The sequence below is a fragment of the Papilio machaon genome, chromosome 21 (genome assembly GCF_912999745.1).
Source record: "Papilio machaon chromosome 21, ilPapMach1.1, whole genome shotgun sequence".
Taxonomy (NCBI): domain Eukaryota; kingdom Metazoa; phylum Arthropoda; class Insecta; order Lepidoptera; family Papilionidae; genus Papilio; species Papilio machaon.
In genome coordinates, this window is record NC_060006.1 from 5,138,841 (window position 1) to 5,270,076 (window position 131,236).

At 34.8% G+C, this 131,236-nt stretch overlaps 1 protein-coding gene across 5 annotated transcripts; it reads left to right on the forward strand.

The window, feature by feature from the left end:
• Positions 1-32,089: 32,089 nt before the first annotated feature.
• Positions 32,090-121,225, forward strand: LOC106714489 (optomotor-blind protein). Of its 5 annotated transcripts, none has more exons than XM_045683070.1 (8): positions 32,090-32,409; positions 63,468-63,581; positions 66,802-66,955; positions 91,742-91,837; positions 110,619-110,777; positions 110,983-111,059; positions 119,882-120,018; positions 120,246-121,225. In XM_045683070.1, exons 1-8 carry the CDS (start codon positions 32,090-32,092, stop codon positions 120,851-120,853), a joined length of 1,665 nt encoding a protein of 554 aa, XP_045539026.1. In that variant the 3' UTR covers positions 120,854-121,225. The 5 variants fall into 5 exon arrangements, with proteins under 5 accessions (XP_045539026.1, XP_014363031.2, XP_045539025.1 ...); XM_014507545.2 differs by having other exon boundaries at positions 110,631-110,777; XM_045683069.1 differs by lacking the exon at positions 63,468-63,581 and adding an exon at positions 64,882-64,995.
• Positions 121,226-131,236: the final 10,011 nt, after the last annotated feature.

Sequence of the window (131,236 nt, forward strand, 5' to 3'; positions counted from 1 at the left end):
AGTATTTCGAAAAGGAAAAAAAGAAAAACAACATTCTGTATTTTGGTTTGAACGAGAAAGGGGACTCTTCTTATGAGCTGCTCCAGAGAGTCCAGGAAATTTTTAAACAAGATTTAAAAATTACCGTGGAAGCTAGCGATGTATCAAAAATTCACCGCATCGGTCCCACGAAAGAAAATAAAACAAGACCAGTTCTCATTAGTTTTGCAAACAACTGGAAGAAAAGCGAGATACTAAAGATGAAAAGGAGCCTGAAAGATGGTTATATCACTGAAGATTTTCCTAAAGAAGTACTAGAAAAAAGAAGGGAGTTAAAGCCGAAACTAATAGAAGAACGTGCGAAAGGAAACACTGCATACATTAAATACGATCAACTGGTAATAAAAGAGGGGAACCCAGTCAAAGAAAAGAGGAAAAGAGACCAATTAACTTCGCCTGATAACCAGAATCAAGCCAAAAAGACATCAATAATAATTAACAATTCTATAATAAAGGAAAATAGAAAGAACGCATTTGATTTGATGAGACCAAGGTCAAGTTCAACTTCTAATATTGCAAGCAATTATAAGTAGCAACTAAACATTAGCAACCAGAGACAATACAACCCCAAGCCGGCTGGTCCCCGTGGGGTTGCAAGACCACCACCCCCCCATAGAAATACATCCCTACATCAAAATAGAAATTGCAACAAGATTTACGTTGCAACGTTAAATGTTAGAACTTTAATGTCGGACAACAGATTACAAGAACTGGAAGAAGCTATAACACCTATAAAATGGGATGTCATAGGTCTTTGTGAGGTTAGAAGAATAGGAGAAGAGATAAGAGAATATGAGAAATACATTTTTTATTTCTATGGTAAACAAAAAGGTCTATATGGAATGGGATTCCTGGTAAAAAAATATTTAAAAGATAAAATAATTAGCTTCCAGGGAATATCAGATAGAATCGCCGTACTCAACATTCAATTATCAGAGGATAAACAACCATGGTCCATTATTCAAGTACATGCACCCACAGAACAAGATACAAAATTAGCGAAAGACGAATTCTACAAAGCCATGACAGAGTTGATGCAAAAGAAGAAAATAATTATCATGGGAGACTTTAACGCCAAGGTTGGTAGGAAATCAAATAAAGATGAATTTGTCTTAGGAGAGTACAGTCAGGGTGAGAGAAATAGTAATGGACAAAGACTAATAGATTTTGCTTTCGCTTACAATTTTAAAATAATGAATACTTTTTTCAAAAAACGAAATTCGAGAAAGTGGACATGGTTAGCACCAAATGGCATAGATAGAAATGAAATTGATTTTATACTTACAAGAGAAAAACATTTATTTATTGACATTGAAGTACTTCATAAATTAAATTTTAATACAGATCATAGAATTGTAAGAGGAGTTATACAAAACATAAACAAAAAATCAAGAAAACATATTTTAAACTCAATCACAAACAAGACAATAACATCACCGATACCACAACATACATTAAATGATCTAGAGACAAAATTAAATGGAATGGAAGATACTAAAACATTGCAAGAGAAGTATAATTTTTTGGAAAAAGAACTTATAAATATACAAACAACAAGTACAAAAAAAGTGAAGAGAAATAAGATGGGAGAGGAAACATTAAAATTGATGGAAGAGCGAAACGAATTGTTTAAGAAACGAAAAGATAATAAACAAAAAATAGCAAGTATCAGTAAAAAAATCCAAGAAACGCTAAGAAAACATAAAAAAGTAGAAAGACTAAAAGTTTTGAAAGAACAAATAGAAAAAACAGGCGGAATCAAGAGAGGTTTAAAACAGTTAAAAGAATATACACAGTGGATACCCAACATGAGGATGAAAAACGCGAAAATTACGACAAAGAGACTATCAATAGCGAAAGTAGCGACAGATTTTTATAAAAACTTATACACGGAGACAAATAAAACAACGATAGAAGAAGAAGAAAAGGAAGCTTACGAAGAAGACGAAGAAATACCTTGTATACTAGAATCTGAGGTCGCAAAGGCTATAAAATCACAAAAAAGTGGAAAATCTCCGGGAAATGATAAAATATCCAATGAATTACTAAAACAGTCTCTACCTGCGATATCCATATATTTGACCCATCTTTTTAATGAAATAATAGTAACTGGACAAATACCCACTCAGTGGACGAAATCAACCATCATCCTACTGCACAAAAAAGGTGACATAAATGAAATAAATAATTATAGACCTATAAGCCTTATGTCCAATCTATACAAAGTGTTTTCTAAAATAATACTCGGACGAATATCGAAACACATGGAAGAAAACCAACCGAGGGAGCAAGCCGGATTTCGCGCCGATTATTCTACCATCGACCATATTCAAGTTGTGAAGCAAGTCATTGAAAAGTTAAATGAATACGGGCAACTGTATTATATGGCATTTGTCGATTATAACAAGGCTTTTGACTCGCTCAGTCATGCCTATATCTGGAAAACGCTAAAGAACCAAGGAGTAGAAGGAAAATACATAAAAATCATAAAAGAAATTTACAAAAACACCACAGCTACAGTCCAATTAGAACAACGAGGCGAAGAATTTAGAGTGCAAAAAGGTGTTAGGCAAGGCGACCCCCTTTCCCCAAAACTATTCACAGCAGTACTAGAAAATATTTTCAGGAACTTAGACTGGGGACATTTTGGAATTAATGTTAACGGACTGAAACTAAATCATTTAAGATTTGCCGACGACATAGTAATATTCGCTGAGAAACCAAGTATACTACAAACTATGTTACAGCAATTAGATGTTGAAAGTAGGAAAGCAGGTCTATCAATGAACCCAACGAAGACTAAAGTAATGACGAATGCCGTAAAAGAAAATATAGTAATAGGACGAGAAACTTTAGAATATGTAGATGATTATATATACTTAGGACAACTTATTTCAATAAAAGACCAGTTTTCTAAAGAAATAGATAGAAGAATATGTAACACTTGGAAAAGGTACTGGTCTCTAAAAGAAATAGTCAAAAATGAAACAATTCCTATGGCAATAAAAAGCAAATTATATAACACATGTATCTTACCATGTCTCACTTATGGATGTCAAACTTGGCCTGAGACGAGAAAAAACAACCAGAAACTCGTAGTTTGTCAACGTAACATGGAAAGAAGTATGCTCAACATAAGAATACGAGATCGATGGCCAACTTCAAAAATAAGGAAAAGAACAAAGGTCAGAGACGTGTTACTAACAGTAAGAAAACTTAAATGGAACTGGACTGGACATATAATGAGGACTAACAAGGAAAAATGGACTAAAGATGTAATAGAGTGGTATCCGAGGAACGGGAAAAGGAAACGAGGAGGTCAAATAAAAAGATGGGAGGACGACTTGCCAAAAGGATGGAGACGGTATGCCAAGGATAGAGAGACGTGGAAAAAATTGGGGGAGGCCTATGTCGACAGACAACCTGACCAAAGCGGTTGCCAAGAAATTTAGTATTAGTTGCTATGTTAATTAGATTTAAGAATACTACTGTTTTATAAGAATAGCATGTAAGTTAAAAAGGTCAGTGAATAAAGGCTTTTATTATTATTATTATTATTATAATGATAAAGATGTCGCGAATAATTTCATACCCATCCGTTTATAACATTTCTATAATTGTAATTTTGATTTTAATTTTTATTTGTAACCTCACACGATGACGATTGTAATATGTCTGGGACAATACAATGTAGTAAGTCTAGGAAATTATGATGCTATATAGAGCTCACGTACTTTACTGTTATATTGGTTGCTATGTAATGAAAAAATAATCATATCCAGAGTACGAATATAACCTGAAACAGTACAACACTAACCACTAAATAATAATATTAAATCCCTATTCAATAAACTTATAACCACCTAATGCTTTACCTACTTATATCGACTTTCTTATTTTCTTCTAGACAAGAATTAATAGCATACCGAATCTCGAGTATGTGGATATCGAAAATTTTCAATATCCGAAGTACATTCAGGCACAGAAGCGTCGCCGAGCGGCTCGAGGTGTGTCGGGGGGTGTCGGAGTATCGTGGTGTGAGGCGGGGGGTGCCGAGGCGATGCTCGCGGCGCCTGCAGCCAGCGCCCAGATAAGCGACGCCCGACGCCCGTCCTATGAAATTATAGCACCCTCCGATACGGCTGCTCGCACACTGCGGCTAGATATATTTTCTACTTTTAATGCCCGTGACTTCATCAGCATTTAATTATAACGTAGATTCATTTATATGAAGTTAGACGATTTCATAGACGTACTAGTGAAGTAGCTTTTCATTGAGAGGAAAAGATCTTACACTCCTTTGCATTAATCATCAAAAATTAACAGTAGTTTGATTACATCATATTTTAAATGATTATAACAATTACAGCAAATATTGTATTAGGCTGTCATTCTTGTGAAAACAAATGTCGTAATTTAGTATGTTGTTAACGTAAAAAAAGTAAAAAATTGTACATAAGTTTCTAAGCTAAGAGTACTTTTTCAGACCATCCTTATTTAAGAACAATGTATGAAACATACGTATATAAAATGAAATCCGTAGTGTGCGGAGAACAATACCGGAGTACGGTCGCATTATCTTAGAAAACAGAGCAACTACACGGCGAGGCTGTGAGGGTGCGGGGTCGAGCTCCTCCGGGCCATTTGTCAGTGACAGGACGCGCGGGAAGAGACGGCAGGAGGGCGCGGACGGGGAAGCCACCCACGGGATTCCTCCGCACGTTTGCGGCTTGTGTGCGCGACTGTACCTATGAACGTGTCGGTACTGAATTACTGCGGACCTTCGACCATTGAGCTTCGTAGTCTCGACAAAGTAAAACTTAAAGTTCGAAAAGACTCGATAACTTTTTTGTTTTTGGGAAAACTTTTTTGCTGTTTTGTTTTGGCTTAAAATTGAAAAATCTTAAGGATACCGCCTGTACAAACATGAAACTCTTTAAGCCACATAACTTTTTTACAACAAGTAGAATAGTAGGTAGTCAAGCGCTGGTTTCTTCATGGTAAAAAAAAAAAAAAAACTCTTAGATAAACTTTAGTACAGTAAACCAAAGTTTTCGATTTCATTAGGGTCAATTTTTATTAACATCGTACATTATTAGTCCAAATATGGGACACTTGAAGTAGGCTGAAAAAAAAAATAATTTTCCTGAAACTTTGAAAAGTAAAGGCTGTGTGAAATGTAAAGATGGATAGTTAGTTAAAAGAAGTAATAGAAAAAGGTAATCTTACTAGGTAATATTATAAATGCGTATGTTTGTATGGATGGATGGATAGATGTTAGAAGGTTTCTCTAGAACGGCTGCATGGATCTCGCTGAAATTTGGCAACACATAGGGTAATAATATTTTTTTTTAAAATCCCGCGCGGACCAAGTCACCGTTGACAGCTTTGATAAATATTTAGTGTATGTAATACTGCATTGACTTACATTTCTTCATATTTTTAGTAGTTCATCTCTTTTTCAATAATTGTTTTGTATTATTGTTTCTTGGTAAATAATATGAAGGAATTAGTAACCTTAATATAAACAAAATAAGGATTACCCTATTTATACCATATACTTAATATTTCAAACATCAAACAAAAGCCACTGACGACTGGACCGTACTATTTTTTATGAGCATCATATACACATATCAGCACGCCTAATACCAAACATCGAGCGCAAAACTGGCCACATAACGACACTAAGGTCCGGTCTAAGGCGATTACTTCGCCACGCGAGCCGAGAAGGCCCACCCGCTGAAATTGATCCCCCGAGGGGACCCACCCCGTCCTGGTCAGGGGTGGGTTCAGGAGGGGGAGTCGATCGTCGTTTTCCTTTGTGCCGCTGGCCCTTTATCCAGGACTATCGGCGTGACTTACGGCTGGGATCTCGCAAGAAACGGGGAATTTTAGAAATTCAACCACGTGCATATTACGCTGGCTTACGCGCAACGCCGACAAATCGACTGTGCTTTTGCAGCGATTTAACTTACCTTATGTTATGAATTCTGGTTTCTTTTTAGACAATTTTATTAACAAACTCAGGATTTTTATATTGCACAATCGTAGTCACACCTATGTTTTTCTACATCACATATATAGGCATACGTACTAGTAATTATTTACATCTATGAAAATGTGTTGTATTTTTCAAAAGTTTTCTTTAAGTAGTTCGGTAGTGAAATCCCACGATAAGACATCAAATTTAAATCTTTAACAATTACAATTACATATTTAAATGATAAAAAATACTTCAAACTGTTTTAATTCGTGTAAGTAATCACCAGAAATAAAATTAGCAAAATGTCCTTAAAGTTAGATAATTATCCTTATGTCGATTACAGTAAGGTTCAAAATAAGACAAGACCCGCATGCGTAGACTCCAGCCGTAAACGTCAATATTAGTACGACAAAGAGGCGAACTAAACGACTCGCATCGACATACGCAAGAAAATATGATGTCGCTTCAAATTATATCTTATTATCTTAGTGATAAAGTACAAATATGCTCGTAAGCAAGGTGATAATATTTGCTCTTTGATGTAGAGATCGTAATGGTTAGTCGTATTAGTTGTAGAAAAAGAAGTATCGTCTTTTTTTTCTTATCTTACTGTGTTGAGTTATACATTAACAGACAGTAAACAAACTTTTACGGTTAAATACGTTAATGCCGTGAGTAGTGCAAGGCTACTCTAACGTGTTTGTAGTCGTCTGAGGTAGTACGAACGTATTCTAGTAAGTAATGTGGTCAAATGTAAACCAAATCACACTGTGGTCATAACAATCGAAATTTCCCGAACTGTTGATTAATCCAGTGATTGTATGCACCCATTTTTAATGTTAAGTTCTAAGTTCCAAGATTCTTTGAGGCAATAGCTTAGATGTTACATTAAAAAAATCGTGAATTGTTATTTTTAGTTAACTTTTCAAATGGATTAAAAAGCAAAATGGTTGAGCACAAAATAGGTTACGCACCTTTTAGCATCTTTAGAGCGAGCTTATGCAATAAAGCGGCCCTCGTTACGCCCAGACTAGTTTAGAATAGAGGTGAAAAGTGGGCCGCTTAAGCTTGCTTTGCGAACAGTCTTGCGAGTCTACAGAGAACTTGCTATTAAAAAAACTACAATTTAAAGATCAAATCTCTTTTTTGTAGCAAATGTTCTTAAGTTACATTTAAGTCAGTTAATTATAATTATATCTTGAATGAAACACTTGACTTTAACTTGGATTTTGTTTCTCTTTAAGGGCGCAATTTTATTAGTCGATATTTCGGTCGGCATTTGGGCTAAAAACCAATCAAAATGATCGGTCAATGTAAAGCAAGCATTGTGCGAGAACTCAGTAGACGAGTATAATGCGTAGCAAGGTAAAGTAAGGACTATCGCCCAACGTATGCGGGTGCTAATGACTAATGAAAACGGTCCTTGCATGCGAGTGAACAAGAAATATCTCGCCCTACGCATGCTATAACGACCAAGTTATCGAAATTTACACTCATACAAAAAAAAATTATAGCTCAAATGACAAAACACTGGCAGTGTTAAATAAACATAAACTATATAAACTAAACGTTAAAAAAATAAAAACATACAGTAAAAAAATAGAAGCAAAAGGTACCTACTGTCTGAAATTGTCGCGTCGTCGTCGGGCCTATTTCGAGCTCGCGCGTGTATCAACGCGGACGCCGCGCGTGACGCGCCGCTCGTGCAAGATGGACGATACGGTTTAGATTAATCGCTCTTATGGCTTCTAGGAAGTGCTATTTAAAGTACTACGCCTCTACCTCTGCATGTTCAAACGCCTTTAAAATGGTTTTAAACAAACACCGACATCTAATAATAGTCACGTTATTTCAATAAAGAAATAATGTGTTGTTTTGTGTATGAGGACAAAATATAGATGAAAAATTACGTGGCAAATGTTTGTCTTACCACTGAAACCACATTTCAAATATGTCTAAATTAATTACAAAGTAAGATTCATTATTAAAATAGTTTGCATGAGTCTGTAAGGGCGTCAATGCTATAGAAGGTTGCACAAAGCCGCCAGTTATCTGTCTATTCTCACATCTATAATCAACACCATTCAGCAGGACCATGGAGCTTTCAACCAATCAGGACACTTGAATTCGACCCTTCACACTAGAGGCGAGAAATCCGACACCTTTTCACGATTCAAATGCAAACCAGCCTAACACTTAAATGAACTGAAGCAGTTTCCACTCTATTCCAGTGGAATAAAGTTTATTTTTCCTTGTTCTTTGTTAGGTGTGAAAATTGACGCCTATAACTGAACAGTTATGGACATTCGTGACAAGAATATTGTGCTTTAACATAGTGAGATAAGTTTCAATTTTGGATGCAGCTTTAATTTCTATTGTTCCAAGCAATGACTCTTCTGTCAAAGTGAAATGTGTTGTAATCCTTGATTGTATGGTTGAATTTGCATTGTATTTGTAGGTGTTAAATTTATCACCTAGCCAGTGTTCTTTGTATATCTATGGCAAGCTGCTATTGGCTGTGTTCGATACAAGTTGGGATAGGATATGGCCACATCCATCATTTAAACTATACACTAATTAATTATGCATTGTGAACTCATACTTTACTTTATGGTAGAGAGCTAAATAAAATTAAAAATAATTCTAATTTCATAATTGTGAACATTTTGTGTTATATTTTAAAACCACAACTATGTACTAACTTATTAATAGTAGTTATATTATAAAATAGAAATGAACTTTCCAATTTCCAATGCCCAATTATAACATTAAATTTTCAGCGTTGCTCTTCGCCGAGTCTGTTTTAATTAAGTAGGTACCTAGACTTACCTACAGTACTATTTATACCTTTTACAATGTTCATTGTCTATTCACTATAGTGTGTTTTATTCATTTATAATTTCGTTTTTCAGAAAAAGTTTTACAAAAATCAATTTCACAACTTATATACTTCTCGGCATAGGTTTGATGTTTACTTTTTTTTTTGTTTCAATTACTTTTTTACCACCGGACTGCCACATTCACGCGCCATCGAGCACAATGTGACCATTTTTAATTTTCTCATCCAACCTCTTTCCTGAGTATCTTATGTCTATTTCTAATCTGTTCTCGTGTTTCAATGTTGTTCGGCGACAAGAACATGATTATGACATGACGTGGGCCAAAGCTGACGTTCTACTGATTTCGTTTCCTTTATGATATTATTATTTTTTTTGTTTTTGTTTGTCGGCTTTGGGCCTATCATTCACTTTACTAATCTTGATCGGTTGCCTTTGTATCGTGTCGATTACCATGTTATTGATATTGATCTTTTGACTGTTGTGGCTCAAGTTGTTGTGTTACCTTTGCTTTATTTCAATTGGTAAGTTCGTAATGGCTGAGAGCCTCAAATTAAAAAAAATATGAAAAACAAAAAAAAAACAGTTACTATGTTGCATCGCCCGACTGCGGTACGCGCTTTAAAACGATAAAGGTGACTATAATCTGTTGCAAATCTTAAATTATGATACTAATTGTATGTATTAACAACATAAATGCAATATTACTGCAGAAGAGTCATAGACTCTTCCTAGTTTAAAATATTCATTTGCAACTATGTAAACGTATACCCACACAAAAGTAACTGTTCTGTTGTATTTATTGAAGTTTATTAGTATAATGGGCACGAAGTGGCGACGCGACAGCGCCCAATCAAAGTCTCGGCCACACGGAGCGGCGCGTACTTTATGTTATGTATGCTTCATGTTGGCCATGTTTTAATGTTGGTGTGTTGTACGCTGTTATGTTGGTGAGAGGCTCGCGTATAAATAATGGAGCATGGCCGGCATAACGCGCCGCTCGCTGCGGCCTAGGCGCCGCGGCGAGAACAGCAAAGCAGGGGAGTCAACTTGCATAATAAAAGTAATAAAAACTAAAAGATAAAAATCTCGTCAAAGGAGTAGTTATGAAGTTCGATTTTAAAGAAAGTTCGTCGTCTATTTTTTTAACGGTTCCCATTATATTGCAACTTTTATTTACTTTAGTCACTTATGTTATGTAGTACATATTGGTAGGTGTATGTATTTGTTAGGTTACTTATCAAAGAGTCTTTACGTCCGTAGTCATCAGCTTCCGTGTCCGGCCGCAGAATCATCTTACTAGTTTGTAGTTAAATTATAACTATTGAAAAAATAAAATACTTGTAGTAACTACTCTCAGCACGTTGTTGTGCCGCGGCCTGGGTGGCGCCCGCCGCTATAAAATTCGGACAGCGGCGCGGAATCCCACAGATTCCAACTTAATATTAATTGACGATCGACTAACTCGGCACCGAACCCTCCCTCCCTCTCTCTCGCCCACATCCCCCGCGACGCCCCTACACTCCGCAATCCCATCCGCCGACATGATAAATATTTCGTTTTAAAATTAATTTTTTCTTTCCCATCGTTCGATGATTTCGGCGTTTTCACTAAAGGTGGCGTGGCGATGCCTTGCAATAATCGAAATTGATGTTTAGTTATTAATTATTCGACATTAATTTATCGTCTTTGAGAGATAAATTCACTCTTAACGTAAATCGCATATTACATATTTCCTACATACAGTTGTGAAGTGTTGAAAGATGAAGTTTTTCCTTAACCGTCGGCACTGTATTTTGCGGCTCCTCTAGACTGCATCTTCGCTTGATAAATTTAGAAATTACTTACAACTGTTCGGACCAGGTGTTAACTGAGAAAGATATACCTTATTCAATTTAAGCTATACATAAACAATCAAATGTTTGGAAATAGCTGCACCCAATTCGTAAAAGAGCACCAACTTAAACTATAAAATTTAAATTTGGTTTTAAAAGTCAATAACAACATGTCATGATTTATTTACGTCAAAGGATCTTTTTCATTGTAGTCCAAACACATCCTGTCAAAAAGTCACTACACCGTTATCGAGGCATTTCCACGATAATTTACGACTTTTTAATTTGATCGTATTACCGAAAAGAGACCGTTTTTAACAAGACCCTAACAAAAGCCGTAAGTTGGCTGTTAATATTGTTTGATTTGTAGTTTGTACACGTTACAATGAGGTGGTGATTCTGAACGGCCGACGGCGGGTAGCGACGCTCGCCGCAAAATTATAGTAAAAATCCTATAATTAGGGATGTGCCACAGCAATTTCGACGTCTTGCGGTCCCAACTTCCTTCCCCATTGTTCGATTGTTTCTTTTTTTATTTATTTTTTTGTTTTCGTATTTCCGACAATAGTATGAACGGATGGAGAGTCTCGCGAGTTCCGCTGCGTTAGCTAATCGATTTCGTATATTTTTGACAGTTGCGGTTGGCACGCACCAGTTTTTTGGCTGAGATGTGAATTTGTTTTTCGAACGATTCCCTAGGGTGAGTTTTTTATTACTATTATTATACAAGACAAGTTGTTCACGTAAAGTGATACGCCTACGCATAACAATGCGCAAGCAAATTCTTTTAATAGTAGCTTTAATGCGACAATGTAGCATTTGGAATTGATCTTTTCGGGTTGCTTTTTTATGGGAATAGGGGGCAATCGAGCAGTGGGACTTAATAAAAAGAAAATCTTCATAAACATAGATTTTGTAGAACTTAAATAAAGGAACACATGTCTCATACACTATATAGATGTAGGTATTGTTTTTAAAACAAACACTATATTAGAAAAAAATCCATTCATTTATATTGGCTTAAACAGCTATGGTATTACGCGGTGCAACATTGTAAGGATTCTAACTGCCTATAGGTGTGGAGGGGTGCGACTGCAATGGCCTCCGGCTAACTAGGTCTATGATCTGCATACGATGCTACTAGAGGCTACGCCACACGAACGATGTGACGGATATGCGGTAACGACTTGTCACTTGTCACTGCAGAAATGTTACAAAATTTTTATCATAGTATCACAAACTGGTGCTCGCGAAGCTGTCTATCTTGTCATAATGTGCAATAGGTATATAATTTAAAACATTATATATTATAAATGTTTAGATTATTAATATAAATGTATACATATTTATTTATACATGGCATATTTTGGTTTTATAAACTGTTAACATTGTGGGATGGTATAGGCCACTTTTTGCTCGCCCTGATTACAGTTTTCCACTACTGAGAGACCTGCACAAAAACGTGTTTATTGTCTCTCTTTTTTAAAATATATTGAGATTGTTAAACAACTCAAGGTTATACGACTTCCGCTTGATAAACCGAAATTACGTGCACATCATACGATATTTGGCCCTATGATCACCGCAGCTGGGTATTTTTTACTTCATAAAACTTTGTTTCTATTTAGTGTTAATGACGACAAAAAATTATATCGTCAATCAGAGCTTTAGTGATATTGTGATTTACGTTGCGTTGTAGTGATTGTGGCACTTCTCTAATATGATGAGCGTCCTTTTAATTTTAATTATAACTTCTATTACCTCTATTTTTTCTTAAGTATAATAGAAAAGAAATTTATTATGTAAAAACGTTATATCTAGGTACAGATAACATTTATCAATTCATAAACTGAAATAGTTTGTAGAAATTAAAGTTAAATAATAGATTTAAACTTAGGCCTAAATGAATTTAGATTGAGCCTATTCATTACCTTTGAATCATTATGTGTAAACTTTGCTTACATGGGTGTTTAAAACCTTGGAACTGCATGTTATCTATTCTATTATATCTGTAATTTACTACGCTTTATGCAATAACATGATCGAGAAAAAATATATATTTTTAATATCATAAGGTGGCAAGCGAGCAAAGCGTCTACCTGAATTCGCCGAAATAAAGAAGCGACCATTGCCCCTATGGGTACAGATATGTCGTCTACTTTCAATCGACGGAGAAGGGACGATGAGAAAGACAATATCTTCTTACTTTGGGTCCACTCTTCCGTCCAATCCACATCCCCTTCCTCCTCCATATCTTTACCTTAAACGAAATGGACGAGTAGGAAAAGAGGATTAAAATATGGCCTCCGACCTCCTAGATTAATGAGGTAATTAAATTTGTGAGTCATTTTTTTAATGCTAAAAAAATCAAATTACCGAGTTTGTTAGTTTAAGTTAGACTATGTAAATAAATGGTAATTAATTAAAATGAACCAACAAAGCAAATCACAAAAAAATAATTACATGAAGAAAATTATCATGAAACAAGAAAACAATTTGCAGTTATTTCTCTTATCATAATTGGCATACTTATCGCTCGATGAACGCATAAATCTTGTCGAAGCATAAAGAAAAAATTATTTACCTTAATCACTGATATTTTTATAAAGGCCTATAGTCCCCCAAACTTATCTGGTCCGGTAAGAGGGAAGCCGTTATCGCGTTTAGTTGCTTCAGAAACTTTTAAAACTTACTTAAATGTATAAAATACCATTTAAGACAACGTGACAAGTCATCTGTCGTGTAACAAGGATGTGGCATCTTTTAACAGGGGATGAAGGTGCCTAAGAATATTGACTGTACTTTAGTTTCATTTTTGGCCGCCGGTCCAAATAAGTTTGTCGCACTATACCTACACATGTTTGTCACAAGTTGAAAACCGGTAAAAGTAATGTCTATGGTCGGTTAACGTATAATTTGTGTCATCTGTTGACAAGTCTAAAGATCGTCTATGGAAATAATAAGCAGTCTGTACTCCCACTTGTCTATGGTTCGATGTATTTTATTGGTATCTTTAATTAATACTTAACGAGAACCGATTAAAGACAAGTGGTGGAAATGTCCAACGTTCCGTCAAGGTGTATCATTAATTAAAATTTGTAGTAGGCGAAATTAATTAACCACCTTCGACTATATAGAGACGGACTAGGCAAAGATTTGCTTGTAATAAATATTGTACATTCTACCGCCTTTCGCGATGGTGAGGTAAAGATGACAATCACACATGTATATATCATGCTTAGACACACTTATTTATGTACGATTTAATGTTTAATAAACAAAATATTCAAAACGAGCACACAAGCAAGATAGTTTAGAACTTTCGACTAACTTTCTTTCTAACGTTCGAACGAGCTGAACACTTGCGCTTGACAGGTCCTGTCACTTCAATATCAAAGTTAACCGCTAATGAACAAAAATTAACTTTCCGTAAATCTTTAATTCTACTATTTGTACGAAAATGATTTTGGTAGTTAAGTTAATTAATTACATAAAGCATATTCGTACAAATAAATTCTCAAATTTTTCTCTTCCTATTATTTACGATTCATTTTAATTGAAGTTAATGAAAAGTTTAAGTACTGATTAATTAATTTAAGAGGCATAAAATTATTCTTAATGTTACATTTTATAAATTGGTACTTCAGAGATTATTTTATTTGCAAGTAATAACTAGACTCTGAATGTATAACTTAACTTTTAAATAATAGCGCTTTCAAGTATTCTTACCATTGGTTTAGTTACCGCAGTTTTTAGACCTAAAATGGATTACGGACTACTTACGAAACATTACTTACAAACGAAAGTCAAACAAAGCGTCTGTTATTTTTTTTAATACCTACTTTGTGTTTAAATTTCATGTTTCAAATAAACGTATTTAAAATCATGTCGGAAATTTTGTCCGTTAAAATTACGAGCAATTGTTTTTTCGACTCTTTGGTGCTTTATTGGCTTTGCTTTTATTGAAAAAAAAAAATTGTGGAGGGAAGAATTGGTTGTTGTAATAGTGCTAGATATTGCTAAAGTTTGGATGTATGGATGTTTGTTACCACATATCTCCAGAACGGCTTAACTAAGCTCGATTCAAATTGACACAGATGTAGAACATAGTCTGAAAGACCACATAGGTTACTTACTAAGTTTTTTTTTAAATCCCTAATGGACGAAATACCGGGTAAAAACTAGTGAAGAATATATTAATCAAATTGCTCTTGAAGAGCCTACCTCATAGATGGACTGACACACTCGAGTTTTTATTGATCTAGATGTGGATGAATAGTAAAAGAGTGAATCGGTTCATTATTATGTATTGGAATAAACAAAAAAAACTATAAATAGTTATGGTAGAGCTATTTCTCTCTGTCTGCTCTATTCTCTTTTGCATCATTCGAGCACTAAAAGCTGACATCTTAATGTCAACTCATCTAATCGTTCGTAGATTCATAGCAGTTTTTAATTTGGCAGAATTTGTTCAACGAACATTTTAATACAAAGGTGCTGCCGCATTTCGTATGGTTTAACATTTTTGAACATACTTATACTTTAATTATGGTAGCCACACAAAAATGACGTTTAACTTAAGCGAGTGTCGATGTGTAAAACCGCGGAAAGCGAACGAATAATAAATCTACACCGATTCAAACGACTTGATACATGATACGTTTTAAAAATTGCCCACTCCACACCAACACGAACCTCCGAAATTTAACACTGGATTACAAACGCCGCCCCACACCCGAAGCCCTAAAACACGAATAATCCAACTACGCGAACGACAAACATAAATATTCTATCCATAAAGAAACAATCAATTCCTATTGCTTTAACTATAGAGTTTAAATTCGATTAAACTTGTAAATTTGAACTGATTTTTTTTAATCTGTAATCACCCTACGATATAAATGGGGAAATTTGAAAAAGGAACGGTGACAATGCTCGACTATTGAGTGTCGGCAGATGTTGGATTTGAATTTGGAAATGATTGTTGCCAGACGAGAAAAAAAAAACGTTTGTAGGAAGTGTCGAGGGATGTTGGCATCGTATAGGTACCTACACATTCATTGAAAACTTTTTGTTGCTGGAAAGCTTTTTGTTGCTGTTTTTTTTTATCTATGTATGGTAATGTTTTTAAAATGTCACCTTACTAGTAGATTATGTACTTACCTAGATAGAGTAGGAAGAAATGTATTCACCATAATTATATTTTTGTTCCACTCCAAGAAGAAGTATTAGTTTAGACTTCAGACAAAGCGTTTGTAATATCTTCTGAAGTCTTACACATGCAGATTTCAACTAGTCTATTATGATTTTTCAATATTTTTAGTACAATGTATTTTATTATAAATATAGGCACGTTGTAACTGCCATCATGATAATCAAAGGCGTGGTCAAATATATTTCTTTATTTCATTATCTCGAATACGTGTTTCACGTCCACAATACAAAACTTGACACGAAATGTAAACTATAATTGCCACAAAAAGAAACTTATCTTATAATTAATCAAAAGCACGGCGCCTTCATACAATATTATAACGCCGCAAATAACCCTTTGCTATAGATCTGTCACGATAATAACTATGGGCTAAATAAAATGTATTGTGTTTTTATCATAGACGTTACTTCATATGTTCCCCTGTAGTGATAGTGATTAGTAGTAGAAAAATGAAAGCAGCTTATCAGTTGTCAGACGACGAGAGAGGTGTCATTGGTGTTACAAGTGGGGCCAGCCACTTGTAACACCAATGACCTTATCCCCCCCCCCCCGCCACGGCCTCTAGAGAACCAAAAGTATAAAAAATATAAATGTAAACTCGAAATAGTAAGATAATTACAATCCCTATAGATACAAGATAGATGAGAGAACTACTTGTCAGTTTTTCCTATAGGTACCTTAGCTCATAAGCGTCATCTTTGCATTATTTGAAAAAAAACAATATTTTTTACTACTTACCACTCTTAGGTCTAACATAAACAGCTGGTGATGCTCTTGAGAGGTAGTAATCGTTCATCTGTAAGAAACCAAAAAGACGACTCAACTTTGAATTTAGTACGTCTGATGTCAACAAAAGTACAAACTGAGTACAGAACATAGCGTAGAGTAACAGATAATTAACAGCAGGAAGTGGGAGTGAGTGCGTTCGCGTAACTCCGCACAATACGGCCGCGGTCCTATTGAAGTGGTCGCCTATTAAATTATACGTCTAGCGCACTCTAGTGACAATACTCGACGATGCTGTTGTTTTTTTTTTTCGACGTCGATCCTATCGAACCTGCCAGTCACTCATTAGTTGCTCTCTTGATCATTTTTCGATTCACAAGTGCGGTTTTAGTTTTTTGATTGCGGATTTAGAAACAATTGACGATTCATTTGTCGTTTTAATGAAATTGTATAATGTTTTGTGCGTGGTTTGCTTTGGATAGGTATTAGTGGTACTGAATTGTTGACTACAAGTGTACTTTGTCTGAAGGATAATGTCACTCAAGGGGTTCAATAATCCTTCAGACTTGGATAGTTATGTTGTTAACAAATCCTTATTTGAGGCGAATAAATTTTCGTGTCTAAAAAGTATTTCTATTAAATTTTAACTTAAATATGTCAACCCTTTTATCGCACGCTGATATTAGACATTAACAGAAATAATAAAAGATAAAAGGTAAGCAACGCATCTGCATTTACGGATGTCTATGGGCAACGGTCGCCTCGCTATTGCGGCGAATCCTGGTGGCTGTTTGCTCGTTTGCCACCTTATGATATAAAAAAAAAAAAAAACAGAAATAATGATTATTGAAATATGATGATGCATAGGTTTCTGAAATGACAAATAAATAACAAAATATTTATACCGGATGCAGTTTTACATATTCAGGGGTAAAACGTTCTTTTACAACTCGAGAGGTATAGTTTTTTATAGATAAACTTTGATTTACTATAATTTTACTTAGATTTATTATATTTTTTCACATTAATAAGTAATTTAATTATAAATTTCTATGTTATCCCAGTTCAGTCCTTATTGCAGGTACTTAGTATACGTAGGTAGTAAACTAAAAACAATTCGACAATCGGCACCGGACACGAACCTAACATCGTAAAGGAAAATTTTAAATTCATAAAATCCTCACATCGATATTATATTCAGCCATCAAACGTAAATATAAAATAAATAATCCACGGTAACGATAACAATACAGTGAGCGCCGCGCCGTCGCGATCTATAGATCATTTCGGCTCGATCCCTATTAGCTTGGATCCTATAGATCCCGCCCACTTTGAAGCCCACTGAGCTTTAATTGGGCATCGGACGTGACAGTGGAACGCCTCCTATTCGACGGTTTCTTTCTTTCACACCATTTTTGGTTGATACATCCGTCCTTTTCTATCGGCGCTTGCGCATATCAGTTTTGTTCGTTTTATGAGCCGGCGCATCGCTGTTACAATGCGCGCGCTGGCTCCTTTCAGAGAAAAATAAAATGTGAGTCGGTTTGTTTTTTTTTTTCTTTCTCCTTCATCTCGAGCAGTGTACCGCCGCCGCGCCGTTGTGTGCAATATTTGTATCGAATAGATCGTTTTTTAGGCGCAGTTTCAGACATCCAATTTGAAAGTAAGTCGCCGTCGTACGGCGGGCTCGAATCGCGCCGAAAGCCTTTTTAGAGTCTGATGGTGTTTTTTTTTTGTCCTATACTTTTTCGACGTTCTCGGTCTAGATGAAGTTGGCAGTGTTGTGGAATTTAAAAAAAAATTACTTTTGGTATTAGGTATCTCGCTTTATATTGAAAAAAAAGAAAAATCTAAAGGCTCAAATTTTTATAATTACCACTTAAAATGCTTGTCTTAAATCATTTATTTTTCTCCATATCTGTATATACGCTTAATACAAAATTTGATGTTCGACTAAATTGTGTTTGTCTTTATCTACAATGTAAACACAAGATACTTAAATATAATTATTAGAATTCGATACAATATCATGGAACCAAAACTGGTCTGTGGCTGTGTGCAGTTTCACTCTTCTCCGCAACAGATGGCGCTGTCATTCCGTTAAGGCGAAAAAGTCTTCAGTTAATAAAAACTGAAATTGTGCTATGTTTACTATAAAAGGAGACATTTAGATGTTAATGTTTAGTTTAAAAAAATTAAATACGACCTTATATTAAGTTGCGTGTATAACATACGAGCTGTCACCCGCGAGTCTGCCTGAGCGTGTTCTTCCAGACTATGTTCTACATTTATGCCGAATTTCAGCGAGATCCATGCAGCCGTTTCAGAGATACCTTCAAAGAAACATCCATCCATCCATCTAAACATTCGCATTTATAATATTAGTAAGATAGTATTTATAATATTAGTAAAATTAAGCATTTATATATCTAGAAAGGTACATTAAAGAAGTGTAATGTTTTACAACCAGTTGCTAGTTTATTGTCTGTTACATTCAATTAAATTGCAGCAATAATTTTCTTGTTATAGTCTAAACAAAAGCTGTAAATTATGCGCGCAATTTATTGCATTCAATTATTGCTCTGGTACGTAGAAGAAAATGGTATCGTCTAAATACACCTTTACTTATATAAATAGAGAGATATACATTGAAAGAAGCAAAAAATGTACCTACGCAGAATCATTTATTCATTAAACCATTTCGATTCGTACATATTCAACCGAAAAATTTAATTCAGACATAAGTTATATCGAGATTAAAGTAAAATATTTAAAGATGTTTATGAATAAATATTTAAATCTCTTCTATAGGTTATGTTTATTTGTAAGCAATGGTTGCAATTCACTTAGAAGTTAGGTCCCCTTTTAGATCCCCTAGGTCTCAAGAGGGTCGCGCTCGGGGCAAGCGATGCGTGACGCAGGGAAGCCTTTATAGATTCAGAAATATGTATAAGAATAGCTGTAGTAATTTATGTAAGAAATATCTGTAGTTATTTTTATATTTATGACCTTAATACCAAGGTATGCCTAACATCAAAAGTAATAATAACTCCGTCAATGGTAAATGAAATCATGGCGCAATCTAAATCATCGATAGAAACGATAAATGTTTTTATTTTTTAGATTCTATTGAGTACTAAACTTTTCACTCTTAAACGTACTCATAACTTAAACAACTGTCATATCTTATTAGTCTGATGTTCTAACCGCGGGTTTCTGAGACCAGAAGGCTACGTTTAAAACATATTGTTATCTTAGTTTGGTCAAATATAATAAAATTAAAGACCGCATCTGCAGTTCCTCTAGTGTCGCGGATTTCCATTGGCGTCGGTGATTATCTCAGTTTTTTTATGTCAAAAGGTGGCAAACGAGCAAACAGCCACCAGATTTCGCCGAAATAATGAGGCGACCGTTGCCCATAGACATCCACAAATGCAGATGCGATGCCTACCTTTAATAAACAGAGAAGGGGACGCAAAGAAAGAGGATATTTCTCCTTACTATACATCCCCTCTTCCGCCACATCCACTTCCCCTTCCCATCCTTTCCTAATAGGAAAAGGGTGGGAAGGGAAAGATGACTAAAATTAGGCCTGCGGTACCACACTCATCAGACTGTACGCGGAATTGCTTCCACTTCACGCCTGTCTTCTGTGTGGTCGTGGTATTGCACCGGTCGACCCAGCCAATTCATGCACCCAACAAATATTGTAGTTGCAGGATCTACCACTGTTATTCCTGTTCCCGACGCTCTTTTGCCCCCTTCTCTAATTAAAGAAATGTAATTTATTTTTGAATTGGTAATTCTGAATACTGAAGCTCTGTTAAAACACTATCTTTATATGTTAAATTAATAAAATAATGAATTATCAACAATATTGCACCGATCATTGATCGTCATCACTGAACAACTGTTTTAAATAGCTTTATTAGTTGACACAAAAAATATTGCCTTTCAACTTATGCCAAGTTTAAATAATTCCAAACTAGTGATCTAATTCAACGCTGAATTACAACTGGAAAATTATAAATCTGAATATAAACATATTTAAATTTGTCATCCAGCGCTAAATTCGACTCCGAATGTAAACTCGGTATTAACTTTAAAAAGAAATGCTTTTTTTGCTTTTGATTTACAAATTATGAGGTTCGAAGCTGTTTGGATCTAATGGGATTCATCTGGCGAAACACCTCAACAAAATGTGGGTATCTCTGTTTTTTTCTTTAAATAGAAGAAGAGAGACGAAAATACGTTTCTGTAAAAATAAATACTGGTAACCCACTTAAAATATTTACAACTACAAAGTAAATAAAGCTGTTATGTACATTTTCCTTGTCTACGTAGGAAAGGAGTGAAAATATAGAGTAAATAAACTTTTTTTGATAAATCAAACTCGGAAATATATTGTAATATTTTTGTACTGCTAACATTTAGTTATTCTGTAAGAAATATTGATTCTTAAAAGAAGAATATTTATGATAATATTCCGTGGAATACTTCGAGAAGAGTATATAGCTAGGCAATTTATTTTATCTGGTTTCTATTTTTAAGTTGATAAAGTTATTGTCACATTTGTGTATTAAATCTAATGAAATGAACAATCTTACAGGGGTACAAAACTTAATTGCAGGTTCATATGACTACGTTAAATCACACTTGGCACGTTCTGTCACTGGTGATTTAACTTACGTGAATAACAAAATGTTAACAGGTTGAAAAACGTGAGATATTTTTAATGATTCGTAAAAAGTAATTTATTGCAAATATCATTAGCTAATTATATGTTTCATAATAAAAGTAATGATGCTGTATTAATCATTATAATGCCAACGTAACGAGCGGCCGAAACTTTATATTAAGTTTATTACAATCCGGAATGATTATTTAAAGGAAAGCAAGAAACAGTGGAAAGGAATCTGTCGGTCCCGTGCCGTCACTCCGCACGGCCGAGCAAACTGGCCGTACAAACAAACATACGGCCTTATAAACATTTCTCATAACAAACTACCGGTAAGGAAAAAACCTTTTATCCTACCAATAAAATGCTGACGGTTCCAAACGAGCTATCTTGCTCGAAACACCGATCCAAACTTATGAATTGCGTTCGGAACAAGCCAATAACACCTTAATATATAATAAACATAAAGTCGTTATCTATAATGTGTTGTGTGCTTAAGTTTTCGAGGCCCACCCAAGCGGTTTTCTTCGAAAATGCCCCATAAAAATGACTCGCCGGTTATAATGCCGTTTCAAGCCGCTGCCCCTCAATAACAGTAATTTGATTACCGGCTAATATAATGATTATTGTCGTCTGTCTGTTGTACGTATGTGTGAAATGCAATCGCGCTGCAGCGGCCGAGCGGCTTGTTACCCCCTGCTCTTAAGACTCCGTATCGACGTACACTAAAGCTCGTATTTATGACTACTTCGATACTAAATGCATCCTATTTTATCTATAGGTTACGATTTATCAATACTAAAATCAGAAGATACATTAGCTGTAGATTTTAGAATTGACGAGAAACATTTATACTCTACGAAACTACATTATAAGAATTACATAATAGTCCAGTCATTTTAGTAAGTTCACCTCGGAATTCGAGATACCCAGCTGTAAGTCTGTAAATACTTGTATATTGACACCCTAAATGTTGTCTCAAAACCTACATATGGTAGGGTGTAAGCAACCATTAAATTTCAAGGTCAAAAGTCACAAAAATCGTTTTTTTGCGCTTTTTTTGGAAATATCTCATTTTCTATGGGTTTTTTGCTATTTGTATTTCTTATCAATATTGTAGAATACAAAATTCTCTACAAATTTTGTTTAAAAAATTTTTTTATACGGTGAACCGTTTTCGAGATAGAGGGCGGAGAGCGCGCGGTCACAGCATCACTTCAGCCTCCGGTCGAAAACGCGCCATATAGTTGATGAACTATCAATAAATCAATTATTATAAATATATTTGTCAATTTTTATTAACTTTTATATTATGTTTTATCATTTTTCCTAACTTATCCACTTTTTATTCAGTATTAATTTACTTAACAACACTTACCTGCCCATGTAATTGCAGAATTGTTAATGAAAATATAGGAATTATATTTGAATTTTAACCTAATTAATATTAATAACTTCTTACATGATGAAAAAAAACAAATAAATTATGAATTAATCATTTCATTAAAAAATATCATTGAATACATTAATTTTTATTGAAAGTAAAAAAAATGGAATAATGGGTACAAAAACTACAATTTATAATTTTAATCATCTTCTTCCTCTTCATCGTCGTCTTCTAGCTGCTGGTAAATTTCAAACTGGTCTTCATTATCGTCTTCAACGGCATTTGTCTCAAGTTCTTCCATGATTTCTGGGTCAAAGGTTCCATCTTCGTTAATGTCGCTCTGAATGTTGAGACAAGCTTACCCATTACATTGGCCACAAGTTAAAGAGCATTGCAAGCCCGCTTTCCTGCATCCGCATCGCGAACCACAGCCACTCTTGCAGTTGCAGAAAATTGTATTTAGCAAATCTTCTGGAGCAGGTGGTAAAATTGTCATGATAGGCTCCAGAAAATCGTGTCGCATTGCCCAACCACATACCTGGGGTTCCAAATCATGTCCTAACCAAGTTTGAACTTGATAATATACACGGTTGAAATGTTGATGAGCAGCTGCACTTGTTGGTGGAATATTTGAAAGCTGCACAGGTTTATTAAGTTTTGTAGACTTGACGTAATGCATGTAACGAAGATGATTGAGACTTTTCACAGATTTCGGAGCATTATAGACTGCCAATAAGGTTTGAGTTCCACTCTCTAATAATTTCTGGGCCGAACAATTTTCTTCCTCAAATGCTGCAGCTAGTTCATCCAAATTTGTCAGTAATTAATTAATTTGACAAATATATTTATAATAATTGATTTATTGATAGTTCATCAACTATATGGCGCGTTTTCGACCGGAGGCTGAAGTTAAGCTGTGACCGCGCGCTCTCCGCCCTCTATGTCGAAAACGGTTCACCGTATAAAAAAAATTTTTAAACAAAATTTGTAGAGTATTTTGTATTCTACAATATTGATAAGAAATACAAATAGCAAAAAACGCATAGGAAATGAGATATTTCCAAAAAAAGCGCGAAAAACCGATTTTTATAACCTTTGACCTTGAAATTTAATAGTTGCTTACACCCTACCATATGTAGGTTTTGAGACAAATTTTAGGGTGTCAATATACAAGTATTTACAGACTTACAGCTGGGTATCTCGAATTCCGAGATTCTTACCTAATTTTAGCTTAAATGACTGGACTATAATATGTATTCTACAAATTTCTCAGGTCGTCGGCTTCTTTGTTTTTCTTTTTTTTTTAAAAAAAGGAAAAAGAGGTTTTAACAATATTGTTTGTACGTGTATTTTGACAGTAGGCTACCACTATATTGACAGATTTTGTGAGACTATTATTAGCAAATAACATAGAAATTCATTTATAATGGTTATCACTTATTGCTCGACTGTGAGGATTTTCTTTAAATCCGTTTCAATGTGATCTGTATTTAGTAGGAACGTTTCAGTACGTACGAATTTGCAGCTCAGGCATGTCATACTATCTGGAATAATCAGCAATATTTATTTATCAAATTTGCTTATACTTATGAAAAATTATTACTAGGTTCTAGTCACAAATGCTATCTCATTGAAAAAAATGTAATTAAATATATATAAAACTAGCTATCGCCCATGACTCCGTCCGCGCGAAATTACAAAAATCTTAATAAGTAGCCTATATGTTCTTTCAGACTATTTTCTACATTTGTGCCAAATTTCATCAAGATCCATTGAGCCGTTCCTGAGATACCTTCAAAGAAACATTCATCTATTCATCTATACTTTTGCATTTATAATATTGGAGTTTTATAAGTATACTATTATAGCATAGTTAATTATAATTAATAAAAATTACTACACTTCATTAGTTTTTTTCAGTAAATATATTTTTTATAAAATCATATTATCGGATACAGAATACTCTAAAGTACCAAATCAGCTCGCCCTCCGCAAGAACCCAATCTCTGGATAACCGAATTTTCTCGATTACACCCTCTCGACCACTTATTATCCATCTTCACTTTGCCACCCCCTCGCTCTCGATACAACCCTGTCAAATTAAGATATCCAACGGTCTCTATTGAACTGAGAACTCGTTTGTCGTGTTTGTAATTCGACAGGGTACTTCGAGGATAGACGTTATAAGGAGATTTGTTATTAATATAGACGTCGAAGCGAATCGTGTTCGAGAGCTTTGAATAATTGAATGTTTTCATATTTTGAGGCAGACTTTGAATTGAAATGGTGGTTTGTTTGTTTCTATTATAAATATATTTATGGGCAACTTAATATTTTTTACTATTTAAGTCCTCGTTATTAATATTTTACATTTTTTAAAAGAATAGTCACTTAGTAAATTTAGATCAAGCAAGCGGTTCGGTTACTTTAAAGTTAATTGCTACTTGCCACTAGATGGCGCTTTTCACACCATGTAGGGGAACTAAAGAAAATTAAATCATGGAAATCGTCGTGCATCGATTTTATTTTTCAAATAATACAAAATGTATTCTCGCTTATAAATCTAGTGGCTTGATTGACTCCAATTTCGAAGGGCTTATCACATGAAAGTAGATAAAACTTGCATCAGTTTCCCTAGTATAACACAAATAGGGTTGCCAGGTCGCCAAACCTACTAGCCGGACAGACCAGCCAGTTTGGCCGGACATTAGGGTAGAAAGGTCGGACACCCTATATTATTTAGAATTTTCTCTCAGTATTAATAGGTACACTCTCGTTTGGAAAATGTAAAAAGCTTAACAAAAGCCGGACAACTCGGACTTTTGGCCGGACACGCAATCGAAAAGCCAACCTATGTCTGGCTTTATCGGAACACCTGGCAACGCTAAACACAAATCATAAAAAGAACTCTATTTTCAATTTGTGTACATTGACATAAAATATGTCGTTATGCTTTTGACTTTTGATTCCATAATCTTGGTAAATCCCTCATGAATTGCATTTACACTTATTATGATTGATACGAAATATGAATTGTCAGAGAGATACTATATGAGTGTTTAAAATTAAAATCAAAGGTAGAAAAAAAAAGAAATTATAAGTAATTCGATTAAGATAGGCTTCGTTCCACGGCTTCATGGCTGGCCTCGCTACGGTGCAAAGCATGCGGACTTTGATGCAAGTGTTATATGCAATAACAATAGGCTCACATCTTTCTACGCATAAAACATGCTATATGTCTTCTGTTGTAATCCACAAGCAATTTATCTTAATGTACAGTTATATTCTTTGTTATAAAACTAGAGTATAAATTATCACATACTTTCTTGTCATACATACTTAATTAAATGGATATTGATCAAAATTTTAAAAAGACGCAGTAAACTGAGAGCCTAGCATGAATAATAATTAATAGTAACTAGCTTTTACTCGCGACTCCGTCTGCGCGGAATAAAAAATAGAAAACGGGGTAAAAATTATCCTATGTCCGTTTCCTGGTTCTAAGCTACCTGCCCACCAATTTTCAGTCAAATTGATTCAGCCGTTCTTGAGTTATAAATAGTGTAACTAACACGACTTTATTTTATATATATAGATATATATTATAATAATTATTCGGCAAATTAAATATTGATTCTTAATGAATAATTTGTGACAATCGCCTATCATCAAAGTCAAAATTTCTATTAAAATTTGCGCAGCGCCCCCTATCGAGCGTAAAGTACACTAAACATCTGATACTAATTTTGACATGATAGACGATGACGATACGAAGGCGATTGTCACGTACATTCATACTAGTCCCACAGTTGAGATATGAAAATAATACAGTGGAAGTAAAACAGTTATATTTATTTAGTTCTTCAACAAAAATACATGTGTTTTTTATATCAGTTTTAAACACTGTTACTACAGATTTCAGATTATATGTAATTTAACTGAACTCTTCGTACACAAAGGAAGGTAAAGCTTCGAAACTAATATTGTATACTTGCGACGCGAGTATCGCGTAGCGCGCACTCCGTACCCGCAATGTTAAATCGTCGATGCGAGTCGTCTATTCGGTCAGTACAGCGACTACGAATTCATTAAATACAAAATTACAAATTTGTAGATTTGCTCCGCCATTTTAAAAATGGCAGCAACTTTACTCACGACGATCTTGATAAACAGGCATGAATCTCTATGACATTGTATTGCGTAAGTCTAGATAGCTTAGCGAGTTAAGTTTACGAAGATGTACGTACCCTTGTGTACGAAAGGCCTTATACATAATAATACAAAATAAACATACGCTAAAAGAAAATATAAAAACTTAACAGGTAATTCTTTCTATTGTTACAGTGGGTTTTCACTGTTGAAAACAGATTGAAAAACAATTATTAAATGTTTATTATGGGTGTTTCAGTGCTAGAAATAGACGACTGCGATTGTTGCGAATAGCTAGCTATACGATGGCAATCACTTAACATTAATTAAGGGCGAGGCCACACTAGTGCGTTGCGTTGCGTCGTCAAAGCGTGAGGGTTGTGCATAGGTTTTATGTGCCATGCCACATTTATAAGTTGTGTGGTCGCTGCCGATGTTTCAACGGATCGTCGGACATGTAATAAAGGCTGAGGGAGGGTGGTGCGCTGCGTTTTCGAATCTTCGGTGCAATGACTGATAATGCAACACTGAGACGCTACGCAGTGACAACCTCCTTGCGTTGCGAAAACTTACGTCGCCGCAGCGCAGATGGGGCACACAATGGGTTCGTCCGTTTCGACGACGCAACGCGACGCGCTTGTGAGGCCTCGCTCTAAGCATCTTGATTTATTTGCAATCGTTCTAAAGTACCAACAGACACTTCTATTTACACATATTGTGCTCTCTCACATTCTCTTTGGAATAACAGAGACAACAGAAACCTACAATATTAGAAAAAAGTTTTTATTAAAGAATTTAAAAAGTAAACTAAATGTACTAAGTGTCAAACATATTAAGACACAATAGGTAACTATAAAACTGTTAACACACACACCTGATCACTTTATACTTGTTTTTACACTATAATGTAGATGCGTTCTTGTCTATATGACTTAACCAGTCCTCAACAGATAGTATATCAATGTTTTTTATCTCCAATGCCAGTAGTTAAGGGCGTCATTTTCGCATACACAGCTCGCTATTAGTACACAAGAAGTTTTGTAATGTTTCTGTGATCGAAGTTTAAAGCTTTTTGAAGTAATAAATCTCATACCTTACATAAAATTATCATAGCCTTTTGCCTACAGTTTTATATTCAGATTGTGTAAATCTTACTTATATTATAAATGCGAATGTTTGGATGGATGTTTGTTTAAAGGTATTTCCGGAACTGCTCAACGGATCTCGATGAAATTTTGCACAGATATAGAACATAGTCTGGAAGAACACATAGGCTACTTATTACGTTTGTTTTTAATTCTGCGCTGACGGAGTCGCAGGCGACAGCTAGTTTTATTATAATCGTTCTTAATGATATTTATTCGAAATATTCCTTATACCGATGTGATAGCGAACAGCACATCAACCAATTTCTAGTTCTGATATTTTTTAAAGGAAGCATTGATATGTTAAAATAAAATCATAACAGATATTTACATTTTTATGTATCAATCCATTATAAATTAATTATGATGTAAGTAATCATAGGTGACAAATTAACGGAAAATCAATTTCAATTTGTAGTGTAGAAAATTGTGTATACCTATAGAATATTACTTTTTTAATATTTTTTTTTATTGACAAATAGAACATATTATTTTGAATTATATTAAGTGTATACTTACCTTTATGTTTATTTTCGAAAGTATTTCATGATTTTATCACAAGGTCCGATTTCCTTAGTGGTTAAATCATAAGACAACTAACATAGACATTTGTTAACATGTTCTAAATAAAGTTCCGACAATGTTTCTATGTTCCCTTCAATCACAAGTAGGTAAGACTATTAAAAATTGTATTAAAATTGCGAGAGTTAAATCTATAACAAAATCATGTTTTTTTTTTGCTTTATTATAGTTTTTTTAAACTACATAGAAAAGTCTTCAATGATATTTAATGATTATAACGATTTTGCATTTTAATGAAATGTACAATCATTAAATTTAATATATCATGATTATAACGTTAATAGAATTAAGTCATTATAATTAATTTGTTAAATGAAAACGTAGGTAATTATTATACGTACGTATTGATGCATTTCCAATGTAACTGACTAATACGTAGCCAATGTTTTTTTCACCTCCTTTATTACGATAGAATGAACGATTTCACCGGATACAACTGTATTACCAATAGTTTTTGTTACTTGTTAATGTATTTGTTTATTGTTATAACTAGTTTTTAACAGGAATCTAATACGTCCGTTCGATTATTAAAAAAAAATCTTTGTTAAATTTGCCGAATTTTTGTTTCTTTGGTTATTAATTTATTTACTGGTTGGATATTAATAATAATTTAAAAATGTGACGCTGGAAGTCAAATTCAAGTCATCCTTTCCTTCTCACTTATGTAATAAAGATGGACTTGACGGAGAACATGAAATGTTTCATTTTTCATTTATACGGCGGTCACTAAATAGTAGGTGATCTTATGATATAACGATAGTATATAACTATAAAGGATATGTGCATTGTACATAAGAGTGAGGCACTTTGACGGCGGGAATAGTGACCGGAGCGACACAGGATGTTCCCACCTAGTTTTAAACTCGACCCGGAGACGCGAGCCACTTGCTAACTCTACGCATCGACTGCGACAGCAGAATCGATTAGATCGATATAATGTTTCAAATAATCAGTTTTAATAATTTGTTTAACAGATTTATTTATGGAACTAAATTATTCTTATATATTACATTTTTTTACTTAATAAATGAAGATTACTTAATAGAATTTAATGTTCTATGTTGACATAATTTATTCGTTCGACTGCAATTAGATATTGGAAGTAGAGTCAGCGATAGGCATGAAGTACAAGAGTAACGACAGACAAAAAGATACAAAGTTTAGTAGCAAAAATACAATAGTATTTCTGTAAAACTTCTGTAAAACGTGTCCGCCGCCTCCTAGCAAAGTGTTAGTACGTCGCTGGTAGCGACAGCAAATATTTTATTTTTATATTTTTCGTCGGTTTGGGAGAAGGCCCACTCTCTGACAGGCCATTCATAAATCATGAGCATTCTGCGCACGTATTCAGATCTATTTCCCTGACAACAGATGGCGTAATTTGAAACAGGTACTATGTGTGACAGAGGCAAAACTAACCAAAGAAAGGCCTAATATTAGTATTCATGATTTATTAATAAATTCTGAGTTTAATTTCTTATGAATAAATTTAAACAAATATATGGTCTATAGAAAAAATATGTTTACAATAGACATCATAGTATCTGAAAGAATAGTTGGTTTCTGAGACCAAATCCTTCTATTATCTCTTTTTTGTCAAAGCAATACCTTTGGGAGAGATGACGATATGTTTTAAACAAGGATTATGGTCTCCTACGTAAGTAGTCATTGATAGTGATATTGTGAAATTTAATTGCTTTAAAACACAACTATAATGTCGTCTTTATTCTTTGAAACACACAGAGTTTTTAAGATCTTGTTTAGACCGATTTAATAATATAGCTATTATGCATAAGTGACCGTTAAGTGCTCGTTAAGCAAATTTATGAACCAACGAATCGCAGAATATTTTGGACATCATTGTGTAATTTATCAACCAGCCCTTGTACCCATGGAGGGTAGGTTCAGTATGTACTACTTCTCCATACATCTCTATCAGCCGTCATATCTGAATTTACCCCCCCCTTCTTACACATATCATTTCACACAATCCAACCATACTTTCTTTGGTCTTCCTTATAGCCATCCACATTCAATCTCATTACTTTTAAATCATTGTGGAAATTTAAAGTTCGAAAGAAAAGGGATTTAACAATTGGGTTTTTATAAATCCATTAAAAAATATTTTTAATTCACTGTACTAATATTTTCGGTTGTCGGTAGAAATGACAGTACGAACACTCGATAAAAAATACTGGTTCTTGAGTTTTTGTTTTCATTTTCCGAAGTTAAAACTTTTTAAGTAAAGATGTCTCATCTTGGAAAACAAGTCGTGCCTTTACATTTTAAAAAGAACAAATAACAGGTCCTCAAATGAGTGGCGTCGCCGTAGCAATTGCCCAGCGACAATCAAAATTTGTGTTCTGATAAACTTAATTAAAAAATCGCTTGCGGCTTTTAAATTTAGTACCTAGTTATGTCTTCAGTGACTTTAACTCTTTAATCTAACACTACGAATGTTACAAAGCATAATGATGCTGTGCATTTTCAAGATATATATTTTTAAGACAATTCATTTATACAGACTGGGTAGGTAATGTTTACATGTTTATCGGAGCGTGACTTCTTATTTCATAAAAGCAGTAATCAAATGTGAGTAAAATAATTGATAAGAATTGTTGTGAAACAAATCTTCTAAACTTCTACTAAACCATCAACCATAAAAATATCTTCTAATTGGTACCTAAATTATTGAAAGAAGGATAACGGAAATAAAACATTTTTTTACGATTGTAGAGGACTATTTAATTAATAATTACCTAAATGCGTAAGCACGATGTCTAACACAATGTTTTTGCATCTAGCAAACATTGAAAGCAAGAAGTTGGGCACGCCGCTACCACGTTGCGGATTTGTGAAGTGTGAAGCGTTGAATCGCTGCGCTTCTGTGATTAAGATGCATCTTACTGATGTCGACAAGCACGCAATCGCAATGAACTCGTAATTTAGGCTAGAAGTTGCAGCACGGCGCGGCCTCGTGCAACAAACTTTTGACGGCGGCAAGAAGCAGCATCGGCGGCGTTGGCGGCGACGGCGCGGAGGGCGCAGCGACACAAAAGATATCGCCAGACCTAACGAGCTCAATTGATGAACGAACGGAAACGTGTCCAATTAGAAGGAGGCGGCGAGCGTCGTCCCCGCGCCCGCGCCCTCGCCGCACCGCGCGCCGCATTAACCAGATTAGCGGAGCGCGGCGCGAGGTGTGGCGCGGCGGACACCTCGCGCGCGGCGACACTCCGCGCGCGGCCCCGCCCCCCCGGCCGCGCCCGCCCGCCGCCGCCCGCCGCCCGGCGCCATTGGCGGCGGAGGGTGTCGCGCGCGGCGCCGGCCGCCAGTCGCCTGACGCCCGCCGCGCGAGCGGCCGCACCGATACACGCGTCGCGCATCGAGCGCTCCGTCGCGCGCGCCCGTGCATGAGCGGCGCCCGCGCGATCGCTGGAGCCGCCGCGCACGCCGCGCTCGCGCTCGCCGGCCGTGGAGCGCGCGCCGTGGGCCCCGGGCGGCGCGGGCATGCGCTTCGAGGGCGCCGAGCGGCGCGACGCCGTGGCCTTCCACCCGCTGCTGGCGCCGCGCCCCAGCGACTTCTCGGTGTCTGCGCTGCTGACGGCGGGCGCGCTGCCGCCGCCGCCGTACCTGCCCGCGGCGCTGGCGGCCGCCGCCGCGCTGTCCGCGCCCTGCCCGCTGCTGAAGCCGCCGCCGCCGCCCTACGCGCCGTTGCCGCCCGACGACGACGGCGTCCTCGACGACCCCAAAGTCACGCTCGAGGGCAAGGACCTCTGGGAGAAGTTCCACAAGCTGGGCACCGAGATGGTGATCACCAAGAGTGGCAGGTCAGTACTGCCGGCTGCGACGCCACGTGACAAGTGCTGTGTGTGATATTATGTAGGGACGCCGCGGTAACCATGAACCCCCGAGGTGCGCGATGCGGTAAGTAAAGCTAGAATTAGGTTTAGTCGCGTAATGCGACGCTGCATACGTTAGAAAAATCGCGCCAGCGAATCCTAGCTTTTGTTTACAACGCAACGCTGTTTGCATCGAGCAGCAAACCTTGCCGAGTGTCTGCTAACGATCTGATAATTTTCAATGTGGACAGATGAGAGATGTTATGACGTGATTCGTTGTCATGCGGTGCCGGCTGGACCGGTTCGCGTTGGGAACCGTGGTTACACATTATGAAACGAGACGGTTATAAATCTAGTTCGCAGCGACTATTAAAGTGCTGCTTGGTGTAAACATGTCCATTTTTTCTTTCTGCATAAAGTAATCAAAGTTATAAATTATTCTCGACTTGGTTAAAACATTAATCTAAAGTTTAACTACATTATTATGGTTATATACATATGAATTTATAAAAATAAAAAATTTAATTCTATGTTCTTACAATATTTAGATAGTTTTATTTTAAAAGTAGACAGAAAGGGTTTCCGCGCGCGACATATAGGCACATTTTTCATCAAAACTTCGCACCCGTCGGCAAATGCATACTTAGTCTGTCGAACACGTTTACTTCGTTGATTGCGGAAAAAAATTAATAAAAATCAATTTGTAGCAAAATAATAATATATTTTAAAACAAATACCAACGTTTTGAATACCAGTACAATCTAAATATTATGTTTTTTATTGCAAGCAGTAAAATTTCAAAACTAAAACAAAAGTTATTCTTTTAGAAGTAAAAAAGGTTACAAAATAATGTAATAAACAATTTTTTAATTAATATTTGTGCTTTATAAAACTTGTTTTATTAAGTAGATCAAATTAATTTTCGTGTTTTTCCTGTTTATATGATTCTGATAAATATTAACACTCTTAGTTGATTTACGGCTTGAAAGTCGCCTTCTTCCCAATTTATTGCTATAGGCTTATTTGTCACATTGACTGGAATTGCAAAGTAATAATACGACTTTTGTCCAATTACATTAGTAAAAATTAATAATTATATTGTCATTCCTAAACGTATGTTAGAAAAGTGGTAGTTGTCATCTGTCTTATTATTTTATTAAATTTCATCGATACCATCTCGATGGGTGGCATTTAACAACGTCGAGGTTTTGGCGAAACTTTTTACCTCGCACAGCCGCGTTGTAGAATACTCTGTCCTCAGCGGTATTTCCAAACAATTACGACTTAGGGACCGTCAAGAAAAGAGCGTATACCTTCTTTAAAGGCCGGCAACGCATCTGCGATTCCTCTGGCGTTGCGGATGTCCATGGGCGTTGGATCAAATAACTTTAGGAGGTCCGTTGCTCGTTTGCCCATTTTTCCTATAATAAAAATTCTTTAGACTTAAAATCACACACGTAAGTCTTCAGTTATAGCTTTCAATTAAACTTCTTTACAACTTTGAAGTTTTTACATCAAGTATATTCAATTTACAATAATTGTAACGTTTAAAAAATACAGTCGAATTGATAACCTCCTTCTAGCAAATACTTCTCTCCTTTTTATGAAGTCAACTACATTCGACATCAAGTGATCGACAATATTTTTTTGAAGACTCTACTGTATTATGTCAGTTAAACGACTATTAATTTTACTAGTATCACCATCTCAAAGGCCGGCAACGCATCTGCGATTCCTCTGGAATTGCAGATGTCTATGGGCGTCGATGAACACCTTGGTGTTCCCGCTGCTCGTTTGCCCCTTTCTCTTATAAAAAAATTATGTATACATTTGCAAAAAAAATAATAAATATTTTTTTACTTTTTCACCATTTATTTGGAATAGATTATAATATTTCATTTTACAATATACAAGGTTTTTCAAACAATGTTTTTACGATCTAAAAGATCCGATATCAAATTTTGAAACGCACACAGTCTAACAAATTTATTGAGAGACATATAAATAAAGTAGCTTTGGTCAGTGAAGTCGACCGCACGGAATTAAAATAAATATAGTAACTAAGTAGTCTATGAGTTATTCTAGACTATAACCTATGTGGCAAATTTCATACAGATTTAGTCGTTTTAGAGTTAACAGATAAACATCCATCCATCTATCTAAACTTTCGTATTTATATTATTAAGATGTTTGGTTTCCCCTCCCTAAACATAATATTGTCGTCCTTTTCATACGCTCTGAAAAAGTTGAGATAGCAATTATCTTTTGTATAACTAATTCGACAGTGGAAACTTACTGTAAGATGTATACAGCGCAGTTCGGCAACAATACATAATTATTAGTTTAAAAAGAAAGAATACAAATCGAATGTATTCTTAGTCGTTTTTCAAAATTGACCAAGTTGATAAAAATTACATGCACAAATAACTACCTTCCTATCAGTCTGGCAAGAATAGAATATATAGCCTAGGTTAGCGCTGATTATATATTACCTAAAAATATTTTTAATCTGTACATTAAGTAGCATTTCTATTATAATTATTCGATGTTTTTTACCGTTATAATTTGTTACTAGTAATATAAGTTTGGGGAAACAAAAGCATTTTTTATTTTTAATATTTCTTTTTCCTTTTCCTTTGTAACATAACATGTAATTTGGCAATGGAACGTTAATACCGTAGGGTTATCGTGAGAGCAATCTGCATCTTTTCTTTTTACCTATGTGCTATTAAAATAATAATAAATAGAGTCTATATCCTCCAGGAATAGTGTAGCATCTCAACAGTGAAAGAATTATTCAAATCCGTTCAGTAGTAGGAACCTATTCAATGCAAACAAACAAATGTTTCCTTTTTATAATATTAAAACAAGTATAATCTCAGTACTGAAATTAAGAATAAAAAAGAATTACAGTAGATAACTAAGTAATCCTGTGACCTGATAAAATAACGTCAGCCCTATTTATATCAGAAAACTAGCTGTCGCCCGCGACTCCGTCCGCGCGCAGTTAAAAAAAAAAATGAAAAATAGATGTTGGCCGATTCTCAGACCTACTGAATATGCTCACAAAATTTCATGAGAATCGGTCAAGCCGTTTCGGAGGAGTACGGGAACGAAAACTGTGACACGAGAATTTTATATATTAGATATAGCTTCATAAATATATTTGTTTTTCTATGTCAATTAGTAAATATAGTGTGTCAATCTGTCGGCATTGCAAAAGGAAAACTTTAAATTCTTTTAGTTTTTGCTAAGCTCAAGAACAAATAAATCTGTTCGAAAAATCTTTGACTAGCGAATAGCTTGGTTACATAATTATTATCTCTATTTAGCGAGCGCTTGGCGGTTTAGTTATACGATAAAGATTTAATTTGACGACAATATACAATAGCAAATGTAACTTAGAGTTGACCTTTTGTTTCTGTATGATATCCATGATGTTAACTTACTGAACAAAATTAACCTTAATATGCATCCGTCGATACTCAAGGGGCCACCAAGGGCAAATTTTCGAGAGTACCCTCAAAGATCAAAGAGCGGGAACTTTTTTTTTGAAGCAAGAAAACGGCGAAGTGAAGAAGGAAATCTGCTAGAAGGGTTTTGTGAGAGGCGCCAGGTGATTTTCCCCGAAACCTTTGTAAATGTTTTCGTTTTTTTTTTCTTTGCCCGTTTCGAAAACTTTTGTCCTCAAACGTTCGCGTTTTGTTCTTTAGAAGACAGAGATATTGTGTGTATAATTTTAATTTAAGCTCAGATCGCTTGTTTAAGTTTTTATGTTAGTTTATTCATATATTATTGTAGTTAAATTATATCATAGTTTAACGCAGTATTTTACGTAAAAAAACAAAAAAAATTGATAGTCTATAACATAAATGAAAGCCCTTTTTGTGGTATTATAATAAAATGTATAAAGGAAACTGAATTGAATTGCTGTTTGAATTATTTGATTCTTAGTACGATGCAAAAGAAAGTATCAGAAGAAGTAGAGTTTTAATAATTTGAGCCTTGTTGTCTTATAGGAATAGTTTTAATAAGTAGCTGGCAGACAGTACAAGGAAAAAACAGCCAAGTTTATCACGGCTGAATCACTGTTTCCTTTGTAATTTGCAAATCTAACCTCTATTAAAAGAGTTACGCGTTGAGTCAACTGACTGTCTTATATTCTTATGCTGAATACAGATACGAAATTTAAAAAATAATTTATTGCTATTCTTATCTGTATGGAGATATTTTTTAAATCGTTTCGTGTCCGAAATGTTGACAGCCAGTCAATTTAATATACAATTAGCTTGAATAATAAAATTAAACTAATCTATATGTAGGTAATATTGTTGTTTTACATATATTTTTTAAACATGAAACATCTTATATATAAAATTCTTCTTATATGAAAAATTCTCGTGTCACGGGATTCGAACTTGAAACTCCTCCGAAACGGCTTGACCGATTCTCATGAAATTTTGTGAGCATATTCAGTAGGTCTGAGAATCGGCCAACATCTATTTTTCATAACCCCCCCCCCCCATTTAGTTTTTTTTTTAAATGCGCGCGGACGGAGTCGCGGGCGACAGCTAGTGTTTCTATAAAAATAAATGAAACATCATTAATTCGGAACATCTCTTTTAAGGAAACAGAAATATTCTGAAATCTATGAGTCTTTACTAATATTGAAAGATTTGATTCGTTGTTTGCATTGAATAGGCACTGAAATTATTTAACCGATTTGAAGAACTTTCACTGTTTTGAAGCTACACTATCCCCGGGTGACATGCTATATTTAATACTAGTTTTTTTTTTAATTCCCGGCAGAAAAAGTCGCGGTCCACGGTATAAAATAGTTGTGTTGCCATGTTTGTTGTCCTAGCTACATCAATTACACGCTTTGTCAGGTTAAGTTAGTAACTTATCTTTTGTTTATAACATACATTAAGTTATTTAACTTTAGTAAGTATAAAATACATAACATTTCAAAACAAAGTAACGAAGTAAAAGTATGGTTTATATAGGTAAAAAATATTTCTTTGTGAGAATTGTTTTATGAGCTATGGTAATCTAGCCTTTATAACTAGACGCGTTGTGAGGTGCCCGCATCTTGCCTTAGGGTCTTAAATCTATCTAGGCCTGTGATCCGAAGTACATAATGCATGCGGGTAGTTCATTCTGTATTTTACACTCATCGAATCAAGGATATTGTCTTTGAAGCTCTGAGATTTAAAATAAAAGAATCTTGATGATATCTGAATTTTAGTGTGTAGGCGTTAGTCCATTTGATAAAGGTTTTAAAAGGTATTTTTAAGTTAATGGTTGTTTGTTCACGATGTACCAATTTTATGATTAAAAAAAATTAAAAGCAAAATTTTAAATACTCATTCGATTTATTTTTAAAATTCAGTTGTTGACGTTTTTTTAAATTGAGCTGTTCATGCAGGTTGTTGCTCAGGTAATTAGATATTATTCGTCTGGATGATGAATACGTGCCTGGTAGCCGAGCTCTATCCCCTTTAAACGCGGCTAAACCTTCCTTTTCTCGAAGCGATTCAGGACAATTTTAATACACTTGTAACGTTGGAAAAAGATAACCTATAAATCTAAGTTATCAATAATATAAACTATTGCAGTGCATAAAATAAAGTTTTATTCATAATGCAAAATTATATATTGGTTAAGTTGTTGCGTCCTCGAGGTTACATCCAGCCTCCTTGGAGTTTTATATTTATAAACTTTTCATATTTTTAAAAATCTTCTTTTGACATCATTCTGTTTTAACGTTTTGGTTTTACATCTTGTTCACATTATACAGTTTATCTTGTCTTTTATATTCAATTTATTATAAAATTATTTGTGAAAATTTATTCAGTCCATTTCTACCACATTCATAAGTTAAATCATTATTTGATAGATAAATAGGTTGTTATCTGTAATAACTTAATGTAACTTGTCACATTTAATTTAGAAACAGTTTTTTAAAATTAAATATGATATAACGTAGTTGAGCTTTAAAATAATTGGTAGTTACGATATTGCTTTACAAGTTTATCAACCTACACAAGTATTGAGTTGCAATCAAAGTAAATAATTTATAATTTAAATTGAAGACTATACAAAACATGTGTGTCTTTCAGTAGTGTTAACCGTTTGAAAATTACAGACGCATAATGAATAAGTGCCATTTCAAAATTATGCCATTAAAATAATGACGTCGATATACAATAGCCATTAATCGAGTAAATCCATCTATATTTATGTAATCGATTTTTTAAACACTTTAAAAGGGCGCTATCAATTATTCGATTATGTATTAATATTTTCTACACATAGCAAAAATAATTGATTTCTTTAAACATGGCGATTCAAAATGGCGTCTCATGTTTATCTCGATGCCTTAAACAATGAACAATATGAATTATTTTTTCTTTAATTTGTAAGAAGGTAACGACTTGTATTCCTTAAATTAAATTCTGTTTTCTCTCAAATATGTTTACAAGTAAAACATTTACATAGGAATATTGAATCGTGTTTAATGACTAGTTTTTTCATGGTAAAAAAAAAAGTTTTATCGTGTTCAAAAACTTGCTTTTTTCGTGATAAAAAAATTAAGTAGGAAACATTTATTAGAAGACCAATGTCATTGAAAACCTGAATTTCAAAATAGTTGTCCCATCTGTAAACATTCTTCTCTGTGTTATAGCTGTGATCATACATTTATGTAACGTATACGATACATATGTAAATTGTCCGCAGGGCTCTACCGTGGCTTCAGAAGTGATCTGTGAGCTCAGATGTCTCGGTCGTCTAGAACTAATTCGCTCGGACTCTGACGTTCGGCCATTTTGTGGGCGCGGCTTGTAACACGATATGTAAACAGACTCGATAACGTCTTTAGCACTGCTCTTCTCAATTTGATTGTAAACTAGACGTTTGCACACGGAAGTACTCAAACCGGGTAATTTTTTAGCCACAATCTTTCGTAATAGTCAGCCCATTGTTGAATTTATAGTTAGCAAAATTTAATTAAATAAAAAAAATGAACTAAAGAATTAAAAGGTCTACCTTTAGTCACGATATGCAACCGTTTCATTCGAATTTTCCTGTTTTATTAGATCTTGAAACTGGTCTTTTTCATATGAATTGTGTAGTCACTTAAATTCTAATTTTTTACCTTTCTTAACTGATACAACTTGCCTGTTATGTTATGTGAGATGTAGGTATCTTTGAAACCGATAGCACACAAAACTATAAGCAAGGATGTGAACAAACAGTAAGTAAACAGTGGGCGGAATGCGCGGCGCGTGTCCATGCGTGAAATGTGTGCCCACCGATCCGTCGGGCGCGGCGGTGCCAGTTAATTAATTGCGTCTCAACATGCCAGCATCTTGTACGAATTTAATGTTGAGATTACAAAAAGGTTAACATTTCAGACCCCTTACATACATCATGATTGATAAGTGTTAATCGACGACCTCCTAGGTTACATTACTTCAATGCCACTTGGAATTAACGAAAAATTGATCCATCCTTAGGACTACTGCTACTCTCTATTTAGGCTGTAATACCTAGTAAGTTCTAAACACAAATAATTAATCCTTCAAACGCAGAAATAATCTTTTTCTTTTCATTAAAACATTTACTTTTTAATTGTACGTTTCGGACTTTAAATCTACGGGTTAAATCTAGATATATATTAAATATTGTAGCACTAGTTTAAATCCTAGTTTTTATGACCTAGTAGGCTCTTGCGTTACATCTGAGTTTATTAGCACGAATCTGTTAGATAGGACGCAAATGGCCGTCATATCTAGTAGACTTATATGTGTAGGTATAGGTAGGTATGTTATAGTACATATAGTTACGAGTATACATATTAAATATGAACATATTCACTTATGTTGCCGTTACGGATACGTTTCTTTTTGTAGTTTCCAGGAACTGTATTGATTAAGTATTCGTATGTCCTTAAAAGCGATGATATATTAGCAAGTGTTTCTTTGATCACTTTCTAAACGGTTTCATTAGTAGCGAAACGCACGCGATGCTCGTAAATCATTGCACTTTTAGTCAGTTTACACTTGGTCGATGCTGATTCCACTTTCCGTTTACTTACAGCGTAGCAAAAACTTACCACCAACGTTGTGGAAACGATCCTTATTCTATAAATCATTCATCATTAGCTATAATGTGTTATTACGATAAAAATAGTTACATGTTTTTGAATTATAATAACAACACAAGACTTGTTTCATCAAGTCTATTTTAATAACATGTTGCTAAATGGAATACTGGGCAGAAACAGAATAACCGTTCTTTCTTCTTCCGAAATGCAACAGTTGTTCTGTTTTTTTTTTTAAGATAATGAGAGTTGACAGTACGTTGTAATATGGCAGTGGCAACTCTCCGTAAGACTAGATTTGAATAAAAAAAAGAACAAGAAAAACTGAGCATTCTCCGTTGTTGCTAGAAAAATGAAGTAAAAGAAGCCGAAACTGTAAACGAGCTTGTTATGTTTTACTCAAGAGGAATAGGTAAGCAACACTTCTGCTTACAGTAGCGACACCTACCACCACCACCTACCGCCGCTCATACACATACTTAACCTCACTTGCGAACTTACGGCGAATATTTACGACAAAACATTCTTTTGCTTTTATTTATAGAGTTGTGACGTTCAACTTTTATAGAATACTAGCTGTCGCCCGCGACTCTGTCCGCGCGCAGTTAAAAAAAAAATGAAAAATAGATGTTGGCCGATTCTCAGACCTACTGAATACTCTCACAAAATTTCATGAGAATCGGTCAAGCCGTTTCGGAGGAGTACGGGAACGAAAACTGTGACACGAGAATTTTATATGTAAGATATTATTACATTATGGTGATATAAAGTATTGAAATACTGTAATTGCTCTATATTGGAACTAAGAAATAGATTTTCTACCCATAACTATGTTGAGGTTACTAAAGCTCGCTACACACCTACTGTATCATTGCTGGCTCTTACTCTACATTGTCTAATAACTTACATTTTTCATTTACATATCTATTTGTTTATTAGACTCTGTTTGCACGCTGATTTGAAATTCATTCGGCAAGAATAACTGAAAATATGTCAACTCAAACGACGTTTTGCGACCACACCACTTCCGATGACATTTAAACTTCATCTTTTCTTTCCTTGAGTTGTTGTTAATAAATTATTATAAAAATATATGTGTGAATTCAGTTCTGATAAAAGAAAAATTTACCCTTCTCTAACAGTTGGGTAAAAACTAACGTTACCACTTGACAGTTATAGCTCGTCATAATAACGCTGTTTCCATCACGCCGTGTACGATTATTGCTATATATGGTAACGCGTTAGTTTTACAATGAATTACAAAACTACGTAGCAAAAAATAAAAAACGCTATTAACTTGCCATGAATACGCTTTACTTGGAATACAATGAATATTCAAGAATTTTACTGTAGCTTATGTTAAAGAGAAATGACTGACGCGCTGTGAAACTAAACACTATTATTATCGTCGATTATAATTAGCAATGCTATGGCGCGATAATTGTAATGTTAAGGTGTTTTTTAAGTAAATTTTCGCACATTAAATACAACTTTTTTTTTCTTGTAATCTCTGAATGTCTTAACGCGTTAAAGAACCTAAGTTTAAACCAACAAAATCGTGTTCAACTTTAGAAATGATAGTCTTTACGAAGAGCTCTTCATAAAGTCGACTTCCAAGTTCCGCTAAGACATTTTGTTCAAAGTTATTTTTTATTATACGAGTTAAAAGTGCTTCTGAATTATTACTATTGATGATTTTGAACCTGTAATACGGGTGTCACTAGTTTTCTTTAATTACAAGTAAAATATATATTTGCATCAATAATTTTTGGACTTGACAATTAAGCGAAGATTTAAAGTAAGAATTATAATGAAACTATTGAATTACAACCATTCCTTTATCAAAATCATGCCGCAACTTGCAAAATAGAACTCAGTATTATCCAGAATCACCTCTTTTAGTGTACTACCTTCACGACTTCTCCTTAACACACCTTACAATATTCCTTCTCAAATACAATGACAAACTTTTATAGATCAGGGTTTCATCAACTATAGGTCAAGGTTCTTTTTTGTTCTTTTGTCAATCCTCTAATTTTCCATGTACGATTATTAATTAAAAAATAAAATGCAAGATAATTGAGATGGGGGGGATGTTATCATGTTTTAGAATAAATAAAACAGGAATAGAGGCGTCGTTGCGGAGTAGCAGTCAGTAGTGAAGTGCTTTAAATATTTTTTAGTCATATTATCTCCGCGACTTTATGTTTTTATCTTTTTTTTCGGGATAGGCTAACGAATGCAGCGGCGATTTTTTTTCTGGTACTCGAGCGTCGCTCACAGCCATCAGCGTCAGATGCTTGTAAACTGTTAAGGCATGAAATTTAATTTCGAAGTGAAAACTGTCTCTTAACAGGCACTCGAGCGGAAAGCGAGACCCATTAGGCGACAGATAAGTGAAATTCACAGTTTCAATTCGGAAATCCCGAATTCCCTCGCGAAGGTAACGGAGCCCCGAATTAGGGGAACCCGGGTTAACAAGTGCAAAGAGTCCGCGATTAAGTAATTGCGAATTTTAGCCGGAGTGTATTTTTAATTTGTACGAATTTTGACGTTTTGTAACCCGCTCAACTTGAGAATTGCTAATTACTCCGGCTAGTTTTATTTGCAAGGTGTTGCGTAAGTGAATTATGAGGAATCCAATATTTTCCCCCTTCATTTCACAAGTAAGGTTTTTTTTTGTTATAATTAGAAACGAGGGGAAGTATGTTTCAAATTTAGAAATCGTTTCGAATTATAAATAAACGTAAAAAATTAAGCCAAAACTTTATGGTTTTTAAAACCTTGATTGTCGATCCCACGTAAGTGGGATAAGGCCAGGGAGATGATGAGTAGTACCATCCTTATATTCATATCCTGGTTACCAATGACTCCATTCTGTGACGACCAAGATTAATTCCATAATTCACACACAAGAAACAAATATCTCTCTCTCTCTGTCTCGATCCAAATAAAATGTAATCCTACCATTTCAAATATGCTTTCTACTTACTCGTACTAAGACATAGTCACCAAACGACGACTCTTCCCTCAGGAAGGACCGATAACGGTTAAGTTGAACAATGTTGCCCGCCCATCACTGGAGCGGGTTAATTCTGTGAGCTATAACAAATAGTAATAAATTAGATAGCGATTTATTTACAACTTGCATTCGCTACAATGTTATTTGAATACGTTTGCTAAATTAATTTGCGAGCATTATCGCAATATTTGAACTTGACTGACCCTGGCGCGAGGGACGACTTGCAAATTAACTTTATTAATAACAAGTATGCAAGGGTGCGTGATTATATCTAATTGTTATTACTAATAGAAAGTCATTCCATATATTTATATATTGAAATAATATCGTTATTTTTGTATTTAAAAATGTATTTTGTAATTGAGTGCAAAGACTATGTGCTTATGCATGTGGTAGAAGGAAAAGAAAAATTACCGATTATAAAATAGTCCGGGTGTTTCTTCTTAAGAACCCTCTAAAATTACCCTAATTTTATCAGTATGTTATAAAGTAATTTTTTTCTTTTAAAAAACAGTGTAAAAGTGTCTTAAGACAATGCATACACGTTTGTGATTGTCTACTGTATTCAGAATGCGTCGCAGCGAGTCAATATTGATTGGAAGTTGCCAATACCAGCACGTGTGTTTGTTATTTTGTCTTATGTCTTTTGTACGTTGTGTGGATGTTTTTATGGCGACGTAGGTGTATATGAGAATTTACAAAAACATTATGTATAACGTATTATGACAATTTCGTTATAATACGAAATTTTATAGAGGTATTTCAAACCTAAGAAATGTATGATTTAATATCAATAATAAAATACGGTAATAAAAATGTAGTTTTTTAGTTTTATTTCACACTAGCGGTCGTCGCCGACTAAGTCAGCGCAGAACAAAAAAAATAGACCATAATATGCCTGCGTCTATCAGCTATTTTCCCGTTAAAATCTATCAAGCCGTTCTGAAGGTTAAGTAGAAATAAAGTGACCACAGCAATATTTCACTTCGTACCCATTTCCTTAGCCAACTTCTATTAATTTCATAGTGTGTCAACTCTGAACAATGTCACACGGCCAGGTCGGTTTTTCCTAGTCACACGTAGCTGTAAAATAAATCACATTGTGATTCCACTGATGTGATGCATTTATAAAAATATTTTATCTCTTTCTTTTTCAAGGGAAATGATAGTGATGACTTACTTGACTTATGTGTGTATTTATAAGATTTTAAAATATTTTACAGTGAAATACTTTATATCAGGTCCTACTATTTAACTCTAAAAGCTTATTTGTAATTGAATTCTAAAGAGCAAGGCAGAAAGAAAAACAACGCTAAGAAAGGATATGGCACGTAAAATCGTAAAATAGAGCCACTTCAATATTGCACGCTTAAGATGGCGTCTTCGGCCTAGTCTAGGTGAAGCCAGTTTTTTTCGGTCCGTTTAAAAGTATCTATTAATAGACAGAATTACACTTTAAACATTCAATTCTCAGTGACGACGAGTAAATAAATTCGTCAGCATCGCCCTTCAGCGCGGCCGCGGGAATTGTCCTCATCTCTTCAATCTGCGTGCACATTGACGACCAATCATTTAACCTGCGAACCTTGGTTGGTGACGTCATCGACTTGCATGATCGTATTTCTGCCAGATTGTGTTCCAGATTGTATAAACACCCTTCCTTCTTGTCTCAGCGTCAATGAGCAACGAGCGCTTGATTTTTGGATGCGGCATCCATATACCATTTTAAGTTTTTTTTATTCATTTCTATATTGTTATTGTTACTTATTTTATTCTAAAGTACTCATTCATTATTTAAAGTATATTAATTTGAAAGAAAATATATAACCACGTTGATGGACAAAATAAGGGAATGTAGATGCGGAATGTAAGGTAGATAAGGTTGGTTTTTAATTTTGTACAAAACCTCTAAAATTTACCTCTAAAGGTTACTTATGTGGTTATTATAGGTCTGGTGCAAACGTATACTTGTCTCAAAATGCGTATTGCCTTCTCCAATCTTGTGATAACATACATAACTTACACCACCTTTATAAATGACGAATTCGTTTTTTCCAAACAAATCCAAAAGTGTGTGATTGATTTATTGTACCTAGTAAACTAGAGTTTTTTTTTTTATGGAAGAAGCCCTAATTAATAAAGTAAAGGGTGCTCCAAAACTTACTTAACCATTTTTTATTGTGGATATAGTGGTGCAGTGTACAAAAGTGCATGACATTCGCAACACGGCGAGTGCTTTGCACATTTCGATATATTTTCGTCTAAATTACGACAACCGCGCACTCCGCTCTCCCCACAGTCCTCTTTACAACGGTTGACGCCGCCGATAACTCATCGCTGCCCTTAAGCATTGATTGACGAGGGACCCTCGCGTTTTACGAGTGCCTTAATTAGTACGAACAGGGCCGCCTTGTCTCCATAAAACGCGACTCGGATGAGCCCCGCCGACGCGACACCTGATTTGTGACAGTGTGAACAACTTAAATGCATAAAAACCCAGCCAATGTCCCCCGCGACTCATAAAGGTACCGTCTTATTTATGGTTCTAGCATTTTGTTTATTAAACGGATTCGGACGGAGATAAAGGTCTGTCGATTCGCTTTATGCTCTCATATAAATCGTTTGTAACAAAATGATTATTAAGTCTCGATTATTAATTTTACTGTAGCGTCAATCAAAATGTTAGAGCGATGTGTGTGGGATTTGTGATTTATATCACAAATGTTCTTTAGATGTATTTCTAAAAACCTACTCATTTAAGAACAACGTAATAAAAATGAAGATATTATTATCTAGATTTGAAGTCAAAACGTTGTTCGCCTGTTTGTAATCTCAATAATTTCAAGTCTTGTTGTTTATAAGTTCGTTATTTCTTGTTATGGAATCTATTGATTTTTTTTACCACAAATAATTATTCCGTTGTTATAAGCTACTACGTAAATTAACTTATCAATAGCCGCCTATTAGGCGCCTATCTGACGACCTCTGAGGTCACTCTGAAAGCTTTCTTTGAGAACCACAGCATATTCTTTGTTCAGACCTAATCAGTTGAGATAATGCCCACTTTAAATGCTGTAAAAGTGTATGATTTATATATGTGATAACTTTAGAGTTATAATTGCGGTTCGTTTGTTTGGTGTACTCGTTACTTTTGATGACTGTCGGCTCTTGTACTATGATGTCTGATCAATAGAATGTCACAATGTCGACTAAAAGATGGATTTAATTTAAATATAATACATAAAAACTAAAATATGTCATTAAAAGGTGTCCCTTTAGGCAACGTTCCGAAGATACTGGCAGCGTTCCCCCTTTGAATGGCTAGACTAATTCTTTGTCCGAGGTAGCTGCCAGCTCTTCGGTCTCCTGTGATGTCGACTAACCTTTTTGCTAGCTAGGCTAGCTTTTCGCTAGGACCCCACGGACCAAGGGTCTCGACACCGAATGGGACAACTGTTATATTTTACTATTATTATAAATGCGGAAGTTTACATGGATGAATGGGTGGATATTCGATGGAAGGTATCTCCGGAACGGCTCAACGAATGTTTATGAAATTTGGTTACTTATTAAGTTTTTTTTTTTAATACCGCGCGGACGGATTCGAGTATGACATCTAGTAATGAATAAACGCTTATCGTTTGCTTAATTCCAAATTATAAGTATAGTAATATTAGTATAGTAATAGTATAGCAATAGTAACAAACATGAAAAATAAAGGGGGTTGAAAATCATTGTCATTGTGACTGCCTGTACTGAACCGATTATGACGAGTGAGGTGTCATTTCCTTAAAGCCGACGAAAAAGAAGGCACTGTATGTTTCCATAAGTCCTTTAATTTGCCTTATAAAGTCAAGTGCGTCTGATATTAAACTTATGGCGTCAACAAACAGTTTGTGAAGTATAAGCATAGTGGTAAGACGATTATTGAAGCCGAGGCGTTACATCCGTCAGCGGGAACGTGATCAAGAGCTCTGTATGTAGCAGCAACGCGTGTTAAAGTTACACTTTCGCAGATTTGAAAGTTTCCATATTAAAATAAGTATCAGTATGAAATCTTGTTTAAAGTGTTATATCATGATTAATGTATAACTTAAGTAATAGAAGATGACAAGAAAATAAATCAGACGATTGGCTGGAATGCTTTTGATTCAAGGAAAAACTAAAAACACTCACCTTTTTCTTGTTATATTTTATGATTAATACATGAAGCCAAAACATTAGTTGCGCTAACAGATGAACGTGAAATTTTACACTGTTAAAGTGAATGTGGAGAAGTGCATAAAACTATCTTTAATCAAAAACCAAACAGAAAATTTATCTAATTATGTTATGTTCGAATTACGAACGATGGGCGACCACTAGTAGCCTAAGGGCCTTCGTACACAAGGTATCGTAAATCTTTGAAATCAGGCGATTTTAGTCGCTAAGACTAAGGTAATATATAGACATACAATTTCGTATACAGGCACGCGTCGCCGACATAATGTTCTTTAGTCGCCAAACCAACCTATTTGCTAAGATCGTCGTGAGAAAAGTAGCTGCGATTTTGAAGATGGTGAGCCAAATCTGTACAATTGACGTAGTCGCTATGTCTGTAGGTACTAACCGAATAGATCAAAGATGACGACGATTCAAAGTTGTGTGTACGGAGCCCGCACAACGCGATACTTGTGACGCAAGGATACCATACGATAGTTTCGAAGAAATACGTTGTCTTGTGTATAAAGGGGCTGAGTCTGTTTCAGAAATTCATTCAGGATTGCCGACAGAAGAGGACACTTTAGTTTTTTTCGTATTTACATGTTGGATAGATAATGTATTTAGAGTTATATTTCTCAGTATTTTCAAGTAGTTCTATTTAGCGCAACTTGGTGACCTTACGTGATCTGCTTGTATAGCGCGGCTCGATATGGTACAACCGTCATATTGCATCCTGTTGAAGCTCGTTATGAATCACCCAGCGAAAAACAAACTACACAAAACTAAGACTGAATACAAATTCTCAGTGTCCAATTATAAAGAAAATTCCCGCAACCGAGCAGCCTCTCTGAGATGGATTTGAATATCTTTACAAGATGTTCATAAAATGTGATGCTTATGATGTTGGAAGTAGTTCTTTTTTATTTAATTTTTGTCACTTGTGGTTTGAATTTAACTGTATCTCTCTTTGCAAAAAAAGAGACAACAATGTGTTTAATACTTCGTTTCAGCAGTAGAATTTCAAAGTAGATGTTAAAGTGTTACGTGGTCAACTATTAAGGAAAAAGTACCTGTATGTCATACAATTAACTTTTGTTTTATGATTTCTATCATTTTTTAATTTCTATGTACTTTTACAATGTTCTATTTCATCTTGAAACGGTCTTGTTAAATTAATAATTGAAAAGAAAGAAGACCTGTGATTTTGTAAGACTGGGAAGTGATGATCGAATTGCACCTTGTCGTAATTCCTTAGGCTTTATAAAGGAGAGCTACGATCAGTTGTAAAGTAATGATAGTGCGTAAAAACTGTTTGCTATAAATCTAGTCACAGACGATATTCTATGAACATTTTCTTTTTAAAATTCTACTAATACAATGTTTAACCAGTCAACGTTTTTTCTCAAACAAATACCATCATCAATGCCTTATCCCTATTGAGGGTCGGCACAGTATGTACTACTCCTTCATACATCTCTATCAGTCGTCATATCTGAATTTACCCCCTTCTTACGTATATCCTCTTTCACACAATCCATACATACTTTCTTTGGTCTTCCTCTACCTTTATAGTCATCCACATTCAATCTCATTACTTTTTTGTTTATATGATCATCATCCCTCCGCATAACATGTCCAAACCACGCTAACCTTCTGCTCCTCAATTTCTCGATAACTGGCGCTACTTTCAAACTTCTTCTGATATACACATTCTATTTTTGTATGTACACGTTAATATATACGAGTAATATATTACTCGTAGTTTTACTACAAAACACATTGTAGACTCATAGTCTCCCAGAACTAATAATAATTGCAAATATACAAGGAAGAATATATATATATATATTTTGGATGCGGTAAATGTATTCATTTGGCGTACAGAACGTTTGGAAGCAGATTAACGCACCGACCGAAATCGGGAAAGATATACGAGGCGTCGATACAGTAACATAACAAGTTTCGTGATCAGAATTCACCGCGGAACAATCACACCGACCCGGACATGGATTGATAGGCGTTTCGCTCTCTGATTAGACAATCAGCTATATACAATACTGGCCGACAGCGCGGACGGTAAACATCAAAGCGGGTCTATACAGACTAATGAAAAGGCGATGCCTATGTTTTAGATCTAGTGTTTTTACTTACAATAGGTGCAGCTAAACGCTCCGTATGACTTAAATTGTCGATGATAGATCGCGATAGATAAAAAATAGAACAATTCTAATTTTCTTTTATCTTCCGGTTTGTTGTAAATGATAGAAAACTTTGTATGAATGTGGGTATAAAATCTATACTCTAGAAATGATAAAGCTAACAGCTATTTGTTGTTGTTTATGCAAATAAAACAATTACCTACTCCATTGCAATAATATTATGTTAATGTTACTAGAGGTATTTAATTTCCACCTTTGCAAAAAGGTGTTCTAGGGTTACTTCTCTTCATTTGATTACCAACAGCCCCCCTCCCTCCCACTGCACAAAGATAAAAGAGAGACAGTATATATTTTCTCATTGTGAATCCGAATTCATCCAATAGATAGTTGTCACATGTTTTTTTTTTATTATAAAACAAAATTAATTCCTGCCTGATATTTATACAGTAGAAGTAAATTACTGCACAAAGAGTTTTTATATCCTACTTTAAAACTCACTAAGAGTAATAAGTAATAAGTTTTAAGTGTTCATTATAAATCGTATTTTAATGTTTACACCGCGCGAACGAACGAACATTCGCTTGATGCTTGTTGAGAATAATTAGTCTTAATACGCGGTGTGCATTAAATTTATTCAACTTTTTATCCTGGGCTATGTTTAATCTCTTGATTCTTGTCCAAAAACTAAGAACGCAAACCTAAAACATTATAAGGACTTTAATTAGTATTGAAATACAAGATGTTCGCAGTGAGTAAATATGACGTCACAATAACCGAGTTACATTTGAAATGTATAGGTAGGTATAGTGTGTCTATTTAAGGATGATTAGTTCGACAATTCACTAGAGATGTGTTGTGTAAAATCGATTTTTGAATCTTTTCGATTTTCGATGGTTGTTCTCAGGAAGTTATATTCGAAAATTTTGTGATTATGTTTTTAATTACAGTATAAATAAAATTGTTTCTTTCTATTCCTACTTTATTTTTCAAAAGTACACAAATAAATAAAACGTTAAACCAAAAAGTGTTGACCAACAAAAACAAATTTTGAATAATTTATTTAATGTTATTTTAGTTAGTTAATTGTGTGATACATAGCCAAGTAACTGTAATAAATTTGAAAAGTAAAAAAAAAAACCTAAATTATAGTACTTATTTGTTCGATTAATTTTATAACAAGACCGATGTTCGATAGTTTTTAGTTGTTAGTTATGCGTACGGTACGACACTATGAAAACCTTCCATTAAGTACAACATTACGCGTCATACAAAATTAATTTGATATTCCATAGACGTTAATTGTCAAAGTAATCATCCTTCAATGGACACACTTTAGTTGCTGACAAAAAAAGTTGAATTAGTTTGGTAATGTTTTTATTATCATTTTAAAACAGCAATGCTACAAATCATTTCATATCGCGTGAGCATAAATTCAATCACAAATAACGACTATCGTGCCAATTTTAAATGCCGATTCCCTCTTCAATTTTTTTTTTGTAATGTTGATATATTATTCAGTTTAGACTAGTTTTATTATATATCGTTGAGAATTTTCACTTGAGATCATTTATATATATAGTATTCTATGTTAATTACATTAACAATATCTATCTAATGCTGATCCAATGCATTTTGAGTTTTATTGCAAGTGAATAAAAATCATTATAACATTTTCTATACAAATCAAAGTAACTTTAATTGATTTATTTTCAGATTAAGTAATAGGTTCCACAGATAGACTTCCTGTCATATTCATTATGATCTACGCACTACAAATACTTAGAAATACATAGAAAAGTGAAACTCGACATAACAATAGCATTTAGTTCTGACCCACTAAAAGTTACTATGGACTATTATGTCCACTATAATCTATTAATAATATTCTAGAACCTTCCAAAATTAAAAATAATGCAATTTAAAAAAGAACACAGTAATGTGCAATAATCATAAAATTATTATACGTTAATAGCCTGCTAATTTTCACTATCGCTGTCAGCGGTCAGCGAGCGCGCGCGATAAGCATACGCTATTAGCTTTTTTTCGGGTTTTTCTCACACACTACCTGGTCACTTTGCATGCAAGCAGCCACCTCGCAGTTCCCCATCTCAACTTCATACGTGGAATGATTCCTTTACAATATTTCGAGAAACGGAACCGGGATTTAAAAACAAATTAGTCGTAAATGACGCGATGTTTCAAGGCCTAATTCTATTTAGTACGCAAATAGAATCATTTAATTGTATTTTTTTTTCTAAAAATTTATGGGTCCATCTGTGACATATCCGTTCCGCGAACGATGCGGAGGTACTTTGTGATTTAATAAAAATGTTCTTGAAACATTAATCTTGATTTTTATTGTGAAAAAAAAATAGAATAAAAAAATCATGTTTTACTATAAATTTTACCATTTTTTATTAATTAAGTGATGTATTTAATTGATGTAACATTTCTAAAGTCCATTTATGTATTTACATACATGATTATCAATGGTATTCTTTGGTAGGTTCGGTGACAGATACATTAACAGTTGTATCAATTTATAACCAAAATAATTAAGAGCATATTTATCTCAGAGTGTCTTAAAATCATTTGCAATAAAATTAAATGTGTGTCCGTTTGAAATTTGTTTAATTTAATTGTTTCTCTCATCTTGATTCGTGATCTCTAAAGTCTGTCGACCGCCTTTTCTTCGTCTCTCACAAAAAAATCTCGTCGATGTAACTCATAAGTTCATGTCGCGACGCATTCCTCTGAACTCAGCTTGATTCGGGAATCGTTCGGCTATATACAGAGTGTTGTTGAAACTTCGATTATTTCATATCTTATTTTAGAAATAAAACACCGTTAATTAAATTAGTTCAAGTAATAGTAAATGGAAATTTAGGTATTATTACCGCATATAATGTTTAAATAATTTAAGATTACATTTTCATTGAATATCATCTTATAACAAAGTAGCTAGAAGGTCCTTTTTAACCTATATTCCTGTTGTATTCGTTTTTGGAAACGGGATCAACCTGTATGCGCGGCTGGGTCCGGTGGCGCCGTCTCTAAATTCTCTGTCGGTCGCGATGCGCGATGCCGTGATAGGGGCCCGTACATGTATTATGTATAACAAATGGGAGACATCGAAAATAAAGCACGGGGACCGGGAGCCAGCGCAGCAGCCGCTTGGCCCTGAATTCGTGGGGCCATGCCACGTGGATGCATTCTCGACATTTCGCCACTGTCGTACCGGCCGCGGCAGCACGACGCCATTTTGTTATTTTTTTTCTCGTTTAAGGCTCGCGACGTTACAAATTTTGGTATCGTCTGTCAATTTTGTATTTAGCGTGAAATATTATTTTTGTTTTGTTTTTTATATTTATTCGTATAACTTTTTTTTAAAGAACTGAACAGAGAATACTAGGGAATTAGAAAATTTTGTACTGTATCTACTAATTACATAGCAACCAATATTTCCTTCTATAGTATTAACATTATTTAATTATTTTAATTTGTTTAACGAAAACTACTTATGTTATACCTAAAGATTTCAAAAACGGAGCTTTTATTACTTAAAAATACTGGCACAACTATTGGACGATTCCAACTATTCGATGTGAAATCGATTTTAGCATCCGATAATTGCTTGAGCGACGCGACGTTTCTCAGTGCACGTACCGCCGCGGCGGAGACTCACATGCCCTGATAAGAAAGCGACGCACGTACCTATATGGGGCGGCAGCTGAGTGAATGTGTATCACCGTATTTTGGCTAATTGTTTGCTTTCCACTTGTAATTAATCGTTATTTAATTGCCTTCGATCTCAAGTAGATTTCTAGTATGTTCACTGTTGCGATTTGATTTCTATACACGTGATGAATTTTAAACAGTTTTTGTGATATTTAACTGTTACAGTCAGTGTCTTTTAATGGCAGCTTTAGTAGTTATTTAACGTATAGTTACTAAATCTACCTATAATCTATCGGACTCTCTTAATTACTCAGAATGTGACAGTTAGTAAGGCAAGTAAAACCTACCTTGATACCAAAGTATTCGTACTAAAGTTTTATTAGTTACTACGACTTGTTTGATTTAAAAAAAAATTAAAATCGAACAAGTCGAATTAATGATTTAGGTTGGTAACAACGTATACTAAATAAAGCGATAAGAAAGTTAAATATGTGTGGATGCAGGAATTAGAAATGGCGTGCATTAATTATACCAACATGCACGGTTTCTTGTATGCAGATTGTAACCACGTATTAGGTGAAACAATACTGATTGTGCTAAGTGTGCGTCTTAGTTGTGTTATGTGCCTTTTAAAAAAAGCACAGATTATAAATGATATTAAGAGGATATTGGATTGAATGCAAAAACAATTAAAAAAAAAAAACAACTTTCAATTAATATGTAATAGAATTGTTACCATTTTTCAATCATGATAAATAAGACATAGGGAAATATTATTCATTCCTTATCGCTGGGATCTATTCCCAAATATGATAGCTTAAATGATTCACGTGTTGTTATATACACTGAGACACTGACAGATGACAAGACAAGATTTTCTGTGTCAAGTTTTTTTTTTTACTCATCCGGCTAATCGACACTTGTCCAAACGACAGGCTGCCGGTACGTACGCTCGATCAAACGTCCCGCGTTTTTATAATTTTTTTCTTTTTAATAATCGTCAAAGGATGACTGATGATAGTGCCAAGTTATTGATTGCAGTTTGAACGGAGTGTGTAATAAAAACTAACAATGTGGAATTGTTTTTTAAGTGTTGTGTGTTGTAAATCTTCGTTTTAACGCTTTTGATCAGCAAGAAATTTTATCAAAACAGTAGTAGTATTGACAGTCTATTTCAAAACAATAAAAAAATAAACAATTGTTTACGGTTCCTATTATTTATTTAAGCACAACCACAACATATATATAAAAAAAACTTGGACACCCGGATGGAACGAAGTTTTTCGTTATATATTGTCACGTCGTTGCTATGGTGAAGTAGCGCTCATTCGTCGTTAACATACTTACTATAGCAAAAAGTGTCGTGAAAACTTTTCGTAAGAATTTTGTCCGTCTAGCCCCCTTTCACAACGCGCGATAAGGAACTTCGTTCCAACACACTTACAACTTATCAATTAAACAGTACTCTTACTATTATATACTCTTATGATAATTGCAACTCAAAATTTTCAATTTCAAGAAAATGTAAATTGAGTAAAGGTTATTTATACATCGCGGAAATTTACGATAAATTAGAATGAAGGAAATTCATAGAAATAACAACAAAGTCCGAGTCCGTACCTAGCTAGTATTTGAGTCGTTTCGAGGTAGCGTCCAATTGAGCGTAATTGAAAGCAGGTCTGCTGTTAGTCCGCCAAATTAGAATACCATTGAGCTAACTTCTAGCATGGACGTTGCATCTGAAATAGTACTTCTCAGTTGTAAAGCTCTATTTTGATGTTAGTTTGACGTTGAATGCGATTGCAAAGTTTTCTGACCAGATTGTTAAAATGAATTTGTTAGAACAAATATTTCTGGGTCTTATTTCTATATCAATTTAAGTTTATCTTATCAAGTTAAGTACTATAAATAATATGGTACACAAAATGACAATTGTAAATTAGGTAATAGAGCCTTAATATTTTTTTACTTCTTTACAAAGTATGTAAGAGATTTCGTTCCGTATAATGAAGCATTAAAGCGATTAGGATACCTCTAGCGGGCACAATGCGGTGTAAAGGAAGGTCTGTGAGCCCACCCCAGGGTGTAGGCGCCGCACTGCAAGGTTACTTCGCGCCCTTATCTACATCTAACGATGTCCATGGAGTCGCCTTCACGTATAAAATTTGTTTTTCATGTTTAATTTTTGATTTCGTTGTCCCTTTTTATCTTAGTTGTATTATTTTATGACAATACTCGCTTTGTTGTATTAAATTTGATTTTATGTTCGTACTGATAAAGTGCTCTCATAAAATTTTATATGTAACCTCGAATACTCTAAATGTTTCATACACTTAAGTTTTAATACCGTAAAGTTTGATGGGTTTGACTTTTATGCAAAGTAAAAATCGAACTAACAAGAAAAGGGTATCCTAAAGTATATCGATTGGCTTCATAGATGTAGTACATGTTCATTAATTTTATAAAAACGCTTTTCGTTAGCAAATTTTTTGCATAACTGCACTGTAGTTCAATGAAGTCATGCTTGTCAACTAATAAAAAAATATATATTTTTTTTTCAGAAACAAATAGTTTTTAATTGATTAGTATAAAAAGTATATATATACATTTTAATAAATTAATAGAATTATTAAAGCGGGCGACTCTACGGTTTATTGTGTTGATTATGCGTGCTACTGTGGACGACGACGACGGCGCGCGGTTCTCTCGCTCCGATAAGACAGACGAGATGACACCGCTTTTTGTTAATCGTTATTTATAGCTTTTTTTCTCATTTTCGAATCTTTTTAAACGGACCGAGCCGACTTTTGTTTCAAATCAAATCGTCCATAAACCGAGCGGCGTGTTTCAATTAAACAAAAATACTACTTTTGTTTTTTTTTTCTGTTAAACAACTCACAAAAAAATTGACGTTTTTTATCATTTTTTTCAATCCAGAAATAGCAGAAAAACATTTTTAAAGTAGCTTTATACTTTGCTATCAGAATTAAAAAGTAAATTAAAAAAATCTAAGTGGGTACTGGCAGTAAGGATATCAAAATAGCTTTATTTAAATATTTAAAATGTATTTATTTTTATAATTTTATCAGTTGCCAGTATGATTTATTTTAAAGTTTAATTTTAAACATGTAAAATGGTGGATAACAAAGGCGAGTGCTCACTCGATAGCATTAAGTGTAAAGTGCGGTGTTGCACGCCATTGTCGTCTGACTGTTGTAAAACGGGTTATTCATATTTCATATTTAAAATTACAGATATGTTTAAAGTTAAAGTTTAGTCCTGAAATTATAGCTTGAAAAATTTGGTGTACTAAATACCTAAATTAATTATACCTATCTTAATTATATACTCTTTGTATTTTGCATCTGTTCTTAAAGTCGTCTTTCGTGAAACGTATAAGTGTAATGTTTTAAATTTATGCATACTCATTTCATTAATAATTCAAAACGAATATAATATACTAAATATAGATAAATATTTTTAATAAAAATAAATTGCTACAAAATCTAATATGCTTCAGTTTCTGCTAGAGACAAGAAAATATACAAACTTAATTTGAAATGAAAATTAATCATCAATTGCTTTTTAAAATAGCAAAATGGCTGATAATAAATATTTAAAACTGTAATTATTTTTATTAATTACCATGATGGTGTTCGGTGGCAGAATTTGTTTATCTTAATGGTCGATCGTGGCAGTACATCACGCTAGCTTTTGCCTCTAGAGATTTGCTTAACACACTAATGAAGTTATGGAGGCAATAAACAATTTTCGTCTTACGATAGAAAAAAAAATTGTACGTATCTATATTATCTCTTTTAAACTACGTACCGTTTACTGTAGTTTTTTTAAATCATTAATTTTGAAACATATTTAGTTACAAAAAATAACCTACAAATAACTGTTACAAATTTTTATCAAGCGTTTCATTATTAGGGATAAGAATTATATAGAATTTAGCAGTATTAACTTAAGAATGCAATAACAAAGCGATTTCATCCTATGCGTTTTTTAAAACAATTGTCAATTGAATTGTAATTTTATTGTTTTGTCCCGTAAAGCAGCGCAAACTCTATTAACACCCACGGCATTTTATTAACTGTAATTCTGTGACCAACCTACGTTGATGACACAGTCATGTCTAAAATTTGCCGGTTTGTCGATGGTAAAAATATTTAGGCTTTCAGTACCTATTTGTACTGTATTTTTTACCATCAAAGAACATATCGACGCTGGAAAGCATAAACGCTGTAACCCTTGAAATCGCGAATATGTTTTTCACACGTTAATAATTTCAACCATTATCAAACGATAATGATTTTATTATAGGTTAGCACAAACTACACAACATTGCTAAATACCGCATGCTTGTAGGCGTATCAGCTCACGAGTTATGATTTTTTGGCTCTCCTGTAAAGTTCATACTTTCGGGGTTACAGCGTTTATGCTTTCCAGCGTCGATCTTAAGAAGAATACAATATTTTAGTAGACAAAACGTATGTTTTTTTCTGTATTCTAATCAGAATTCCGCACAATAACAAAAGAAGGTCTGACAGACAGCCCGCAGAGAACATTAACCCATATTATACCTACCAATAAGTACTATTGTACAACTATCCTTCAGGTCTAACCGTTGAGTACTCGATTAATTTAAAATGTACTAAATGCAATTAACAATAAGGCTTTTATTAAAAAATCAGTAATGTTTCCGTTTCGTTTATAGACGGGAGGGTGATCAAAATGTGATTAGCTAATTATTAAGTAATGCATTCATTCATGCGTCGGTATGTTCATAGGTCGAATGAAATGCACCACAATTCCCTTGTCTGCGAACCTTATAAAGGAACGTACACACTAGTAATTCGCTCTAAGCGACACGAAAACTTCGAAGTAGGGACGTGATCTCAGGTATAAAGGTAATATTATATCGATAGTTTAGTTTTAATATTTCTCGTGCTGCTGTGGATGTATGTTAATGACTCTTTTTAATATAACTACTTTTGTACATTGTAATAACCTTAAGCTTGAATGGCATAAGTGAAATCACAACAAGTCACACCAGTTTCCGGTCGCCATTTCATCCAATCTGCATCGATTCGACTCGTCTAGTCTCGGTCAACCACCATTAAGGCGATTGCACGATTTAAGGCGATTGGAGAAAAGCCCTAAATGCTTAATAAATGAAAATACTAATTAATTGGACAAATTAAGTAGGCTATAGGTGAAAATAACAAAAGGATACACTTATCGATAGATAGATAAAGCAAGCCAACGGTAAACTTAAAATATGTTAAAATATATTAAACATCGACATTAACATACCTTGTTCCCATCACTATAGTGACGCTCTATAGTGCTGCTGTCGGCTGATTCGCGTGAAAGCCGAGCTGCGTCGATGACTGGCGCCCAGCCACACCATTGCTCTAACTTTAGTTTAACCTCTCAGTCAACACCTGTCACTAATTATACAAATAAATCTGCCAAAATAATTAAAAAAATAAAATGATGTCAACAATTTTAAACTAGAATACGTATTAATAGTTCTCATGTAATAAATCGAAAAAGGTGGCATTAATTAAAATTTTAACGTATAAATGAGACCTTCTAATGATTATATTATAATAGTATCAAAAGATATTTGATTAAATAACTCAATAGAACCGGATCAGAGAAGTAACAGATTATATTATTTAATAATTAAGAACTGTTTAGTAAGTGGAATAATTAATTAATCTGTCGTGACATAGATAAAGATCAAAGAAATAACTAAAGTAGACAGAAGCAGGTGTTTTGAGTTCACAAAAGATGTTGATCTTTTGATTTAAAAAAATTACATATAAAGCTTAAAACCTTGTTGGTCTGTGTTTTGAAATAAGGGGTGTAATTAATGTATTAAAACAATATGCTTTAACGGGTTAATTAAGATTATAAGTTGGTTGCGGCGGCACTCGGCCGAAGCCACAAGAATGCGTCACCGTGAGCAGATGCCTCTCCCCACCCCTTTGGCGACTGCCTCCTTCATCCCCCTCTTTCTGTCGCAACGACACTTTTAAAACGAATTTTATGATGACCCACACTGACTGTCGAAGTATTAGTCTATAAAAAAAAGTTTGAAAATAAAATTCTTGCCATTACAAATTAAATTTTATTTTAATCTAGCAACACGCTTCGGTTTCGCGCAGTTAAATCAACAAATAAAATAATGTAGCCTGGGTTAATCGCGGATAGAAAGAAATTCGTTTGATAAATAAAAATTGGTTCAGTGCTTTGACAGTTTAAATTATAACAAATAAACAATTTTTCAGAGCGTTGGTGGCTCAGCTTGCAATCGTTGGTGGCTCACTTGTAATCTGCAGGTCCAGGGTTCAAATCCCGCCATGTACTAATGTGATATTCGATTTACATAAGTATATTTATTCGACGTTCTAACGGTGAAGGAAAACATCGTGATGCCACCTGCACATGTATGAGAAGAAATTCAAAGATACGTGTGCCAACCCGCAATGGACCAGTGTGGTTGACCTAGTCACCCCTCGGTGGTGGCCGATTGCTCGTTTGCCACCTTATGATACAAAAAAAATTATGTTGAGCTTACAAAAAATATTTTTTTACGTTAAGGTCATCTACCACTAGTAAAAGTTTATTAAACCAGCTAGTTGTGTGGCCCGGCACGGCATACCAATTAGAACTGTCAAGAAATATATAATGTCGCAAATCGTTCAAATTCCTGATAAGAACTAATGAATGATCAATCATTCAATAAATAAACACTTGTTTGTTGAGTTATCGTTTACGTAGTCTACTGGAATTATTTGTCCAACTAACAAGGGAACGCTTTAAGGTGTTGACGGAGGCACTGTTTGATATATGTGATTGACAATCGAAGCTTATCTCATATATACAACTAACCAATATATCTCGAACCTTACGTGTATGGATAAAGCCCTGGAAAAGGATGTCTTTATACAGTGGGTAAACAACCAGCGAACCTTGACCCCCCGCCGCTCGTTCAGATAAAGCTGAATGCACAACAGTAGCGATCGGTAGCGACGTGTCATAGGTCATGTTATTCTGGTAAACGTTTGTTGTAAGTTTTAGTTGGTGTCGGATTACTCAGCGGCGACAGGCTGCGGTTTGCGGAGGGAAAATCAGTATTTTGCCACGTAAGGCATCTTTATAGGCCTGTACGCAACGTTTGTATTAAATGCTCTTTGTTCTTTTTTTTTTAAATGTAAATACGAATGTACACTCATTCTTTCAAAATTGCATGTAGTTTTACACATTTTTAGAATGTTTTTTTTTATATTTTTTATTTTATATTTTATATTGTTATGTGGCAAACGAGCCAGCGGCCACCTATATTCGCCGAAATGACGAAGCGACCGCTGCCCATAGACATCCGCAAGTACTTATCGAGTTATCTATCGGAGGCCAGGGCTAACTACGGATCACTGCGTCACTCTAGTTAATTATTAAAAATCTTATTGGATTCTTGCTATTGACGTATATGTATATAACAATCTAATACCAAATTCCTAGTTTAAATAGTTTTGACAGAGTAATGTTAGTGTTATTTGGTAGGGGTTAAATTATTAATACTCTTATGTATATTTCATCATAAGAAAAGAAATACCTTTTCTCCGAACTCAGAACATAAATGGAACCTGACAGGTTCTTTATCTTATCAGAGCAGGTGATGTAACCCATTTAACTCTACTAGCATATATTAAACTGCTTTTTAAATAACTGACCGTTCGTATCCGACTTCCGTTGCTGTGCATTTCCACTGCCGAAAAACTCACACGAAAACATATTGTCATCTCGCTCATACTCATTGAAAAATAGAGATGGCTATATGTTTTTGTACAGCTGGAATCTTACGGTTAATCGAAACGATACATTGAGAGGGAAATAGCTAATGAGCGTCAGAGAATATTTTATAATTCCAAAATGGTCTAATAGTCGTAAATTCGGCTACCGAATAAACTAATTTGCCTTAGAATAGTTTCAATTGAATTGTAAATTAAGTGAGAATGTATTTTACTTGGAGATTAGAAACAGAATCTCTACTCTAACCTTATAGTTTTACAAAATTGGGATAAAATATAGTTTATAGATGTAATATTGATGGAATATTTTATTGTTTAATTTTATAAAAGTATATAGTTGAAAGATTTTAAAAACGTTTCATATTTTTAATCAACACAATCCTATGTCTTATATGTATATCAATTATGTACAAAATATTTACATAATTACCTACCAAAAATGTCGTTTTAACTTAGAAATATACCGTGGCCTTCCGCCTCTAAACAATTGTTTGTAAAAGAATGATTATTTACACGTATGATAGTAGTAATACCTACTTATTGTTCAACTAATAGGAGTGAACTCAATGTTAGTATGGAATTTTCAGTAGTATATAATATAAAAATTAATGTTTTTATGTTCGCTTTGCACTCTGACCTCTTAAGGCCTGTGAGACTTTACCAATTTAAGACCTTTTAAAATAGATTGTCAATTTTTTCTTGTTATAATTACTATTATAGCTTTACTTTTTATTGGCTTCTTGATATGTAAGGATGGGAATACCCTTGATTTCGTAAACTGTTTACGGATATTTCGAAACATCGCAGAATCGCATCTCTCGTTGTTCTTCACAGAATAGCAAGTGCTAGGGGCACATAAAGTTTTGTACAAAGTCAGTAAGAGTTAGTATGCACGGTCGCACGCTGCACGGCACGACACGACATACATCACCTTGTCGGCAAAGCGGTCCGCGTGTCCATCACGTAACGCCGATAAATCACCACTCTAATGAGCCTTAAGCTACGTTCACACTGCCAATAAACGAACGATTGCAGTTTAATTGTCGTTGCCTGAGAACCAATCGAAGTGTACGATTCCATAGACACTAAATTGATACTTTCGAATTTCTCTCGAACTATGTGGTATTTTTATGGTTAAAGACTTGTCTCTATTCGTATTCATTGACATGTGCAAACAGTTCACTAAATCTTTCACCGTATAACGCGATATATCTTAGTGTGAACTTAGCTTAAATTAAAGAATATTTTTTACTTTTTACGACCGTTTACTACTAAACTGTAATAAAATGTTCATGCTTTATATTTAATACTAAGTTAACCTCTAGATTAGCAATTTAATATTGCTTATGTAATATAATACAATATTAAAATGTCATTAAAATTGCTTGAAAAGTGAAATCTATAAGTTTTGACGTAGAAGTTCATCTTTGAATGAATCAAACGAGTATTTTATCCATTCTCAACTGGCAGTCTATTGATTGTAGTTGTGTTTTATCTTCAAATATTATTCCAATTTCGGATTCGGTCTAAATAATAATTGTAAAGTATTTACCACTAATTTCGCACCTAATGTAGATAAAGTAGTAATTAAATTATTAATTTATCTGAAAAGATACTCGTTGTTAAGTTCTCATAAAAACTGTGTTTAATGGTGTCTATCTATTGATAAAGAACATTATAATAACATTCATCTACGCATATTTTAACTTCGTAAATTATTACTTTCTTTTTTTTAAAAAGAATTACGATTCTTAGTGTTATAATAGTCTATCTACATAATTATCACACACAAGCACTTGTTCAGGTGGGTAACAGCCAGCGAAGCGCTGTAATATCATTTTTTTTTTTTTTACTTTTATGTTAAAACATGCATAATGCCTTTGTGCAAGTATCTTTTTATTTATTTAAATATTTAATTTGATGTTAAAACTGCAAATAAATTATGAATGTTTCAACATTTTATGTTCGTTTTTGTAATGTGTGTTTTTGTAAACCTAGTTTGTAAGTGCCACGATCGCATAATCGATGATGCGACTTCCGATTTCCAGACAAATGTTCCCACAAATGAAGTTTCGCGTGTCCGGACTGGACGCGAAAGCGAAATACATTCTCCTGCTCGACATCGTCGCAGCTGACGACTACAGATATAAGTTCCACAACAGGTAGAGAGCATTCAACTATCGCCCGGAAACCACAGTATCGCCATCTAACATCCACGTATCGTACGAGCGAGAATTTGGCATCGAAGTCGCATCGCCAAATTGTCGCCCGTCATCTGACAGCAACAGCGACAGAGCACCGTCGATTGGCGACACTCCCACGGATTCCAATCTCACCCGTTACTTTCGCTTAGCTTGTGATGCCGCCCACACCTCGCTCTAATCTTCAATTTCGATTGTTTTAATTGCACTGACGAATTGTTCGATACACGCTCAATTTAAGGGCAACGACATGTATGTAACACACGTCGCCTGGAATCAACCGATTAAGGATTCAACACGCATCCATCGGGTAATATCATTAAAATATCTTTGTCTCAAACACCGCTGGTGTGACGTGAAAAAAGCGGTCCCCGACAGTCGAGGTGAGAAATGCCAACGCGATTCTCCGCATTTTGGTTGTTTAAACAAACTCGACTGAAGCTGATTTAGACGAAGAAAAACTATACACAACTATTCGGAGAGATCGATCGAGTAAATATCGATCAACGATGACGTGACGCGATAAGATGAACACAGCTTCAAATCCGAGTAACGCTGTGGCGGAGACGATGCAGGTTTGGCAACGTCGAGATTTACCGATAAACTTCCATTTAATATTCGTTAATTAATACGATCCGAGCATTCCGAGTCAAAGATCTGTCGGTGAGTTAGCGATGCGGCCGACAAAGACGTTCGCCGCCCGCCGCCTAGCGCCGTTAATATGGTAATTAATTATTACAAATCATTCGTACATAAATTATTTCGGCAATTACACGATCGGTGATTTCGAAATTCGCTCCGGTGTTTAGTTAAAGCTTAGCTCTGTTCGTGTTTTGTGCGGTACCGAATTCTGTTGCGTGTGTCAGCATTGGCTCACGTGCGTCCGTCACGATCTCTCACGAGAACTGCACAATGGCAGCGCTCGCCGACCTTTTTACCACTAAATGACGGAAACAACTTGTTTTTGTTTGCAACGAATACTTTGTAACACCTCCTCGAGCTCATTCAATCCTAACAAGCGGCTATTTAGAAGAAATCGTAATATCAAATCAGAATTATATCGAGTAATATTAAATTTATGTGAGGAGAAGTAATTAAGATCAATAGTAGATGTCGATGTGAACGATAGATACGAGATCACAAGCTAAAGTGTCAGTTCAAGGAAGTCGTATTCTTGTTAAAAGTGAAACCCGTCTGACAATCGACGCGAGGTCCGTTGCCGCAGAGACACAACCCATGTATTCTCTCCTATTGCTTACAGACGTATGTTTCCTGCCTACAAAGTTCGCGTTTCTGGTCTTGATAAAAAAGCAAAATACATTTTGCTAATGGACATCGTAGCTGCCGACGATTGCAGATACAAATTCCACAACAGGTATAAACAAAAATAACTGGAAAGAAGTTAAAATAATACATCCGTAGTGGAGACAGTGTCATTGGCAATGTATTAAAAAAAATCAATTTGAGGCAAGAAGCATGCGTATGTGTGTGAAGGCGATAGGGATCTGCGTGTTTTAATTACTATGAACTCGATCCGAGAACTTAGCTGATAAATATTCATCCATTCCAAAAATTATGTTTACCACATTGGATTATTTACCAGTTGCAAATACCGTGGGTTTATAGACATTTGCGATTCTGAACCTTATGCCTTTCGCATTACCGCAGTTATGTTTTATTTTGTCGTTATACTAAACGCATTTAAATATTTGCCGTTTCAATTATGTTCCGCTCAACGCAGATCTCTTTTCATTCACATCATTCTTGTTATGCATTGTTAATCTCAGTAATATTATGTTGGATTGCTTTATCGTCGCCATTGCATGATTTTTCGTGAGCATTTTAACAATTATGAGCTTATTAACTAGCTGTCGACGCCTAATTGTTGCCATGCATGCAGTTAACCACTCGTGCACTCTGTCGGGACATTTCCATTCAGTTATTAAATAAATATGTTCACGCTTTAGCATCGTTATAAACATTATTATTTATGTCGTCATAATTTAACTTATATATGCGCGCACCTGTCTCGGTCCCGTGTTCTTTTAATTACAATCTTTCTTGATTAATAATTAATTTTAAAAAATAATGACTGGGCTATTATAGATATGGTTAGATAACAATTCTGGTTTAACAGTGGTGTTGGCTGATGAATGTCGAATGATTGCTAAAGTCAAACACTTTTCTTGACAGTTCTACAATAACATAACAGCTGACATGATAATAGTCGAGGTGAGAAATATTTTATATATAAATGTGGGTAGTCATAATTTTCTTATCCTATCTTTACTCCTAAAAACAAGACAAGACGATTCTTTATTTCGAATTGCTTTAATGCGCAGATTTCAATCGGGTTTTTTGTAGTGATAAAGAAAGTGTTACGTCAAATACAGTAACTTAGACGAAAGACATTTTGACAAATAATAAGGAAGAGGTTATTTTATTGCTTATAAAGTGGCAAGTGAGTAAGATAATGGATCTTAGTAGTAAATATATAGTTAAATTATATGACGTAAATAATAATGTATGTTTTTTTATTAGTTCTGTACAAGTACTGTTTAAATAAACTTTTTCAACAATGATATAGTCATGGCATATTTACGGTATGACGTTAGATAGATTTGCTTGACCTCTGACGTCATAAATCTAGTATAACCACTATCACAACACGTTCGAAATTTAAATTTTGTTATTTTTACACGTAGTTGTCCAAAGTATGTGTGATAGTGTTTTGGTCTGGTTTGATGTCGTTTGCTGCTAAGGATAAAGTAGTAGGATGCTTGTAGTAAGGATAGCTTTAGAAGTTTGTGCTTAAATAATGCTTCTTTATTTATATTTTAATGTATATTAAGGTTATTCATACAATATAGCATGGTTCAGTTAACTCGACAGAACGAAAAAAAATATATATGATTAAAATTATGTATATTTTGGTGAAATTTGATTAAAGTTGATTTGCATGATCACTGTACCTACCAAGCCATAACTAAATAAGTGTATTCAGTTACATTTCAGTTATTTTTTTTTTGTTTCGAAAGTAATAAATTTCGATTATTATTAAATATAGTTACTTTAAACTATTCTCTATACTGAATTCATTGATTTTCTAAACTAATTATTTTCACCTCTGTTGTTTTATTACTCTGTGCAAATGGTTAATCGTGTCGATATGTTTCCGGAGCCGATGGATGGTGGCGGGCAAGGCGGACCCCGAGATGCCGAAGAGGATGTACATCCATCCCGACTCCCCCTCCACCGGCGAGCAGTGGATGCAGAAAGTTGTCTCCTTCCACAAGCTCAAGTTAACCAACAACATCAGCGATAAGCACGGATTCGTGAGTACCTGTTTGTTTATAGCATAGTTTTTTTTATTAACAAAGAATCGTATCTAAACAGCTTTATAAATAAGGCAGACTACAGACATAAGGTAATAGTTTTGCATTTGCTATCAAATTATTTTAGTCAAATTTAGGCTATGTCTAATTATTACTAAATTATAATTACCTACTACATGTTTTGATTAACAAATTTAAATTTTACGTACATTAATATTAATCAATAGATTGTATTACAGAAATATATATCTATGTATAAAATGTCCTATAAAAAATTTAAGCACAGAGTCTCTAGTCAATAAAACCTTAAGAACCAGAGGTCATTCTTGGGTCAACGAATCATCGTTAACTTGTGAGCTACGATTAAATAGGTTAGTTATTATACTCAACATTAAAATTCATCGATTCCTCAAAACAATCAACGTCTCTCTAGATTTAATGGTGACATAGTCGCCGCGTCTGTGTACATTGGACATTGGACGACGATGGTTGGATACTGTTTTTTTTTTTTTTGTTACAAAGATTAAATTATTTGGATTGCAATTAATTAAAAAAATAATTAATTCGTTCCAAAGTATGATTCAATGAATAAGGGATCTTAATTTTTAGTGCTTTAAATTATCCGAAGACAAATTATTCCAATGATCACCAAAGATACGAAAGGGACTCGAAGAGTAGCGGTGGGCGCGTAAACTTTTTGTTGCAAAGCAAAAAAGTTTATAATGTGGGTGATATTGTAATTAAAAAGCGGTCCGCGGGTTGGAACCCCTGTCGGCGAGCAGCGGGGGCGCATTGTGCCCGCCACGGATATTACGGTTATTTACTTTGGGTAACCATCGACGTTTAGGACCTCTATGGAGTCACCTTTTCACCAGTTCGATAAAAAAATACTATTGTCAAAACTCTTCTTTATGCGTTGTTTTTTTAAGTCTTTAGGATAGGGCGCTTCACATGATTTACAAGAGTTCATAATATATTAACCAGAAGGCAAAGGACATTGATGTTAATTATGATCAGTTTTAGTCATATAGACTAGGTGATAAAGATGCAAATAAAGAAAGAATCTGCTACAAATAGCCCAGAATCTAAAAAAACACGGGATTAAGAAACCTTTTTAATCATAAAACAAGTCATTTTCATAAATAATGGGCAGCTAAGTATTAACAATGACTTGCTTGTATTAAAACAAGTCAAAGCGGATAATATATTCAAAAACGTAATGTCAATATGTCCCGTTGGATTAAAATCTTAAGAGCAAAAGAAACCAGTCTCCGCGTTATCGGTCAAGCTATACGTGGCTCATTAGTTCAGACGTCGAAACGTTTGATTTTGATCCCATCAAATGCACTATTAAAAAGTCGAAATTTCTTTACTTTCCACAATCCGGCGGTATTCTTTTTAATTTAATTTTAATAGTTCCCGATAAGAATTAGTACGATAAGAACAAGGGACCACAGTGTTCAATTCAAGATTCAATTTTAAAAAAACGCTACCGAAAACGAAAGCCGGCTCTTCAAGGTAACATAATACACTTGAGTGCGTTTACACCACCGCGATCCAATCATAGATAAGACGATTGTTTTTTTTTTTAATTCCGGCGATGAGCTGTTGTTCCTTTTTTTTCGTTTTTCAAATGTTTTTTTCTCTTGTCGTCGTTTTTTCCCCGTGTCAGGTCTTTTGTCTTTGACGAGGGACCCGGGTAATTGAAATAACGAACAGTCCCGAGCTTGGTATGCGTAGAATTTTCGTGAACAGCTGACTGGATGATACGCGATGCATACTTTATTATGTGTTGTTTATTATGTATATAGGATCTTTGGTCGCTTTTTCTTTGAATGAATTTTATTGCAATTTTTACTTGTGAGTATCTTAATTACTTTTTTTTGTCGATATAATTTAACCATAAAAGTATTGTAAGACTATTTTGTTATTGTTTTTTCGGAAGTACCTAACTACAATAACAATTATTAAGTTTTATTCATTGCTTATTGTACCACGTACATCTTGTGCGGCACTATATTTGACAAAAATTGTACCATGAAGTTTGCAATAATCTACTTCGTATCTTCTGCTTTTATCTTCATCAACCTGCACTTGTCCCTACGGAGGCTCGCCACAGCATGTACTATTCTTCCATACTATATCAGACGTCATATCTGAATTCACTAACTTCTTAAGCATATCTTCTTTCAAATAATCCATTCATACTTTCTTCTATCTTCCTCTATCTTTTCTTCAGCCTTGTATAAAAAAAGCTATCAATATAAAATGAGTATAAAGTGCCTATAAAAATTTGATATGAAACATTGTCTAATAACACACTGTATTCAAACATACGGTGACGTCTGTTATAGTAACAGGTACGTAGATAGGAGCAGAGATAGCGGCTCCGGTGTGTGTTTTGTTCTTTTTTGTCCCGCGCCATTCCCTCCGACACGACATGCCGATTTTCGAATGACCGACCATTCCTCATACAAGATATTATCGTACGCTTGTTAACATCGATTAGTTTTGTTCGATCGGTTAGAAGAATAGCTCTTTATTGTTTTTAAATTTTGTAATAGATAATGGTAAAAAGTTGTTCTGTAGCTATAGCCTTTGTTGTACAACACGAGATTATTCCTTAGGCGTATAAAGCACCATGTGGAATTGAGGTTTTACTCCTTGACGGAACTTTGTATAAGTATCTCTAGTTTTGTTGTTATTTTAGTAAACGATTTAAAAGAAGAGTTGGAAGTGGGTTGACATATCTATGATAGGATTAAAACCTTTGAAAAGTGTATCAAAGTCGGTACTTTTTTAACTTCTTCTGGTTCAGTGTAGACGACCGGCGACCTCATTTACCTCTAGCTCAAATTTACCTCAAAGATGGACCGACTAAATACTAACGATCGTGTTAATTATAAAACTCGATTGGTCTCTCTACCCAAAAGCCTTCGAAGGAGTTGTTCTGTGTAAAACGTTGTGGCAGGTGGAACGGATTACAGGTGGACGGATAAATATGTCGCGTCTACTTATTAACAGTCGCCTTGTTAATGAGGTGTTCGTGCGAAACAAACAACTAAGAACAATATGACATGCCTCTTCAAAAATTGATGTTTGTCTTCGTTTTTTGAATGTATTTTTGACGTGTTTGATTTTGTATCATCCGTACAAATTTCTTTAAACTTTTTTTTTACTTCTATTCGATGTTTTAAAACAAAAACAACTGCATATATTGTGCTGCAGTTAAATATATTTTGGAATAATCATGGCTTTTACCCAAAAAGTTATTAGGTATTTTAAACGACGATGTCTATAAAATGTTGTGAATATTCTAATATATGAGTTATAAACTGATTCAAGGTTCGCAAACTTCTGGTTAGAAAGGATTTTGGCCCACGCGGCGCCGGATGAGGTTGTGCATTTTAAACCAGTAACCAGAATATTAAATTTAGCTTTAAATAATTGACAAATGTTTGTCAAACATTGGATCAAACTGTAACATGTCAATGTAATGCATGATGTCAATCCTGAATCTTGTATCGTTGTGTCAGGTTCTTCAAACGTAATAAATGTGTCAAGGGCTCTAAGCCTAACACTCTGCCCCAGTATGGGTTGGTATCATTGAGTTTCGTTCCAGATATGAGCAGGTTTCATCACGATGTTGTCCTTCATCATCAGTTTCTCTTAAATACCTTTTAATTTTTCTCGCTTTCGCAACTTTCCGATAATATAAACGCCAGTAATAAAATTAGAAGTCATAACTCAGCAAGGCACTAGAGCTTGGATCGCTCAGCAAAGGATATATTGGTTCCGATCAGTTATTTACAACGTCGTCAGTGAGAGAGAAACGTTTATAGTGACGCTAACGGGCAGGATCGACGCGCAGGCAATTATGACGACATCTTCAGCTTTAACTGGCCGGCGAAAGCATTTAATAATTATTATTGGACCTCCTTTATCCGAGTTTATAGCTGGCCACCAATAAAAGTAAGATTAAAAAGCGCCGAACTAAGAAAACCTTTCGGTCATTTCGTAATGGTAGCCGATGTGAGTGTGGGAATGAATCTATTTACATTGCCTTATCTGCTTTCATAATTATCCACTATAGGTGTTTTAGAAAAAGAAGGTTATACTGCGTTACCCTAAGGGTCAATGATAATAAACGCTTACATCAAGTGTATTTCATGCATTATTTTAATTCAGTCTTATATTTAATACAAGAACCAGCGTTACAAACAATTCGAAAGCATTGAGTAATACGTTGCTTTGATAGAAGAGAGTATTTGACATACATAATTAATACAATTTCTAGTCAATCGTCCTACCCGAGCAAAATACCGTAACAATGTGAATCGTGGCAGCAGTCTTATAGGGAGCTTCCGTAGAAACCGGTCTAATTTATAAACACCTACGCACATCAGAGAGACAGTAAACTGCATAATATGGATCGCGGGTTCGGTATGCGATCAGACATCGGTCGGGCATTAGGTAAGCAGGGGACACGCTCGCCTGCCACCACTAGGAATTGGTCTCTGACAGGCCGAGCCGTCTCCCGCCGATAACATCTGATGCATAGTCCACTCTACGTTCCTACATTATTTATATGAGATACGAGTACTTTTACGTCTACATTAATTGTAAACGACGCGACGACAAGCATGAAATCTTTCCTCGATTAGGTATAGTGGTAGAATCGCACCCGTATCGCTATAAAAACATCTCGACGGTCCATAATAATGCCATTCTCCGCCGGGGGGCATATTATTACGTCGATAGCAAAAAGCGCCGTCTGTTTTAATTGTAAAGGGCTAATCTCTGCAAAGTCTTTCGAGCGGCTAATTCGTTTCAAGTAGCGCATTGTGGGCGAGGTGCGGACTCGGTGGCAGCTGCCAATGGACACAAAAAACATTTATAAGTCGGTTTATAGCTTCCTACGCTCTTATAGTCTCAATCTTTACAAGATTCCCTTGTTATAATGAATATAGTTTGTATATTATTTGCGTAAGATACAAATTTCGCACGGGTGTCGGATAAATAAATGGCTACAAACAGTGATACACAAAGGCCGGCAAACCGGTGCGCTTCCTCGAGCAGCAAAGGGCATATGCTTAATTTATATACAGTTATTGATCAAAAGGTGATGCCCTTTGCGAGGCACCGAGGCATCCTTCTGATCGGTGAGCCCCGCACAAATTGTTCTCAAGCGGAGGGTGAGAGGCTATCTTCGTCTTAAATCCTTTGTAGATCGGTCATAATTTAATTATTACTTGAAGTGGTTATGTCTAATTTTAAACATAAAGCTATGCTTTAAATAAGTATTGAAATGTCTGAGGCTACAGTGAACTGTGAGAACAGATAATATTTTAAACGTAACACCTTACACCACAAAACAAATCGAAAGATGTTTCTAATATATGTTTTCGCGGTGGAGAACCCATGTTAGTGATGAGGCATTTAGAAAGTTTGAAGACTAAAGTTACATGAAGTTTAGTCTTTTAGTAAGAGGTTTGTGGATAGAAAACGAGTATGAACATTTCAAGAGGTGATTAAAACGGCAATGCAACATTTAAAGTGAATTGATTATACAAGTAGCTGATGTGATGACGATTATAAAAATAATACAAAATTGACTATTATAAATCAGAGATTGTAAATATGTACGTAATGTTACAATACAATATTGTAATATTTTAAGGGGCGCTTGTACAAGAAACTAATACTCTGTTCGTTACAAAGTATTTAAATTGTTGAATGGCATCTTTTGTCAATTACGTTGGCCAAATGGCTATTGTTGGCGGACGAGGTGTAAATTTTAATCCTCTTTGCACTCTTGACTGCTACATTGTTGGCTTTAAGTCCCTTTTTGTCGATACGTAATTGAGACTTGGCGCCGAAACTTATTACAGCAGATTAATTGTTACTTGAATAAACTATCATTGTTTGAAAAAACCCGAAGCAAAGTAATTGATATAGAAAAATAATACGTGCGTGCTCTGTTACAAAACCATTTATTTGTCTTTGGACGCGGCGACAGCGTAACCAACAAAGTAACGACAAATATTAGGGTCTGTGGCCAAATAAGTTTGTCCAACTCTTCCCTTTTAACATCAATAGGAATATTCATCATCAGTTATTAAAATTCTTATCTGCAACCACTTGTAGAAGAACAAATCCTTCCAAATTGACATTTCTCACAAAACCACAGAACGTTAATACAGTATGTCAATATGACAGCTGCGCAATTGACACGCGAAACGCGTAAGCACTTTGTTTAAAAAAAAAGAAATGACAACGACATATATTGAACTTAAAATTATGTCTCATATATAAATTGCGGTGAGCTACAGAATTTAATTCTAGTATCTGTGTTTTTTTTTTTAATGTAAGCTTTATTGTTATGTGTGGGCATAAATTCTTCTATACGAAAAAATAATATTAAAAAGTTGAAATTGTTATTGACACACAGAATATTGACTGGACGTTGACGAGAGAAATAAAAATTTGTTTACACGTAAATATAATTTATTGGCAGAGGAAAAAGTTATAACGATGATAGATTTTTAAATTGAACTTATTCAATTAATATGCGCACATTCTACGCTTTTAAAAAAAAAATGTTTTACCTTGATTAGTAATACTTTTAAAGTTAAAAAAAATATTCATTAACTTTGCAGAGAGTGCGTTAGTTAAAAATGTCGCTAAAACTGGTTGTAATATAGTAAAAAAAATATGCAAAAATATTTTCATATAAGAACTCTAGGTAAAAATCCGAAAACGAAATGCTTGTTTTCCCACGGGAGGCGAACAGGCAAATATTTGCGACGCATCAAGCCGGGATCAAATGCATTTGTTGTAACACTTCACAACCCCTAACATTGTAACTCGAAATTATTTTGCAACATACACGTAGGTATTTAACGCTTAAAGAATTCGATTGACCTAAAACTGTATAATAGTTTTAATGTACATAAAACGTATTTTGATAATTAAAAAAGAAATAAGAAGTTGCCTTGTAAAGTTCATTTGCAAGCAAATTTTGGAAAAAATGCAGAAATAGTTACACCTAATAACATACACGTGTTCTTTCAGTGAATATAGATATGTTAGCACAGTAGAAAACACTTTTTTTGCTTCATCTCATAATACATTATTTATTATAACTAACTCGGCAGTTATTGTAGGCTCTTATACAGCTTACCTTCGCTTACGATATTCCCTTCAGTCAGAAATAGAAATGATTCTATTCCTAACTCTTATTAAGGTAACTGTTAAACCTACTTTATTTTTCATTTAAAATAATTTTACTTTATAACTTTCATCGCCAAATAATGGAATTAGGTACAAGGTTTAAGAAAATTTCATAATGAAATTTATATAACGTTCAACCTTATTTAGGTAACCCATATTTTTGGAATGAACATCGTGCTGTATCACAGCTAAAAAAAATTACATTTTCAATATATGCTGATATTCTTTTGGTATAAGTAACATTGTTTTATATCTATCCTTGTTATCTCGAAATTGATTTAACGTTCGACTTGCAATAGTAGGGTTGCACTAATCTATTTGTTTGGTAATATTTGCGATCGGCCCTTCTCATGTTGCGGAAAGTGTCGAACGATAGTCGCACTGTTCCGAAGCGATGGCAAATATTTGACGTTCGCACTTGACACATGTTTGTGAACCCCGGCTGGGCTTATTACTGTATTTGTTAATATTCTGTTTTCATTATCAATATTCTTGATATCAATTTTGACATGATAAAAATTTTCAAATGTAAAACTAAAACTAACACAAAATAGTACATTCATTAACTTACCACCAACAGTTTGCCTTTGTCTTTTCTCTGAATCCACGTGAATATCGCGTGTTCCGACTTGCGTGTCAATGCGTGCCTGAGAAGGAACCATTTTGTAGACCACGAAATTAGCGGGAAAATTGAGAGAACAACACTTCCACAAGTTCACCCTGCGGAACGCAAAATTTTTATACAGTGAGACTCTAACGCCCTTCGCTTTTCTCGTCGGCATTAAAAATGAAGACAAGCAAATTCTCGAAATACTTTCAGCGCCCCAACTCCTATAACGATCTCTGTTTTATTGCGTCTTCCGCAAAAGTTTCTATTTGGACGTGTCTATCGAATTCCTCGCGGTTGTGACGCAGACTGACGCCGGCGTTATATTAAATTTCGTAGAAACATTAATTTGTCATAGTCTCTCCCATGCTAAGGTAACATTGGTGCTAATTTTTTTCGTCAGTAGAACATGTAGTAGAACACGTAAATAATTTTGCGTCTGATGACTCGTTGACTTGCAGTGCATACGGGGTATTGTTAGTCGTTTCAAAAATTCGATTTATTGGTGTTTAGGGAAATATTTCAATAACTCAAATAGCCTTCTTGTAACTTTTTATCTAGTGTATCATTTTAAACATGTGTACAAACATAATTCCACCTTCGTTGCCTTTATTAGACCATTAGCCACCCGCATTGAAACTTCTACAATTCAACCATACCGAAATTACACCGCAAATTTAGAAATACTCCAATTTTATTCCCATCCAGTCTTTTAGGGCCAATAAAACCGTCACCGACTACATACTTTCTAAAATTCGAGCTTCACAACTCACGAAAAACTACGAGCGTGTGACAATAAAATGTCCGATACAAGTGGCATTAGGCTTGAAACGCCGAGATGGTCTGAAGACACGCATGCTCACCACCAATAACAAAAGAACTACCACGACCCTAAGTCTTAAAATATTTCTATGATCCAGCACGTACTCTTTCTAAACTTAAAGGTCAACTCAATTTGGTTACTATGAATAAACTTATATGTAGGCGTAAGAAGGTGGCGGGGTAAATCAAATGGTATTAAGGGGGGTGCCAAACTAACGTTTTCATGTGTAGTTCCTTTTAACGAGTTTCATTTAACCGGTACGCCTAATGGCGTCGTTCTGATGTATACGTCAGCTCTGAACGTTATTATTATTTTGAAAGAATTTACATTTTCACACCATAAGCTTCTTAAGAAAAAATGCTATCAAATTACAGAATAATTGTTTAATGTAACGAAACAATTTCAAATGCTTTAATAACAATATTTCTTAAGCCATTAATTTTTTTGTGTACATGACCATATTTTGGAGTCTTTCAATTTCGTAGTTATTTGTATTTCATTATTTTTATCATAATTTTAAGACCTCATAGAATACTCATGGGTTCGAATAATGTATCACGAGTGTACCAAATATTTGGTGCACATGTTTTTGATATTTTTGGGAATATTTGCACATTGGTTGTTTTCATCGTGACTATAGTAAAACATCGTCGTAAGCAACTGACAAACGGTTGTATAGCGTGAGATTTACCGCTAGATAGACATGGAAATTTTTGACAAGCATGTTGTTTCCATCTGAATGGCTGAGTTCACGCCATTCGAACTCTATTGCCAGAGTCGATTCCGCCGATATTCCCCACTCCAAGACATTTATAACCCGTATGACAGCTCGAATAGTGATCGTATACAGGTTCCTGTTTTTATTTTTTATTGTTTCTTTTATCTTTTGTTTTCTTTTGTTTCTATTATTGTGTTTTTGTCAATTTTATTTGTTTTCAATAAACTTGTATGTTAACGTGTCATCGCACAAGACATGCTCGTAAAACATGAAGAAGTAAGATTCTCAAAGTTTTTTTAATAAGATCAAGGAGCAAACTAACAGTGGATCGCTTAACATTAATTGATCCGTCGCCCATGGACATCCGTAATACTAAAGGAACCGCAGATACGTTGCCAGCCTTTAAAGGATTTGTATGCTCTTTTCTTGAAGACCCCTAAGTCGTAACTGTGGTACCACTTTTCATTAAAAGAAAGATTAAATATGAACATGGTTTAAAAATTAGTTACTATCAGACTAGTGATTTTAATTTCAGGAAAGGTCTTTAAATATTTTCTTGGCTCGATTCAAGCGTCAATTCAAACTATTTAGCACGTTAAAAATTATGTAGAATTAAGATGATCAGCTACAAAACTTCTTAAACTTCACTAAAGATTAGTTACACTGACCTATTTATTATGTCAACGGTCGGATGACGTTAACAAAATGGCCGAATTTCAAAGTGCATTCGGTCGGTCAATTTGCATATGCACACTGTCAAGTTGTCAGATTTGACGCGCGCCGGTCGCATCGATGTGACACCTCGCATTCCTCATCTTATTCTGAACTTATATGCTTGTGCTTGTGTTATACTTACTTTTGTTTTTTAATGCTGAACATTTTTAATATTTTCATTAGATGGCTCAAGGGATGGTCTTAATATTGCACGAATTTAAGGTCTATATAACACTAGCTTTTACCCGCGACTCCGTCCGCGCGGCATAAAAAATAGAAAACGGGGTAAAAATTATCCTATGTCCTTTTCCTGGTTCTAAGCTACCTGCCCACCAATTTTCAGTCAAATCGATTCAGCCGTTCTTGAGTTATAAATGGTGTAACTAACACGACTTTCTTTTATATATATAGATTTCTGTTGTAATAATTTTAGCTTTGATTGTAGCTTATTTCTGAAATTTGTCTAATTATCTACCTATTTTTTTATTTAAGTAGTTAATTTGAGAATACAACCAAAGGAAACTGTCTGTTTATCAACTTCAAAACATTAAAGAATACAAAAAAAATTAATATCTCATGGTATAAATAACTTCCAATAACAATATTAAAACTTGTATTTGTACTCAAAGTGGCATCTCACACGGCATTCGTAACATTTCAAGGTATTTCAATTTCAACGTAGGTACCCATACCGTAAATCAAATCTTTCTCGCCGGTACGTTTTCAATTTTGCCAACTAGAAATATAACGATGTATTGCCATCGTACGAACATACCATTATTTCATTTCAATGTTAGCGTTTAAAACATCAAAAAATTACTGTATCTACCAAGTTAATCTGTATTTTATTTTGAGAGGGATAAAGACTACTTCAGCTTGCTACAAGTGGTTGTTACGCTTTGCAGTAGGTATTTGGGAGTTCGTGTGAGGAATTCATCTCCTTTCTTTCAATATTTTTATTACATCGTCACGAGGCGCCCTCACACCTGTTTTGTCAGTCGTGAAAACGACAATTTTACATGTTTCACATTATCCAACAAGTTTCTTTCGTACTCTGAATGCTTTGAGTGTAGGTAGAGACGTATGTAATTTCTTTTCAAAGTGAAATAACTATGGTAAATTTTACTCTAGATTATTGTATATTTTTATAAAATTATCTGCAAGTTATGACGATACTCTAACCATCATCATCATCATCATGAACCTGCCCTTATCCCTATAGAGGGTCGGCATGTAATACTCCTCCATACATCTCTATCAGCCGACATATCTGGGGTAATACTTCTTACGCATATCCTCTTTCACATAATCCATCCATACTTTCTTTGGTCTTCCTCTACCTTTATAGTCATCCACATTCAATCTCATTACTTTTTTGTTTATACGAACATCATCCTTCCGCATAACATGTCCAAACCACGCTAACCTTCTGTTCCTCAATTTCTCGATAACTGGCGCTACTTTCAAGCTTCCTCTGATATATACATTCTTAACTTTATTTTTTCTTGTCACACCACACACGATACTCTAGCCATAAATTAAGATTTACCTACATTTATTTATCTATATTTGAAAATTGATAATTTATTTTAATTACATAGATACTGTTATATATCTTACCAAAGACTATAAAAAGTTTATAAAAGTAGAAAGAACAGATGCCAAATGAAAAAGAAAAACGTAACAATTATATTTGCTCTATTCGAGTTTATAAATCTGGAATAGCCTATAGAAACATTTCGTCAGTATTAAAAAAAGACTAGGGGTTGGGCGGTGCCCGCCTTTGCAAATTGTATGGATCGTAGGCGGGCGTCGGCAGGCTGCTGTTTTCATGTCACATTGCCCACAAGCGGAGGTCAAATGTCTATGTTAATTGAGTTAAAAAAACACTTTGTCATCTGTTAAATTTGTTGATTGTTTTAATGCGATTTTATAAGTGAAGTGTATCACAGAAAGAAATAAAATTTATTAGTAGGTACTGACCGTCTCTGTCATTGCTAGATGTTATTTTTATTTTTTTAAATAATGTAATTAATAATAGTAATGTAGTTTATTTTGATGTCCTTTTATACAAATTTGCTTGCATCTTTTCTGATTATGCTGACATAAATAATGTGCAGATGTTTAACAGACGAGTTGCGAATGATTACCATAAAAGTTGTTACAATGATTGAACGCAAAAAGCGATCATAAGCTGTATTGGATGATGTGGACCACCTCGTCGTAGTGTCGTGTCTCGAAGGTTTTACAGCTGGCTCGAAACACGGAATGCTACTCGCGTTATTATCGAACTGGGCTGTTAATGTTATCTTGCTCGGTTCCATCTTAACGGTATTGGGCTACCTGTCTTTGTGTCGGTGTCGGTTACCGGTCTATCGAATTATTTAACTATTTAACTGTTTATTTGATAACCTTTCCGATGAACTTTCGAAACTAAGTATAATTGTACTACTGATACTGGCTGATTTGTGAAAATAAAACTGGCGCAATTCTTTGATCATAGAGTAGTTTAAATACCGAATATCCCTTTTCAATATTTCTTTGTAATTGAATAAAAAAGGTCGATTGCAAGAGTTGAACCTTCTTGTTCGCCACAAAGACAATTGGTTGATCTTAAGGGATTAAGTATGCACGTAATATTAAAAAAGTAAAAAAAAAACGAAATTCTTATCGCCTCAAATATCTAAATTGCATCTAAAATTTACAGTCGATACCACACCACATTCTTTGCAACACGACGCATTAAACTGATAACGGATCAGCAAATACTCGGCGATCGAATAATTTTGTGAAACCTCAAGATGTTATATTTTCAATCACCCAAAAATTCATTAAGCCTATTCACCACTTTAATCCATCGTATTAAAACCATCATTCGTACAGCAAGCTATAAACAACAAGAAGTGTAACATTGTCAATTAAATGCATGTGTGGGTTTACGTACAAATAGGCAAGGCTACAATTAAAAGTTACGCATGTGTGTGTATTTAAGCTTTATACCGTTGATAAGGCTCAATAAAAAGTTGAATTTAAACACCTTATCGCCGTATCGGAGTAACGATTGGTGGTCGGCCCTTTTGGCACATAGCATACATGGAGTGGGCGTTCGCAGTAAAAATATTTTTTATAACAAATAAGTTTAATAATGAAAAGAATTTTTTAAATCCCAATTTAGTAAATTTATGTTTTGCTACAAAAAGTTTGTCTTTGCAATAACGACCCGTTGTCATTCAAGTTAAAAACAGTAATTTATGACATTACTCTTTATGTGGCAAATTAAATTGTCGGAAACGTTTCATTAATTCACACAACTTGCAGTTTTTAGTGATATTTAAAAAAAAGTTTTAATATAATTAAAACGACAATGTTTGTGCGAATATAAATTCTCACCGTCTAAGGTTATTGAAATCTGAAATTTCTTGTATTCTCACGGAACTGTTTAATATCAATCATGTTATCAAATATTATGAATGTTAGTGACTAATTTCATTAAATGTTTTTTCATCTATCTATATATATAAAAGAAAGTCGTGTTAGTTACACTATTTATAACTCAAGATCGATCGAACTGATTTAGCTGAAAATTGATGGGGAGGTAGCTTAGAACTAGGAGACGGACATAGGAACTTTTTTATCTTGTGTGCATTTTTTTTATTCCGCGCGGACGGAGTCGCGGGTAAAAGCTAGTATTGTCATATTTACTTAAAATATTTTAATGTTACAATATCGTCCGACTAAGTCCGTTGCATTTCTCTAGTAGCGACTGACTCAATGTTTTAAATAGATAACAATCGGAATTCACTAATAAGCAAGTTTATTAGGTGCTGAACAGACTGGCAGTAGCCTTACCGATTCTATCACACATTTTAGAAAGTGATACTTTGTACACAAAGATTTGAATACACTTAGATTCCTTATAAAATTCCCTTTCTTTTGATTCTGTGTATCAAAGACGACACACGAAATAATTTAAGTACCTACTAGGTACCGACGTTGGGCAATCAGCAGTTAGGGTTAGCTGTAGACATACCGCAGCTGTATGAAGTAATCCGTGTCTCATATATTTAATTAAATCTTTTATCGTATTAGAATAGAGACGAAATATAACACGAACCTCTTAGGTGAGAACTAATTACTTAATAAAAGGACTATATAAGCGGCTGTGTGAAGTTATTCATTAATATTTAATATAATCCAATCATATGAGTAATCGCTTTGATTATAAAACAGTTTACTCTTAAGAAATAAAATCGGTATCAATGTACAATATGCTAATGCATTGAGACTATCGCAGACTTTAATATACATTGAATTAAAACGACCAGCTCGAACGCGTTTAAACTTTGCCCACCGCAGTGTACGTCAAATGGTCTTTAATGTCGTACAGAAGCGTATTACAAATACAGGAGATAATGCTGAGAGGTCGGTCCTCGGTATCTGCCGGCTACCGGCTACCGGCGGCGAGATGAAAGCGCTCTCAGATAGCGCTAAAACACTCATTTGTTTTGTCACTCGACCACCGACTAATGCGCACGCCGTCGCTGCCACCACCGTAGCGCGGATAAGGTATTAAGCAAGGCACTATTAAATAGAGAAAATGGTTTTAAACCATCATTTAGCACTGTAGGAACATTCACCTAAAATCTTATTATCTTTGAAAAGATGTATAAAATTTCTTATTACTTAATCTAAAAATCGTTGCTAATAAACCGTTACTAAAATAATATTCTTTAGGTTCTAAAAGTCAACTAAAGTATTAAAATATGGTTTTCAGTTAGCGTAAAAATAAAATAATATGAAATTGTTCTCGGTCTGTGTAATATAAAATGCCTTATCCAAAAAGACGCGTTAACAATTACGAGTGCCTTGGTGGGCAGTCATCCAAACACTCGCCGTGGAATCTTAAGCATTGTACATACATACATACATACCGACAATGTCTTTAATTAATCTGGTCACTTTTATTTTATTACTTTATAGGCGATACTTGTAAGGTGATAGTGAGTCGCTGTTTTTATTCGCACAAACATAAAAGTACATTGTATTGCTTATAGTACCTACATCCTTTTCATATGTTAATTTCAGTTCCATTTAATTTTGCATTAAGTGTACGTTTCACATTCACTATATGAATTTGGTTTCCTTTATACCCAATACTTTGGACTTTCGGTATACGATATGGTTACATTTTCAACAAAGTTAACTTTCACTTTTATTTTCAACTAGCTTTTGCCCACGACTTCGTCAGCGCAGAATTGAAAAAAAGGATGAAAATTATCTCATATTATGAAATATCAATTAGATGTTTTAGAACTGTTGCAGAGGTATTTACTAAATATTTGGATTAAACGTATCCCAGGGGAGCCATACACATTTGGTGTTCTTTCAGATTATGTGGACAGATATGCAAAATTTCATCTATCCGCTGAGCCATTCTGGAAATACCTTCTAACAAACATCCATCCATCCATTCATCTAAATATTTGTATTTATAATATTAATAAGAAGACCTGTTTTTTCTTAAAACGATCAGTCAACATAAACACTAAAATCTTCGTCAAAAACATAATTTTTGAACAGAAGAGTTGTGTCGACTTTATTTTGTGCATACATTTTAAGTTCATTAATGTGTCGTGAAAATATACGATCAATCTATCCACAACATTTACGTTAAAACACTTGAAAGTTTATCTAAACTTCTAATAATGGTCCAGTATTTCTCAGCCCCGATACTTTGGGGCGGATGAAGAGATAAACTTATGGGTTGTTGAGTGTTTTTTTATGTAAAGAGACCGATTAAAGGTGATCCTTTATTAACGGGTTATTTGCGTCAAATACCGGTAGCCGTTTGACGGGGCCGAAGACTGCGGCGATTTGAAAAGAGGTTTTAATACGTTTTATATGTGCCAACCCTTTAATAGTTTGCGTTTGTGAGGCACCGCTACGGAGCCATGCATCTCATTGTTGTTCAACTAACTGATAATCTATTGAAAATCGACAGATGGATCCTTTTTTTTATTACAAACAAGCCAAATGTTTACGAAATTTTTGGGGACTATCTACCAATAGAGTTTGAAAATCATAAACATTCTTGTACTTTGCTTTGATAAAATGTAATAAGTATTATGATGAACCATCAACATCAACTTTCCATCTTTGTTTAGACAACATTGATTGACAGAACCACAAATTGATATTAAATGTTTGATCTCTGATGACCTTTTGTTATAACGTTCCATTTAAAAGATTTAACTTTTTGTAATTTTACACCGAGTTTTAAGTTAATCCAAAACCCTTTCCACATTTTTTAAAATAAAAAGCAATCATAATTCGCAACGCGTAATTCGCTGAGAACATAAAATAAGCATCTTTATGACAAACCTCGTTGTGGCGACGTAAAACGAAACGAAATTTCCCCAAACGGTGATCCGTGCAGTACTAAAGCAGCGAAACCTGACCGATCATTGTACTCCCATTAATTGAATTGCAATAATAACAGCGAGAATAAATTCTCATGAGGCCGATATAGACGGACCTCTAAAGAGCTCTTTATGCCAAACAAATCGGCCTCCTTTGAGAGCTTCAAACGCGCCGCCCCTACGAGCGAGCGCGTTTTATTTGTCGTTATTTTGTTTATCGCTGTGATTACTAGCCGAGACAGATGTGGCACAGCAAGTTTTGTCTCTGAGAGGCAATGCTCGACTTCCGATCTTACACATTGATTTTCTCGTCTTATGAAATATAATATAAGTAAGTAACTTGCAAATCAAACGATATAATGCATTTTGTTATCTAATGTAATTAAGGCACTTAAGATTAGAAAACGATAGAAATTTCAACTTATCTTTAAAGATACATAATTGGTATAAATAGGTACGTATAGTTGGACACATAAATTAGTCATTATAAAATTCTTTAAAATCAGAATATAATCTGACAAAGAAAAATGAATCCTACTGATCTTAAATTTAGTTTGGATAAAATTCAGAAATATCATTCTTACATATAACATTCCTAGATAGAAAAAGATTACTTTCAAATGTGTATAAATGTAGTTTGAATCATAAGACTCTAAATGTATGTAGAGTATTTTATAAAAATTCTTAAAATGATAAGAATATTCTTATTGTCCGTTCTGGCAACTATATAATCTTTGGTAATCTTTAATTTTACACAATAGTCGTGTGTAATCAAAACGATTAACAGACTCGTAGCAAACTCTGTAAGTAAATTAATGATTTTGTGCAGTTTAATTGTAAAATTAAGCTCCGCGCCTACACTTTATTCTCCCGCTTTTGTGTTTTTTACTTCTTCAATACGTTCAACGAGATTCAGTTTATTTTAATATTTCTCTGAAAAACATCTGACGTATATATTTCAAACCGTAACCTTTACTTGCTATCACACAGCTTCTTACGGAGACTTGAATACTTTGTATGTGAGCAGTCTACGACAAAAATTAAGCCTTATAGATATGTTAACGTGGACCAATCCATCACGTGAACATAAATGCGTAGGCGCGTAGTTGATAAAACAAATTGGCCGGTCTACGTGGCCACAAGACCACCAGAAGCGTGGCTTTATCTATTTAATTGTAATGGTCTGAACACAGCTCGGTTAATTGCGGCTCCCGCGGCCGAGCACCAGATTACCGCCCGATAGACAATTTACGACCAATACAGCCTGATAACGCTCTATCCACTTTACTCTTGCTTATTTTTATGTCTTTTACTATCTCACAAGCACGTGGTGTTAAGTGCGAGTGTACTTACTATTGTTGATTTCAAACCAAAAACAAAAGTTTTTTAATACACTGGCGGCCATACTCTTTATTTTTTTACTTCATCCAGAATGTTGTAATTTTGTAGATATAAAATGAAGTTGAAGCATATAATATTACATAGTTACTAGCTGTCGCCAACGACTCCGTCCGCGCGCTGTTAAAAAAAAAATGATGTTGGCCGATTCTCATACCTACTGAATATGCTCACAAAATTTCATGAGAATCGGTCAAGCCGTTTCGGAGGAGTACGGTGACGAAAACTGTGACACGAGAATTTTATTTATTAGATGTTATGTTATTGAATGCGAGAAAACGAGATCTTGGCTTTAGATTACGCAAACATTTTAGAATTTAATGTGTGTCTAGCATATTCCGTGATGTCAATAGAATGTAATACCTAAAGATTAGATCCAGAAGCCGGAATATAATATTGTCACTCAACATCAGTTTAGCTTCGCTCAGAATTTGCAAGGCGTTGTTCAATTCGATACAAATATACGAGCGGCGTAAAGTAAATCATACGTTAGGGATATGTATTATTACATTTCACTACAACCCCAGCCACTGCAAACTATCCAATTAACTTGCAGCCCAACAAATTACTGCCAAAGTATTCTGTCCCTTATGGATAAGTAAATAAGATATATGTTTTCTATATGAGAATGTTACGATATTATGACTATAGTTGGGGTGACAGAACTAGGGTGCTTTTACAAAAGTATAGGATTAGTTGCAACGCCACGGTGGGCTTGGGGCTTAAGTTATTACGTCACATCCGTAATGGCCGCTAGGCCTACGGTATTGTTGCACATATCTGTAACTTGTTACAATTGCCCATAAATATTTAGTAGTTTAGAAACTTCTTCACTTTGTCACAGGCAAATAACGATGTGTAGGTATCGTTTTCTTTTTACCCGAATGACAAGAGGGTAATATTTTTCGCGCGTATATAAATTGCTTTATATATGTGGGTTTATTATAGATATATAAATTTCTACCTAGACCTAGCGTCTTAACATTGAAAAGATTTGAACACGATATGTCACCCGATCAGTCTTCTTTCTGGGAGTGACAAAGGGTAGGGCATTAGTTACTTACATCCGCGCAAAATATATGTAGGTAGAGGACTTAGAAAGTTAAATTCTAAATTAGTGAAAAACGACTTCGAATCTCACTCGTTGTAACTTTTTTACAACGCTAAATCAATCTTTCTAAAGTGCGAAAGTTTTACATACAAAATTAGAGTTTTTTGGTTTTTTTTTCTTTAATTGAGATTAGGTTTTGTTTAATAGTAGGTAACAATTCTTATTTGATGCAATATTTGAAAAAGTTTGGGATAATCTCGACCATTTTAGTAAATCTATCCTATCATTTATTTGTTTTTTTTAGGAATTGTTCTGCGATAATATTTGATTGGAGACTCAAGAAAACGTTAAAGCCAAATAGATACAGTTTTATTTATTAAATTAAAATATTTAAATAGAGAATAAAAGTTAAATTTATTGAAAACGTTTGCGGCAAGCATTCGCGTCACGCCATTGATCGTAGTCTGTCGATAGTATCAATCGAGGGCGACAATGAGCGGTGCGCCCATTGGCCTGACGTCACGGGCTCGCCGGGTCACGCCCCACGTACCGGATTACTATGTCCGGTACGACAATACTCATGCCCCATGCCACAACGCCGATACCTCGGTAACTCGACTAGCTCAATTGTTAAAGTTTGGCCAATGTTTGACAATGTTTTGTCAAAGAATAAGTAGGTAAACCTGTTTGGCTTGTTTAGCATTACATGTATTATGAGTTTTGGTCGATGTAACTATGGGTTTTCGCTGTCGAAATTCTTGTTTGAGAAAATACTGTCATCCCTATCATTCTCTTTAAAAAAAATAGAGACAACAATATATTCTAATACAATCGTCACGGCAGTGGAGTTTCACGGTAAGTGGTCGCACCTACTTGCATTTAACACAACATAATAGACGGATTTTATATTAATAGCCATCTCGTTCTACCCTGTTTGTCCTGAGAAGACTTGGTAATATATGTTTAAGATCCATTCACACCTCGTACAGTATAAATCCACTGGTAAATCGATGGATTCTACCATCGTTATAAAACGAATAGGTTTTATGGTATCAATAATGTCTACACAATGCGTACGGATCCCGCCGACGGCGTCCGACCAGTTTTTTAATTCTGAGAACTCCAGTTGCGGCGCACGATATAGGCCTCCTAAAAAATCGGCTACTAGAAAGCGGACCGAATTCTCAACATAGCAGGTGCGTGTCCTACGTTTTTCATATAACTAGATATAGAAATGCTATTTTATAGCTATGTTATTATCATTTTTATTTTTTTAAGAAATGATTTTGTTTATAGTTAAAGTATATTACGGATAATACTATTATTAAAACTTATTATTTGGTTATTTGTAAATGCAAAAATTATATCTAAAAAAAACTGCGGTTAAATTTCTTAAAAAAAAATTTGCAGTAACACTTTTCCTATTACTCTTTTCTCTTCTCTCCCAATGTCTATTTATTGTGATTTAAATTTATTTATTTTTTATAAACCGATAGTAAAATAACAAGAAAAAGCAGTTTAAATAACGCGTTATAAAGCTATATAACTAGTTAACCGGCCAGTTATTTTTGTGTGTATCGGGCGCTTGTAATTGCCCCGTGGCGCCGGTCTGCATCTCTTGTTCGTTTTGTTGTTCCCCGGCCGCTGTTTTGTTCCTCGCTTGTTGGTTTTGGGAATTAGCATGTCTTATTAGCATAACTGTCTGATAACAGTTGATTGCTGTTTTAACGGCTACACGTGACTCGATTTTGGTGACTGCTATAAATCGAATTTTAATTTTATAATTGTTTTATATTGATAGCATATTTTTTGCAGCCACAGTAGTATCTGATTAGATAGTACTTAGATATTGTGTTTTCACTTTCCTTTCACTCATACAACAGACCAAAAATAAACCATATTGGTTTTTCATAATTAATTCATAGTACTAATGTATATATATTATTCACAACCGAACAATTATGGCCACCTTGAAATGCTTAGAATACAGATAGTAATAGATAAAAAAGATATATCTTAAAAAAACGTAATCAAAGTCGTATTAATGTCTTAAAATAAATCAATAATATTTTCAACGAAGCGACGACGTTCGTTATAAACGGCCGGTCGCCGAAATGGTAATATTGTTAATGGGAAGTAAAATAACTACGGAGGAAAGCAAAAGGAATACATGATGTTGGGAATTTCTCAATAAGCTGTGCGCGTGGGGCCGACGCGGGCGCCGCCCCGGCGAGCCACCGCCGCGCCGCCATCCATCCGTCTCCGTCGCACGCGCGCGGGTGGTGGCCACGTCGCGGTTATCGTGGCCACCATGGCCACTGCGGCCACCTCGGACACTTCGACTGCTTTGGCCACCACGCTGCGAAAAACTATTATTTACCTAATTTGATTCATTAATTACCTAATTTGTTTACTCCCACAACCTTGACCTCATTTAAAACAATAATTTCTTTGCTAATTTTGTTAATTATATAACGTTTGACGTGCATATTAATTAGCAATATTATAGCTTAAAAATTAATTTAGTCATGAACATATTTCCCTACATATATAAGTAGAATAAAGTAAGATATGACGAATGGGACCCCTACCATGCGGCCACCTTACGCGTTGCGACCTCTGAGCGTTTTCGTTAAAGACCTCCAGACCTCGCAGGCTATATCATTAATCTATTATGGCCTTACGGTGGGCTCGTGCATAAAAGATGTTTTTTTATTCATCGTTGAGACCTCGGTGAAACGTAACGAGTGCTGGGAACGATTTTCAGTTTTATGGCTCTTAATTAGAATGATTCGGCTCCGATGGCGACTAGCTGTCGCAGTATAATTATGTAAACTATATCTGTGTATATGAAGATCTTTATTTTATTAGTGTTTATGGAGGAAAAGATTGACTTGCTTCCAACAACACATTAAGTGCTAATTGTAGCCTTTTAGTAGCACGAGGAAGACCTTTAAAGTCTAACTCTATGTAAAAAATAATCCTATTCTTATATATAGTAAGTAAAGGATAATAAAAAGTGATAATACTCCTGTCCAATGATGGCAACATTAACAAAATATCGTTGCTCCTAAACTGGATTCGAACCCGCCCCCGGCGTCACCGCGCCGTGCCTCCGGGCCCACACGTATTTGTACAACTGTCGGCTAATTACATACTTTGAACGGACTTTGACTGGCGATACAAATGATTAAGCTCTTCTTCATATTTTGAAAACATTGAAAAATTGCTTTTAAGTAATTTTTATTCATAACATGTTTTGTATATTCTTTTGGAAATGTGCAATTCCTTGCAATGAGTGCTTAACTTTTATCAATCACTCATATTTGATTTTGAAACTTTTTAAGTTACATCTCTTGTATTGTGTTCATGAAACTTAGATGATCAACATTAGATTGGTAAAATTGGATTACCATCATATTAATGATAAAATTATTATCACAAAAACAGACTTGTATATAGAGGTAAGTCCGATCTTATGATTCCTGGATCTTATGGTACCTAAACGTTTGAATTTTGTTTTTCTATAAATTGATATCACTGTTATGATGAGATGTTTTTATCTGTGTAATTATTTATGTGTAATAAATAGTACATAATATAGTATGATTTTATTAAGGTATCATCAATAAAAACACATCGTTTGTAATATTATTACACCCTGTAGTTGCATTAACATGAATGAAGGCTTATAACTTGACCGTAACTATTTCGTTAAACACACAGCGAGTCAGCGAACGACTTCCCCGGGTTATTAATGGAGCCTGTCGATGATTCGAAACCGGTCCGAAAAAGACGTAACCGACGGCTATAATTCTGACAGCTGTATTATGCAAGATAAATATCATTTATTGGTATAATTTTACACATGGTCCTACGTGCCCCACTTCCCCTGTGCCACAGACGTATATTTATAAAGCGAATTGCAAAAAATACGGATATTTATTTTTGATATTTAACATTCTGTCAACAAAAAGCACTGGTGGGAATTTTACGTTATTTTTTGTTTTGTTTTAATCAATTTAACTCAATAATCCTAAATAAATACATACATACATACATCATTATTATCATTTTATCACCACTGAACAAAAATCTAAAATTATAAGTATAAAAATGACATCTGTCAAATTATAACAGTAAGAGCGGGAGAAAACGTTCTGAAATGAAAATTCTATTGAATTGTTTCCTTTTATCTGTGTTTGTAAAAGACGTCAGTGATATAATAAATCAGAGATATCATAAATTAAAAACAAATTGTTAACAAGAGGTCGGAAAACATCGCAAGCTGTCCACGGGCGAGCCAGCGCCATTATTAAAGTAATTTAGCACTCTCTGGGCGCTGGGCTGCTCTGTAGACTGTGTTTGTTTTGCGGGCGAGAAGTTGCCTCAACCTATTATTACCGTCTCGTTATACTTTTTTACCGCCAGGAGTGGTCAACACTCGGCTATTCAAAATCTGAAATACGCTTTTGCACATTATGAAAATAAGTATTCGTTTACATTTCGCTTTATGCTCACATAAATTGGACATACGTTTATTTGTTGGTATAGGTATCTACTTGTTTGAATGCGGCCGCGCTTTTGTACATAATTTATAGTTGAATATGTTTTTGATGTGAAACATCTATAGGATCACTTGTAAACCGAATTGTTGGCGTGGCGACGCTTGCCGTGGCGACGGGTCGCCACGCTATACTAAGGTATATAATCTTTTATGCATATTACTTATTCACACACGATGTTTCACATCTGCCAGGTGTCCCATGACGGCTCTCATTTTTTTTATGCGTAATTTGTTGATAATATATTCGGAAATTATTGACATTTATTTAAACTTAGACACTCGCATTTCTTTAGCAATATTTTTTTTGTGATCTGGAAATAAAAAATAAACTGTTGTGTAATAAAACAGTTACTCTGCTGAATTAAAAAAAAATATTTTCTGATTAAAATCTCGTTTTTATTCTATTAATAAGTTTGTTTCTTTTTTTTAATAAAAGATCCAAATGTTGCCAATCTCTACGACCAGTATTAACTGGCCTCTCGCCGGAGGTGCGGACGCGGAATCAGTGAAAACATGTTATTAGTAATAATAATCTCACTTATTTAACTTATTTCAATACGAGTATAAGGTTATCGGGAGATCGATTCTTAGAAATATTTGACTTGACTTAACTGGCCGTTGGAGTAATGTGAAAATTATTATTGTTAACCACCCACGTTGTTAATAAACATTTCTTATAACTTAAGAAAGTTCTTAATAAGTATGTCATTAAGTGAAGTAAAGTTCATTCATGTATGTTTGATTCTTGGAAACAATCATTATTTTTGTTTACTAAATTAATGATATGTTTTCTTTACTGAAATAATTTGGAAAATTTAATGTTATGGCAAAGTATATTATGGATAATTGCCTGGCTGATTGCATTGGATTACGGTCTTACAGCAAATCGGCGAGAAAAACTGAACATGTGGTTCTTTCTATTTCTTCTCTTATTCTTTTCTTATGACACTGGAATTCAGAGAATTTACCAATAATGTATGGATGTGAACGCATGCATGAATTCTTATAAATGATGTTTATATTTCTAGAAGACTCTATAAGATTCCATATGACATTTAACTATATTTTATTAGATGTTGGTGAATTCAATTTAACGTTTCTATGTGAATTTTATGTTACTGTTATTTTCTACATCTTCATAAACCTTCCAACATCTAATACCTATACCAATATGGTCATCCTTTCCACATCCTCACGTCAGGCTAATTTTGCCTTAATTCATATCATACTAAAGTTCATTTTTCTCACCTTCGTAGGAGCTCATCTATAACCAAAGTCAACGGATGTTGTCAAAGTTGCTGTGGCCCAATCCAGTGCCTAGTGCGCCAAGAGATCCCCACTCAGACCATTTGGTTAGTAGACATTTTGATTTTTAACCCTTGAATATAAGACTTTTTATTTTATTTTTTTCATCACAAATCCAATCCAAAACATTATTATAATACTTCACATATATAGGTTTATAAATCAATTCTGAAACTATATTTATATAAAACCTTTTTTATGTAATAAAGAGTCCGTATCCCCAAACTTAGTATGATAAAGAAATACTTGAAGTTATAATGAAATTCAAACATCAATGCTTAGAAAGATGAATGTAAAAATCTGTAATGTTTAAAATTTCATTTTCCCCATGAACTAGTTAGTATATAAGTCGTGTGTTGAAAATAATAGTTTTCAATTAAAACTCGTTAATTTACAATACCAAAAGTTTGAGGTTATAAATGATAGGAAACAGTTGGCAACCAGAATTTTAACAAACACCATTAGACATCGAATTAAAAAAAATAATGTAACGAATCAACCGTCAAAATAACTCATGTTCCGATGACGCCCCTAACTAGGCCTCTTAAGCTTCGTTTGAATAACTTTTTTTAGGCGCCAAAAAAATTGATGTTCGAAATCATAGCGGCAGATGTTAATGATTCTATTATTTATGGTTGAGCCTTGTCTATTATACTTTTTTTTTTCAACGGTTACCTACTGGTAACTGGATGCCTTTAAACGGGAGATCGTTCGTCCGTGTAATTCTGTGTATTGTGGAAAACGATTAACAAATAAACACGAAATTTTTTACTCAAACACAGTGAAGTTTTACATATCTATGGCCATTTCGGTTTTGTAAGAGACTGATGATGTCGATTGTATTCGTTTATTAAAAGTAAGATGTCAGTATACACATGTAGTTTAGAATAGAAATGAAAAGCTAGATCATTTTAATCAGAAAAACTTTTTTTTTAAACTGAAGTGGCTGCTACATTTAAACATCCGCAATTGCAGACACGTTGCCTACATTTAATCGACGGAGGAGGGGACTTACAGAAAGAGAATATTTTCCCTTCCTCTTTTCTACAAACTGCTGTAATGTGAAATAAACAACTAGGTACATCAGCTTCTCGTACCTAATATAAAATTATGTTACGGGGTGGTAGGGCATTTACTTTATAATAATCCAACCCTAGGTGTTATTTTCCGATGGGACTAGCTGTGTTTCAGCCGAAGGAAAATATATAATAAATATCGCAATATGTTGAAACACCAACTACAATTTTGTGCTCGTAGTACAGTAAATAAAGCGAAATCTGTGTTGGTTATTGTTTACTATGTACCTACCTACTTATTTAGTGATGTATTTACTTTTTGTATTGTATATATTTATAAAAAATACACTATCTGTCAACCGCGACTAAGTCCTCGCGGAATTAAAAAACATGATAAGTAGCCTATGTGTTCTTCCACACTATGATCTTCATCTATCTTTCATCGAGATCCATTGAGCCGTTCTGGAGATACCTTCAAATAAAAATCCATCCATCCAAACATTCGCATTTATAATGTTAGGAAGATTTTTGTAAGCATCAATCGTCCATTTCGCTTCAGATCTGTCCATGTACATAAGGGAAATTATGAATTAGGTGTAGATATGTGGATGTATAACTATTTAGTTCATTTAGCATCATGTAAATTGCAAAAAATATGCTGCACGCATCAATGCGTGGAATATTTGAAAGCATTTCTGACAGCCCTACGTATGAATGGAGCGTTAATTACTATAAACGGATAGGAATAATCAGTGTTTGAATTCTGATCGCGGATCGAGGTGCTCGGCTAATTCATTAGCAATCTCACTAATGGGCAAATACCTAACACAAGTTTCAACAACTCGCAGCAATTGATTTAGTTAGTCCACAAATAAGGCAGTCCACAAGCTCTCCCGCTTGGCGCGAATCGAATCATTTCATTTGATGGATTTGGTGCAAATGATTAAGAAAAAATCGTATTTCAAATATAGAATTCATAATTATATGCTGCCATTTACAAAATTCATGTAGGTTTTTATTCAATTATAAAATTGTGCACGTTCTCGTTGACTTATGTGTAGTTTAAAAAGTGTATTTATTATTTATGGTTGTCGAATTTGTCATTGATTTGTAACATTAATTAATGAATTATTCGTACACGACTTTGATCTTGTTTTAAATTAAGACCAGCAATATTAAAAAGCAATTTATGCCAAGCAAGTTATCTAAAGTTGAATTGATTTTGTCATTTGGTAACGCTATGTCTTTGACTTTTATTTATCTCTCATCTTGAGACATGTCAAACTTAAGTATTGTGTATGATGATCAATCTTTTATTTCTAACTAGCTTTTACCCGCGACTCCGTCCGCGCGGAATAAAAAATAGAAAACGGGGTAATAATTATCCTATGTCCGTTTCCTGGTTCTAAGCTACCTGCACACCAATTTTCAGTCAAATCGATTCAGCCGTTCTTGAGTTATAAATAGTGTAACTAACACGACTTTCTTTTAAATATAGATAAGGAATGGAAGTCTATTTAAAAACACTTTTAACAATGAGTTGCCACTACAAAAATATGATCCTATCGCGAAAAGTGTTTAGACATACTCGTATTTACTGAATTATCATAAAATTTAACCCTTTCATTACCAGTATACAGTTAGCATGAACTTTGACCAATAGTTCCGCTTTCATAAAGGTTACTGATGCCTCATTTACATCCCGCATAAGTCAAACTGACTTACAAAAGGAAAGCTTTCGCGATTCAAAAACTACACATCGTATTCACCTTGCTTTAACCTATGGTGTGTGATTTCTAAGCATATTGCATACTAGTCAGTAGGTACAGATTATTTTAATACTGCAATGGCTCCTACCTAAATAATCGTAACTCATAATTTGGCATTTGCTGAAAGACGAAGGGAGATCGTTACTTCTGCACATTTTTGCACTATTCATTCGTGCACACATTACTTTCATTACTACCTACGTACTTTAATATTTAATTTAGAAAACAATTTTCATTAAATAATTTGTTCATCTTGTTTTCTTATTGCTATTAAATATTAAGTAATATTATAATCTATCTATATAAAAGAAAGTCGTGTTAGTTACACTATTTATAACTCAAGATCGGTCGAACTGATTTAGCTGAAAATTGATGGGGAGGTTAGAACTTAGGAGGAGTTAGGAGTTAGGTAGTTAGGAGGTTAGAGCTTAGAACTAGGAGACGGACATAGGAACTTTTTTATCATGTGTTTTTTTTATTCCGCGCAGACGGAGTCGGGGTAAAAGCTAGTATGTTATAAAGGATTTATATTTACAGCCGGTCATAGAATTTTATGCGACCTAATCATACTTTGTAAGCTTAATGTTTTATGTTTTTTTTTTCGAGTCTTAACATTTTACCTTTATTTACGCTCTCAGACCAGACTATACAAAGTAGTAACGGATTTTTATACTTTTAACCTTTGGTTCTTTCACGATAATTCAGTTGTCAGGGCAATTTTAACCTGCTCCATCCTTTCAGTGATGTTTGATATTTTATAAAGCTTTTTATTTGACATTGACACGTGTAGCCTGCCAGTATTTCGTTTTATTTTAATTTGTTTCAAAAATCACCTGAGTCCCTCTCACGGCGTAACAGCCTTAGGCGCCACAAGTCATCACATCAAGGTGTCTGCAGCCTAATTATATAGGAGAAAAACACCTCTCCAGCCCAAATATTTGTTCATTTCCAACCACCATCTAAATTAACACCTAATTACGAAAGAAATAAGTATAATTTTTCAATATCACAAACAAACTCGTTATGGAGATGAGCCGGCTAGAAAAACTGGCCTCTCAGAATTGGCGTAAAAGCGACTTAATTACGATATGATTACGGGTTCGTTCCCAAAAAAAAAAAACAACAAAACTAACAAGCGTTTGTGTTTGATAATTAAGGTAATAAATAGTTATATTGTCGTTAGACAGCTGGTGTGCCTGTATGTTTGTTTATTGCGCCTCTATTTTGACATATGCCGTTTGTATCGCAGGCAATTATTTCGTATCATTATTTCAGGTGGTTTGGAAGTTAGCTAAAGAAAGAAAAAAATGGCTACCTATAGTAGATTTTCAGTTATTTACTATGTACTTTTCAAATTATATAACAATAATTTTTAAAATAAACGATAATTTTAAAAGATCAATTCAAAACAAACTTCTTAATAATAGTAATTTTCTCTGCATATTTACTAAATCTAATTTATTCAATATCTTTACTTATTCCAACACGCAATCTTCCTGTTATATTAATAGGTACAGCCATCGAGCAATACTATTAATATAGTCTATAAACGCAAGAAAAAGTACGTTATTACAAGCAAGGGAAAAATAAGGTCGTGATACCCTCAGCTACTAACCCATCAATATCCAGGCCAATCAATTACTGGGACATCGTAAGTCTATTGCGATCACCCCAGCGCACGACCCCTTGCCATAGACCCAAGGGATTTGTCTATGTTATGTTATACTCTTAAAACATCCTTGCTTATGCCTTTAGTGGCCATAGTCAATATTTATTTTTTATTCACTAAGATATGTAATTGAGTCGTCGATAGGATATGATCGATATATTTTGTTAACAAATGGTTGTGGACAAATTGTCATGTTTTTTCGAAGTTTTATCACCCTATTAGGTGGGATCATGGTCTAGCGTTGTATTATTCATCGTAAAATAATATAGAAGACAAAAGATCTAGGTGTCAATTATGTTAAGGTTGTCACAATCAATTTTCAAATGGAGGAAATTATTGCGATAATTATAAAATAATTTCCTTAATAATACAGGTGTTTTTAATTGTCGATTGTTTTATTTAATTACTCAGTATGTCCGCAATGTTTTTTAAGGAATAGATAGATTAAAAAAATATTTTTCCGTTCGCTATCCATCGATCGCCGCATTCCTATAGCTGGTCTATAACGTGAGAAACATCCCGCAAGCAACATAGCGCGCAACAACCGGTGACCGTAAAAAGGTAAAGACCGCTGTAATGGCGTCCGCGACGCTGTTAACCTACCAACATGGTGTTCAGTGTTGAATTGTTTGAATCCCAATTCGCTTACACACATTTCACACTGGCTAAGATTACAAGTTTGTTTACGTGTTTTGCTTGGAATTATTGTGTAATATATATTACACATGACACTTAACTACTTATAATCTGTAATTGTAAGTTATGAAGTTAAGATTAAAACTCATGTATCATAATATTAGCTGTCATCCGCGACTACGTCCGCGCGGAACTAAAAAAAACGTAAAAAGTGTGTTCTTCAGACTATGTTCTACATTTGTGCCAAATTTCATTAAGATCCGTTAGGCCGTTCCGGAGATACCTTCAAACAAACATCCATCCATCCAAATATTTGCATTTATAACATTAGGGATGAAATGAAGGATGCATGCAGGGATGAATATCTAATTTAATTAAAAAAATATTTTACCAAGAAAGACGCTTTACATTTTTATGATCTTGTCATGCACGTTATGTTTTGTAGAACCTACCCAAGAAAAACGGCAAATGTAGGTTGTAGCAATTTACTATCTAACCTCGAAATAATTTTACAGTAGGTTATTACTTAAGACCATTTTAATGTTCATTCCCCAACAGCTTTATACAGGAGGATAAAAAAAATTGTTACTCTACATGTGCTATTTGGAGATTCTTTTAACTTTTTCTGTGCGCAAATAATTTTCGAAGCATCATCGCACGAGACGGTGTTATTGCATATGTCATCAAAGTCGAGTGGGCAGTGTACTTGCGAAGCTTTTCAGCTGACAACAGCGTAAAATGCATTAAAATGTGGACCAGAAAATCTATTCTTAATGACGACGTAGCAATTACAACAGCCATAAAAACTATCAAACGTCCAGGCCATCAGAACTCCGGCTAGAACTAAAGCTGTGTATACCGCGGCTCTTCATAAATCGGTTAATATAATGCCCCGGTGATTTTCTACTTCAGAGATGATGTTTAAGAACTTAGCGGCTCAGTATAAAAGATTTTTATAGTTTTATACCTTCATTCTGTATCAGTGCTCGGTCGCCCGTTTACCTTTGTATATCTCTATTAATAAACTTGATGAGTTTCGTTGTGGTCTTTAAATTTCTTTAATCAATCGGAGACCGGTTTTAATGCGTGTCAAATTCGAATCCGAGGATTTTAGAATCGAGCCGTGAACTAGAAACTATAGTTTTTTTTTTCTTGTGAAAACAATACATCAATGTATATAATAGATAAAGAATATAAACCCACTGAAATGACTAAACGTCACCCAACGGCTACTACTTCGTCACATAATACAAAAACCAATAATAAATTATTATCTGTGACAATCGTGCGTCTTGCATACCGTCAGGTTGGCAGCGCTGTTTGCGTCGCACAAATAAGTAATTTTCGAGCGAGCAATGGACAATAGTTCCTATAGTACGTTTGAAATAAGAATGTGTAAAAACTCGCGCCATATTATTGTAGTGATGTAACTTTAAAATAAAATAAAAATGGTTATGTACTTATATGAATTAATTAAAAAATGTGTATTTATTTTAAATCTGAATCGTATGGTTCCAAATGTTTAGGCAAATATGTTGTAATCTGGTTCTAGTAAATTTATAACAGATCGAGGTGGTTATCAGGCACGAGGCACGTTCTTATTCGAAATGCATAGTAGAGTTGTGTAATTTTCCTTCATTCTTCGGTCCCCAGCCACCGACTGAGATATCGATTTCATACCGCGCCTGTAAAAGGATCCAACTGCACACACAACTGTTTACTTTGCGTACTACAAACATTAACACTTCTGTTTATTGCCCGGCTTAAAGATCCGTTACGTGTACGTTCTCTACAATGCATATTATATACTTTACAAGCGCTATTCCAGCTTAGAAAAACTGTTTGAGTACAAAAAATATTTTTCATAATGTTGGCAGTAGACTTTATCTGTCAAGTGCTTTGACGTGATTGTGGCAGGGTGGAACTTTGTCAACCACGGGACAGTTTTTATTATAAAACTAAGCTTGTTTAGATTTACTTCATACATTTATTATCATTTTTTTATAAATGTAAACATAAACACATGAGGTATATTGTTGTAAAATTACTAATATTATAAATGCGAATGTTTAGATGGATGTTTGTTTGAAGATATCTCCAGAATGGTTGCATGAATTTCGATGAAATTCGGCATAAAGGTAGAGTATAGTTTGGAAGAACATATAGGTTACTAATTTAATTTTTATTTTAATTGCACGCGGACGCAGTCGCGGGCGATAGATAGTTTTTATATAACTCTAAAAGTAAAAATAAATCTATTATTGACTACATTCAAAACAAGCTGTTTGGATATTTTTACGTAAAATTATAGTTTATGTTTATTCTGATAAAGCAAGTTTCTTGTAATGAATTATTACATTTATATATTTGTTTAATATCTTCTATTATTTATAAATTACATACAAACAAATTTATTTTATAGTATATAAGTACAGATTATAAATTGTGGATAACAGATAAAGCAATAAAACCGCTTCAATAATAACTGTTGCAATAACAATTATTGAATTATACACCATTATGAATTCAAAGTGCTCTATTTATGGCTTATAAATATAAATATTTATGTAATGCAAGATTGTGGATTTCAATACAGTCATCCCTTACATTTTCTGTGACAAAACTGAGACAGCAATAGTTTTTTTTTTTCTTTTTTTTTGACCGTTTCACCGGGCTTGAGGTGGCCGGGCGCAGATGACGCTTAGCCTAAACTTCGTTTAAGAGTAACTAGGCTCGAGGGCTCCCTCAGGAGTTACGGCTCGGGCTGTTACTTCATAAAGAGACAGCAATATGTCTCAAGAAAGGTGTCATGTTAGTGGAATATTACAGCGAAGTTTTCAAAGATGTATTTGAAACTATTTGAACTCCGTACTCGCTCCTCTCAAAGCGGTAGTAACAAGAGTCTGCACTCTAGTTTAGTCACCCTATAACAACGTAAGCAAACGTAACGAATTGGATTTACTTTTTGTGGCAATTAGTTCAAAGATTTTTTTTAATATGAACGTTCTCTAGTTTAACTAATAAGTCTTAAATACTACGGCCTTTTTTGCTATGCATGGAGGTAGAGAAAGACTAAATTGACAACAGGATAATTAATTTCATGAACCCTATACCATTATCATTAAAAATGACGATGAAAATGCAATTTTTTACAAGATGCGTAAAACAGAAAGATAGAATGAAGTTTATAATTGATTTAAAAATTGAATTTATTTAGGAAATCAAAAAAAAAAGTTGATAAAAACTTTTTAAACTACCACTGCTAGGTACTCAAAGGTACATTCGAGCTGTGAGTTATATGACACGGGACTTCGAGCTATCGGATGTCACGCCCAGTATTGTCATTGCCAACAAAACAACTAAAACGCTTTAAATAAGCACCCTGTATTTGCCCACCGATATTGTTTTCATTTGAACCATCGCTAGCTTAGGTACGGCTTCTTATTTTCCATTCATGTACCTACTATATACATCTATGTACCTAAGTCTGTAAAATCACAAAGATTTCTAAGCATTTATTAAAACTACTTAAAAAAAGTAAATTAAATAGATTGATAGTTATTATCTGTGATTTTAATGTTAGAATTGACGCGGAAGGTAGATCTATTAGTATGTAGCAGAGTTAATAAATACTTGTACCGCATTTGATTTATGTTAAAGGGCGTCCTTTATGCATTTGGCACATGCTTAAGAAGGTATAGAGATAACATCGGTATATGCGAGCACGTTATTCATTTCCCGGTACACTCACAGATACAAGTGCTTGCATGTTAAATATAGCGTTAAAGAAACAATATGGCCGCCATGTAGGTCCAACACATATTAAACTAAACGACTGTGAATTCAAATGTGACGAACCCAGATATGATGTTTTCAACTTATACCATAAGTTTCAATTCTTACCGATAGTTTGCATTTCTAGTCCTTTCTAAAAAAAAAGTAAAATATTTGAAAAAAAAAAGTTATTCCATAAAGTCAGTGTAAAAGAACTAAGCTAAATATTTAAATTAATTTATATTTTATATCTACTTTAGTTAAATTCTTTGCGACTTATCAATAAAACTGCTCTACACTAACTGCAATCATAAAATGAAATTACATTCAAACCGCTACCGCCATCTATTGCCTGGTGTCACAAAGGAACTACTTCATTAAAGATTGACAAAGTTACCTGTGGGTCTAGCACGAATATTTGTGACAATTGCTTCCGTATTGAAATCGTCGTATATATCAGAATTAATATGAGATTTTAATGCACTTTGAGCCCAATACACAAATTTTGTGTGTCACAAATATTCGTGCTAGGTCCACAATGTTAAGTGAAATTATGTCAATTAACTAGTTCTACGCTACACTCCTGTCAACATCAAAAAATGACATTATACTGCAGGTGTCTTATAACCTTTTTGGAACGAAGTTCCTTATCGCGCGTTGTGAAAGGGGGCTAGACGGAAAAAATTCTTACGAAAAGTTGTCACGACACTTTTTGCTATAGTAAGTATGTTAACGACGAATGAACGCTACTTCACCATGGCAACGACGTGACAATATATAACGAAAATTCATAGAAATAAAATGTACTTCTTGTGAAGACTTAAGTTTTTATTAATAGAATAAACATTGGTTCCTTCACTAATTAATAGAAAGGAACTTCGTTACATCCGGGTGTCCCTTGACACCTCTCAAGTTTTTTTTTCTTTTTATGTCGTTTTCAATGCCTATGCAGTCTTATATTATCTAAAGTAACTAACCGCGATAAATGCACCTCTCTTACCGCCCAAGATAACCTTGTCATACTGTACATTATACTGATTTCGTAGGTGGTTCATGATATTTGTAATTTGAATTTAATTTACATAGAACACGTTATCTTTCCTCTCTTATATTTACCAAACCTTATGAGTGGAAGCTTCAGCAGTGAAAGATTAAGAATTTAAAAATAAAAATTAAAGTTAAGCATCGATTTAAAGTAGTTCAGCAAACAGAAAATTTATAAAAAACACTAACACGTCGAATATTTTGAATACATTACAATTTTATATAAAACAAGATAACTTTAAAAATGCAATTAATGCTTACATACTCTTTAGTGCAATGTAATCTTAATACGTTTTGTGCGCGACAGTACAGGCGCGGGCGGCACCACTGTCGGCGAAGATGAAAGCGTGTGCGCGCCGCTGCGCCGCTGCGGCAAATATTTATTTTAATTTAGTGGCCGAGGAGATCGCTCGTTAATCGCTAATGGATCCGCTCCCGAAGCTACGTAGGTACTGAGTCTGCGAAATCGATTGTTTTCAATTTATATTTAGGTGCGTAATTGTGAGCTCGATCCTTTTTGACTCGAGGACAATTTGAAGGTTTTATCTGCGGAATTATTTAGTTTTTTGTATACATTCTAACTGTTAGATCTAGATGTTAAGTTCCTATTAGTAAAAGAATCAGAAACACTGTACAATCGTTCGTATAGAAAAGATAGGTATTATAAATTTAATCACTTCATTAACTAGCCAGGATCGCAAGTAAGCATATATGTTAAACTTATCTTGTCAAATTTATTAAAAATACAATATTGGTGCATTAAATATCATTGGATAAAGATTTTACGTAAATCTAAAAATCTTAAAGGTGTTATCAACAGACTGGTAGTCTAAATGAATAGTGCCTCCGTCTGCCGCTGCGTGCTTCGGCGCTGTCGGCGCGTGATTATATCAATATTTGCGAAAGCTTTTTGTGGTAAAAAGGGCATTAGTGAACCCTTTTGTTGACGCACAACTAAGACGGCTTGCGTGTCAACAGCGAAGGCAAATATTGACCCCCGGCGGCTCCTCTGACTAACATAATCTGGTCTGACTTAAACGCTTCAGAGATATATTTTTTTAATTTCTTTACACTTAAGTAGGCTAACGGAATCACTTCCATGAGAAGTTGTTGCTGTGTTTTTAAAAGCTAAATGTGTAGAGTCAATAATATTAGTATTTTAAATTTAAATAAATGCAACTCAATTATGTGTTTTGCTCTGTTATTTGGACGAGGTAAATTCTATCAGACAGTTTTGAGTACTAGAAGAAATAATAAATAAAAAGATATTTTTTATTTTTTATTTTTTTTACTTCGGTTTTCTTATTTATCTTTATATATCGAATAAAGGTAGGCAATGCATCTGCAAATGTACCTACATGTCACTTCACTATTTTGGCGAATTTAATGTCTGGCTCGTTTGCCACCTCATACTGTAAAAAACATATAAAATAGTTTTTTTTTAAATGTTCACTTAAAGTCGTTTCGCACTTTATTTTTGAACTAAGATTGCCTTCATTAGCTATACTCGGACGCGACACAAAAGCTGGGTAGTTTAAGGGAGAATGGATGTACCTAATTGTCGTTGCCTAAGTCGACAAGTACAGTGAATGCTTAGACCTGACATTTATGTAAAAACTACCTGTGCACTTATAATCATAATAAAAAAATTGTAATTCGGAAAAAAATTGACAGTTTGACGGGGTTTGCGTTGCGACCTCCTTGATAGATCGCTGGAGAGGTCGAGATGTGCAATATTCGGTCGTCGATGCGGAACATCCGAGACATCGGATCGATGATATTCGAATTCAATCGATACTGAATAATCGACGGCCGCTTTGCCGAAATCCCGTCCGACCGTCGGCGCTCCGGCGAATTCCGAACGTTTGCAATAAAAAAAAAACATCGTTCTATAGACTCGAATCACGTTCCGATGCCGTTCTGCGAATTAAAATCACAAAAAGCGAGACAGGGACGAGCGAGGGCAGCCGCGCCGTACGAGTGAACGAGCAACATAATATGCAACATAGCATCCACGCCCTCTATACGAATAAAATTCAAAATAAGATTTCAAAGGAAGCAAAAAAGGAAAAAAGACGCCGCTTTGGGTTTCTCTAGTTCGTTAGAGCGGGAGCGGTATACTTAAGTCGGCTCCGTCTTTTAGGTTAGTTGATATGAGTTATGGCGCGTGTGTTTGCCGCGCGAATTAGCCATTTGGCGCGAACGCGCGGGGCGACGCCCGACGGCGACGCATTGCCTGCCTTCGGAAACGTGCCACTGCAATCGAATGAGCTCCGCTCCCTTAATTATGTTAAGATTTCAATGTAAAAACTATTTACTATTTTCTTTTGAAACCCTCTTCCAGAACATTCTACACATACTAAATTTATATGACAAATATTTAAAAAACACTACGTTTAAAACATATCTATTAAAATATACATAGTATTAATTAGCATAATCCTTTGTAGCTTACAAAACATTTAGAGAACTTAGAAAATATTTAGAGATCTATCTCTGTAAGAAAACTTTTTGTTTTGATCTGTCTTGTAACTTTATAGCGACATCTAGAGGGCAGTAGCATACGACATCCAATTTTATTCGCAATTACAAATTCAACGGCAACAATTTCACAATAAATGTAGATAAAAAAACTCGCATGAAAGATATATTTTAACACCATGAACAATATGAACGACGTCTAATATCTCAATTAATTTCGTTGAAATAAAACTCGAACATTTTGTTTATTGCCTGTGACGAAGCGATTGTATCGCGCGGACCCGTGGCGCCATCTACCGACAGTTATACGCACTCTAACTCTGGACAAAGATAAACCGACGCTATTAACTCGATTCGTGTCCGTTTCATCGAATACGAGCTTTGAACGATTAATGTCATAATTACTTATCTTTACAATAGAATTTCTTAATACCGCAGTTAATAATTAAAACTAGTTATAAAGATTTTAATACGACTTAATAATTTGTCTTTAAACCATGAGATATTAACATTCTTTATTTTACATAGCGTTATAATATGTTGTACATTTTGGTTTTGGTAGTTTGTTGAACTAATAACTCTGTTGTCTACCAAAAGACTAGGGATTTAATATATCAAGGTACTATGTAAACACTATATATAACATAACATATAACATTCTGACCCAAGATCGTAATGATTTGGCAAAAAGTATACAAAATGTAAACTAAATTCCTCAACAGTGTATACCGGATTTGAACATCTTTAAGTTTATCAACACGTCAACGTTAAAGATATAATTCTGAGCGATATGTCTCGAGTAATTATTTTAATCGACAAGTAAAATAATCTATACAGCGGAGACCACCGCGCGTCCGATTAACATATTAATATCGGTGCCGACTCGTAAAATAAAGAAATTGGACGGACGGATAAAAGTACGACAGTTAAAGCCGACGCCATAACAACTATCATTTAATTTTAATGTTATCTCTTTCAACGAGACGGTCAGTGGCCGTTACGAAATTTGATTTAAAAAAAAAGTATCAAATTATTTAAGCACTCTATGATTTGTGTTTGTCACAACAACAATAGGCTTTAAATTATTTATATTATGCCATAAGGTATGTTAGATATTTATTCATAAACAATGTGGCGTAAATTCAAATCTGTTATCTATTATTTTGTTTATTAATATTTAAACGAGTATTGATAATATTTTGGATAAATTAACTAAAATGCTTGTTACTTCTTGTTTCTATCACAAATGGTATTGGTTGTTTTGTTATTCCGGAATGCTTTAACAAATGTATGGATTATGTATTAAGAATTATAATGTAGTAAGAATTTAACGAAGGCACACAATAAATAAGGCACTGTATACTTAGCATTTTCTGTTACTTCCTAAATTAATTTATCTTAATTAAGAATTTTACCTATGTTCTACCATTCTACCATCGGGCGTTCAGACATACGGCTGAAATCCATCCTTATAGTAGACGTACCGCGCGTTCGAACGAAAATGTTTGAATCATCGTTTCTTGTGCGTACTGCTAAGGATTGGAATAAGTTGCCGGCGTCAGTTTTTCCATCCAAGTACGATGTGGGGGCCTTCAAGAGAAGAGTGAATAGGCATCTGCAAAGCTAGCGCGTATGGTACGACGTACTTTAGACCACCTCATCACCTCATCGGGTGGGATCGTGGTCAAGCGCTAACTTTTTAAATATCTTTATATTTTTTATTATTTAAAAAAAAAAAGTTCATGTCACATCCTATATCCGTGCGACATTATTTTATATAGGTATTTAGGAAATTTTCACTATTTTAATCCAGTTTTGAATCTTTATTTAACTTCATAAAATAAATTTTATTGACTAATTGTGCTGACCTCGCCGTGGTTACGATTAGTTGAAATTGTATTTAATTTGATTGAATGAGTTGATGACGTCAACATCCGCTGGGACCTTGATTTTACGGCGCTCATCGCTTTTCCCAGTGCTGCATTCTCATCAAGTAATTAAAGGTATTTTTAATTCAAATATTTTAGTACTTTGAATGGGATATCGTAAATTGATTCGACATTTCGTGCTGAATATCTTTCAATAAGAGATACCTACAGTATGATTTTTTTTTCGTTAATATTAATTTAGTTTTGTTTTGTTATTATAAGAAGAGTCGTTAAGAAAATAGTGTTAGTAATTTGTAAAAAAATTCCGTCATAAGCTTTTGTAATTAACGACATGTTAGTGACATGTCTATAATAAAGTTTATCTGAAAAGGTATAAGTAATAACACATCTAACTTGTTCACAAACTGTCATTGCTTTGCTCGGTAAATAAGCATAACTGAATAACTTTCTATTCTTCTTTAATAAAAAAAAAACAAACAATGCAAGTAGTCTCTCGGATTTAACTCTACCGAGGTGTAGGTTTACATATAAAATTATATACGACATGTTATGTATCCGTTTCCATTGTACCGTCCGTTAGCCGCGACTTATTTACACCAGCGACGTCTGCTCATTTAGAATAAACAGCCAACGCTTTGAATATTGATATACAGCGGTCTGCCCACTCGACAGCGGCCGAGGAATTCTAATAGAGATCTTTGCATACAAACAGATTATTTTCGCAACACAAAACCTCCGCCGGCAACAATGGACACACATATCTAGATTACGTCCATACGCGTATGTCATTTTAATAGTGCCTCGGCGCTTAGCTTCATTAGTTTGCAAACATCGACAAGACGCACTAGACTAGACGAAGTGTATAGCTCTGCGTCTAGAGCGGCTTGGAAAGATTCTAGATTCTTCTAGTTTACAGTTGTTTGAATACGTGAATGATGCACGTTTTGTACGCAATTTCAAATATAACCTAATCTGTACATTGTAAACAAGCGTGTTATTTTAATAGAAAACTTTGGATTTATACAAATTAATAAATTGTTAATATTCAAATAACTTAACACGAGTAGAATTAACTCCATTGAATTGAAAATAAACTTTAGTTCACCGAACTGTAGTAGTCAAACGACTGACGGTTTTAATTCGCACAGTATCGATCACAGTTTTTATTGATTTGTTCTACCGCCCGCTAGATGTCGTTGTTATATGTGTGTTGCCGTCTGTTGAAACCATTATGTTTTTTTTTATTAAGAAAAGTTTTAAATTAGTTTATGAAGTGTTTATATAATCCTGTTAATTTTTATGAACATATGATTAATGAGATTGAACGAAGAAGAAAGTAAACCAATGTTATCGAAAATAATATTTGTTTATTAAATTAAGTAAGCTGCAATTTTTTTAAAGGCTTCGTTGTAGAATAAACCTAGTACAATTTTCCTTTTTTGAAATACTAATTACCGTCTAAAACAGCGCTGCGTAGAGAAACTAGCGCAATAAAATAATTATATTAATAAATAATTTCACAAACGAAATAATTTACTATAAAACTTTCGGTACTAGGGGAGCGAATATGACAATAAGCTACAAAAAAATGTCATAAACGATTTAAATTGAATGGCTAATACTATAATTTGTGTGACGGAGGGGTCACCGTAACATGTCATTATGTGAACCGTCCGGTAACGCGCGCCTCGCTCTTACAATTTAACGTGTAATAACAGATTTTTTTTAACCAAAAAACACCACACATACTCAGGGTCTTTTAATAATTATTTAAATAATGGCTTGGTGTAGATTTCTGATGTTAAATCTGCGGTAAGCGACTCGCTAGTGACCAGGCATCTGAGTACCGGCATAAGGGCTAGTTTCACATTATCCAAGTAAGCCCTGAATAGGCTACTTGGAACTTATTTGTCAAATAAAGTTCCAAATAAGCGGAGAAATGCAAACCATTTTGACAGGTGTCAGAATGTGTCAATCCACCTAAAGTGCTAGCTAGGTACATTTTACTTTGACATTGTGAAACATGCGTGGGCAGGCTTCCCGTAAGATGACCGACGTCCGACAGACCGATGATCTAGTCAAATTTGCTGGAGTATCCCGGATGCGGTCTAAAAAAGAAAAAGATTGTGAAACATATCGGAGTAATAAATAAATCATTATGTCGTCGGAACGGGTGTATCCTAGTAACATATGAAATTAGGCAAAATCACCTGATTTATATTCTCAGAACAGATACAAAAATAAATTTGTTTTAGGTTACGTCATTTAATTACTGTACTTGAGTGCCTTTCTTAACACACTTTACAGACCACATATCTCGAAAATCATATTTCTTGATAGATCTGTCTCGTTAGACATTTTTACTATAACATTGTGACTAATACACGTTATTTCAGAATTATTAGTCCTATCAGCTTTCGTCTCAGTCATTTAGTAAAACTTTTTCCATAGTCTTCAAGAAAAAAGTCACGTAAAATGCGATAGCCTTGTTTAATAGACAATGAAAGAAATTAATAATTCAATAATCTACGATCAATGTCATTTATCCACCTGTACGGTTCAATCTTGGTAGAATGCACCTTGTTAAGTCTGGTCGGTCAATTATAGTCAAGTAGGCATTGATTTCTTTAACTGCCGCCTTTGAAAGAGATCGTGATCACCTCATGTTTGATTCATCGGCGCACGCAATAATGAACCTTAATGACACGTGGGGTGAGAACGCAGCGGCCGCTATTACACTGCCATATCGTATAACTTTATTATCGAAGTACTTGTTTTTACTAATAATTTCTTCTGGTACATACTATGTTAGCCGTACATCCCCTGATGTATTGCTTACTAACACATGAGTTAAGATACCTACGGGTCAGTTAAGCATTATTAATAGCGATATCGCTAGAAGAAAACTACATAATATATGTATACGTCTAATGGCCTAGCATGAATAACGTCCATCGACGAAATATGTCAAAATTTGTATGAGATTTGTTGGTGTACTTTACGACCGGTTGTTGCACAAAATTTAAAACAAATTTTGTTTATGACGTTATGAAAATGATTTTTGTAGTGTAACTTAAGAATTTTAGGAATGTCACAAGGATAGTTCTGATGTTATGCAAAAAATCAAAGTTTTGGCTTTAACCACAACAAAGTTACGAGGATGTCAAAAGTGCCCTAACATCGAGACAAGGATGGTTGGGGTATTTGAGCATTGCCGCGTGTTCTGACACATTTAGAACTTTTCCTAGAGATATACCTGAAAGATTGTAACTTAGTCTACGCCGCGATGTAATATGTACCAAGTATAATTTTGATCTCGATCATAATTATAAGAACCTAAAAAATTGTTATCAATAAAGTCGAAAATACCTCTGCAAATTATAAGAAAGGAACTAAAAGGTTCCAGCTAGGGCATGCAATAAGTCTATTATAGTTACAAGTATCAAGGGAAAGGGGTCGACGTACAGAGTAGGTACATATATCAAATAGAGCACTCACTTCAAAACTACGTACCATTTGCGAGAAATTGAAGGTCTTAGAAATGTAGGTACCTAGCGAGGGCAGTCGATGACTATTGCTTGTGTAGGAAAACATTCGGCTTTTGTATACGTTTAAAAATAGCTCATACGTATTGAAATTATCGATAAATTTCTTTGTTAATATAAGTCGTAGCCTCGTAGTGTTTACACTATTTAAAATAACTATATTTGTAACAATTTTTTTACAATTTGCAACGATAGGTTTATCAAATTTATCTCCCTTGAAACAATGACAAGCTCAAAGCCAAACAAACTAAATAAAGCTTCAAAAATGTTCGTTATCCGGCCAGTAATTAAGCTATGCCATTTGTTTTCAAACTGAACTCACTACAGATGCAAAATATCGAAGTGGGTTCAATATCGTAATGAAAGAGACGAGAGCGCCGAGTGGTTTTGATGAATCGCAACTATTGTGGGCTGGCGATTCGATGAATTGCAACCAATTACGATGCCCCCAATGAGGCAGGTTCGACGACGAGCGCGCTGTTACCTTCGCAATCAATTGCATTCGAGCCCGTTGATGACGTCTTTGCTATTGTCACACAATATCTACTAGAAATTAACGATTCATTATTCTTTCATTATTTTTGTGTCAATGTGTTAATGTTCAACGCATTGATAATTCCTTTATCCTTTGTACGAAATACGACATTTCATTCTATCTGAATTCCAATGATTTCGTCGATATTTTTAATCGAAAAGCAAAATGTGCATAAATAAAGTTTAACCAATACATTTAAATTCTATGTGACAAAAGGTTGTCTCTGTCCGTAATGAATTTGTACAAATATTTAACCCTTGTTTTAGTCAGATAAGTTCATACCTTAGCTTTACATTTATATCTACTCTCCTGAAACATCGCTGATATATTGTTACTTGTTGTTTGAGTTGGCACATCGGGCAGACAAATGCTTTTAATCCTGATGTGCCAAATCAAATGGCGGATGTTATAATTTGTATACATCAATATGAATGATAAGATAACAGATCAAGTTCCTAAGCTGTTTGAAGTGTGTCACGCAGACGATCCTGAACTCGATGCACAAGTATCAGCCGCGCTTCCACCTCGTGCGAGCCAACGACATCCTCAAGCTGCCCTACTCCACCTTCCGCACCTACGTCTTCAAGGAGACCGAGTTCATCGCGGTCACCGCATACCAGAACGAAAAGGTACGTACAGTCATATTGTTGTAGACTCGAAATACGTCCCGGCTTCACAAGGAGCATTATTAATATGAGTAATGTTCGAAAATCGGTGTGAAAATACACGAGTGTTACTCCGGTAGCAGTTACTAAAAGTGATCTTCTAAAAGGAATTGATTTCCACTAACATAATGATTGTATCTGTAGTTTAAGGTGGTAATTTTATTTACAGATAACGCAGTTAAAAATAGATAACAACCCGTTCGCGAAAGGCTTTCGAGACACGGGCGCAGGGAAGAGGGAAAAGAAGTAAGTATCTATTCTGTGATATTGATTTACATTATATATCACTTATTTATGTCATATTTAATACATTAAGTGCTACCAAATCGCAAGGACTGAATGGCAATTTGTCTTACAAAAAAATCATAGTGGCATTGAATGTGTTAAAACGATGATATAGAATTTTAAAGATGTGAACTGGAACCCTTTAAACTATTTGTTCATTAAAGTAATATAAAAGTCGCATAACTCTCTAAATATGTTAGAATTCAAAATACCTAAGCCGTATCTTTGATCGGAGCATTAAAATTATCCGATATTATATCGTTTCGCTTGGAGTAAAAGGCGAAAGATTAAGCGTTTAGCAAAGTGAGCGGCTAACGAAATTAGCCCGCTATCTGTGAATCGCTCCAAATTAATTAGGGCACGAGCACCGACGTTACAAATGCACCCGCCCAAAGTACGACCACCATAGACGCTCTATGTCCGATGCTGTCTTTGAATTATTTTGTTTAAAATTTGTTTCATTTTTGACATTCGATTTTTAAAAAATGATAAAGAGTTTAAAAATCGATATATATCAAAGAAATTTGTGTTAGTTACACCATTTATAACTCAAGAACGGCTGAATCGATTTGACTGAAAATTGGTGGGCAGGTAGCTTAGAACCAGGAATAGGACATAGGATAATTTTTACCCCGTTTTCTTTTCTTTTTTTTTTATTCTGCGCGGACGGAGTCGCGGGAAAAAGCTAGTAAAGTATATTTAGGATTTTAGTAAAATAAAAGAAGATTACAGAACATTAAATCCAAGGCTATGGTAACGTAAATAAGGTCAATAACGAGTAATAGATAAAGAATTTTTTTTTTTTTTTTTTTTAAATTTTTAATAGATGGAAAAAAGCCGGAATAAAGTAAGTAAGATCACGATATCTTATAAACAGTATATCGTGATCTTTAATACAATTGTCAAACTATTCGAAATATAATTTATGACGTTTATATCACTGCAACTTTTCAAATATCGGATCATGTACCACATAATGAAACCGTCTTTTAATATAGCTATCTAAAATATACCTGCCAAGACCCGACATTAATTATCCCCAACGTATGACACAGTAATGGTTACCCCAGTCGACACCCGACACGGCGCAGCGCCGTTGAAAATTCAAATTAAGCCAATCCGGCGCCTCCTTATTCGTGTTCGGTTAAAACATAGCAGTGCTCGGAATGGTGGAGTCATTCCACTCGCTTTTTCCTTCGTCTTTAGCGTGCCGGGGAGAAAATTGGATTTCCACGATAAAATCGACTTCGAGTTTTTTCCTGTCGCGTAATTTGCTCGCGCCGCGGGGGATAGCTCGCGGTAATGTCTAATTCGATAGAAAATACAATTAGCATCTCTTTAACGAAAGGAAATATATCTAATTTTTTTTTTTCAATTATTTATGAACAACAATGAAGCAGATCACATAACATACCATTTGTATATACTCTTATGTACATATTCACCAGCCTCATTTATAACTTGAATTTTTTTTAATCGTAACGGGTGAATAAGAAAGAGATGGTTGAGATTTTTGGAAATTATAACAATTTTGTTTGTCAAGCTAAACCACCAAAAACTGATGTAGTCATAGAGTCACTAATCTTGTATCTAAATTGTATCTAAAAGGTGGCGACATTAGAGTCATCTTGCTGTATTTAAATGATGACAAACGCTTTAGTATTGTACCGCACAGAGTCCCAGAATTTTACATATTAAAAGGACCACTCACTACACGGCTGTCGGCGCTAATTGAAAAGTTATCATGACTTAACCTGATAAAGAGAGATATAAGGTTAAGTCTCTTAAAAGCTTCGTGTGTGGTTTTTAATCATGAATTATATTTAACGGCCGGTCGCTTAAAATGACTTCCCACTTTTTCTCAATTAGGGATAGAAGAAGTATCGTTTTGTTCATTAACGTCTCATTAGACGCCAACCACCATTCAATGAAACGTTAAGTGCTCATTGTCTAAGTCCTCATTGTCTAGGTATTTACTATTTCTTGCTAAAGAATATATGAGGACCAATCCTTATACTTTGAGGATCCTGTATTCTAAACGTTAATGTTTATAAAAGAATGATGGAACAATATAAATCGAATAGGGACTTAGTTTTCTACCACTCGACAATTATACATATGGTGAAATCTGTTACAACATTTACACAGCCTTGACAATAACATTAAATGTTTCCTGAAGACGTAAACAAACTGTGTGTGGCAATTTTAAAAAGCACACGTCCGAAGATAATTTAATGCGCTTACTTAACATTTTGCGCCGGAACCAGAGCGCCTCAGCTTCCGAATTAGAGGCAACGCGGCCGCGACCGGACGGCGGAAGCTCATCTTTTTAAAATGGCCGCCGACCGGAAGCGCGGGAAACGTGAGCGTTTTGACAAACGCCGCGCTCGGGAAAAGCGAGCAGCGGGACACATGGCGCATAACTCAACGCTTCCCTTTGTCTTGTAGTGATGCCATGAAGTTGTAACAACTAGGGGCATTAGTGTAATTTGGCACTAAGCAAAAAAATACATATAATTCCGGGCTTAATTTAATCAAGTGTTTTATGTTGTAGGAAACGCTTTCAGTTGCATTAAAAAGTTTAAACAAAAATTTTTTTATAAATGTTCTGAAGAAGTAGTAACACAATTTTTATTTTTTATCTTTGAGACTGAAATTCCTGGAAATTAAATTTATTTCAAGTTGTTTCGAATAAAAAATATAATTCAAATATTACTAGAGTGCCTTGCCTAACGCTTCTTAGAAGAGCCCACGTAATTGTAGGCGACGTTAATCTAATTATTTAAAAGCGCCTGCAAAATATTCATTTAATGAAAAATTATTTGAACATTTTCTAAGAAACTAATTTTAAAGCGACACCTTTTTTAAATTAATTTAGTAAAAAATAATATAAAATGATATAAAAGTAAAATAGTAAGAGCACGAATCGTTGAATAAATCATACCGGTGAAATTTTAAATTTATTAACTTCTCATTTTAACTGTGAAATTCAACTAAACACTAACTACTAAAGCACATTGTTATCTATGTTCTTTCAAAGACAATTACGGAGATGATGGTGCTCTTTATACTGTGTGTATAAATATAAAATAATGTTCCTGGCTCAAGACTCATAGATCAAAGAACAAGTGTATTGTGACATCTCATCTCATCTCATCAAAACATATCGTCATCCCTGTCATAATCTTTGACAAAACAGAGACACCAATATGTTTTAAACGGGGATTTTGGTCTCAAAAACTAACGATAAGACAGTAGATCTTGTGGTCACCCTATTACGATGTTGAGTTATTGCAGGACGATTGTTCGCATGCTCGCCGCGTGTGACGCATCACGTTGCCTTTGAGACCGCATAATGTTTACATGGATTTTTATTAAATTTATATCACTTTAGTTGTATTCACACACGAACGTAAATATATACGATAAAAGTAAATAATTTTAACTAATATTAATTGTTTAATTTTAACATTTTATGTGGTTGATTTAGGTTCATTGCTATATTTTTAGTCAGTTAATTAACGCGTTTTCATTCAGTGAACGCTTAACAGTGATTAAATCCAAATAATGGTAGAGGTTAGGTTTGTAATATAATACATTTCTTACTAAATAAGTGATTGTTTATTAAAATGTAAATGAATTTATTATATTTCTATGTTATTATGCTTTTTAAGTGTATTTTATAAAACTATGTTATGATAAAAAGTAAAAATAATTTTACTTAAAAGTAATGAACTATTTTGTTGAACGCTGCAAAATAAACCTTCTGTACGATTTATATCAAGTTGTTTTTGATTATTTTCTTTAATGCTTAGCACGCCTGTTTTATGTCAACCTACTTTCTGAAAGTTTCAGTAAAAAAAGGAAAATCTAAATTGAATGGAAATTTTTAAACCCCTAATATTTTATTTATTACAAAGCAACGCCACGTTGACGTTTATAACTGTTTTTTTTTTGTTTACCTACTATGCCAACTTTTTATGGTAAGCAAGTTTTTTTTGCGAAATAATGTCAAATGGGATTATTTTTCCAAATTATAAAAGTGGTATTCACATTTAAAACACTAATTTCTAGATCGAAAAGGTTAAAAATAATGGAAAAGAAACTCGTTTGCATAATGTACGTTCTATAAAGCTACCGAAAGATGTTGGGTACGCACAAATAATTTAAAACAACTAAAATAATCGTACAAATTGAATTTGTTCCGCGGTTACTGTGGTTACAACAGACAATGTGGAGGGAATCAGGGCACCTCTTTAATACACCGTCCTTGTCTTACCGACGACAATGGATTCAATAAAAAGCTTCCCATCCGAGGGGTCGCGAACTAACTGCAACGTTTTAGGGATAAAAATTTGGCAAAATTACAAGGCGGCTCACCCCGCTGTAGACCGTTTACATTGTAACGCGAACACCCTAATACGAGCTTAGGCTAGGGTTGTTACATACATTTTAATACAAGAAAATTATATTCACGATTTGAAGCAATCTTTAATAAAATCACCGCTGCCGAAAAACATTTTAATAAAACACACTTAAGACATTTTATGAGTCTGATAAAGAAACAAAATAATAGATATAGGTGTATCTAATTCATTCGATAGTTTCACTTTTTAATACCTGTAATTTAATTAGTATAAATTATCCAATTATCATATTATATTAATTTACTAGCTGTCCCGCGACTCCGACACTTCCGCGCGGAACTAAAAAAAAAACTGAATTAGTAGCCTATAAGACTATGTTCTACATCTAAGCCGAACTTCATTGTGAACCGTTGAGCAGGTCTGGAGATAACTTCTAACAAACGTCCTTTCATCCGTCCATCCAAACATTCGCATTTATAATATCAATAAGATGAACTAAAAATTTAAATCATCAATTTGATACCGCATAAAATCATTGTCATTTTTCGTGAGCAATAAATTGTTTTTTTTTATTTAGTTATGTTTGTGCCAGCCCTACATTAAGGGAAAGGGAAAATTAAATTCTATCAGGCGGTGATGAGACGAGTTAATAAAATGAATTTAGCGGGTGCCGGCAATCAGCTTGGGAAGACGCGTCGCCCCGGTGGCCAGGGGCCCCTAAAACAATGCCCATAATACATTTGTTTGTTTTTCGCGGTGACAGAAGGCAAATAATTGCCGCTCCTCCGTGGATTTTGGGGTGAAGTTTTCAAATCTTTTTAAACGTTTCTCTTTTCATATCAAGTTGTTTTTTTTTGGCTATGTTGCGCGAAATAAAACAGCTTTTGCATGGCCCTTTAATGTGAATCGGTTTTTTTTGTACAACTAAAATCGAAAAAGGTTATATTACTTTTTCTAGACTCGTTATATTAGGTTCTTGGATGATTTTAACATTTTTTCATCTATAATGGAATGAAGCAGATTCTTGAAAACATTCGAGAACATTTCTAGTTATGTGAAAATAAATGAAAATCCCTTTCCCGATAACTTGATCAAAGGATGAGTCCGGAGTCCGGACCATTGATCCGATACCTACTATAAAGTCAGATGTCCTTTGAAGAGGTCTTATTTTTCGCATTTTACATTTAAAAGTGCACACCTCCGTGAAAGGGCGGCGGTTTAGGGTTTGGGCACTATCATTAGGAGATGATTAACCTTTCGGCGGCCGGGGGTCGTGGCGGCCCATTACACAAAATGTCAAACGATTGACACCCTCTGAGGGATAAAAGTGCAAGGTGTCGTGTCGAAAATTCAAAGCATCTAATTTTCAGTATAAATATAGTTAACCCTTTAAAAACTAGCAAAGTTCCAGACAGAAAATTTTAACTGTCTATATTTAGAGTGCAATTTTGAATCATAATTTTGTCCTAACTTTATCCTTGTCATATGATTAAACTACAAACTAGTTCTCAATCCTGTTAACATAAATACAGCGCTAATTAAAGTGACGGTTTTCGTTCTTAGCTCTATAGATTGCACTATATAAAGCAAGGAGTAATATCAAACTATTGGACTGGTACAGCTGTTGTGTCTCACGATTGAATTTGAATAATTAATTAACGTCTCTCGCTAAATGACATTTAAATGTTATTTAGTGGCTCGGAGTAATAGTTGTATAATAGTTGCATTATACGGACGATGGTATTAACGTTAAATATAACTTTAGTTTTCGACTGCAGTAATTGTTGGTTTGTGTGTATTACGTACTAGCTGTCGCCCGCGACTCCGTCCGCGCGGAATTAAAAAAAAACTTAACAAGTAGCCTATGTGTTCTTCCAGACTATTTTCTACATTTGTGTTAAATTTCATTAAGATCCGTTCAGTCGTTCCGGAGATATCTTCTAAGAAACATCTTTCACCATTTACCTGCATTTCACTCTACAGGCGCTGGGGGGGGGGGGGGGGGTTGGTGCATATATACTTCCATACATCTCTATTTTGTAATACAAAATTCATTCCCTTCTCAAGCATATTCTGTTTTTATCCACATAAACATACATTATTTCTCTTTCATCATCATTTTTTTATCTGAAGTATAATTTTTTAAGGCAAATCAAAGTTAAAATGAATACAAAGTTATTTTTAAAAGATATATGTCTCTGGACGGATAATTACCTGGTTGATGTAGATGTTTGACACAGCTCATGTCAACACATGCGCTGCACTGCTGGGGATTCTAAAGCCGCGACGCCGCAAGTAATCACAAATGCTATTAGCAACAATATTCTCGCATTGTATACTAACCGACAAAACATATGTACATACACATATTTTTATCTCAGTTTATTTAAAAGTGGAAGTAGGATGACAATATGTTTCATGTATTCTTATATCTCTCTATCTATATATATAAAAGAAAGTTGTGTTAGTTACACCATTTATAACTCAAGAACGGCTGAATCGATTTGACTGAAAATTGGTGAGCAGGTAGCTTAGAACCAGGAATAGGACATAGGATAATTTTTACCCCGTTTTCTATTTTTTATTCCGCGCGGACGGAGTCGCGGGTAAAAGCTAGTATGTTATATTTTCGACAGTGAAAACTAACGTGGGATAATCATCAAATGAAACAAGTTATCCTACACGTTGCTTATCAATTATTCTTCCAAAATTTGTGATCCAAAGTATTTTTTTTTCACTCATCTATATATATAAAAGAAAGTCGTGTTAGTTACACCATTTATAACTCAAGAACGGCTGAATCGATTTGACTGAAAATTGGTGGGCAGATAGCTTAGAACCAGGAATAGGACATAGGATAATTTTTACCCCGTTTTCTATTATTATTATTTTTATTTCGCGCGGACGGAGTCGCGGGAAAAAGCTAGTCTTATATATAAAATTCTCGTGTCACAATGTTCATTCCCGTATTCCTCCGAAACGGCTTGATCGATTCTCATGAAATTTTGTGAGCATATTGAGTAGGTCTGAGAATCGGCCAACATCTATTTTTCATACCCCTATTAAGTTTTTTTAACTGCGCGTAGACGGAGTCGCGGTCGAAAGCTAGTTTTATATATAATATCTATTTAAGTAGTTAGGAGAAGTGTAATGATTTAATAATAAAAATGTTTTCGTTAAATGCAATGTTTTAAATAAAGATATTTAGAACATCGAAAGTTATCAGTAAAACCTTAGGATTTTCAATATATGTGTAAAGATTTTTCTTTCTTTCGTGATACAAATATTTTTTATTATTATTTATATTATTTACTAGAACACGCTAATTCTCTGGTATGTGTTACAATGTACATTTTATATACTTTGTAACAAACAAATACGATCCCTGTTTGCATGTTTGTCCTAAAACAAATGAGATTACAGAACATGTAACTAGGATTAGAGATTTCACAATAAATTCACTTTATTTCGTAATTATTACATTAATATTAGATTAAATATAAGAGTAATATTTCTGTGATAAATATTGTGACAGCTATTGCCTTATGATAGACGTTTTAGTGCTAGATTTGTCTTTATTACAGTTGGTCTCTGGAACTTATTATTTTCAATGTTTAAATACATGTACGAGACCCATTGTCAGTAGGCGTGAAGTGGAAGCAATTCCGAATCGTTCGCCAAAATCTTTAACGAGTGATTTAACAATGAGTTGTTCCGTTTAGTTATTAAAAAATGTACGAATCAACTGTCTTTCTGTTATGTCCACATATATGGATAATAGAAAATCCAAGTCATTAGCCACACACCAGGACACCTTTAAAATAGAACTGTATTCTGGTCTTTCATGGTTTGATTGTTAGTATCATCTTTGAAGACAGTTCTGAGAAGTTCAACTAACGCCATTGATTCTTAGAAATATTCCTAAACGTGCAGTTATGTGAATGCATAATATATAGCATACTTGAAACAATAAAGTTTAAAATAAAAGAAGGGGTAACTTAATTTATTGTGTACCTATTTAAAATTAATTAAACAATTAACAATTAAAACGTAGAAATTTACCTCACAGCTCAGCCTTTAAACCACTCTTAAATAGTTTGCCACGTAGCAACCGTTTATGGTTCGATATGTCGAAATGTATTTTAAGTGGACCAGCGATGCTTAGCCTAAAGATATCATCATCATCAGCTCACTAGACGTTCCCACTGAGGGGCTCGGGGTCTACCCTAAGTTAGGTGTGGTGGCTAGGCCATAGTCACAGTAGACATATCTTTAACCCCTGAGCCATCATCGCTCTCGTAGAGATATAGTTCATCTTATTTCCCAATTATATTGCCTCTCGTTTTATTTTAATGTTTAACCCTGATGTAAAGTGTATATGTATGAGTATAAGTAAGCATAAGGTAACACGAGCAGTTTGTCGGTGTACCGCAGGCAGGCGCTGCTGACGGCGCGCGCCGACGCGCGGGACGAGGACGATGAGCGGCCGCTGGACGTTGGCGGCCCCGCCAGCCCGCCTCCGCAGCCCTCCGCTACACAGCACACTAACAGCTGTAAGTTCAAATCTTAACATCTCCAAAGCCCAATGCTAGTGGCGGGTAAGATTCCCAAGATCACAGAATTTCTTTTCCAAAATGATAAACAATTGATGTTTATTTGTTACTAATCTTATTATATAAAACTAGTCAGTTTTTTCAGCCTCTAAAAAGTAAAATTTAAAATCTACTAGTGCGATAAAAAGAGTTGAAATGTATCAACTAAAACCTCTTTTGTTCCGCAGCGTGGTTCAGCTCGGGAGGTGGCGGGGATTCTGGCGCGGAGGAAGCGGGTTCCGACTCATCGTGCTCGGGCGGCGCGCGCGCCTCCTCTCCCCCCGCCGGCCCCTCGCGGCCCTCCCCCGCGCCCGACGTGTCCCTCGGACCCCCGGTGCAGCCGCCGCTGCTGCCCTACCTCTACCCCCCCTCGCTGTACCCGCCGCCCTTCTTCCCGCCGCACCAGATGCCGCCGGGCCTGCTGTTCAACCTGCACCCGCTGCTGCAGCAGTACTCGCTGCCGCCGCCGCCCGCGCCGCCCGCCCCCGCGCCCGCGCCTTCACTGGGCAAGGCGCACAGGTTCGCGCCGTACGCACTACCGGGCCTGGGCTCGGCGTTCGAGCAGGTGGCGCCGCGCGCGCGCAGCCTGAGCTCGTCGCCGGCGCGTGTGGGGGCGGGGGCGGGGGCGGGTGCGCGGGCGGGGGCGGGGTCCCCGCTGGCGCGCGCGGCCTCCGCGGACCCGCCCCCCGACCAGCCCACGTCCACCACGACCTCGACGGCCGCCACGCCGCCGGCCTCAGACCTCAAGAGCATCGAGCGCATGGTCAACGGCCTGGACGTCGAGACTCAGGACTGACTCGCGACCTAGCCTGTAAATAGTATTTATATCCCCCTCCTCGCGCTCCGCACCAGAACACCGGAGTGCTGGCGTTGTTTTGTATCGTTCCTATTTTGTTTTTTGTTTTTTGTCTGTCGAGTTCTAATCGGGTCGATATTTCATTGTAAATAGTTAAGCTTTACCCCTCCCCCCTAGATAGTACATAGCGTCTCACTCCCCCCCCCGCGCCCCGAGTGCACTGGCCGTGCTTCTATATCAACCATACGTTTAAGCTCTCATTTGTCAATATGTGATAAAATTTATATTATTTACATTTAATATTTAAAGTATATCCAAATGTAAGCTTGACGTTTATTTTTGGTTTACATAAAATCGCATGGTATTAGGGCTTACGCAATTGTTTCAATTGTTTTATCCGACGTTCTTACGGTGAAGGAAAACATCGTGATGCAACCTGCACATATCTGAGAAGAAATTCAATGATATGTGTGAAGTCAACCAACCCGCACTTGGCCAGCGTGGTTGACTATGGCCTAGTCACCCCTAAATTGGGGTAGGCTCCGAGCCCCTCGGTGGGGACGTATAGTGAGCTGATGATGATGATGATGATGATGATGAATTGTTTTAAGATTTATAAATGGATGATATAGAAACACCAAAACGCCTGTCGAATGCAAAATGGTGTTTATTTCACTGCAATAGAGCAGTATTTGTACCCTCAACAAATACTGGGCAGCGCCGCGCATTGGACGGGCCCTTTTGATTACCCACGTGACTTACACTTAGCATTGAACGACACAATAGCATCACCTTAGGTTCTCCACAATAATAGCAATAGGATTTAATGTCCGGCGAACTGGGACATTAATGACGTCATATTTTAGCACACAACTTTATAATTCGATAATCGAATCTTTTACACTATAGATTCAGAAGTCTCTGCCATTAATCTATTGTACTGAAAAAAAAAACACAAATTTCTTACCTTACCTAACCAAAAGATGCAGGACGTTTTTGGTGATTTCCGCTGCTAGTTTGACTTGCTGTATATCGGACGTCTGAAACTATATTTTTATATTATATTTCAAATATCAAACACATGTAGGTAAACCATAAAGTTACAGTTTTCGAATTTCTCATCATTAGCTGGTTTCCCAACTCCTAAAAAGATACAAACTCTTTAACTGAGGTTCATGAGTAGGTTTTAAACTTTTTGTTTTCGAGCACATAACATTTTTTTAGGTTATAATTATTATAGAAAATTAATGTAATTGTTTAATTCCTAAATTCCAAAGGGCATTATAATTTTTAAGCAGATCTTAAGAATGATGACGTCATCGAGATGACGTATTAATGACGTCATTGTACTCATTCCGCCGGACGAAATTATTTCATTTCCCACTTACATAGATTAATATTAAATAATAACCGCTTTCTTTGTAAATACAATTTGTAAGGTTTATATATTGTATGTGTTTACTAAATAGACATATTTTGAAAATATGTTTTGTCAATTGTGCTGTGAGGTATGGGTGCGTTTAGTTACTGCATTCGATAATTTATTTAAATTAAAAAAAAAACTTATTTTAGTTTTAAAAGAATATAATGGTTAAATCTTTAATTGTTAAATTATAAAAAAAAATTCAAACATTTTTGAATTGCGAATGCGTCAAATAAACACACCCGAGCAAAAAGGCGATTGATAAAAAAAATCTAACTTTAAGTTAAAAGTTTGTAATATATAGTTGATAAATATGTAGTTAAAATACAAAATATATAATTACAAATGAATATAATTTTCCATGGAATTCATTAAATTTAAGCACATTTAAAAAGTTTAACTTGAAATAGTTTTAAATTAAATACATTATTACAATATTTTGTTTTCTTTTCGAAAATTTTAAAGTATTAATTTTGGATGGTGTAAAGTTGTATGAAAAATATTGTCATTTGTTCCCGAGGGAATCGAACAAAATTGTTGCTTGTATTCGAAAGAGAGACTGTAAATTTGACAGCTGTAATTGAGAATTATTCATTAAAATATATAGATAAATCTATTGAAGAAATTGTTTTATTTCGTTATTGCACGAATTATTCTTTGAATTATTATTTCTATTAAGTTCATAATCGGGTTAACAAATAAGCTTATAGTTTAATAACTTGGTAAGCAAACTATTTAAGATAATTTTGTAGGTACGATTGTCATCTATCTATCTATATCTATGTATACAAAAGAAAGTCGTGTTAGCTACACTTTTTATAGCTCAAGAACGGCTGAATCGATGTGACTGAAAATTGGTGGGCAGGTAGCTTAGAACTAGGAGACGGACGTAGGATAATTTTTACCCCGTTTTTTTTTTTTTAATTCCGCGCGGACGGAGTCGCGGGTAATAGCTAGTTTAGTTATAAAATCAATTGTATATGTTAACATATCTTCAAAAAATATAGTACAACTTTGATATCTGTTGCAAGAATCTTTTTTGTACATTTTCATAATCTAATAAAAGTTTACGACGAACTTAATACTATAGGTGTAACTTCGTACCTGTAGACAAAACACAATCTACATTTTAATCAGAGCCGTGACGAGTATAAAGAACATAAAAGTCTATTTTTTTTACTACAATCGTGGTATAACGATGTACAAGATGTTAAAGCAACAATAATTGGAGGCGCTCCCAACACTAAGGCTACATCTTGATGTTATCTAGCGCGTTGCCGAGGTGACACGTACGTAATTGCGTCCCCTATCAGATCTTAAGCGAGCTTTTCGCCCACTTACAATATTTGTATGCTAAACTAGTTTTTCGTTTGCGACTGGGCGATAACTTTGAATTAGGTGCAACGCGAAAACACGCAGATGTTTGATAAGTACGATGTAATACTAGTTTCACACGAGGGCACCACAATGACGCCGTCCTATACATAGAAACATTCTATTTCTAACATACAAATTAAAATTTTATTTTATTATAAATACAATCGACAATTATTGTCCATTGTCGAGTTTTCGATTGCCGATATCTCTAATCAAATATAAGTTTGTCATATGAGATTTTTCGGTATAAACCTAAAAAAAATTTCAATGTCGACTGTTTTCGACGAAAAATTTTCACACAACGAGGTCGAATACTTACTTTTTTAAGAGGAAATGAGTGTTCAAACAGCAGTACTACACTGTCTATTGTGCTGCCTTACAATTCTTCCCTCGTGTGAAACTAGATAAGAAAAATCCAGTTTACTCGATTAACTGCGAAGATTTGTAACGGGTTTAGAGTTCATTCATACGAAGACGAGTTTTGGGTGTGTAATGGAAGTTTTACCACATTATCTTAGCCGCACAAGTTATCAACGGTTATCCTACGATAGTAAGATCTGAAGATAAATAAACGAACGTTCTAAGAATAGAACGAAGTAAATGTCCTCAAAGTCAAAACAACAATATTTTCTGTAATCCTTTAAATTATGACGTCTTATTCAGCCAGCATCTTAATGATATATTTTATAAAAATTTGCATATATATCGCAATTTTTTTATCTTGTAAACGTGATCTAATATTCGTTTTTGTTTCTAGTCACTCGTTCACGTAAGGTTGACAGCTACACGAACTGAATGTGCCGGTAACGAGTCAAACGGAAATCGAAAATCTGCTTACATCACATCAAGATGAATAACAAAGTTAACGATACTTTGACACCGATCTATATGTGCATCGCAATATTATTTTACACATGAATATATCTATCCTTACATTTTAAACTAGATAGAATCAAAATTCTCCGAGTTGGGTCGCAAATCACTAGAATTGTGTGACGCATTTGTCCAATCCACAACTTTGTTGACTGCGAGCTGTGGCGCTGCCTAATCTCAGTGATTATCGCGCACGTGTCAAGTACTCTTACCTTGCAATTCCTGGGACTGAATTATCATGATCTAGTGAACGCGAAAGAAGTTGAGTATTTTTGTTAAAGGCAAGTCTTACAAAACAACTCTAAATAATTTAAGCAAAACCTACTATTAAGTTTGTCTTTATTATTAATATGCAATGGATAAAATCAAATGTAGCAGCTTTAAAAAATATATATTAAATTAACTTCACATTTTCTCAGACTAATTAAAGAAATATAAAAAGATCAACAGCAAGTCAGATGTTCGTTACGGATTCGGCGTGAAATGTTATTTGAAGAATTCCGAATTCGTGAGAGAATAAAAATGGAAAAAACGATCCGGCATCCCATAGGCGATGTGGTCCATTATAATTAATTGTTAGGATAAACACTGGCTGTTTTATCTCTGTCTAACTAGTGCGGTGGATTATTTGCATCCTTGTCTCACAGAAGATGCCGCGTGGTCACAAATCACTTGAGACAATGAGAAGACAGATGCTCGGTAGCGGCTCAAGTGAGGTTTTGTAACTTAACTAAGAAATAAGATAAAGTTAAACTATTAAGTTTTACTTTACTTATTTTATACTATAAATACAGGGCAACCTGGATAATTGAGAAATCTCTACAAGTGAGAGTAAACGTCCGGTCCTTGCAATGACCATCGTAAGCGGAGTATTCAGGTTAGAGGGTAACCTTAAAGCGAGAAAAATATCAGGGACTGCCCTTAGAAAATCGCTTTTCCAGGTTCAACTGTATGTATACTATCTTATTTTGTATATATACATAAATAATTACCATCGGTGATTCACTTCCTTTTATGTAAAGCAACGAACCAAATTGAATACATCGGGAATAAAGTTTCAAGAACTATTTTTTATGTCTCGAACTGCGTTAGAAGATTGATAATTGTTAATTACTATATATGGCACATACTTTGTAAATTTCACGCGTGTTTGCTTGTGTTGATAAAGCCACTTTTACGTCGACAGCATCCGTAATAAGTAATCTGCATGATTAATTAATACCAATGGGCAATTAGTTTCGCCACCGATCCTAAGAATCTAGGCTACGAGTAATTTTGCAACTTAATAAGGAAGAAATACCGGATAGTGTTCAATCTAAAGATTGTCCTGGGTGTTTTAATATAAATCTATATACGCTCAAGGCCTTTAAATCTTTTAGGATAAATATAAAGAAAGAGAGAGAGAGAGAGAGAGCAACAGAAACAGTTATTAGATAGAAATGAGACAATTAGATGAGACTGTACATAAATAAAACATGTAAAACGTTCAAATACTCATTTTGTAGACAAGAAAATCTCACTTACTAAGTATGTTTAAAGAAACAGACATTAAACAGAAAAAGCCACTTCACCATTTTTCATTTAGTCATTCGTTAAACGACATTTCTATTTGTTTTCCTATTTCTTTCTTATATTTGAGAATAGAGACATGAATATAAGAAGTAATGTGCTCGCAGTTGAATAATAAGCGTCGCCGTGGCGGAGCGATTTGTTGAATTCGAGAGGTTATTGCGCGGCGGGGTCGACGGAACGCGAGCGGTCAACAAAAGTCCCTCTGAATATAGCGGGTAAGTCATCGTATGTTACGCTTTTATCCCATTTCATACGGATCCCGGCCAATTGTGCGGGGACGAGAAAAATATGAAGTATTTTTCGTCCATTTTCGCAAAAAGGGACAAAAATTTATGAATTTTTGGATGTTTTTACGGAATCGGAAAATCGTCTATTACAAATTTTATCACGTCACCGTCCACGCGCAGTTAAAAAAAACTTAATAGGGGTATGAAAAATAGACAGTAGCGGATTCTCAGACCTACTGAATACGCATATAAAATGTGGTAAAAATCAGTAAAGCAGTTTCCGAGGAGTAACTAACATTGTAACATGGAAATTTTATACATAAGATTAACCATAGCTCAATGTTTTTTTAAGAAATCGTCGTCTATTTTCGAGGCAGGCAACGCTGCGACTAATGTCGTGTCACCCCGCACAGAGGGTGGCTCGCGGTCAGGACTAATGACACGTAAAATTAAAGATCGGTCGCAAGGCGCGCCCTGGAGACGCTAACGTGACGTCTCTATAACATTACTCATGACTTGTAACAAACTGTATCCACACAATGTGGCTAACCTGTTGTTCAAAAAAAACCTGCCAATGTTAATTATTGATTTATATTTTTCCAATCAGGTTATTCCGTTTTTTTTTATATTACAAGGTGGCAAACGAGCAAGCGGCCACATGAATTCGCCGAAATGGCGAAGCGACCGCTGCCCATAGACATTCGCTATTGCGGATGCGTTGCCCACCCTTAATCGAAGAAGGAAGAAACGCACAAAAAGAGAATATTTAACCTTCCAATGCATCTCCTCCTCCATCAAATCCACCTCCGAAATTATGACATACATATGACCACTACAAATAGATCAATAGATTTTTGATTTACTCAACTTGAAAAATACCGAGACTGTATCGAAAATCACCATCAATTCGGTCAATGTAATAATTGCAGTACGAGATACGATTCTAACAAATTGCATCCGTAATTTTTTCTGTTTCGTTTCGGTTCCATCCCAATTGTTCTCGCGAAAGAATTCGGTGTTACATTGCATACGAATCCGTTTTACTGAGAAACTAATCGGCGGGTAATTTCGTCAGACATCCTGTCCGGCCCACACACAATTGATGCCATGCATTATGCATCTTACGCGTCTTTGAGAATATTTGACACGCAATTAGTGTTAAAGCACAGTGAAGTTTGCATTATGCATATCTTATGATGTGTATTTGTCATTCATAAAATAAACAAGGGCAATTCGTGGTCATTATAGGTACGCCTTTTGTCCGATATTATGTCAAAAATTTAGGTCGATATCCTTTGCTGCAATGATTATAAACTCTGGTGGTTTCTGTTTAATGTGATACCTCCTAATGTTTATCAAAAACTAATTTTCATTTATATCTCTTGGAAAGCATAGAGTAATTAAGAGAATAAATACTCTGTTATAGTGAAACTAGTCTGTACAACAGTTGTTAACAGATCGTCGGAATGGGTGGGCCGATCTATTTCCGAAAGTTCCTGAGAAGCGACGAGCTACCGAAGTGCACCAGATTACCAGACACGATATACATAAAATTAATGACACCAAAGGAGTACGTTCCGTGTCGTATGTTAATACAAGCACAGATTTATCTTATCTTTGAATTTAAAAAAGTCAATCCGTCCGTATTCGATCCCTCACAGAGTCGGAGTGAAACGATGCGACGTCACCGCTCACCGTCTTTGACAAAAACGGAAAGTAATTTTTACTCCAATCGATCACCCGAAAGAAAAAAAAACTCGGCTGACTGTTCCGTCGGATAATTCGCTAGAATTCCGAGGGAGATTTAGTATCGGGTCGCGTGCTAAACCAGCGGCGATATAATGAGCCTCAAGCGGCAACCTCATTGTCTGTGAAGAAAAAAGACGAGATAAATAACCAAATGAGAATGGAATAAAAACGGCAAAAACGGCGAAATAAAGGAAGCTTCAATTGGACAAAGGCGCCGAAGGGGGATAATTCGTCGGGGATATGCACCAATTGTCACTGTTTTGTTCGATTTTTTACCTCTACGCGACTGACGGCCGACGGCGACGCGGTCGAAGCGATAAAATTGTCACTCACTCACCGCACTGGACACCTACGATTGAACCTTATAAGAGCTTTGCCTTTCTTTTTACATTTTTACGGTAGACCTTTGCCATAATTTAGCAAACTACTGGCAAAGAGAAGTACAAATAATATTAGCGAAGAGAAGGACGTTTGCAAATAGTTAATAGTGACTCTTCCATATTTGAGGAAATGTCTGGGAGGTTATATTTTGGACTATATGCGTTACTCCAAAATGCATATCAGCGAAAAAGAAATAATACTCCTAGTAACAATTTAATCTTGTACTTAAGTTACCCCATTGCTCATTCCCGTCCCAAGTCGTTTGTACAAAGCCACACGTTGGCCATGTCGAATTGTATTGTATCCAAATGTTTATTATTCGACACCAGTGCTCGATGCAATAAATGTCCAAATATTTGTCGCGGCAAATTCTAGCGAATTCAAATAAAACCGTGACTAAATACCCCATACGAATCCCTGGAGATCGGTCAAGCTTCCTTCGAAATATTTAACGTGCAAGATTAAACTCTAACAGATCGTAATAAAGTTTGAATTTCTTTGTATATTGTTGTATGAATCTTTATTTCTTTGGCATTTTAAGGAATGATCAAATAACATACTCAAATTCGACAGAAATAAGATATAATTTTCTTTATCGTATTCTGTAATAACGAATTATTTTTGCAATGAAATTTGGACTCTAGCTTTGGAAACTTAGGGTGTTTTATCGGTTGTGGTTTTGTTGTTTGTGATAAAGTGGACATGTCCTTATTGTCCGAATTCGCCATAGCTAATATTTCGCGGTGATATTGGCTAGCTGATGCCGGATAAGATTTATTCGACCGCCGACCGCTGCTCGCCGCCGAACCGTCACGCCGCTTTACGTATCAAAATTAAATATCTACAAGAGGGAGAGGTTATACGTAAATCCCTCTGTCTACTTTGATATAATATTGTTTACTTACACTTGTTCTTTTCTTTTTTTTTTTACTTTTAATACTGGTTTTTAAGTAGGCTATGTAAAACATAATAACATTTCTGCCCGTTTTTCTTTCATGGACACAATCCACATGATTTTTTTACTCTTGATGTTTTGTCATAGCTTCTCTGCGTTACTACGAAAATATAAATATCTAATGTTTTGTTTAACCACGCTTGGTTAATTCTTGTAAAGACGATAGAGTATTATTTCGATTACTGTTAACAAATTAAAAAATGAATACGTGCCTAGGCGATGCAATGAATCAGTGGCGAAGCGAAGCGAGGTAAGGCGCGGCGTCAGGATTGTTGGTCTTGGATAATGCGAGTTCACGCGTCGCCTGTGTTCCCTGCCCACTGGTTTCTGTTACCAAGGTCAACGAATACTCCTGACATTACATGATCAAGTTTTTGAAAACAAAATAAAGAGTTACAGTCAGAAATATGGAAATCCGGATATTGATTACGTGTCATTGTAAAGCAATTATTCAAACAAATAGTATTATATTGAAAATTCAAAACTTTTAAAAGAACAAACGTATACAAATTTACATTTGGATCTTTTTTTATATTAGCCAATTATAATGGCATATGACAAGTGTCGGTGTTCGGAAACATCGGGTGCTGCGAGGTGCGGCATCGGGCGTCGGATGTTAAATTATACGAGCATTAGGCACAGGAAGCGATTTCGAGTGATATTTATTTATTGGCGTTTGATTTATGCATCGGCCATCAATAGCCCGAGGGCGCGGTCATATGGCAGAGTCCCGCTTCGACGGTCACAACCGATACATAGACACATTATCCTGGATGTGGTTTACGTTTAAGTATCTTTACTTGTTGTTGTTTGGCAAATGTTTTATTGTCTTCAACCTAATATGTGCACCTATGGTATCACTTAGAAAAGTCGCTGCAATATCAAGATAGCGGGACATATTTATACAGTTGACTTGTAGCTGCTATGCTATCTTCTAACCGAATAGACGATTTCCGTCGGCGATTCAACTTTGTGTGTAAAGTGCACGCGCAACACGATTCCCACGACGTAACTGTATAAGTTTCGACGATTTATGTTTTCTTGTGTACGAAGGGCTTTTCTAATGTAGTCACATCTAGTAATTCTTATCGTTGTGCCACCACAGCGTCAGTTTTCACGCGCCGCTGCCGCTATTAATATTCAAATTGGTGCGATCTGTCGCCGGTCGCCGCACATAGCACAGAGCCCGAACACAGAGCACTGAGCTCACGGCCACTGTGCGATCCACGTTGTAATTTATTTGTGAACAGACTAACAACGGAACGGAACCGATGCAGATACTGTGACATTATTCATGTAGGTACTTGCTATTACGTAGTTTTTTTTAAAGAAAACAAATCGTGTTGGGAGATGTGAACTTTTTAAGTTACAAATTTTAGGAATATTGTAAACTATTATTTTATGCCGTTGCTCTAAATGGCAAAATTCCCATAATACTGAAGTTTACGTTACATAAAATATTGAATAATATAGGGATGCCTAATAAAAGTAAAAAAAATCGTAATCTCTCCTTTTAAGTAAAGTTAACTATAATTTTAATTAAGTGATGGGTTTATTTGCCATAAAATATTTGATGATGTTGACGCTATGTTTTTCAAATATTACATAATAAACTAGATAAAATTATATAATAATTAAAGTATTTTTAATAAAAGTTTATATGAAAAGAGCGGTGTGTAGAGTTAACACTGTGTGCTACGTCGGTTTTTGTCGATCTCCATTTAACGCTAACCGACAACGGAGAACGTTTTATAACCTCTAATTGTACTGTATTTATTACAGTTGTTACGAACAGGAAGTGGAATGGAGTCGCGATTGACAATTTT

What these genes read in the sequence shown, in the direction of transcription:
- LOC106714489 (XM_045683070.1), top strand. Translation starts at nt 32,090, where the DNA reads ATGCGCTTCGAGGGCGCCGAGCGGCGCGACGCCGTGGCCTTCCACCCG. An exon ending in ATCCCCACTCAGACCATTTG is followed by an intron (nt 91,838 to 110,618) that starts GTTAGTAGACAT and finishes AGCTGTTTGAAG; the next exon opens with TGTGTCACGCAGACGATCCT. An exon ending in GCAGGGAAGAGGGAAAAGAA is followed by an intron (nt 111,060 to 119,881) that starts GTAAGTATCTAT and finishes TAACACGAGCAG; the next exon opens with TTTGTCGGTGTACCGCAGGC.